This window comes from Rhipicephalus microplus, chromosome 3 (genome assembly GCF_043290135.1).
Source record: "Rhipicephalus microplus isolate Deutch F79 chromosome 3, USDA_Rmic, whole genome shotgun sequence".
NCBI lineage: Eukaryota > Metazoa > Arthropoda > Arachnida > Ixodida > Ixodidae > Rhipicephalus > Rhipicephalus microplus.
Genome location: NC_134702.1, coordinates 39,270,560 through 39,414,738, shown reverse-complemented (window position 1 = coordinate 39,414,738; position 144,179 = coordinate 39,270,560). Strand labels below are relative to the sequence as shown.

Below are 144,179 nucleotides of genomic sequence, written 5' to 3'. Positions count from 1 at the left end.
GAGTCGTTGGTGTGTACGAAACGGCTAAAAGTTTGATGTCAAAAGCGTGTGTGCGTGAGGCTGACAACTAGATTTGCTTGGCGTAGGAGTGCGACAAGATAGATACTTTTTGTCTGACACAGATTTTCAAAAAATTGCGTCATTATTTTGAGCTAACGACACGTGAAAAAAAAAAAAAACACTCACACCTGTGGAAAACGTCGCGTTAGAGGTCTTTGCCATGATCTTCGCTTCATCTTTTAACTTCAATAATAACGATAATAATACTTCGGGCATTTCGTTCTAAAACCGCGATAACATTATGCAGGAAGCCGTAGTGTAGGGCTAGTGAAGGCTCGATCATTTGGTGTTTTTTGACGTGCACTGACATGGCACAGCACACGTGGCTGTTGCATTTCGCCTCCATCGCAGGTGTGTGCGAATATTCGCAAACCCCGAATGATGAGTCAATTAGCGCTGTGTTCGATTCGGTACTCGAATCGAATCGGACATTTCGGAAATAACCGAATACTCTTCGAACAGTCAGCACTTAGTGGCAAAGCAGCAAATAAAAAGCACGATTTTGTTTTGTTACTGTTTCATTGTTTGAAGAAAGAACTTTCTTGTTTTATTTACTGGATTGCCAAGGCACATGCAGCCCAACCATTTTGTAGGACTGTTGATATCGTAATTATCAGATATGGAGGTATACTTTTACTTAAAGCTGTAGTGTCTTCAAGGAAAACTGTCTTCGATTTAGCTGCTATGCTTATCCTGAGATTGATCATGTTGATTCATCAAACATCGTTTACCTTTACTGCCTAATCTTGTTTAAAAAGTGGTGACGAAGTTACGCCTTTAACACTGAAGAAACTGCTATATTACGTCGTACGTAGGCTGTCACATTTAATACGAGCCTACCTCAGTTTCAAAATAAGGAGTCTTCTTTTGCCGGTTAAAGTTAATTGTATTGCTCTTTTTGTTATAGTTTGTGACTGTTTGTTCCAAATGAAATATTGTTGAATTACTTATCCATTTTGAACATTATTGCCTTCCTATTCGAGAACTATTCAAATAGTGTTCAATTCGTACTCATATCAGATTCGCATTTTCATTTCATTTCATTTCATTTATTTACTCTCAAGGCCGAAGCATTACAGAGAGGAGCGGGTATACATCGTACAGAAAATCAGGAAATACAGCAAATCAAAATTATATGCGCACAATGGCGGTCTGAAAACCATAAAAGAAAAGAAAGACTGCGTGATGTGAAGAAGAGGCAGGGTGGTTGTAACAACAATGTTCAACATGGTTGCGTCTTCGAATGACACGCGCACACAAAAAAACTAACAAGAGAAAACACAGCGTGACTTAAGTGGCGAATTTACGCGAAATGGTTAGAGAGGGCGTTTTTAAACAAAGTGAGGTCAGTGATAGCAGCGATAGGGGCGGGAAGGTGGTTCCACTCATTTGCAGTTTTCGGGATGAATGATTCAAAGTATAAATTCCTGCGGGCGCTAGGAACGCCCACTTTAAACTGATGGTCGTTGCGTGAGGAAACGTACGATGGGGGCTGGAAAAGAGTGTTTCTAAAAGACGGAATGCAATGAAAGATCTTATGGAACAGGCAAAGGCGAGATATTTTACGCCGCAGTGAGAGAGTGGGTAAGTGAAGATTGGCTTTCATCGAGGTAACACTGGACGTGCGATGGTAGTTTGACATGACAAAACGTGCCGAGCGATTTTGAACCGCCTCGATGCTGTGAGCGAGGTAATTGGTATGTGGATCCCAGACTGATGACGCGTACTCGAGTTTGGGTCGGACTAATGTTTGATAAAGCAGAAGTTTAAGTTTAGTCGGAGCCAAAGAAAAGTTTCTGCGCAGATAACCTAACGTGCGATTCGCATTGTTTGTAATATAATCGACATGCGTGTTCCAAGAGATATTGTTAGAAATATACACTCCAAGGTACTTGTAGGACGAAACCATATCGAGATTGCTGTGGTTAAGTGTGTAGTCGCACGGTACATTATGATAAATACAACGGGAAATTCGCATAGCCTTGCATTTAGTAACGTTTAGCTTCATTAACCATGCGTCGCACCATGATGAAATGTGATCCAGGTCTGTTTGAAGGGCAAGATTATCTGCGTTAGTCTGGATTTCACGGTAAATTACACAGTCATCGGCAAATAGTTTGATGGATGATGAAATGTCTTTAGGTAAGTCGTTGATGTAGATAAGAAATTGTAGGGGACCAAGAACTGAACCTTGCGGAACGCCGGACGTTACAGGGCTAGTCGGGGAACAATGGTCGTTAGCAGTTACAAACTGGGTGCGGTTAGATAAGAAACATTTAATCCACTTTAAGACGTTAGCATCAATATTTAGCGCGTTTAGTTTCAGAAGAAGTAACTTGTGGCAGACGGTATCAAAGGCTTCTGAAAAATCTATGAAGACACAATCAACAGTAGATGAACGATCAGCAGCAGAGAATAAATCGTTAGTGAAGGCCAGAAGCTGTGTCTCACATGAATAATATTTCCTAAACCCGTGTTGGTGAATGCTAAAGAAGGCGTTACTTTCAAGATAACTCACGACGTGGGTGTAAATTACATGTTCGAGAAGTTTGCATGGTACACTGGTTAGTGAAATGGGGCGATAATTCCCGGGACTATGAGCGTCTCCTGATTTAAACAAGGGAGCCACCTTCCCCACCTTCCAGTCCTCTGGGAGAACACCTTCTTCTAATGACTGATCAAAAAGTCTTGACAGAATAATTGAGGAATGAACGTCAGTGTTTTTCAAAAATTTAGAAGAAATGCCATCGACGCCTGGTGATGACAAAATTTTTAAATTTTGGATCAACTTGCGTTGATTCAGTTTGATTCAGTTCAATTTGATTCAGTTCTGAAATTTATCATTTGTACATCGCTATGCGACCACTTTGGTAGATATCGAAAGCACGGCCTGTGGCTTTACAGCCAAGCACCGTAAGCACGGTACCATGCAGAGAGGCGTACACCTCTTTCAACTGTAATTTAAAACTTCAATTTCCTTTTTAGCTAGTGCACCTCTAATGACGACATCAATGGCAGAGTTCTGAAAGAAACCTTTTGTAAGTCCAATTGATTAAACGTTTCACGATACTGCCCTTTATACAATGCAATACAACGTGATGCAGCAATGTCATACAATGTCAACCAGTGTACTGTTCTTTGACCAGAACGAGACCATGCCTGACGCTTGTGACATTCCTTTCTCTTTCGAGGGAAGCTTCGACGAGATGATTTCGTACGACCTGCCGGCTATGCTGGACTTCGTGCTGAACGCCACCGGACAGCAGAAACTGTTCTACGTCGGGCACTCTCAGGGTTGCCTCGTACTGTTCGGACTGCTGGCCGAAAGACCCGAGTACAACGACAAGGTACGAGCGCTAACAAGTCCCCAAAGCGTCGTCTTCACCATAATCATCACACTGATCATAATCAGTTCACCTACAACCACAGCTGGGCCTATCGCGTGTTTCGCCAATTAAACCTGTTCTGCGCATACTGCAGCCTCATTATACCCGCAAGCTTCTTAATCTCATCTGCTCACCCAACTTTTTTCCTCCCTTCGTGCCTCTTCCTGGAATGTCGTCTTTTATTGTGCTAATGACTACAGAAGAACTTTTTTGGGTGGGTTAGTGTGTGTTCATAACCAAAGTAATTGACAATTTAATAATTAATGGCACCGTATCTCGTGTCCTTCCTTGTGTTTGCATCGATTTTCGTGCATTACATTCAATTGTGTTAATGGCCAACAGTTATCTTACCTTTGCGCTGCGTGCCCCGTCCATACCATTTTTTTCTTGATTTTGACTAAGATATATTTTACTCCCGCTTATTGCCTGACCCACTGCCCTCTCTTCTTGACCTTTAAACGTTGCAACCATCACTTTTCTTTCCATCGCTTTGTGGGTCGTCCTCAACTTACGATCAAATGAAAACCTCCAGGTTTATGCTTTGTTGGTAAGTACCGGCATGATGCAGGTGTCATATATACCTCTTCCATGTTTATAAACAGCGGTAAGCGCCACCGCCATACTGAGGCGCTTGAAGCGACGTTGACGTGGGAGGCTCCTCGACGTGCTGTGCTCGGAGGCAACATTGCAGTTACTGCGCCGGTTGATTCATGATCTGAGAAAGGCTTACGAAAGCGCTTCACCGCATTCTTATTGTTCTGGTTGAAATGTCTTCAAGGCATTGGGGAAAAAGTCTGAGAACTTGCCTGTGAAGTAACACGACTCCTCTTTCTATCGCAGATTGAACTGTTCGCTGCCATGGCGCCGGTGACCACGGTGACGTACATGAGGTCCCCCATACGGCACCTGGCGCCATTTGTGGAGAGTGCAGGGGTGGGTGGCATGCACGCCTAGACGGGCGCTTTGTCTCGCTCATTTTCCTGCGCAGGTTTTTCTCCGAGTGAAAAGTACGCGAGACAAAGAACTGCAGCAGGCAATGTGGAAAATATGTGACCGGTGCTGCTGGGCCTGTATTGAGAAAAAAAAGACATCTAACTACAGAATGGTAGTAAGTTAAACCACTTGAGAGTAATAACGCATTTATGTGGGAATGATACGGCATATTGGTACATATTATTGGAATCGCTGCCGATAATCCATGTAAAGTTAAGCAATGGGGGCAAAGTCACTATGCGCTGTATAAATCAGGCAGCTCTAATTATAGACGTTTAGCATTACGACTTGAACATGTATGCTGCTTCACTATGCGTCTGTCAATAATATGACCAGGCATCGCCAAGCAGACGACAAAGGAATGAACCACGCATAAGCTACCGAATATGAAAAAAAAAAAATCACTGCATTTCAAGCTTCTTGAAGATAATTATGGGGCGAAACTTTCGGAGGTGATTATTGTGATTAATGTTGAGATAGTACTGAAACTGATTGTGGTTGTGATACTTATATATTTTTTTACTCGAAGAGATAGTGCTGAGACCGATTGTGGTATAGCGGTGATTCTTCTTTACAGCTGATATGAGGTTCCAAGTTCCGGGTTACGTTTTGACTTAATAATCACAGCTTCATTAGCTATCGTCTCTGGTGTAGAATTTTCTTGTCGGTATTGCCACCTTGCACCCGCTTCAAGTTGTCTCAACTGCGCGTCAGCTTGGCGTTTTTCCCGCTTAGCCTTTGCTTCCTTAGCCCTAGTCTGTAGAACTTTGTTGTCGCCGTCGCCGCTTTGCATCCGCTATCTTCTCTTTTGTCTCCGCGGTAGTTTCCCGTCGACGGCGACGCTGATACTCAGCACGTCGCGCTTTGCTGCGTTCGTCTTCGTCCATATGAGAAAAGAGAATGTGTAGTATTGAACGCGGTTATATATATATATATATATATATATATATATATATATATATATATATATATATATATATATATATATATATATATATATATATATATATATATATATATATATATATATATATAGCGTTAACAGCAGCGCCATCACATCTACAATTAACCACGGCGCCCTCTGTTGCTTATAAGTTGAAGGTTACATGAAAAATGGTTCAGAAATGTCAAACAGATGAAGACGTGTTACGGACAGATGGGAGACGGCGGACATCGTGAGGTCTTAAGGAGCTTCGCCCCTAAAAAACAATGTTTCCGTGATGAGAAGGTAGTCAACACCGATGGTAAGGCAACCTCCACCCCCCCCCCCCCCTCACTCCCACCATTTGCGAAACATAAAGGATGACATGTGGTGAAGAGCACGTTTATTTTCTGGACACTGAGCAATCTTTACTTAAAAGACTGTGCTGGTTGTGTCTTCACTTTCATGCGTGCCTTTATTGTTGCGCTGTTATATCTCAAGTTAACGTTGCATGTCTCGGTATAATTATGATTGTCGACTGGCGTGTTTCACGCCTCTCTACCAGACTCACAGAATCGTTGGGGAAGACGGTAATTCCTTTCAGGCACCGACACGTCCATACTGACATTGCTTGCTGTATTCCTTTTGTCGCTCATTTCTTTTTTTCTACCTGTGCTTCCCGCAGGCCCTGTTTGCCCTGTTCGGCGAGTACGACTTCCTGCCAAGCAGTCCGCTGATGAGGCTCGTCGCCGGAACTCTGTGCCAGTTCGAGGAGTCGCGCAGCCTGTGCGAGAACGCCATCTTCTTTATTTGCGGACCAGAGGGCCCACAACTCAACAAGGTACGCGTTGTATCAAGATGATTGATGGTCCTAACGAGCTGTGCGGAAACTTGTGAGCCGATGGGAGGCTGCGGTGTAACGAAAAGGAAACACCCTTTTGTTTTTCCCGCTAGTATGCGCCTCATGCGGTATCCAACAGGCGGCGCTCACGACGCATTTCCGGCTGCTACTTCCGACGAGCGCAGACTAGCCTTCGTGACCGATTTTTGTTACTGAGTGGAAGTGCATAACCGAGATGCCAATTAAGCTGCCTTATTCCCTTCCCCATGTGCAAGGTAGCAAACTGTACGTAGACTAGTTAACGTCCTTACCTTTCCTCTACCCCTTCTCTCTCTTGAGCATTCATTGCAAGATAGATTGCAATATCCAAGGATAACCTCGAAGATGCTAGCCTGATCTACTGGCTAGCTTGCTATTTCAAGTATTGGGTGACTACGGTACGTACATGAACGAGAGAAGGGGGAGCTTCTTTCGATGTACTCGTTTCTCTGTTACGCACAACCAAATCAGTCATGCGATAGGGGACTACCCTTGTGCGCTGACTAACACTCCTATAAATCACACGTGCCGCAGCAAACTGCATGACGAAGTGCCGTCTGTCGTAGATTAACCGGCAGGTTGTGTCATTCGAGTGTCATGGGTTCAAATCCCACCGATGGACAGGGCAATTTTCGTCCACGTTAATACATTTCAATTTTCGTCACAATACTCTACAGTCGAAAGTAACAATTTATGTCCCCTAAACTTTCCTTGGCATAACTTTAGTTGAATTCATCTACATGTTAGGGTACATATATGGTATTAGTGCTAAATCAAAAGAACTATTACAATTCTTAAAAAAGACTTGTTCATGACACCTGGAAAAGGGCACTTGAAAGATGATGCAGCCGTGTTCGGTATTGAAGTGAGCTATATTTTCTCCGAAGAAAATTTTATGCGAAGATGTACATAAACTTTCATACGAAGTCGCGCCGTGTTTAGGGAAGTATCGCCATATCATTTAACTCTCTCGGCATGCCTCCGGAAAGCTTTTTTTTTACTGATATGGGCCGGCGTGCCAAAACAAATTTTCAATGGAACCTTGACATAATTTTTCATTATGTATTTAATTTAGTCCCTATATTAACACTATACTGTGCGAGTGGTTCTACTGAAAGCAGAATGAAAATAGACAGAAGAGAAGGGTTTACGAAGTTTTTAAACGAAAGATCACATCGTAATCAAGTGCGTTGGTATTAGAAACGTCGTGCAGTTGTTGCTCTCAAAGATCTCAGAGGCATAGACTGATAAAAAAGAAGGAGCTCACTCAAACTCACCAAAACTGTTCTTCAACTGGACTCACTCAATAGAATTTTCCTCAACCAGACTCATTCGGGCTCAGAAGCACAAAAGTATTACTCACCCGGACTCACTCAGATTGACGGCTTGATCTGAGTATGACTGAGTCAACCCAGTCAGCTTGCCACCTGTGCCGAGAGCGTCACATTATTTAGTGAATGCACCGCATGGCAGTGGAAATACCACATACAATATTGTGTGTTACATCCTCGCAGACTCGACTTCCCGTTCTCGTGAGCCACACTCCGGCTGGAACATCGGTGAGAAATATGGCACACTACGCTCAGGTGAGGAAAATGGCAAACTACGCTCAAGTGAAGAATATGGCACACTACGCTCAGGGTAGGAATATGATACGCTCAGGTGATAATATGACACACTATGCTCAGGTGAGGAATATGGCACACTACGCTCAGGTGACAATATGGCACACTATGCTCAGGTGAGGAATATGTCACATACACTCAAGTGACGATATGGCACACTATGCTCAGGTGAGAAATATGGCACACTACACTCAAGTGACGATATGGCACACTATGCTCAGGTGAGAAATATGGCACACTACACTCAAGTGACGATATGGCACACTATGCTCAGGTGAGGAACATGGCACACTACACTCGAGTGACGATATGGCACACTATGCTCAGGTGAGGAATATGGCACACTACACTCAGGGGACGATATGGCACACTATGCTGAGGTGGGGAATATAGCACACTACACTCAAGTGACGATATGGCACACTACACTCAAGTGACGATATGGCACACTATGCTCAGGTGAGGAATATGGCACACTACACTCAAGTGACGATATGGCACACTATGCTCAGGTGAGGAATATGGCACACTATGCTCAGGTGGGGAATATGGCACACTACGCTCAGGGGACGATATGGCACACTATGCTCAGGTGAGGAATATGGCACACTACGCTCAGGGGACGATATGGCACACTATGCTCAGGTGAGGAATATGGCACACTACGCTCAGGGGACGATATGGCACACTATGCTCAGGTGAGGATTATGGCACACTACGCTCAGGGGACGATATGGCACACTATGCTCAGGTGAGGAATATGGCAGACTACACTGAAGTGACGATATGGAACACTATGCTCAGGTGAGGAATACGGCACACTACACTCAAGTGACGATATGGCACACTATGCTCAGGTGAGGAATATGGCACACTACACTCAAGTGACGATATGGCACACTATGCTCCGGTGAGAAATATGACACACTACACTCAAGTGACGATATGGCACACTATGCTCAGGTGAGAAATATGGCAGACTATGTTCAGGTGACGGTATGGCACACTATGCTCAGGTGAGGAATATGGCACACTATTCTCAGGTGAGGAATATGGCAGACTATGTTCAGGTGACGATATGGCACACTATACTCAGATGAGGAATATGGCACACTACGTTCAGGTGACGATATGGCACACTATGCTCAGGTGAGGAAGCCACAATTGGCTGAGAATAATCACATAAATCGTGCAGTACAGAGGACATCCTTGAGGGTAAGCCCTATACGCGATTGAAATGAATGAAACAGTGCGGGGAACAAGGACACAAGAACGCAATGAAACAGGACGAACGCTAAGCATGCGACTATGATTAAAATCGAACGTTACAGAGATGCGCCCGAGCAATTTTCTTAAAGCTCGTTTTATTTCCCTGCCCTGCCATTTTCACAACAGGATGGTGGCGTGTACAGTATAAATAAGTAAACGCGGAAATACATCCGACTGCGCTCGTTTGCTTTCAGCTGCTTTCGGCTGCTCACGTAAACAAACAACTTTTATCCCACAGAAGTAATCTCTAGCGTGTAAACAAATCTTCGTTCCACTAAAGCAATCGTTTCCGAAAGAATGGTTTGTCTTGATCCTCCTGTAATAACACATTTCGAAAGGACCGCTGGGTCGGTTTCGCGCAGCCGCACAGCAGTGCGGCGGCGCGAATATATATATATATATATATATATATATATATATATATATATATATATATATATATATATATATATATATATATATATATATATATATATATTTGGGTGGGTAAAGGGGAAGTGCAACTATACTTTATGTATGTACGTGCGTGCATTTGTGTTAAAAATGCTAAGAAGATGAAACGAATTCTATTCGTTTCTCGTCGTCCGGTCGAGGTATCAGCTGGCTGGTATTTTTAGATCAGTAATGTCAGATCGTATTTCTCATATCCTAAGGAGTCTCCGCAATTTCTTCGGTTCCGACAATAACACAATAACAGGAGAGATTTAAGACGTCTGCCAACTTTGTCGAGCTGATTCGTAATCACTTTCAATGCCTCCGCTAACTCGTAACATCTTTTGTTTCACGTCTTGTGTTTCAGTTAGTGTTGAGTGAAAAGTTCCAGAAATTCGACTTCGGCAGGACAAGGAATCGAGCCCTGTATGGACAGGTAAGACGCTGTCGTGTTTCTTTGCGTGCAAGTTGCGGTGTTGCTTACGAATATTTAATTCTTGAGCTGTTGAACAGTTATCAGCTTTTTTGCACGGCAACGCACAATTGTTTTTACACTCTATGGTAGAGCAAATTAAAACCAACGACTTGGCCACTTTAAATGTTTTTGCGAACGGATTTTGTTACGAACTTTGAAAGCCTCTTCTCGCTTCGCATTCCGAAGTCGGAAAAGGAAAACAGCTGTCTTCTATCGTTTCTTATATTATTGAGGCCCTACCGCAGTTTTGAAAGTAATATTTTAATAATCTACCTATTAGAGTTTAAGAGCCTAGGTAGATACGGGGATTAGTCACACACTTCGGGCACTTTTTTTTTTTTACTTTCGTCCCAGTCAGCGCGCGAAATCTACTCACGAGAGGTCGGAAGGCGGGGAGGGGGGCAGGACGAGAAGGCAAGAACGTGCGGTTGTATACGGCAACGCACCTCGATTACTTCCTTTTCCTTTAAGACAGAACAAACAGCGCCAAAGACGGGATTGTTCTTCTTTCTTTCTTTTTTGTTCAAGGCCCGGTTCATTTTCGGCGCGATAACTGAAATAGATGATTGTCACGCAGCTTGGACACACCACGGCGGCCACGGTAGCTATGCAATCAATCAACCAACCAATCAATCAATCAATCAATCAATCAATCAATCAATTAATCATTCAATCAATCAATAAGTTTATTTGACATTCGTTACAGCAAGATAACGAATACGATATGAGCATCGTGAGATGCTCAAATTAGCCAATGGCCGCGAGCCACGTTGATGTCGAAGCCGAATAGCGCTTATGACGTCATTTGTAGAGCGAAAGAGCGGGATATTTTTAGCTGGCTGTGACATTATTCTTGTTATTTTCATGGTGCGTGCTCTGTAATGTTTGGCTCACATGTTCCCAGGAGCTTCGACTACCGATCGACAACATTTTCTGGCAATGTTTAAAACGCGTTGAAACGTCCACTTAACATTTGTTGTTGTTGTTGTTGTTGTTGTTTTCGTTGTTTTTTTGTTTTTTTTTGTTGTTGTTGTTGTTGTTACATTCTCCAAGACGATAGTTATAGCGCGAGAACAGAAGGACGACACAGAGACAAGAAGGACAAGAAGGACACGAGCACTGCCCTTCTTGTCTCTTTGGCGTCGTTCTGTTCTCGCGCTATAACTGTCGTCATGCCATACCAACTAGCCCAACCTGCCACACTTCTAAGTCACACTCTCCAACGCTCATTTTTCGCCGCAGGCCGAGCCTCCCGAGTACAACCTGACGCGGGTGACGGCGCCCGTGGCGCTCTACTGGAGCGTCGGCGACTGGCTGGCCGACCCAAAGGACGTGTCGCAGCTGCGCGACAAGTTGCCCCGACTCGTGCTCGACTTCCGCGTGCGAGACCGCTCCTTCACGCACCTGGACTTCAGCGTGGGCGTCGGGGCACGCCACCTCGTGTACGAACCACTCATGAAGGCCATGGCCAGCGTGCGGGCCTTGGTCAACCACTTCTACCCGGACTCGTGAAGGGCATTGCTTTACGAATCGAGCCACACACGCGCGTGCTGCGGAAACATTCGCATACTGCAAAAGTCGTTCACTCATGGGACATGTACAAAGACCAAAGCATATAAATATATTCCTGAACGAAAAAAGAGAAATTCAGTAGCTCGTTTGTTGTTTTTTTTTTGACACGACCTTAGCGAGAACAAACAATCGCGCCAGTGAAAGTATATATATAGGTGATGTACAGTGTAGAAAAGAGTTTCATATATATATATATATATATATATATATATATATATATATATATGATTGATAGATATGTGGGGTTTAACGTCCCAAAACCACCATATGATTATGAGAGACGCCGAAGTGGAGGGCTCCGGGAATTTTGATCACCTGGGGTTCTTTAACGTGCGCCCAAATCTGAGCACACGGGCCTACAACGTTTCCGCCTCCATCGGAAACGCAGCCGCCGCAGCCGGGATTTGATCCCGCGACCTGATATATATATATATATATATATATATATATATATATATATATATATATATATATATATATAGTGGTAAAGCCTTTGAACAGTGGGTCGTCCTCTGCAGCGCCTTCTAGTTGGTCGCCCTTTCCATAAGAAGAAGAGAAGCTCGCGCAGAGAGTCGATCCCCGCTTTGACCGTCGCTGTCGTGAATCATCGCTGAGTGTCGGCCAATAAACCACTTAACAATTTGGTGGAGAGTGCTGAGAGTGCTGTGCCCTTCAAAGACCTTCGGTCCGCATTCGATGCCCTTGGAGCTTCGATCCCGTACCGTGCCTCCAACCATGCACCAAGACGCCGCCCAGCAAACGCTTCCTCCTACGCCGACGCCATGTCCCGGTGTCCCCCGCATCCGCGACCCTCCTGTCTTCACCGGAGCGGATGGCACCGACGTCGAGGACTGGCTGGCCATGTACGAACGCGTGAGCGTCCCCAACCATTGGGACGAAGCAGGTAAACTGGGCAACCTGTTTTTCTATCTCGCGGGTGTGGCCGGCATGTGGTACAACAACCACGCATCTGATTTCCCGACATGGTCCGCTTTTAAAACCGCTGTCGTCGACGTGTTCGGCCGCCCGGCCGTTCGTAAGCTGCAAGCTGAACAGCGTTTACGTGAACGAGCCCAGCAGACCGGAGAGTCCTTCACTAGTTATATCGAGGACATCCTTGACTTGTGCAAGAAAGTCGACCTGAACATGTCAGAGGCTGACAAAATCACGCATGTTCTAAAAGGCATCGCCGACGATGCCTTCACCATGCTCCTGGCAAAGAACCCCCGCACTGTGGCAGAAGTCATCATGTTATGCCAAAGTTACGACGAGCTGCGGCGGCAGCGCTTGATGACCCGTCGACCGCCACCACGTGATGCTGATCTCTCGGCCTTGTCAGCAGTTCCTGACCACGCAACCTTGCTCGCCGAAATCAAGTCGTTCGTGCGTGAGGAAGTTGCCCGCCAGGTCTCTCTACTGGCTTTTGCTTCCCCACAACATGCTCAACAGCCATCAAGTACACTTCTACCTCCGCTCCGCCGAGCCATTCAGCAGGAAATCGCGGAGGTCGTCCCTGAATACCACCAGCCGCCTCCTGCATCTGTGCCACTCAGCTACGCCCAAGTTGTTGCCAGGCCGCCCCCACCGATTTCTGCGACTGTTCCCCTAAATTACACCGAACCCGTCGCGAGGCCCCAGGCCTTTGGAGAAACTGTCTCGCCTACATACGCCGGCGTCACCCACGTGCCCCGAGTACCGCCTACCATGCACTCATATCAGCAGCCGGCTCGTCAGTCGCGTTCTGCGACATGGATGCGACCCGCAAACCAATGGCGCACTGCTGACAATCGCCCCATCTGCTTTGCTTGTGGTTGCGTCGGTCATGTAGCACGCTATTGCAATCGTGTGCAGCAACCGCAGGTCGCCTCCAACTTTCCCAGCCAGTCAAGCCGCTCTTATGACCAACCGCCGCCTATGTCACCGTCGTCCCGCCCCGTTCCGTCTACCCACCGTTCACCATCTCCACGACGTCGCTCACTGTCGCCAATGCGGCCACGTCCACTCGAGGGCGACCAGGAAAACTAGTCGTCGCAGTCCACGAGGCAAGGGCTGCGACGCTGTCGAACTGCGGAAGCCCTCAGGAAAGCCCGTCGAACGTTATAGACGTGCTTGTGGATGGCGTTCGTGCATCTGCCCTTGTAGATACTGGGGCCGCCGTATCCGTGATGGACGAAAAACTTAGCCGATTACTGCGCAAAGTGACCACGCCACTTTGTGGGCTCTCCCTCCGTACAGCCAGCGCCCAAAGTATTCACCCTACGGAGATGTGCACAGCCCGCCTTATGATTCAGGACGTGATGTATGCGGTCGAATTCATAATAATTTCTTCATGCTCTCACGACGTCATCCTAGGATGGGATTTTCTCTCCCGCCACGACGCCGTCATTCATTGCGCACCAGCAGAAATAGAACTCACGCCACTCTCTTCTTTGACGCCGGCCGACAGTCCATCCGCTGCAAGCAAGGTACTCGTCAGAGACGACACTCAAGTGCCTGCAAACTCGTCCGTTGCGGTGTCGCTCATCTGCGCAAGCCTTTCTGACGCCGCTGCACTCCTCTCGCCATCTCATCGTGTTTTCATAAGAAAAGCTTGCTGGTTCCTTTCGCGACCGTGCAACTCACTCACGGCAGCACCACTATTTTCGTCGTGAACTCATCTCCGTACAGCGTTACATTGGTGCGAGGGGAATGTCTCGGCAGCGTGGAACCCATCGAAGACGCGCAAGTTATGGATCAACCCGATGACATGCACTGCTCAAGTTCCTGTACGCTTGGTGCTGTTTCCACATCTGCTTCATCATCCGATGATATATTCGGTCCCTGCTTACCCGACGACCGTACGCAGGGCCAGCGTTCCCAGCTTTTGAGCCTGTTGGAAGAATTCCGCTCTTCTTTCGATGTCGCTCAACCTTCTCTCGGCCGCACATCCACCGTTACGCATCGCATCGACACAGGCGCACAGCCACCGCTGCGGCAACGTCCATATCGCGTATCTCCCACAGAACGCCGTGTAATCAATGAGAAAGTCGACGACATGCTTCGCCGCGATGTTATTCGCCCCTCTAGCAGCCCCTGGGCGTCTCCTGTCGTTCTCGTCACGAAGAAGGACGGTTCTGTGCGGTTCTGTGTGGACTACCGACGCCTCAACAAGATCACTCGTAAGGACGTGTATCCACTACCGCGGGTAGATGACGCGATTGACAGCCTGCAAGGAGCAGAATTCTTTTCATCCCTCGATTTGCGCTCAGGGTACTGGCAAGTACCTATGGCTTAGGACGCTCGACCGAAGACCGCTTTTGTCACCCCCGACGGCTTGTACGAGTTCAACGTTATGCCGTTTGGGCTGTGCAATGCGCCCGCCACCTTTGAGCGCATGATGGATACAGTTCTGCGTGACCTGAAATGGCACACGTGCCTGTGCTACCTCGATGACGTCGTTGTTTTCGCTCCTGACTTCTCGACGCATCTTCAACGCCTTCGGCATGTTTTAACGCGTCTGAGCAACGCCAGTCTGCAACTGAACTTAAAGAAGTGCCAATTTGCAGCTCGGCAGCTGACAATACTCGGCTACGTCGTGTCCAAGGACGGAATTCTCCCTGATCCAGCCAAGCTTCGAGCCGTGACCGAGTTCCCCAAGCCGACATCCGTCAAGGAACTGCACAGTCTCGTAGGATTGTGTTCCTACTTTCGGCGCTTCATTCGAAACTTTGCGACTATCATATCGCCGCTGACGAAGCTTCTCGGAAGTAACGGGCCTCTCCATTCGTGGTCATCACAGTGCGACGACGCTTTCAGAACACTTCGTCGTTTGTTGACGTCGCCTCCCATACTCCGCCACTACGACCCTACGGCCCCTGCAGAGGTACACACGGATGCCAGTGGTGTCGGCCTCGGCGCTGTCCTTGCGCAGCGCAAACCAGGGTTCCCGGAATATGTCGTGGCGTACGCGAGCCGTACGCTTACGAAAGCCGAGACTAATTACACAGTCACCGAGAAAGAATGTTTGGCAATCGTCTGGGCCCTTGCAAAGTTCCGACCTTATTTGTATGGTCGCCCATTTGATGTCGTCACCGACCACCACGCACTATGCTGGTTGTCGTCATTGAAAGATCCCTCAGGCCGTCTCGCCCGGTGGGCACTTCGCCTGCAAGACTATGACATCCGCGTGCTGTACCGCAATGGAAGGCAACATGCTGACGCCGACGCCCTGTCGCGCTCTCCCTTGCCTGACGACAATGCCAACAACTCAGTGTCTCACCTTGCTATTTCTTTGATTAGCATTCATATCATTGCTACTGAACAGCGCAAGGATCAATGGATTGCCTCACTGATAGACTTGCTGACTGATCCATTCACTCCATCCACTCGCGCGTTGCGTCGTCAAGCCCACCATTTCGCCGTTCGCGACGACCTCCTCCACCGACGCAATTACAACGGTGACGGCCACCAGTGGCTACTAGTCATACCTCGCAGTCTGCGCTCTGACATATGCGAATTCTTTCATTCTGATCCGCAATGTGCGCACTCCGGGGTATCGAAGACTTACCCCCGCATTCGCCAACGGTACTTTTGGCGCGGCATGTACCGCTACGTGCAGAAATTCGTTCGCTCCTGCATAGAATGTCAGCGCCGCAAAACTTCAACGCAACTGTCGCCGGTAGGTCTGCAACCTCTACTTTGCCCTGCCAGGCCGTTTGGGCGCGTTGGCATCGATTTGTATGGGCCACTTCCACTAACGTCAGCTGGTAACCGCTGGGCCATTGTTGCTGTGGACCACCTCACGCGATACGCCGAAACTGCCGCTCTCCCCGCGGCTACAGCGAGCGATGTGGCCTCCTTCCTGCTCCAACGATTCATGCTGCGACACGGTCCACCTCAGGAACTGCTCAGTGATCGAGGCCGCGTCTTCCTGTCTGAAGTCGTCGAAGCTATTCTCAAAGAGTGCAACGTTGTTCACCGCAAAACTGCTGCTTACCACCCGCAGACGAATGGCCTCACGGAACGTTTCAACCGTACGCTCGGCGACATGCTTTCCAAGTACGTCGCCGCCGATCACACAAATTGGGATGACATTCTACCCTTCGTCACCTACGCATATAACACCGCCCCTCAAAGCACTACTGGCTTTTCACCTTTCTTTTTATTATATGGAAGGCACCCGTCGCACACCATCGACACTATACTTCCGTACAAGCCAGATCCGTCCGAGTGGGCGCCTATTTCTGCTACAGCCAAGCTTGCTGAAGAGTGTCGAGAGCTTGCAAGGACATTTACAGCGCATGATCAAGAGCGGCAAAAAGCCATTCGCGCTGACGCCAGCACTACTGCGCCCACGTTCCTCCCTGGAGCGCTCGTCTGGCTCTCCATCCCTACTACTGCAACTGGCCTATCTTCAAAACTATTGCCCAAATACGAAGGCCCCTACCGTGTCGTCAAATGCACTTCCCCAGTCAACTACTTGATTGAACCCATCGAACCATCTTCGGACATGCGTCGTCGAGGACGCGACATTGTTAACGTGGAGTGCCTCAAGGCCTACCATGACCCGCTCATTGTAACCAGCTGCTAGGTCGCCAGGCGGCTCCCTTTTCGTACCCGGGGTAGTTGTGGTAAAGCCTTTGAACAGTGGGTCGTCCTCTGCAGCGCCTTCTAGTGGGTCGCCCTTTCCATAAGAAGAAGAGCAGCTCGCGCAGAGAGTCGATCCCCGCTTTGACCGTCGCTGTCGTGAATCATCGCTGAGTGTCGGCTAATAAACAATATATATATATATATATATATATATATATATATATATATATATATATATATATATATATATATATATATATATATATATATATATATATATATATATATATATATATATATATATGACGCTATGATGTATTGGCGACGTGGCCTGGCTCAAACGCCATGTTTATTCCAAAAGCACTTCTTCCTTCTCTACCTCTACTAACCATCACTTGATACGTCACACGATTCCCCCTCCCCCCGAAAGAAGGCATGAATTACGAACAAGAAAAAGTAAACAAGGCAAGGTTGAGAAGTCACAAATGTCAAAATGCACAATTGGTTTCATGTCCCAGTGGTGTTCCGTAAACTCGCAAAAATTAAGAAGAGAGTGCGGCAGTCCGGTGAATGGGGGAGTTCTGGTGGGCGAGGTAGGCTGTGGCGTTCTGGAGAAGGTAACCGCGACTTGCAAAACTGCACTGACCATGACATGACTTGAGAAACTGCGAGGAACGAACAAGGTTGGAAGTCCTTGGAGCTTTTGAAGTTCGAATGTCGTAGGCGCCGAATCCTCTGTCGTAAGCGCTGTATTTTGTGTCACGGCTGAGACAGGATTAGTGCTTGCAGCCTGCGTGTACAAGAACTGAAGTTCAAGGAATTATGTCTATGTTCGTGCGTTGTACAAATTATAACGTTCAGTCTCTTTCGTAGTTTTCTGTGGCGTTGGCTCCGTTGTCGTAAACTAATGGGATGGTGTCTGAATCTTTGCGTGGTAGAACTGGTGACTTCTTGTCTTGTTCGGTGTTTCCTGAGGTTTCGGAGCTGTAATCTTAGACGCAATCTTGATATTTTGTGCCAATTGTGTTTTGGGCGCCAATCCTTTATGCGAAGTTGCCTCGCTTCTTGAATTTGTTTTAAAAGGCTTGCTTTGCGTCGTCGTCCATGTTGGTGTGTCCTTTGGAGTGTTCGCGATTCACGGACTTGCTTTTGTTGGCGTTGCTGACGTTGCTGTGGACCGTATTGCGGTGGAAGCACTTCTTGAACATCGCACTGGTTTTCATGACAACCTGATGGTGCACGTCTCCAGTCGGCAGCTGGTTGTCTGTGAGCTGTTGTCATGTAGTTCAGGCAATGAAGATGATGCTTCAAAGTTGATAGAAAGTTCTTCAGAAGCTTTTTCTGCACTGTTCACTACAAGAGGCTCTTGCGCATGGCAGCGTGTGACGTTCGATTTGTCTGAGCCTTCTGTTTTGTTTGGACTCTCGAGGGTGTGTGCGCCGGACAGTGATGCATGAAACCGTACGGAAGAAGAATGGCTTGACAGGGTATTTTTCCGATGCGCCAGGTCATCTACCATGAACACGGCGGCCTTATAAGGCAAGTGGTCAGCGTTAGGAGCGCTTGAAGAACCGCGTCACGAAAACCCAGGTGGTGGACCATGTATGCGAGATGAAGAGTGAAGGGCATCAGGTCGGTGAGCAACGCCTCGCGTCATATCCTGGAGCGAGGACTTTCGAAATGCTCACTTTTGTGTAGAAGGGAGGCGCGCTTGATGGTTAGGTTTTTCCCAAAACCCGCATGGTCTTCTGAAAGTAAACGCATGTGCCACTTCGTCTTGTGGCAGCTGTCGATTCGCGTTGGGCTTTCGAATGCTTGAGGACTGCTTAGGGAATTGACGATAGTGTGCGGTTTTCTCCAGATGGTCGGCAATAAGTAAGTCTTGTTCATAGTCCTTAAAACGAGTGAACATCTCTTCTCTGATCTTTTGCTATGACTCGTCATTTTCAAAGATGTGGGTGAGGTAAAACTTAAATGCCTCACCGGAGATGTAGTCAGTGAAGTTGATGATCATCTCCCGTTCCGACCATGATGCAGCGGTTGCGTGGTGCTCGAACAGGTCGAACCAGTCCTGTACAGGTCCATCGTCCGCTGCTCCGGCGTACTTGGAATGGGAAGGTCGTCTGATGGTGCTGTCATGGTGCTGGTCGTTGTCCTTCTAGGCGATGATTCGGTAGTCAATGTGTGGTCAGGGTGCCTTCTGGGGAACTGCGTCGATGATGAGTGACTGATGAAGGAGCAGGCAGGTCTCCATCCTGTCGACTCGTGTGACGCTATGATGTATTGGCGACGTGGCCTGGCTCATACGCCATGTTTATTTCAAAAGCACTTCTTCCTTCTCTACCTTTACTAACCATCACTTGATACGTCACACACACACACACACACACACACACACACACACACACACACACACACACACACACACACACACACACACACACACACATATATATATATATATATATATATATATATATATATATATATATATATATATATATATATATATATATATATATATATATATATATTCTGGAACTAGTGTCCATGGCAACGAATGGTGCTTCAGGAGCATGGGAATTGGGGGTAGTACACGGATTTGCCTAGTCTTCGTACTTTACGGTTCTTTGGTTTCGCGTTGCTGGAAGCTGATTGGTCACGAAACAGCTATCGGCAAACGTTCAGCAGTTGTGCTTCCCCAGCCGAACTTTTTGGGGCTGAACATTTCAAATCGGGTTACGAAGTTCAAAAAAGGTCCGTTCTTTCCTTCGAAACGAAATCGAAACTCGCAAGTAAGCGAAGACGCAAGTGCGACTCAAGGCCGGCAAGTACGAAGACTGTTGGCAAATTCGTGTACTACCTATCGTTCCCGTGGTCGCTGAAGGATCGCAGCGCTAGTCCACTCTAGCTAATTTTAAGAAGCTCTATGATCTGTATTAATTATGCTATATATATGTAATGAACTCAAAAGGGGAAGAAAAAACAACTTGTATCCGTGAGGGACCGGACCTGCAACCTTCGAATAACGCGTCCGATGCTGTAGTCATTGAGCAACGGAGGCGGTTGTCCTCCCATCTACTTAATAAATATATGTGCGCATTTTTTACTTGGTAAAATGAAGCGCAAGAAGCTGGACAAAAGATGTGATACAGATGGGCCAATTCAATACTAACAGCTGTTGTTGGGGTTTGAAGCAGGGGCTGATCCAGTGACCCAATTTAGGGGGGGGGGGGTTGGTTGCCTGAATGACCAATTAAATAGAGGGCGTGGCCATTGCTTTTTTATTAGCACGAATACTCTGTAATGACATAAATACCGTGAATGTGTGCCCACAGTGGCCCCACTCATTTTTCCTAACTGATGATAGCAGGTGGATGGCAAGCACTGAAGAGAGGAAGAGGGGGTACTAACAAGCTTTGCGGGGGGAGGGCGATTGCCCCTACAGCCCCCCCCTCTGGATCCACCACTGCTTTGAAGGGACAATAAAGTCAAATAACAAGTTACGTCAGAGTGAAAGCCCAATGTATGACAACGTCTAAAACGACAATATTTTTCACACCAGTGCCCTAGTTACCGAGAAATTAAGGTAAGAACACTTGCGCTACGCGTAGAACATTCGAAAAATGATCCCGATGACGTAAGAGGCACCACCTTCAATTAATCACTACTAATCAAACTAGCTCTACTAAATAAAGAACCTTTCGTGAATCACGAGACGTAATGGAATGCCGCTTGACCATTTTGTTTGATTCATGGAAGAAAGAACCGCCGGACGTCATTGCCGGAAATGGCGCGAGTGGTCGCCGGACGTTTCGTTCACTGCTTACCCACGACGGTGGTCTAGTGGCTAAGGTACTCGGCTGCTGACCCTACTGCAGGTCACGGGATCGAATCCAGGCTGTGGCAGCTGCAGTTTTGATCTAGGCGAAAATGGCGTAGGCCCATGTGCTCAGATTTCTGTGCTCAGATTTCGGTGCATGTGAAAGGGCCCCAGGTGGTCGAAGTTTTTGGTGTCTTCCACTACGGCGTCTCTCATAATAATATCGTTGTTCAGGATATTGTTATTATTTACTAAATTTCCTTTCATAATCACCAGCCTTGTTCACAGTCTGTTTCTTGAAGATATTTTTTTTTTCTCGGAAACGCGGGCGCACTTGTTATCCCGTTCACTGTGGCAATGACCGAAAATTCCCCATTCGGCTGATTATCCATCTGCTCTCGACACCACTGTCTGTGAGACTACAACTGCCTTGCTCGCTCAACTCGCCCCACTGACATGCCCTTGTCTGAGGTGGTTCTAAGAGAGGGAAAAGAAGAGAAAAGTGAGCCCCGTAACTGTCTGCATCACGGTGCGACACCTCAACAGTAGCTCACAGGGGATGGGGGTGAGGAGGGATTAAAAGAATATGAATAAAAGTGTAGAGAAAGAGAGATGCGCTAAGCCAGCGAGCGAGGACATATCGAGGGAATAGGAGAGATAAGAAAGATGGAAACATGGCCACAGGAGTCCGAGGACGGGGCACCACTTGCGAGAGCTCTTGTCGGCGCCAGGAGATGGCGTAGAGCAAGTCCAGTAGGTCAGAGCTACGCTGTCGTCGGAGATCGGCGTCAGGAGATGACGTAGGGTGAGCCCACTCGGCCAGAGCTATGCTGACGTCAGAGATTGCGAAGGCACAACCGGTCGGCACGGAATCCAGCGAGATAGTCCGACATGCCCTTGTCTCAGGACGCCTATATTGCTTTGCACCAGGGTTCGAGATACTCCGATACGAGTCACCCGTTCGCCACTAACGGGAAGCTTCACGAAGTGTGAGAATCCTTCTCGCAAGCGGTACAAAAGCACATTCTCGAGAACCCTCCTCAGCTTGTCGCATTAGCCCATTTCGGAATGAGCAGTGGCTTGGCAGGCGTGAATTTAGTGTGTCCATATCAACCCTCCCCCTCCTCCACTCTCCCATTCGGTGACTTTTGCTCCTCCCTTTCCCTAATAAAATAATCTATCTATCTATCTATCTATCTATCTATCTATCTATCTATCTATCTATCTATCTATCTATCTATCTATCTATCTATCTATCTATCTATCTATCTATCTATCTATCTATCTATCTATCTATCTATCTATCTATCTATCTATCTATCTATCTATCTATCTATCTATCTATCTTCTCGCATGCTCGGAGGACGTCTGGCGTGGCGTCGTGGCCGCGTGTTCTGAAATGATGCCGGGCGTTCTGTGTGCCGAGTTATCGCGTCCGCTCGGTTTGAGCGGCACAGACTGCGTCTTTGACGTAGATATCAAGTGCGGTGGCGCTCTCCGCGGTCATTGACGGCGGTCTGTCATGATTGACTGTCGCGGCGCATGGTCAAAGCTGACTTGCGCGCGCTTTGCGCACGTGCTTTTGACACACCATAACATTCGTTGTTGCCAAGAAAAAAAAAAAGCGGCCAAGACGACAAGATACCAGCTTACAACTCCTGGGCCAAGCACTCAAAGTGAGTACGTATGTTTTATTGAGCCATGCGGCTCCACAACATTTACACGGTGGAAAAAAATTTGACACAGTAACGCTTATTGTGATGTATAAAGTTCCAATCGGTGTTGTGGCAAAGCAGGTTAATCGCATACTGACAGCAATTTTCGAAGCTGAGATTACTACACCATAGGAACCTGATGTATAAAGAGACATCTGTGAATTAGTGTGAAGCAAGGAATGCCGCTTTGATATTTTATATTTACGTGAGCTGATTGCTTGATATGTGGGGTTTAACGTCCCAAAACCAGGATATGAATATGAGAAACGCCGCAGTGGAGGGCTCCGGAAATTTCGACCACCCGGAGTTCTTTAACGTGCAGCCAAATCTGTGCACCGGGCCTACAACATTTCCGCCTCCATCAGAAATGGAGCCGCTGCAGCCGGGATTTGAACCCGCGACCTGCGGGTCAGCAGCCGAGTACTTAGCCACTAGACCACCGCGGCGGGGCTTTTACGTGAGCTGTCCAACGGTTTCGCGATGTGGCGATGAGGCTCGCTCTATCTGACCCGACGTGGCAGCGGCCCACTACGTGCTAGTTTACTCCCCAAAACAAAATACGAATGCTCTTCCACTTCAACGAATTCCACTTCATTGAAGTAAACTTTCTCACGGCACCTGCACTTACTGACATCGGCGCTAGCGTAACGTCAGGCCGCAGTATGCATTCTAGGACTTCACGCACAAGTATGGCAAGTTGTGATGACGTCAAATACTAAAAAAAAACATACAAAATCGCCGCTTGTATGTCACCAAAGGAGCTGTGGAGCGGATTGGCTATGGAAACATAATATCATGGGTGATCACGTGATGTGAAGCTGATACTGTATCTTGAAGTCAGGGCACAGTAAAAATCGGAACTAGCTTTCAGAAACTTGTTCATTTTTTACAGTAGGCATACACTTACTAGTACATTTTCTTGTCCTTGGGGTCTTGGTCTTTCACTTGTAAAAAAAAAAAGAATTATAAGAAACAACTGAAAATTTTCGAGGTAGTACCCTTTCACTGCGCTCTGCTCACTTACGCTTGGAGCAGTCACGAACCGCTTTTTAATCGGTTTCTAGTGCGTAAACACCCGACGTTGAATGGATATGCGCTAGATGTGAAACGGCACCTGCCAAATCTTTACCAGCAAGTTTGCGCCAAGCTTCTTTGCAGTGAAATCAGCAAAAAAAAAGGCGAATGAAAATCGTGGACCAGCACTGCACCTATCTATCACATAGACTTCAACCGCTGCATCAATAAAACCAATGGCGGGCTAAAGCACCTCTTAGACCAGTTCAGGTGGTGAAGGCGAACTAAACAAATCCTAAAGAGAACAACAATTGGTCAAAACGTGTGATTAGATCTTGGTGGTAACGAAGAGACCATGTAATACACTGCCAGATTCAAGCAACTTTATTTTTGTGAAATTTGACTCTGATAATAATTTTTATAGTCATGTTTAAAAGTTATAAGAATTCCGTGTGTAACGCAGCAAAGTGAAGGAGCGCCTTGAAACTGAATTATAGAGCCGTTTTCTTTACTGTCGCATTCTCAGCTGTTTTGCGTACCCTAATTAGAGCTCAATAATTGATTACACACAACATTTATATTCGTCCCCGCTCTAATATGTGATGCTTACGAAAGAAAAGGAGTAGACGCTGAGAAGCGTGGATGCTATACACCGCATCTATATATGATAAGGCCAACCACGGCGCATGCGCACAGAGGGCACGCGTGCAGAGCAAACCAGCAAACCACAGCGCACTAATAGGAACAGCTGTTGCGCTTCCCTCACACTGTTTGCAGCGTGTGTGCATGCGGCTCGACGGTCGCCTCCGATCGAAACATTCTGATCGTAAATCCTTCGCGGCGTTTTCCATTCCGTATTTATGCACTATTAGCACCAAACATTTCGTTGCATTGACTAAAACGTATCGTGAACATTTGTTGTCGGCCTTGATGTATAATTCGAGGTGCCGATTTATCTAGAGTTACTGTATATGCCACCTAGGGAGCATATACAGTAACTCTATAGGTACATCTCCTTTACGCGCCGTCAGTGGCAGATGCGCCCGCTTGCCTAGTAACAGGAAAGAACGGTCACTTCTTTCTCAATTACTTTCTCCCGGGAATTCCAAGGTGAAGCAACGAGTCGACGTTGGGTGTTTTTTTTTCTCTTTCTTTCCTCGCAGTTTACTTGATCTGCGTGCGAACATTAGAAGACAGCAACAATCAGTGAAATGCTGGACTATACTTTCTCGATGTGTAGTTTGCTTTATTTTTACCTCGCTTCATCGAGCTGCGTGGCAAAGACACCGATGCACTGGCTGCTGTTTCAGTCGAAACTTCACTCCGCACGGTCATCGCACGAGCTTTTGATGCAAGGTAAGCTGGTGCTACGCAGACGCGCGTCTGGCAGAATCGTTTTAAGCTGTTATAGATGAACTGTGATGATGGTGATCGTGCCAACCTTTCCATGTTTAATGAGAACTAACAGACAGTGTTACCAAGAGGAGTGTAGCTGATGTTATTAGATGTAATTGCAATGCCATTGCGAAGAAAGAAAAAAAAAAGTGGACGAAAAGACAACTGGCCACGGGCAGGATCCGAACCTGCGACCTTCGAACAACGTTCGATACTGTACCGCTGAGCTGCACGGGTGGTCATTCCTACGTCCACTTTACAGGGCATGTGTGAGCGTTTAAACGTGAAAGCGCCAGTCAGCGCCGCCTGTTGCCATTGCGACGTGTATGGAACACTCTTTACCGCCTGATGGCGTCACATGCTACGTGACGTCAGAAGGCGAACAAGTGTGTTTCACACTCGTCTTTTAAAGACTATCGTCGTTAAAAAATAAAGAAAATTGAACCCCGGAGCACTCAGTACGGTCCCAATGTTTATCGCAGGTGTAATCCCGACAGTTAATCCATTAACGCCTTTCCCAGTTATTTGTTACGTCTCTCCAGAAATTTTATCAGGGAGTTGCCTTCCCTGTGTTCTTCGTACGTTCAATGTACGTCGACACCAAAAAAGAACATGACGAAAATAAAGTCAGCATAAAGAGGTCAGATTACGCTTTGATCAGCTACATGTTTTCCAAACAGGTGTCCATTGTGTATTCAAAAAGATCCGTGACAACTCTCCCGATTAGAGAGGTCAGCCGCCGGAGCCCAGAATCATTATTTTCCATTCAGGACAGGAAGTGCGATTGAATGGAGACGAGAGGCTGCTGAGTAGTGAAGTGCTCAACAGCGGCTTTACTGGCTTCACTCGCAGGCTATAGGAACAAGACAGGATGAAGGCCACCGTAGCATTCGGAGGCAAAGCGTTCCACAAGCTGGGGGTTCTCGTGGCGATCCTGGCTTCGATACTCTGGCTGCGTCCACCATCAGCGGGCAACGTGGATCCGGACGCCGAAAGGAATGTCGTAAGTACGCGATTCGCATCGTTACCCGACCGCGGTGGGGCTTCAGTTACGGTGCAACTGTCCCGAATGCCACGGAGTTTGAATCGCGGCGCTTGCGCTCGAATTTCCGACGGAGGCAAGAATGCTGGAGGCCCGTATACTTAAACTTGCGTGCACGTAAAAGAAGCTCAGGTGGCCAAAATTTACGGAGCTCACTAGTGCGGCGTCTGTCGTGATTGCACCGTAGTTTTGGGAACGTAAAACCCGAACTGTTATACGTGTTATCATTTGCCACTTTGTACCACTCGGTTTTGAATGCGTTCTTTTCTTCCTTGAATGAGTTGTCTGCAATACTACTCCACGCACAGTGTGCACTGTGCAATTACGCGTTAGCGCACACGTTCGTCACCAGGGACGGCTTTGTGCGCTCCCATAGTTTAGTACGAAGTACTCAAAATCGTTAACCATTTTTTCTAAACACTACTCTAAATCGTTACACCTACTTTTTCTAAATACATACTATGTCATGTACGCCAACAGGACGGCTTTCTCCTCTCCCATAGTAGAGTATCTAGTACTTTAAAAAATCGTTACCCACTTTTCTTTAAACATAGGCACTTAGCCGGGACGGCTTTATACTCTCCCATAGTAGAGTACCAGGTACTCTAAATCGTAAACAACTTCTTCTGAACAAACATATGTCGTTCAACGGCCAGCTACACGGGACGGCTTTACGCTATTCATAGTAGAGTACCAGGCACTCTAAATCGTTAACCCTTTTTTTTCTAAATATAGGTTTCCAATTTTTATTTAGGGACGGCTTACTGATCTCCCATAGTTGAGTACCAAGTAGTCAAAATCGTTAAACACTTTTTCTAAACACATATAACTTCGTGAGTGCCCACGGGACGGCCTTATTCTTTCCCATAGTAGAGTACCGAGTACTCTAAATCGTAAACTACTTTTCTCTAAACACATGCGTTCTTGTCGCGACCTGACGCTTTGTTTGGGACGGCTTCCTGCCCTCCCGTAGTAGAGGACAAAGTACTATAAATTGTTAACCCCTCTTTCTAAGCACAACGGGGGCTTTGCTTTGTGATGTGCCAGCCCCATCCATATCGATTTGTCTCCCCTAGTTATGAATCGCCTGGTCATAACAGCGATGTCATAATTGTTGGCGTTTCACATCCGAATACCGCGATATGATAGTTAGGGATGCTGCAGTGGAGGGCTCCGCAAAGTTTTACCATGAAGCTGGAGTTCTTGAACGTGCACCTAAATATAAGCGTACCGGCCTCTGGTATTTCCGCATCCATCGAAAATGCGGCTGCTCCACGGCCGGGATTTGAGCTCGCTGCCTGCGGGTCAGCAATCGAGCACCTTAGCCTATCGTGGCCACTAGACCGCTATAGCGGGTTCACAATGATGCCATGACTCTGCGAAGAAGACGTTAGATCTGAAAAAAGACGGCACGGATTCCTAAAGTACCGCACCTTTGTAAAGCATAGCTGAGTGTGATAAATGACGTAGACATTAGTCGCAAACAATATCAATTATTACTTTATTCTGACGCAAAGGGTCAATAATTTGCTACGTAGCCTGCAACTAAAAGTTGTAGTTAGGAGCACCAGTTATTTTTTTTATTTTTTTAAAAGTTGAGGCTGTATGTCACCTCAATTTCTTCGCGTTGGGGTCCGTACGCCAAAAACTCTGGTGCCCTCTGGATAGTGACGGGAAAACTAAGGCATTACATTTATTAGCCCACCCCTATGAAAGATACCCCAGCGCCGGTTGTGTCGGATGGCGGGGGAGAGAGGCGGCAAATTGTTGAATGCTAAGAGCTTGTTGACACAGCCTTTCGTGTGCATCGTTTGGCAGTTATAATGAATCAATGATCACTTCATTGCAATTCCAAAGTCTACCGAGTTTCTTTAGTCTATAGTTTCTTAGAAGAGGCGATGACAGCATCGGCTGACTCTTTAAAACTCCGAAGCAGGGTATCACCAAGCCTCCAGGAAAAGATGCACGAAAGAAATGTTTATATTTGTTTACAACCTAAAAATAAATGCAAGCTGAGCGCCTGTCAATCCCTTAGGCAAAAAAAGTTGTGCAAGCTAGTTTCCTTTCGAAGCTTGACTAGACTTTACATGTTAATGTAGATGTACCGCGCATGCTGAAAACTATAGGTTCGTCGTTCTTACCTAAAATATTATCTTGGGCAAAGCGGTAATATCAGAATTCCTTATGAAACTTCCAAGGACATTGTACTTTTCGACTGTATACCGACACACGTTGGCGTGCGTACGGGTGCATCAACTATCTAAAACACGCAATAACTGCCTGACATCACGGAATAGAGAGAAATGTGATTGGATAGGATAGCTATGGCTGTAGGTGAGCATTACATTTATTATCAGGTCGCAGGCGACTGTAGGTAGGTTTCCTAGAGCGACAAAAGACTTAGCAGGGGCTTAGCTCGGCTATGATAGGATATGTAGGTAGCGTGAGCTACGGACGAACGGATGGACAAACAGACGGACGGACGTACGAACAAGCGAGTCAAGCTGGTCAAGCGCCGGCTCACTATATGTGTCACGTCACTCTGGGAGCTTCCAGTCATTCTCCAGTGCGCCAGCTGACCACCGTGTGACGTCACTGCTTCAAGGGAATTCGCAGGACGACTGTCGACAAGTCATGCAAAACGGCTCAAGCTCGGTCAGTTCAGCTTACGCTACAAAGGGAATAAAACGTTTCGTTGGAAAGAATCTGACGGGGTGGAACGTTTGAGGCAACGAAAAAAAATTCTTCCAAAACAAGTGATATGATGCCCTTAGGAACTGGGGAAAAAAATGTGAATGTGGCACGCACATAGAGATACCCTCACAGCACGCACGCACACTTTTAATCTAGCTTTATTTGTGCGACCAGTTAGCACTTTTTAGCTTATCTTATGAGCCACCTAAGCGTACAAAATGTCATTATGCCGATACGACAGAATGTGTTATCTACTTGAGTGCAAGCTAAGTTCTATTTGAATATTGGCTCTTAACCTGGACATCCGGGATAAGTGTGGGAGGCATGTATCTATCGTGAATAATGGTTATGACTTCGAACTATACGGCGCGAGTTTTGTGCGTGTACGGTTTTGTGACGTTGGTTGAAGATATGGATGGCATGGCAGAAAAAAGGGAAGAATATAACAAAATAGACGAAAAATGACTAACTTAGTGATTACAGTATCAGGTTAAACGGCAAGTTGTACATCGCACTGTACACGGTTGATATTTCAATAAAGCATTTGGATAGTGTCCGGAGCGATCTTCGAAAAATTAACCCATATCAGGGTCAAGCCACTTGGGGCGCTGCGATCGATAGTTTGCAATGTATCGTCGTTTGGAAAGTTTAGCGTGGCTCTGCCACTATATATATATATATATATATATATATATATATATATATATATATATATATATATATAAAGAAACGGGACTGGAACTTAGTGCTTACGAAATCACGTTAAGCTAAGGTTGTGTATCTTAATGTGGGTCATTTATATTCAAATGAATAAATACATGGAAACATCGCAAAGCTCGAGGTTACCGCGGTGAGGATATAGTTGAAGGCTACATTGATGCACATTGACTTTCACCCCATGCATTTTTACGTATTTATGTGTCCTTTGCGTGAGCAAAAAACGCGACATTGGGAGAAAGGAGTTCAAGGCGATAAGAAGCTCCATTTTCAGTTTGGCTTCTCCTCTACTTGTGCAGGCAGGAGCTCGGGCAGGACATAGGAATGCATAGGTCGCAGTACGACAAACACGTCACAACTCAATGCGTCAAAGCTTTATCAGCTTTTTGATTCGAACGTTGCGTGATATGAAACTGTTTCCATGCGATGTTGTGCCAGCCGATAGCTTCTTGAATTTGTCTTATTGATTTTTTCTTTGCTGGTGAATAACGAGAAGAAATCGTGACTTCCAAATACAGCACGAAAATCGTGGTTGCCTGTGTGGTTTGTCAAGTTTTACAAGTAAGGTTCTTTTACAAATAGCTTTCAAACAATGACGGCGATATCGTTGTTTTTTTCCATAGTAAGGTTTCATTGCCTCCGATACTCAATAAAAATACAACTGCTACGCAAGTGCAACATGTGCAACGCTATAGATATATCTAATACTGCAATGACGCGCATGCAGATAACAGCTCGACCTGGGCGAGCTGGCTCGTACTCCATGTTCTGGGGCGAAAATGTTTGGGGAGCTAACGAGCTCTAACAAAAGGCATATGCACCATCCAAGTTATTTTATGCTACACTAAGAATAGGGGTGTAGCAAGGATTTTTTTTTTGAGGGAGGGGGGAGTTTGATTATACCTTATGTATGTTCGTGTGTGCGTTTGTATGTGTGTTTTTATGTATACGCAAGCTAAGTGAAAAATTTTCATGGGTTTCAACACCCAACCCCTCCCCTTTGGCTACGTCCTGACCAAAAATACTACTTCGTTCATTCATTCATTCATACAAACATGAACTACACCCCATGCCGTCGTAGCCGTCATGCAGAATGACAAGCTTGGCGTTGACGCCATTATTTCAATTAATTAGTTAATTAGTTTATAATTGTACTGGACTTAAAGTACACATCATGCCGTCATACCCACCATGCAGAATGACGGGCTGACTTGATGCCATTCATTCATTCGTTAAAACCAGAACTATACGCCATGCCATCGTTGTCGCCATGCACTAGACTGATTGCTTCCTACCTAATTAACTGGTGAAGTAATTCCTACTCTGCTCTGTGATCGTGAACGCAGGCTGAGATAATCGCTGACAAGGGCTACCCGGTGCAAGAGTTTGCGGTCACCACTCGCGACGGATACGTGCTGCCCCTGCAGAGGATCCCTTACGGTCGAGAAGACCTCTGGTCTACGCATCCTCGCCCCTTCCGCCCGGGGCCGCCTGTGATACTTATGCACGCGCTCCTCTTCTCGTCCAACGTGTGGGTAGTCAATGGGCCCGACCAGAGCTTACGTGAGTATACGCTCGGCTGAAGGTCTGTACTGCCGTCGCAGATGCTATAATACACTACTAGTGCCGCTCACACAAAGCATATACGCCTTGAGTCGGAGTGAGTGCGGCGTGCGATGCTTGCGGCATTGGCGAAAATGTCGAACACCTGTTGCGGCAGTGTTGCCAATATGCCTCGGAGAGACGTACTTGCCAACGTTTTTAGGCGACTGGATGATGGGCCACTTTCTGTGCAGGTGCTATTATAATCCCGTCTACGTCTGTCGACATTCCACAAGGCAGTGAAAACCCTCTTGTGCTTTTTGAGGACGACGGGCTAGCGCGAATGCCTCTGACTCATGGTGGAGTTCTACACGTTGCAGTGAATTCACGGCCTCACTCTCCCCTTTTCCTTCTCTTACATCCTCTCTCTTTCTCCAATTTCTATTCCCTTTCCGTAATCCCCCAGTGTATAGGCTGGCTGACAGAAGTTTTTCTGGTTAACCTACATGCCTTTTCTTTTCATGTTCCTTCCTTCCTACACAAAGAGCGCACTGATGGTGTCGTTACGCTGATAAAGTTGTAAAGAAGGACGTCATTGATGTTAATACTAATATCATGCATAGGAAGATATGGGCATCACCTGCAACACTCGGGAAAACTCAACACACATTCTGTCTGGATTTCGTGCCGACCGGTTGTGCCCCCGCGATCTCCGACGACAGCGCAGCTCTGGCCGACTGGCTGGCCCTATATATACGCCATCTCCTGACGCCGGCAAGAGCTCTCCTTGAGTGGTGCCCTGTCCTCGGACTCCTGTGACCGTGTCCATCTTTCCTGTCTTCTCCTTATTTCCGTATGCGGGTCTTTTTGTCCTTGTCTCTATCTCTATCCCTACACTTTTTAATTCTCCCTATCCTTTTAGTCACTCCTTACTCCCATCCCTCGAGAGCTATATACTGTTGAGGTGTCGCACTATGATGCAGAGTTACGGGGCACACTTTTAACTTCTTTTGTCTCTTTTAAGAATCACATAAGAAGCTGTTTCTGTTATAATGCTGAGCTACGGGTTCTGAAGCCAGCAGTACATTTGCAGCGCCGCTTGAGCTTGAGCTGCAGAACACCCTTGGCCCGTTGCACAGCAGCCCCTGTGCAAAGAGCAGTACAAAATCTCTGTTGGTGTTTTTGAGGACTACACACCTTAATGCAACCTCATGAGCAACGTCTTTTGTGTTTATAAGTGCGCGACTGAACGTGTTACCTGTGTGTATATGTGAAATACACCAGAGCATCCCCCGAAAACCACAATGGCACGCAGGGCGATGAGCCAATGTTCCCCGCGGTGTATACCAGCGGCATGGCGCTCGGCTTCTGACCCGAACGAAGGTCGTGGGTTTGATACCGGCTGCGCCGGTTGCATGTCGATGAAGGCGAAATGCTTGAGACCTGTGTACTTTGCGATGTGAGTACACGTTAAAGAATGGATGGCCGAAATTTCCGGAGCCCTCTGCTACGGCGTCTTTCATTGTCTTATCGGGATCTTGGGAAACCCCAGATATTTTATAAGCCAGGTTAACACCTACGTTGTGCAATGCGTTTAAAACTTGTTTCAACTTGTGCGTTGACAGCCCCATCTGTTATATTTATTTATTTGTATTTATTCATTATTTGTAAATACTGCCAATCCCAAAGGGATCATAGCAGGAGGGCATATACAATAGTTGAATACAACATAACACAAATTGTGATACAGTGGAAACATCAACTAATTATAAAAAAAGTGCAACTCAAGAGCGATTAGTGGCACAATAATATAAAGAAAACAGGCTCGCATAATAAAACCGTAGGCAAGGGAAGAAAAAAAAGGAGAAAAAGAGAAAAAAGAAAAAGCATTGTGAGACTATGGTGTAAGCATTTTTACACAGTGGTGCTTTAGAGCGAGGTGACAAATGCATATGAACAAAGAATTTGAGCGCATCAATAACACGTTGTATGAGTGCGTGTTAAAACGTATCTTGGTTTGTTGTGTGCAGCCTATGTTTTGGCCGACGCCGGTTTTGACGTGTGGTTGGGTAACGTGAGGGGCAACAGCCAGTCCCGACACGTCAACTACACCTTTTACCAGAAGGAGTTATGGGACTTCAGGTAAGAGATATGCACCCTAACTCGGTTGCTGCGGCACTATTCTGGATTTCAAATGCATAATTGAAAAGGCTGCCTCCTATCCAACTATATGCAAGCACTCATGCTTGCTACGTTAAACACTTTTTCAGAGTAAAACAGCACAAGCGAAGTTGCAAATATAAGGGGTTGATATTAAAGTTGCACATTAAGAAGTACGGCTGAAGAAAGATACAAACTACGAAGTAGCAAAAGTGAATGCGGGCACCAAGCAACACTGCGTCTTATATAAAGTAGGCACTATAAGCGTTTTGCGTTTTACAGCGAGAACTCGTCTGCGTGCGCTGTCTCCCAAGGCCACCTTTAACATCGCAATGACATTGAGCATCCAGAGCGCAAGTGTGGCAGTCATGACGTCAAGCGACGTGATCCGCTGCAGAGATGCGTTGCTGCTTTGCTCGCTCGGAGACTCACCGCTGCGGTACCACGTGACCGGGTTAGCCTTTGAAAAACCATGCCAAACATACGTTTCTTCTTTTGTGATTAGATGAAAGAGATCGCAGCCAATTTATGTTACAAAAAGTCTTGCTGTCAGCAGAAAAAGTGATATTTTGACTGAACGCTCTCAACATGTGTTTGCTATATAGCTGGCTTAAAATGTGGCAGTAATAACGAACTCTATACTGGAAAGTGTTGAATGAGACTACACTGGGCACCTTCGCGCGTCGCCAAGTTTTTTTTTCTTGTAGGGGGGGGGGGGGGTTGTTGAAGGCTTTAGAAAATCTGTATTTTCATTACTTGTTCTTAGTAAAACACCCCCTCTATCCGAATGTCAGGGGAGGGGGGGGCTAGGGTGAATTCCCCTTACTCTCTGGCTACGGGCCTGCTTTGGAAAACTTCTAGAAATATAGGGGAAATAGCAGGGAAAGCAGGATTAAAGTGAGAGCCCAGAAATACGGCATTGTCTATAAAAATTTCATTGCGTGTCATCGTTTCGTTATTGCGCTGTTAAGGATATGAAAGCAGAATATGCCATGCCTGCTTGCTTATTTATTATTATTTTTGTTTTTCTGACACTGATTGTAATCGAAGTTATGGATGTGCATACTAACTCCAATAGCACTGTAGTAGCACTAACGCCAATAACAACCGAATAACAGCGCTAACAATGCTCTAAATACGTACGTGTATTTACGTTCGCAGTTTCGAGGAGATGGGCGAATTCGACCTGCCGGACACGATCGACTTCGTGTTAAACGCCACAGGCCACAACGAGACTTTCGTCATCGGTCATTCCATGGGGGCTGCAATGACGTTCGCGTTACTCTCAGAGAAGCCGGAGTACAACGACAAGGTATATATAAAAAAAGAAAAACTTGAAACGCGTACGCGATGTAAGCAAATGCACATTAGCGATGCTACAGCGCGTTCCAATCGGTGTGTTGCATTGAGGGGGTGTTAAGTTCCCAGATATCTGGTGGGTGGTGGGTGCGAATTGACGCTGTAGATTTCTCTATGCCACTGCCCAGCATATCAGTCTGAACGACGTATTATAGAAGCCAAGCTTCGTCAGCTGCATTCACGCCCGCTCACAGAAAAGAAGATCCTGGGACATTGGCCGACGGTTTCTCATACGCGCAAAGCCACGAAAGCCTTCTTGTGCTTATTAAGGACGACCAGACTTCACTAGCACTTGTTAAAGAACAGCGTGAAACCGTGCTGTGTAGTCTCGAGCTGACTATTCACCCATATCTTTCTTATACTCCTCTTCTTTTCTATCTCTTTCCTTTCTATTATTCCCCCTTTACCCCACGCCAAGTGTAGGGTAGCCAACCGAGCCAAGCTTGGTTAACTTTCCTGCCTTTCCTCTATATTTATCTCTCTCTCTCGCTCTCTCTGTCTAGCACACTGAATAAGGCACACACACACACACAAAACAGGTAAGGCTTCAGTCCTGACCTTTTCCTTGCATATATTGGGTGAACCTGTGCCCGGGAAACGAGATGTCAAGACTACAATGCACGCTGAACACTGACAGTGGCGAGCAGAGCGTCAGCCGTCGATAATCTGAGCTACGGTGAGGTGCACAGGCATTTAACAAGCGGCACCAAATATGCGAGCCGTATTGCTTGTGCTCGCGTAAGCTCTCGAACATACTTTACTTCTCACGTTTTAAGATTGCGCTCAAATAACTGCGAAGCTTCCAGAACATTGCGGCGAATTCAGTGCCGAGCGTGGCTAACAGCCTTTGCGGGCGAAACACGACCTCAACAAAGGGAACCACAAAAAATACGCGGGTATAAACACAAAAATAGTATTTTGCATTTGTGCATTTGTGGTGCTGTGGTACGTATAATTTTTACCTATGTACGTCGAGAAGTTGCGTTAACACTAAGTTTTACACCCTTTTTTCTTCCCAGGTCGTAGACGAACATTCGATTAATTCGACAAGCTGAATGCTAGAATACTAAGACAAAAGATGCAGCATGAAGCAAGATAAAGGAGAAACACGCGATGTGAACTCGTCTTTGGATTCTATGTCATTTTCCTCTTGCGAATGCATCACACTTAAGGACACTCAATATAAGTTGTGGCAACCAAGTTCCCAACCAGATTGATATTGATTGATTGATTGATTGATTGGCATGTGGGATTTTACGTCTCAAAACCACCATATGATTATGAGAGACGCCGTAGTAGAGGGCTCCGGAAATTTCGACCACCTGGGGTTCTTTAAGCGTGCACCCAAATCTGAGCACACTGGCCTACAACATTTTCGCCTCCATTGAAAATGCAGCCGCATCCGCCGGGATTAGATCCCGCGATCAGCAGCCGAGTACCTTAGCCACTAGACCACCGCGGCGGGGGTGGTCTACGACTAGACCAAACTAGAAAAGCAAGACACACGCACAGCGTTCTGGTTTCACTAGGTCAGTCCCGTTGTGCACATGGATACGCCATTACATTTGAAATTATGATGAATCACCAACGAGCCCCATGTGCAACATTTTGTTCTTTTTTGCGCTCCTCCACCTCGAAAAATTCGGAAAACTAACTAGCCCGAACCACCATACTCTTCTCAGTTACATGAACAAAACAGGACTCGGTACTCTGAGTTTGGGTTACTGCAAGTTATCGATTAAGGAATAAATATCAGTTGACAAAATTCTAGTCGAGGCAAGTGGCAGAACATTTTATGCACGGGCAAGCATACCATGAAATTCAAGCTTAGTGATAACTACGTCTTGTCAAGTTTGATATGCCAGGTCTCCCTTAATGCAGCAAAATCTGCATAATGATGTGAACGTGCATCTCACAAGTCGACAGCCATAAAAGCTTGACTGTGCAAAAGAAAACGCGTATGTGGACAATGTCGCGGAAACGAAATTGCGCACCAAGTTAAATACATAAGCGTATAAGAACGCGAAAGATTAGCAAACTTGCCGTAGGTGATCTCAATACTCGCTATACACGTTCATATAGGCTTGTTCCTTTGTTTAATTTACCACTTTTCGAAATGCTCTCTGCAAGTGCCTTATTTTGATTGGCTTCATAACAATGTATGAGCACATTTTATTATATCTTTCGTTTTTCTTTTTGCCGCCCTATAGATACTGCTCTTTTCTGCCATGGCACCGGCGGTACGCATCGACAGCATGACGTCACAAATACGTCACATCCTGTCCTTAATGGACGACTTGGCGGTGAGTCGAATGCTCCTATTCTGACCATTCGTATAATCGCGGGAAGAAAGTGAGCGGTGCATGATGCGTGCACAGATATATGTATACGACAGTGTACCACAATTATACGACGTCTACGCTACGTATAGGTATTTAGCATGTCGGCACACCTTCGGAAGAAAAGAAGCCTTGCTTTTGAAACCATGCAAGGTGGTAAACGTCGTCTTCCGTTGCAAGACCTATTTCGAAATGGAACGGTCGACAGGCACGCGCTAATTGTAGCTGCGAGAACACGGTTGGGGCTCCGTCTCCTCCGTGAGCATCGCCGTTTCAGCTCGTCCAGAGATGGGACTTCAGATGCGTTAGGAAGGCTTGATAATCGCCCTTTGTCGGTAGTGGCGTCACACCATGTCCGATGTCATCTTTAAGTATATGTCATAAACGCGTGGAGCAAAAAATAAACTACGAAGGATCGTCACGTTATAATCTTTAAGTTTCCCAGTAACCATGAAAAGTCAAATAGAAGCTCGCTGGAAATCGTGACCGGAGCGTGGAGCATTATGGACGAGTGGCGTTGGAGGATGTTGTCTTGCGAACGCTATCACGTGCTCACCAATATTTTCTTTAATGGGTTGAGCAAAAAAAAAAACAATAAAACAGGAATCAGGCGAGATTGGCTTGTGAACGCCATATATAAAAAAAGCCACCTGTTTCATCAACTCTCGATTCTCGCGCAGCCTGTGGCTGCGCTGTTTGGCAGGTACGACTTTCTCTACCACGACCGGATGATCGACTTCACCGCGAAGACTCTATGCCGCTATCCGGTGTGCCGGGCCTTCTGTCCCTGGTTTATTAGCTTCGCCTCCGGACAGCCGACTCAACCAATAAATTCGGTAAGCACATGCCTACAACGAGTGTCCATACAACGAGCATGACGTCACTGGCACGGAGCTTTTTAGCTCTGCGCTGGATCAGATACCTCCTACTGAAATAAATGATGGAGAACGCTAAACGGTATCAACTTGCGCTTGTTCACACGGCTTCATCACAGAAAACAGAGCGGACAAAAGCATGTCCCTATATTTATTCCCTCTTAATTCCCTTTGCAAGGAAGCTTATATATTTATTTCGCAAAGAAAAAAAAACTTGCACTTATTCCGTGTGCAAATAAAATGGACGGGCTACGCTCTTTGGGACGACTATAATCCCGCTGCTGGCGTTCATGAAGGAGGCAGGGTGGGGAGCGGGTGGAGAAAGCATTTTTTGCACTCGGTAGCGTGAAGGACATAGCGAGCAAGTGCGTGGTACGCAGCGTAGCGCTTGGTTAGCCCAAGCAACGCGTTCGCCGTATTGAGGAGAGAGGGCAGAAACAAAGAAAAAAAAAGGAGATAGAGACAAGTGGGACAGATGTGCGAGTGGTGGTGCAGTGGGGAGCTTCGACGGCGATGGTGGGTTGTGGGCCGAAGGAGCCTCGCTCCTAATAACCGCTAATGTTGTTAGGCATCGCAAAAGTCTTGTTTGTCTTCCCTGTCACGTTTGTCCGTGGTGTTTTCTGTGAAGAACGGTAGAGAAGTGACCATATGAAACAACCATCGGATAAATTTGTTGGTACTAGTCACATCTTAAAAGAGGATTAAGGTAAATTCATTCTAGGACGGTATTCAGTGGGGAAAGTTGGTCTATTTACCACTGGCTATAGCAGCGGAGCAGAAAACTAGGCACAAGTAGAGGACAGAATCAAGGACGTCAGTGTCTTCGTCTTTGCTACCTCTTTCTCTCGTTTTCAACTCCTCTACCTGGTACAGTGATTCCAGAAGGTTTTTATTTTGGTGCATTGAATATCTTTACAGAATTTCTGGCAGTTAAGGAAGTTTAAACAAGGAAATGAATCGCAGAGATTGCAAATTTGTTCACCCTAATAATGAAATGCAATAATACAACACTCTTATGGTTCCTTTCAGACTCGCCTGCCCGTTTTTTTAAAGGACATTCCTTCAGGGACGTCATACAAGAATATGATTCACATGGCACAGGTGAGCATGGAATCATAGGTCTCAGTATGTATCCCGTACTCTCAACATAAATATTATTCAACTTTGTGAACGCTTCATGAAGATTGCAGGGTGCTTACGTATCCGTCAGGAACAACTTATGCATCTTGTCACCATCTTCAAGCATCTGCTGTGTGTTTAGAAAAAGTGGTTAACGATTTTGAGTACTTGGTACTCTACTATGGGAGAGCATAGAGCCGTCCTGGGGGCCTCACAACAGCCATCTAAAGAGAAAAAGGGCGGCTTCTGCTTAACTGAAATAAAATGGCAGCAGGTCCATCGAGACCTTCTGTACGCTTTTCTTGTGTTATACGAATAAAACAAACTCCCCATCCACTTTTAGTTTATAGTTATATTAAAATTACGAAGTGGTCCTACGTTTCAGAACCCATCTGGTGTTTTCTTGGTGTTGTCCCCCTCTTCACCAGACAAACATATCTTTGTCAAATTTGTTTACCTTTTCCTGAGTACCACGGCTGTTTGTGAAGTAGTGTAGGCTGGGGCGAAAAAGTATTTGATGCACCATGGTGCCACCCGTTGCTGTATTACGCTTTCTATCACTAATTCTAATACTGTAAAATATCGTCACCTATGTGAAAAACATAATGAAGTTGTGTATTTAAGAAGCTGGTGTTGGCGTGCAAGAAGCCCGCGCTCGGCTGTGGCTATTTGGTAATGATAGGTTGCGTTTTAAGTGCCAGAACGGTGATATAATCGTAAGGCATGTCAAAATGGAGAGCTACGGAGATTTCGATCATGGGGTGTCCGTTAACGCGCACTGACATCACACGTTGAAAATGGTAGGTGTAACCTTAAGGCACAAGAAGAGAGCAGAGTGGGTCAGGGAGCAAATGGTTGTTAAGACTATTGCTATGTGGGGTTTAACGTTCCAAAACCACCATATGATTATGAGAGACGCCGTAGTGGAGGGCTCCGGAAATTTCGACCACCTGGGGTTCTTTAACGTGCACCCAAATCTGAGCACACGGGCCTACAACATTTCCGCCTCCATCGGAAATGCAGCCGGCGCAGCCGGGATTCGAGCCCGCAACCTGTGGGTCAGCAGCCGAGTACCTTAGCCACTAGACCACCGTGGCGGGGTGGTTGTTAAGGCAATCTCAGTCGAATTGAAGAATAGGCACGCACACGGCATCTAGCGCAAAAGACTAGATTCCGAGAGAAGGCAAAGGCGTGAGGGGGAGACAGAAAGTTATGTGGGTAGATGAGAAGTTGATTGGTGGAGGACTTTGCCCTGAAGCGGTGGCAGCCAGACGGGTGGAGGAGAAGAACAAGAAGAAGAAGAACAAGAACAACAAGAACAAGAACAACAAGATCAAGAAGAACAAGATCAAGAATAAAAACAAGAACAATACGAACAAGAACAAGAACAACATGAACAAGAAGAAGAAGAAGAACAAGATGATGATGATGATGATGATGATGAAAAGTAGGAGGAGGAGGAGATGACACAGTACACGGGCCTCTCTCATTTCGCCTCCATCGAAATGCGACCACCGCGGCTGGTATCGAACCTCGGACCTTCGGGCCAGCAGCGATCACCTAACCACTGTAGCCCAGAAGCGGACTAAGGGCAGGACAACTCTTCTAACAGCATTCGGTCAGGATACTGACCCTTGTAAACATTTTTCGACCGTGCGGTTTTAGACTAATACTGTTAGGATGACTGTGAAGTGCGACTTTGTGCGTGCGTGCTCACCTCTCTCTCCATCTCTCCATCTTTCAAACTCCCTCATCCCTGTCCTCAGTCTAGGATATAGCATACCTGTCCTTCTAGACTGGTTAACATCCATGCCTTTGGTTTCGCTCCTGTTCCTTCCTTCCTTCCTTCGATCATGCGAGAGATAATGTTCCAGACAACGTTTAGAGATACCTTTTCTATAAACGTTGGTTCGAGATGTCTATGACCTTAAAGGGACCCTGAAACACTTCTACAGGTAACCAGGAAATGAATTTACTGGAAGAGCTTATTTTCTCTCAAGTTCAACGACGCAAATGTTTTAAGAATCCGTCCAGTGCGAGTGAAGTTACAAAGGTTTGTCGCATGCTGCAATTGCATTCTCTCTTCTCTCGTCGCAACGAAAGTGCTGCAAGCTAAGCAGGGAGGGATGACAGGGCCACAGAGAAACGTCACGTGAGCCTCGTGACCCCGAGTACTTTTTTTCCTGAATGCGCGGCTTTCTCAGTGGGATTGCGTGTGCACGCGTGGACAACTAGTGGCCTCCCGCGGCGATCTCTGTCAATAGCTGTTAGATGGGCCAACTACGAGTGACTTTCGGCCTTATTCCGTGATTTGCTGAAAGAAGAGAAAGCAATTCTTAGGTGACTTTGATAATTTATTGTGAATTTTAGGCCGCGGGCTGCGTTATAATATTTGGCTCGCGTGTTGTCGGGAGCCTCTACTACCTCTACTACACGCTCAAAAAGGGTTGCAGAGACCCTTTAAGAGCTTTTTCTCAATTTATATTTCTTTCTCTCTCTCTCTCTCTCTATCTTTATTTTTTTGCTGCAATTGACCTTTCTATCAATTGGAATTCACTAAGCATCTGTCGTAGACGTTTACAACAGGCTACTTTCCGATTTCAGCTCTACGAGACGGGGCGGTTTGCGAAGTTCGACTATGGAGCGAAGCGCAATTTAGAAGTGTATGGAAAGGTAAGATTTTGTTTTAAGAGAATTAGGATTTATTCTTACAGTGCATATATTGTGTACACCACCGCTGTTCTGTGCTGCAATAGTCATGTGAGAATCCACACTAAGGTAACGTGAGCGTCTATATAATCATATTGAGGGATGCGATTCCGAAAACAGTGCCTACAGCGTAATAGCGAAAAGGAATAAAGTGTCATATCTTTATCTGCTGGAAGCGAGCCCTATGGCAAGGCGAGCCACTGTGCTGAAGTAATAGCTAGTTAATTTTCAATGGTGTGATTATTGAGCAGTTGATGAGCTTTAGAAATTGAAAAGAAACATCTTTATATATATACAAACACTCAACCTCACGCGTTGTCTCAGTTGCAACGTAAGCATTGGGCCAGGTGCGGTGCTGCTTGACAGCAGTACATTCTTGAAGCTGTTTTATTTTTCAAGAACGATGTTAATCCAAATCACCATCTTTCCTTTTTTGCACTATATAGGTGGTCCATTTATAGCGATTCTAGCCATATAATTAGGTTGTCTGGTTGTTTTAGTAATGCAAAAAGGCGGAAATGCGAATATCACTCGTACTGCGTCATCAAAAGGGACACGGCAGTGGCATTCGAAGCGCTGGCCACAAAAAAAAAAAGAAAAAAAAGAAAAGACACTGAGTCGTACTTTATGTCGTCGACGTGCTGTTACACGCTGGTGGAGGTAGCAACAGATTGCGATCTCAAAAAAACAAAACGCGGAAAAATGCTCGAAATACGCCTGAGAAGCAACACTGGCAATAATTGAGCTACAAGTACCGAGGTTATTATTATCGTTATTGTTGTAGTAGTTGTTGCTGTTACCCAATTTCTATGCTATTTTTTCATGTTATTCTGCAACAATGCGGTACGTAAAGGTAGCCCTTCGGAGCGTGAAAGGTGTTGATAGATATCGTCCCCGAAGAACAGGCAGATAGGCAGACAATAAATAAACAAATAAATAAATAAACAACAAGATAAATAAACAAGCTCAATCAAAACAGCCTCCATTTGGTCAAGTTGTTGCATGACGTGTTCTGGTGCTTATTAGAGTTCAAGTAAACCACACAATAACTAGTTATTTCTTGTTTTATTTCGCTATGCAGTAGTTGCATATTCTATAAATAGGTTGACAAAGCTCGCCGCAATACAAGTTAAGCGGCAGAGATGTTTGAATACAACCGAACGCGTGCGTTTCTTATTTCTTATCTGCAACTTGTGCCGCAATATAGACGACACCGCCGGAGTACGACTTGCGACGGGTGTCGGCGCCCGTGGCCCTGTTCTGGACCCAAGGGGACGCCCTAGTACCAGCCGCGAACCTGGGTTTCCTGCGCGACACGCTGCCCAACCTGGTGCTCGACTTCCGGGTGGAAGATGACCGCTTCAGTCACCAGGAGTTCGCCATCGGTGTCACCGCCAAGGAAGCCGTCTACGATGGCCTGGTGGACGTCATGCGGCGATTCTCCGGACAGGCCTCCTAGAGCTGACACGTCGAGGGGAAAGATCCTGAGAAGCGAATTCTCTGGCGGAATTCGCTGGCCTGTTCGCTCAAAACGACGAGAACATGATGTGATATGCAAAAGTAGTATATAATATTGTGATCTATAGCATCAAAGGGGCCTCGGCAAAGACGGCAAAACAAGATGGATACATTGGATGAATCTCGCATATGCAGGCACATATGAACACAAGAACGGGCATAGAAAATGTGTCATTGGCGATGCCACACTTCTTATGTCCTGTGCATTCAAAGCGCCAATCAAGGTTTGAAAAAGTAAAGAAAAATAATACGTGGCGCGTAACCTCGGCAAACGGACGAAAACGTTTCGTGCATGTATTCCCACAAGTGCTGGCTGAGTTGGCCGATCACGTTATTATGGTAAGCACTCTTTATCAAACGATTTCGAATGCCTCTGTGACACACAACATCAGAGCCAGAATATCGCGAACTGTTCGTTCGTTTCCTTCTCAGGAGCGACACTCGAATGTAGTTCTCGTTATCGGACAGGGACAGAAATGAGTTTGACTGGCGTACAGTTCGTGCTGGGCTGTACGCATTCTCTTTATTTGTGCGATTACACATGTGTATTGTTCGCGCACAATAAATAATCAGTTAGTAGTGCTGAGTCATCTCCCTGCGGTTTTTCCCACCTCGTTAGTGCAATCAGTTGGTTTCGTTGTTATTGACTGAATGCTTTCGTGCTACTAACGAACACGCACAAGAACACCAGAGAAGTACTGGACAATCACAAGTTGTCCTGTTTCTTTTTATTTAGCCTCCGTGTCAGTGTTCGCGAGTAATAGGAAGGATTCTTGGATACCATATTCACACCCCTGTACACACTACGGTTGTTGTCACGCCTTGGATGACTGACACGGGCCGTATGATGGCTTTAGATCTCGATTACGCAGGGACTCTGTAGCAAGATTACTAGTTACGGAGCCCGTGACTAACAAGTGCCACGTATTAATACATGTACGATTTGCTGAAAAAACTAATAGATCTCACACGGTCCACACTCCGTGCTCGGTAACGTGTGCAGTGAGGAGTAACCATCTGGATTTCTCTATTTAAAATTCCTTGAGACCCGCGCCATCATTTCCAATATGTATATTTTTAAAGGTGGCAGTTAGTAACTTAGGCGCGCCGCGGTAAAGTTAAATACGCCGTTGAGTGGCCAATGTATGCCAATATTTGTGGGTGCGGAAAGTAAAAACCAGACTTTTTGAGTGTGACCTGCAAAATATATGAAGCGCGCGAATAAGAAGGTCTACGAACTTACAGGCTGCATTGCAATCCTCAAAATAAATGTGTACTGTGATTTGAAAATGTGCACCTGAAGTACTTAGGGTTGCCCATCTTGGAGTGCAACGCTGATCTTCTAAAAGTAACGCAGAAATGTTCAATGTCATAAAGTACCTTTCGTGGCTCTTCAAGTTGTGCATGAGTGTTGTGACACACTGTATGATTTAGTGAACGCTGATGAATTTTTGTAGTAAGTCCTATGTGTCCTGTGTTACCGTGATTAATATGCTGTATCGTTATTATATAAGCATAAAGAGAATCAAGTTTGGCATTCTACATGATCTGTAAGTGCAAATATATGAGTATCCGTCCATAATTTTAGGCGCGTTCTTGAGGTAAGTATGAGGCAAGGACCTGTTTTGTGTTCATAGAGCAATATTTATCTTGTAATACACAACTTTGAAAAGGCAAAATCAGTTCATTGGAAAAGTTTTATGTCATTCAGCCCAATGTACAACAAATCTTTCATTTTCTCAGTGAAACAGTCAAAGAATACGATCACCTGATTAAATCCAACCTAACCTCACCCAACCCTACCTACAACAACACAAACAAAACACAAACATATCTGTTCATGTTTAGTAATGTTGTGGAAGTAAACACCAAATTAAGCTCGGCCTGCAGACGCGGAGCTTAGGATTCAACTACAAGGGTGCACCAATTTCGTTGTGTTTTCATAGATCCGAGTGGTAATGGGGGCGGCAAACTAAGTTCTGTTGACCAGTACCGTTTTCCTTCGAAAGAACTACAGCCAAATTTTCGTCAAACATGAACGGCTAGATGTCTCCACGGGTTCAAGCCATTTAAATACAGACTGGCTATGAAAGGCAGCACAATTTTAATCTCGGAACTACATTGCTCAAAGAAAGGAGCGCGTTTGTACGTGACGTGATACTCACGCAACAAGCCGATATGCATGACTGACTGAATAGCCAAATGTTCGTTGCCTATGTTTTGACTATATACTGCACGTGTGCCAACGTGGTCTATAAATCCCTGCCTTCCGCGCAATGTCCTGCTTCAGATGGCTATGCTACGAAGTAATGCGTACGATAGGTGCGGCATAGTTTTGTACGCTATAATTTGCAACAAGCATCCAACGTTGTACGTGGTCACCATTACGCGCTGCTACAGGATGTCCGGCTACAAATTATTCGGCCGTCGAATAAGACGCTACTGTTGCCGTGTAGGATACGTTAGCCGGCACAATCTGAGGCTTCCGAGATACGCGTCCAAACAAAGTCTTTCGCACAAAGCCGAGACCGTATATACAGAGGGCGACAATCAAATGCGGAGAACGGAACCGCTGTAAGCTAGCGTCATATACTTACTATCATTACCGGATGCTCATATCTTTCACTCTCTGCCACACATAAGTTAGTATTATTTGGTTATTTTTATCTGTTGTCTAGTTTAAATGCAGGTGACTGATTCTTGGGTAGATATTGAGCCCACTCCACCACATATATCTTTGTGTTCTACCTCAAAAACATGCTACTGCATCCAATCTTGGTGTGACGTAAACAGAACAATGCTTCTTAACTTGCAAAAAAAAAAAAATATTGATTCAGACTGGAAATGCTGCCTTCACGATCAACTTCCCGGAAAGCTATGGGCTTAACAAATAATAAGCACACAGCACGACTGGGTGAATGACCAGTGTAATGGCGTGATTTCTGTGGGATATCCCTTGTGCGCAGCGCGTATGCAGTGTACGAAATAATGTTCTTTATTACCCCCAGAAACGCATGAAGGACGTAGCATACTATAAAAGAGACCAGAATACGAAGCCGCTTTTTATTTTCTTGCGATGGTGGCGCCGTGGCGTGAGCGGTGGCTGTGCACGGCGGGCATACTGCGAATCCCTGCACTATGGAAGCACACATCATAGGCAACGCGTGGCGGTTTGGGCTAGTTGGTATGACATAAAGGTTGTTATAGCGCGAGAACAGAACGACGACAGAGAGAGAGAGAGAAAACTTTATTTGCGCATAACGCGGAGCGTTCCAAATGGTCGGGCCCCTATTCCAGGGTTCCGCTGGCCCTAGCCGTCATCTCTACCCGTTGGACCAGCCAGCGCTGATCAACAATGGCCGAGCTGGACAGCAGCGCCTCCCATTGTTCCTCTGTGTTGTTCATGTTGTGGTGTTCTTCATTGTGATGCGTACACTCCTACGTGATGTGAAGCAGAGTTGGTGTGGCCCCACACCACGGACATATATCTTTGTATGCTGTGGGGTGTAATACATGCAGCCTGTGTAAGTTCGTGTATGTGTTTGTTTGGATTCTGCGTAATGCCACCGATTCCATTGCTGTGAGTCTCTTATGCGGTGCTGGATACACTTTTCTATTGTCCCTGTAATACTGAAGAATTGTACCAAAGTTGGCGTCTAGGGGCGTTGGATCCTCTATTGCAGTGTGCAAGGAAGCTCGGTAATCTGTGAAGCCTCGAGCCGCCTCATCCGCAAACTGGTTCCCGGTGACGCCCTCGTGCCCTGGCGCCCAGATAATGGTTTGGGTGTATTCAATTGGAAAGTCCTTGTGAGCTTTGGTTAGAATTTGGAAGGCCTTCATACATATTCTACCTTTTTCGTGATTTCTACATGCAGCCTTCGAGTCTGTGATTATTGTCACTGGGGCTTTTCGCTCCCTGCCCTCCTTGATTGCCAGCGCGATCGCTATCTCCTCCGCTTCTGTGATAGAGGCTTGGGCTATGGAGGCACAACTTATGACGTTTCCTTTTCGGTCTGTGACCACGGCCACCATGTTCTTTGCATTTGCCTGATATGGTGCAGCGTCATTAAATGTCGCCGTATTCAAATATTTGGTCCTTTTATCTATGTAAGCGGCTCTTGCTTTACGTTTTCCAGCATGTAAAACTGGGTCCATGTTCTTCAGTAGAGGGCATATTTTGTACTATGCTCTGACTGAGCACGACAATTTCTTAGCTCTTTCATGTGCCTGTACTTGTTCACCGAGGCCGATCCTCTGAAGAAGTTTTCTGCCGGTTGGCGCCTGTAGCAGGCGGTTAATCTGGGTGGTTACTTGTGCCTCAGCCAACTCATCAAATGTATTGTGAAGTCCGAGCGCTAATAGCTTCGCAGTTGAAGTGCTTTGTGGTAGTCGCAGAGCGGCTTTATACGCCATCCTTATTATTTTGTCTGCTTTTTCTTTCTCCTCTTTATTCATGTTGTTGTAGGGTAGCGAGTATGTTAGTCTGCTGATGACTAAGCTCTTTACCAAACGAAGCACGTCCTGTTCTTTCAGTCCAGCACGATTGTTCGTTATTCGAACTATCATACGAACAATTTGTTGAGCTGTTCATTTAAGCATATTCAGTGTGTGGAGACATCGCTGATTGGACTGTAACCACATCCCTAAGATTCGAACGGTTGTTTTCTCTGGAATAATATTACCGTCTAGCTTGACCTCAAGGCGCAGGCTCGGGTCTGTCCTTTGTTTTTTACTCTTGGAGAACCGAATGAGTTCCGATTTGTCTGCTGAGCACTGAAGTCCCCTTTCTTTAGTGTAATCTTCGATGGACCCGAAGGCGAAATTAATTTTTTTGTTCTTCTCATCCAGTCCTCTCTGTCGTCTGCCCCCGCCTCCACGAAAGCTTTCTCCACCTACCGTAGTCTTACGCTGCCTCCAAGATCTGAGGCGTTGCAATCTTTCTGCACCTTACCTCGCTGTGCACGGCCTACGTGATCAGCCCACTTTAGACCGAGCGGCGACGTCACGTGATGGTGTCATCACGCAACGTCACTATGACGTCGCATGATCACGTAAGGTTTTGGCGATTGGTCACGTCTTTATGGCGCCATAGAGTGATTTTCTATTAATCATCCGTGTTGATGCGGCCGACAGTCAGGTCTCTCGTTTCGCGAGGCATCTAAGACATTCGCCTGAATAAACCAACGTCCATTTGCCGACTGTACTGCAAGTAGGTCCTTATAATGTGCGCTTCTATAGACCTCGGTTTGCTTCTTTCTTTTTTTCTTGTTAATTATCACACGTTATTTGTTCATATACAGGCTCTCGCGCTTGCGGCCTGTCGTCGTCCTTGACGACTCTTACGGCATGGTTCGCGTAACGGCGCGTCCCTTTCCTCCTCTCCATCTCCCAGGCACGCGAGAACGCTTGCGCTGGCACAATCCGGAACGCGCCCGCGGCGAGCCAGAGGCTGCGTCAGACGTGTGTTTATAACCGCCCAGCGAAAGGACACGCGACTAGTGTTTCGAAGGTCGAGCCGTACGTCTCTGCGAGGATAACGCGGAAAGGGAAGAGGAAAGATGGCGGCATCGCGGGATAACTACAGCTATACGTATGCCTTTCTCTTTCTCTCCTTCCGTGCAAGAGAACACGAGGGCCGCCCGACTTCAGCGAACGAGGGAGACATCGGCTGATATGGAGTTGGTGGTTTGACACCCTTCTGTTTAGGCGACGACCGATTCCGGGATATATCGGCCGCGTCTCTGGGCGGGTGTTTTGTTTTTTCCCCTCAAAGGAGCGATTGCTGTCACCGAATCGCCCAATTCGGAGCGGTCGCCAAATCGAGTGGTTTGCCGCCGCCGTTGTCGTCAGGCGCCAGGTGAGAGCACTGGATTTTCCTCTGAGTTACCTGACAAACTTTGCGTCGATAAACTCTGCATAACAACAACAGCTAGGTTCAAGGAAGTAGACACGTTAACGCCATGGCAACATTTCTGAACCTTGAATGCCTTGATACCAATGTTGTTTTTCGCCAGCGGGTTGTCTTAAGTTATTCACATTTTCTCTGCTGCAATCATGATACATGTGCATCCAGACACGTGCGACTCTCATATTCGAATTCTGGTTATGTAATATTCGCGCGGTTCTCTCAGTGCACATCCCTAACTAATGCAATTGATATGGAACATGTTATAGGAGTGAGTTTACTGTACGTGCATCACGCGTATGAGGTTTCGTTCGTGTTGAAGTGATTCTCTAGTGTAAAAAATGATACGCATTAGTTGAGTCGCTTATTGACATGATTAGCGTTAAAGGGCTCGTTTCGAAGAAATTGATTTTTCGGTGTCGTTGCTCGTGAGCTAAAAATCAGCATTTTCAATGACCGAAACACCGAAAAAGAAATGTGAATAAAGTTAATAATAAACATCATGGCTTCCAGTGGGAATCAATCGCAGACCTTCGGAGTCGCAATCATGTTTTCTTCCACATATATACCCACGCGATTGTTTGAAAACGCTAAAAAAAACCGCTATATGAATGTCATATAACGAAAGAAGTTCACTTAAAGCACGTAATATTGCATGGCCGACGCGCAGAATAACGCCAGGCGTCAAAATACGTCGATAGCGCAACGACAGGATGTTTGAAAGGCCCACCCCTCACGAAGCGCGCAAATATATTTAATCATCATAATCAACAGCAAAAGCATAGGCAAAGTAGGTTTGCGTTATTTTGTGCGTTGCCTTAAAGGCGCGTATTGATACGAAGAATTACGGCAACCGTACTCGCTGTAGGCTTTCTAGGATATATTGATTTGAAGCGACCAATGTTACGCGCACAGTCATTGGTTTCCTTGCTGCACGATTGTGGCATGCACCGAGAGCCGAACCCATGGTGGCGATTGAGACGGCAGTGTGAACGGGGATAATTACGCTATTGCGTTCTATATACTCTCGAAGGCGATGCTCGGGAGTCCTCCAATTTTTCGCAGCCTTTAAACGCGCGCGTTATCGTGGTGAATTAACTGCAACTCTTACGTGCGCATACGTTCCCTATTACGTACTCATTGAGACCGTTACTCCGAAAGGCGAATAGATTGTGTCGTACAAAAACAATAGGAAGGAATTCATGCTCATACTGGAGCGCCTACTTTGTCAAGAATTGCCCCGCCGTGGTGGTCTAGTGGCTAAGGTACTCGGCTGCTGACCCGCAGGTCACGGGATCGAATCGCGGCTGTGGCGGCTGCATATCCGATGGAGGCGGAAATGTTGTAGGCCCGTGTACTCATATTTGGGTGCACGTTAAAGAAACCCAGGTGGTCTAAATTTCTGGAGCCCTCCACTACGGCGTCTCTCATAATCATATGGTGGTTTTGGGACGTTAAACCCCACAAATCAATCAATTTGTCAAGAATTTCGCTGTTTTATTTCTACGACGAGAGCCGCAAAAGCGATGTGTCATGATTTGTCTAACTGGCGGTCACGAGCCCGCAAATACAAAGTGAAACGCAACACGCGCGAGCCTATGCTTACGCCATTGCGTCATCCTCTGCCGCGGCACTCGGCTTGCATCTCACTGGGCCGATAGTGTTCATTATCGCCCGACGCACGCCTGCTTGCCATTTCCTTTTTCTGAAATATAACTGGCGCAGTGGCGCAAGGTCTGAACACGAGTCTTAGCAACAGCTCATTCCGCTGATTGTGTGCAAAGGGCTCATTCAGTGGAGAGACGTTTCGTGCAACCGCTGAAGTCGCGCGTACATTTAAATTCCTTTCAAAGCAATTGATCGATTGATTTGTGGGGTTTAACGTCCCGAAACCACTATTTGATTATGAAAGACGCCGTAGTGGAGGGCTCCGGAAATTTTGACCACCTGGGGTTCTTTAACGTGCACCCAAATCTGAGTACACGGGCCTCTAACATTTCCGCCTCCATCGGAAATGCAGCCGCCACAGCCTTTCAAAGCAAGGCAGATGTTCAAGGAAGCATCGTGTATGAATACGCTTTTGCTTCAAGGCTTGAATTACAGACATGGTGCTAAGGAAAGCAACGGCTTCCTTGATAAGGACAAGTCTGTAGCTAGAAGCGTTGACTCCAGTGACAGTTCCTGTTAAAATATTTTTTTAAAATTTATTTCAAATTTCTATTGTATACAACGTGATTTATATGTTCTGTTCACATTAGGCACTGGGAGGTACGTGAATGCCACTTCTGCAAGCATGTTGCGCCTTCCGCGCAACACAAAGTGATATGTTATCGCAGCCAGCAGCCAAATTAAGAAAGCCCGACGAATGAGCATTTTAGTGTCTACACGACGCGGACATGTTGCTAGTGAAGACCTGCAGCCATTAGTTTTTTGACTTGGAATAATTCTTCTAGCACGTCTGCGCTTTCGCATATCAGGCCGCTAAGTTTATATAACTGTATCATGTACGCACGATTACACATGCAAGATATCAAGGATGACGTAAAGCTTGTTCTTCATCTCAGTGATAACCTCAAAGGCGTGCGTTCAATTACCGGCCAAGGCTGCCTGATTTTGATGGGGACGAAGAGTAAGCACAACTCGTTTTTTTTTTTTTTGCATTTGAATGAACTTCAGGAGAACCGCAGATGGTCAAAATAAACCAAACTAGACCAATAGAATGTGCCTCATGAGTCATTTTGTGCCCTGCATTCCATGTCGAAAAAAAAAATTTTGGGAGATTGGGTAAGGGTGGGGGGCTCATGATCCCAGTGTGCCAGCCCCTGGCTACGGCCTTGCGTCAACGGCATAGGGAAAGATGGTAACGATTACCATCTTTAATTACCATCATAGTAACGATTATCATCATAGTAACGATTAGAACTTCGTGCCTATCCCAACTGGCATGCATAAGTAATCATGAAAACCACAATTAAATTTTGTAGCCAGATAGCTTGAAGAATTCTGTGTAGTGCAACTTTGTACAAGCATGACGATCTCATTAAGTACAAACCCACTCCCTTACTACAGGCCATCAACACTTGGTTATTCAATTTCAGTTAACTGGACGACTAAGAGCGATAATCATTTAGCTTCGTGTCCCTCTGGACGCATAACTTGTTTGCGCAGGTAGTATTCACATACCTGCCAGCGCTAAAATAGATGGAAACAATAAACCCTACTTTTGATCACCCGTAAAAACAATGAACAAATGAAGCGCGAGCGTTTCAGGAACTTGGGCTTCTTAGAGGCAGCTGCAGCAAGCCGACAGATAATGAAGCGAACAAAAGCACACGGGAAGTTAATTGAAGTTTTTTAATGAAGTTTTTTATTGTAATAATAAAGAAAAACGAAAAAAAACGAATAAAAAACGGTATTTTCACTTGTTGGATAAAAAGCCCCAACGTTCGCGTTGCTGCATGTAGAAACTGCAATTTGGGAGGACGACTTTTTAAAAGGACATTATTAACTCTGCCATGCGCCACTTCTGAGAATACAGCTCTGAGAACAAGCGATTAAAAAAAGTTGCAAAACTGATTGCATACGTATACAGCTATGAATCAATTTGCTCAAGCAAGTATCTTGAGTTCGCAACGCATCCAACTAAAGTGCTGCGTAGCACAACACGTGCAGAGTGTCAACGATAACATGCTAACGCATCTTGTACAGCACCTATTGTTCGGCTGGGTCACATTCTTTTTATTTCCGTTCTCTTCCAGATAAGTGGCAAGGCTCGGGTAGCGGCGGCGCAGCCAGGGCAGCCAGTGTCGTGTCACACGCCGAGAGTGACCATGGCGTTGATCGTGATCAGGGGCACATGCATGGTGATGCTCACCGCTTGCCTCGCTACCCTTCTGCTGCTTCTACCGTCGTCTGTCCGTGGGCAAGTCTGTCGAGTGCCGGGTTTCGAAAACAAAGGTCCCATCGATCCAGATGCGTGCAGGAATGTTGTGAGTGTCCGACTCGAAGTTTTCTAGCTGTATGTGTTTATTCCGTGTTTGTAAACAGTGGCAGGCGCCGTCGACATACTGCAAAACTGCCTCCCATCTTCCGGGAGACTATCGAATGTCCACACGGTAGGCGTCAAAACAGAAAAGTAAAAAAAAGTGGTTGCGCGGATTAACACAGATTCATGAAATTTACTTGCTGCTTCCCTTAGATTCCACTCGAGCAATCAAGTTCTTCGCTTGCGCTACGAACTTTTTTTTTACATTCGATATTTTATTTCTTAACCGTACTAGCCCCAATATGACAGCATCCATGTATGTATCGCCGCATAGCTGTTTTCGTCGACAAACCTAGGACATCCTTCTTGCTGCAAGTGATTACGCTTATATTGTAAAACAACAGTATATAAAATTAGCAATTATAACTTTAGTAATTAAGGTTTCAACAAGACCTGACGTAGATCGGGCAGGCAGGCTCCCATCTGCTCATTATCTTAGTGTTTGATTATGATACGGATCAGAGAGCTTAACGCAGAGATACTGTAGACGTTACGAGTCTAGTGGTTCTCTAAGAATCAATAAACTCCTTATCTTCGGATGACCGCTGCGGAGTGGCTCAAGGCTAGCTGATAAGGAGAGCACTCTGACTTCTACTTTTGAGTGATGGCCAGGAAATCTGAGCTACTTTACGGCATGCGATCGTTCTTGCCTCTGCCACGTTAAACTGTGTGATCCATTCGCAAGCCCTTCGCCGCAACGCAATGTTACCGTCACTAGGCCATTCGGGAGAAGCGCTGTCGTCGGCGCTCGCCACAAATTTAATTTCGCAGAGGGCTAGCCGATCATGTCTGCGCCAAGTGAACTGTGACACCATCGTGGAGAAACTGGCGGAAGAATTAATGGATAAAAAAAATTACCTGTTTTCGCGACGTTTAGGACCGTGAAGCTGCTGCATATTTCTTGCTTAAGGCTAGCTTTTCAACTCAGAAAGAAGTATGCAAGCGCACCGCACCCATCATCCCGGTAGCATATTCAGGGTATTGAAAGTTGCTAGTCACAGCCATACGTATAGAGGCAGAATAGGAAGGCGCTGAACACACAGGTCAATTTCATGTTTGATGAAAATTTAGGCATAATCGCAGTAATTAAAACGAAAATAACCGTAGAGGTCATCTTCATCTCCAAAACTAGTTAGGCCTATACAAGACTTTGTGTTTCTTTTGAGAGACGACCTAGTTTGTATATATTACACTCTGTGTCCTTCGATTTATTGTTTGTACAACATTAAAATGGTATTAGTACATGGCGTTTGTGATAATCTGGTTTTAAATTCGAAGCAATTCTTTGCGTATACTGTGAACGCTTTTGGCATCTATCTGCGTATCTATCTGTCTGTCCGCTTAAGTCTGGGTGCTGTTGCGATCACCGCCTCAACTTGGCGTCAACCAAAATTAGTATGGCAGGGTAAGATGATTTTACGAATATGACACGCTGATTGAGAGATAAATAATGTCACAATCCCGTCGCGTACGTCCTCAAACACTTCCCGTCAGACAGTAGCACATACTCACCTGTGCGTATGTGCCACTGGTATGCGTCACAGGTGATTGACGTTTAGTATCTGCCCAGGAACGACCAGAACACACATGCATGGGCATTAACACGGGAGCGTTCAGAAAAAACTGACATCGGCAGCGTTGACCCTATTAATGCAAAGGTTAAATGTCAGTGCCCCAGCAGGAATCGAACCCAAGAATTCTGCGTGGCAATCAAGTATTCTACCACAAAGCCAAGCCAGGTCTCGGAACTGCTTTTTCGATAGGCCATAATGTTCGTGAAACTTCAATTGTAGTTGCGGTGTTGGCTATCCAATTTTATAAATATTACATACGTACTCCTACGATACAGTCGTCATGTCAGATTAACGTCAATCGTAGTTAGGTGCCATGCGCTGAAGTTTAATGATATAACAATGTCCACGCCCATCATCCTCGCAAACACCAGCACTTCATATCAGCTTATCACTTCTGTAGTTGCTAAAACTCATGTTCCTGTTGGCATCGTTAAGCAAGTGCAAACAGCTGGTTATCTAGATATCTACAGCGCTTCAACATATGTCTCTCCGTGCACCATTTATACATATATTTAGCTTCATTTGATGACGTGCTGCTCAATAAGAAAATTACCACGCGGTTCCCTTTGGCAGGTGCCACGTACCTTTGGAGTCGACGTTATGCGAACCATAACGTCTATGATGATGTTCCAACACGATGCTCTAGTGTAGACTATTTTTTTGAATGTTTTCATAGAAACAACTCGTGCGTACATATGAGCCTGCAAACCTGAAGCCACGCACTCGCTCCACTCTCTATTCCCTTCGCTTCTTCCTCAGACGGAAATCATCAGAGACAAGGGCTACCCCGTGAAAGAGCACAAGGTGACGACCAGTGATGGCTTCGTCCTCAACATCCAGAGAATACCGGACGGCCGCAAGTCGCGCCACACCAAAGGCCTGAAGCCGGTGGTCTTCCTACAGCACGGTCTGCTCAGTTCTTCCGCCGACTGGGTCATCAACTTTCCCCCGGAGAGTCTCGGTAACTTGCCAACCAACTGTTATTTTAAACTATTATCACACTCCGTTGCAGTTAACGCCGTGGAGGCTACTAGGGAAGTTGGATCAGCGAAAATGTACAACTCCGCACGTCCCCTATATAGCCGCGTGTGAGTGATCGTGCGAACAGCGCGATGGCGTGCGCGCGCACTCGGACGCATGCATCAGGATCTGCTCGCAAGGGCACTTCCAACGACACGCGTAATAAACGGCGCGATGCTTCACGTGAAAACGAAAAAAAAAATGAAGACGACGGAGCAAAGCAGTTAAAACAGAATTTAAACGCTGCGAGTCGTAGAACGACGTGTTGACAGCTGTATGACGCAGTTATTTATGCCTGTGCAGCAATTAATTTATCGCTCCGCGTACTGAAAGAAATTACATGATGGTCGTGAAACAAGAATATACTATTTCCTGGTGCGAATATACCTAATGTCTACTGCAAGAAGTCTCGTTAGCCTCCACACTGATTGATTGATTGATATGTGGGGTTTAACGTCCCAAAACCACCATGATTATGAGAGGCGCTGTATTGGAGGGCTCCATATACTTCGACCACCTGGGGTTTTTTAACGTGCACCCAAATCTGAGCACACGGGCCTACAACACTTCCGCCTCCATCGGAAATGCAGCCGCCGCAGCCGGGATTCGATCCTGCGACCTGCGGGTCAGTAGTCGAGTACCTTAGCCACTAGACCACCGCGGCGGGGCTAGCCTCCACACTCAACATTGTTGACTGGTACAGAGGTCATGCATATTTATACCGACTGCACTACAGTTAACGCTCCGATAGGGGGGCACTTGTCAAGAGTTGATGCCATGATGAAGACACTATATCTACGTTCCAAACATTAAGTCGAGGATAAAGTTTCGTTTGTTCCGTCGTCGTTCGTAACTCTTGAGTATACGTGGTCTGAAGACCATATCATGCTCCTTCTAAGTTGCAGTGGTGAAATGTCAAAGAAGACACGGATAATTACTATTAATACTGCTTCGTAAGTGTCATAGCTACATGTCGCTTGCAGAATACAGAACATGTTCGTCGGGTAAGGCACCGTTTCTCTAGTTCAAGCGGTAGTCTCAAACTATAGCAGCGCAAATCAACCCTGGTCCATGAGTTAGCCGACACCGTATGTAGTTATAAAGGTAACCTATTTCCTTACCTTGTCTAACTAATAAATATTTCCGTACTTCCGTAGACCTCCTGCTCCTGTCGACGTGGTATAATAAATGAGCAAGGGAGAGCAAAAAATTTAGACGCAACGTGGCTAATATATTTAGCTTAGTGACAGCGTACTTGCGGTAAAGGAAAAAAATATCACCAGTTGGCTACGAAAGAAACAAACGAATAGTAAAATGCCCCCTTGAGCGCAATGAACCACACAGAGACCGCGCCTAACTGTCGTAAGAATGATATGATCAGTTTTTTAGGTGTTTCTCACATGAATACGGGCGAAAATGGTCTAGAGATTTATAATGATTCATCAATATTAAAAAAAATACATCAAAACACTGTAATGTAAGATTTTCTTTCTGTATGTGTAATCGACCCATTTTGGGGGTTGATTTGCTTAGTTTTATATTTATTTGCTTATTCTGTAAATCAAACTAACATTCACGTACAGAAGGTTTCGGTAGTATCTTCTGAACTTGGGGACCATCTTCTGAATATCATTCAAGTTGCAATCTTGCTTTGTAAAATGAATCAATGTTCATTTGATCGATTCAGTACCACAACAGATGCACACCGGACAGTTAACTCATTTTAACCTAAAAAGAAACTACAAGAACCATTAATATGACGAAACATCCCCAAAATAAAACACGACATACATTTAGCGCGTATACAATACTGACGGATCAAAAGGTGACGTCATTATTAAATATAACTATGTGGGTAATTGCTGATGGTAATCACATCATGGCTCTGCAAACTCGGCCAATAATGGCTATGTTCGCTGTAATTGAGGTGTTCACGATTCATAACTATACCGATACAAACAGAAGCTCGTGCACTGCTTAGCCTTATGAATTCTCAACTTTCGGTCCATGAGTATAATGTGGGTATTATTATTATTATTATTATTATTATTATTATTATTATTATTATTATTATTATTATTATTATTATTATTATTATTATTATTATTTAAGAATGCAGTGATAGGTGAGATCAGAAGTGTTTCAGTACGTACGCTACACATTTCAAATATCATTTTCTTGATCAGTGATCTGCCTTTTGATATCGTTTCTTAGCGGGAAATGTTTCCAGAAAATATCCACCCACCTGAACGAGCAGTGACCTCGACGTGTCGGTGTGTATCAGCGAAACAAACGGGTTCCTCTGGGTGGAGATGAATGTTGATAAGTGCGGTCATGATATAACTGATAACGCCGCCACTACTTCGGTGATTCGAGCGCCAGCCTTGTCCTTTGGCTGCTATCGCTGCGTACGAAAGGCGGGCGAGTAGTGGTAATTTTACCTTACTGAAGGTCTCACTGGTTATGTTTTGTTTGCTGAAAAGATGTGCTACGGATCTGCAAGGACGCGTCGAGAGGTGAAAGGGAAACAGCAGCAGCAGCAGCAGGTGGAGGAGGAGAACGAAGGAGAGGCAGGGAAGTCAACCAAACGCGTGTGTTTACGTTTTGCAACCAAGCGTGCGTCTCACCCTGGCGGCAAGGGATGAAGGCACTAAAAAAAAAAAATGAAGTGGACCGAAGAAAGTACTGTCAAGATACACGTGCATCTGTCCATTACACGCATAGAGCACAGTATAAAGCGTACACTGTATACTGTAGTATAGTGTGCAGTGTAGTATCTGCTTCAAATGAAACCCGAACAACGGCAATCCTTCGCGATGGTATAGTGCGTGGGCCATCAACTTATCACCATTGGCGGGAACGCACATATGGAGAGAGCTGCCGAAAAGGATAGCCCCACCGCGGTGGTCTAGTGGCTAAGGTACTCGGCTGCTGACCCGCAGGTCGCGGGATCGAATGCCGGCTGCGGCGGCTGCATTTCCGATGGAGGCGAAAATGTTGTAGGCTAGTGTGCTCAGATCTGGGTGCACATTAAAAAACCCAGGTAGTCAAAATTTCTGGAGCGCTCCACTACGGCGTCTCTCATAATCATATGGTGGTTTTGGGACGTTAAACCCCACATATCTATCAATCAAAATTTTCAATTATGAACGTAATCCAACTGGCCCAACTTGCCATCTTACTGTCAAGATACACGTGCATTTGTCCATTACACGCACAGTATAGAGTGTATACTGTATACTGTAGTATAGTGTGAAGTGTAGTATCTGCGTCAAATGAAACGCGAAAAGAGGTGAGCATTCACGATGGTATAGTGCGCGACGTCAACTTATTACCATGGGCGGGCACGCACATGTAGACAAAGCTGCCGAACAGGATGCGCGCGCCTGCCAATCGTGAATGCTCACCGCTGTTCGCGTTTCATTTGACGATGTTGGCACACTGTCGTCCTTTGTGAAAGGGAAGAGGCGAGCGCGCGGCCTGCGCTTTTCGGCAGCTGCGTAAAGCCCTATCAACCGAGACGTCAAAAAAGCGTGGCACTTTTGGTCACCTTCTACACGACCAAAGCGAGAGCTTTATCTAGCAGTGCTCGTTGACTGACCATGACTCGTTATTTTGTTTGCCAAAAGGGCGTGTGATTTTTTTTTTAGCTGTCGGCTGATGGCGCTTTAGGCAGCAGCCGCATCTGGGCGTATGGATAAGCAATGAGTCCGAGTATCTGAGGGAACACGAAATATACGTGACGACTAAAGGTAACAGAAATGCAGCAGTCATGAAAAACATGGCACTGTGGAATTACAATAGATATGATGTTGTGAGAGGAATATAAAAAGGGGTCATGGTTCCTGGGCTGACGTTCGGCAATGCGGTCTTGTGCATGAGATCAGAAGTTCAAGCAAGATTAGAAATTAAGCAACGTGCAATAGGCAGGCTTGCTTTAGGAGCTCACGAGAATATACCAAATCAGGGAGTACAAGGTGATATGGGATAGACATCATTTGAGGGCAGGGAAGCTAGCAGCAAGATAAAATTTGAGAAGCGATTGAGAGAAATGGGGGAAGAGCGTTGGGCTAGGAAGGTTTTCAGCTACTTGTACATGAAGAATGTCGATACAAAATGGAGGAAGCGAACCAGGAAGTTGACTGGTAAATACTTAGAAAGCAGCAGGTGGCCAAACCAAAAAGAGCTATCGGTTAAGAACAAAGTGAAGGAAACGGAGACTGACATGTGGAGAATGGGCATGATTAAGAAGTCCGCACTAGAGATCTATCGAACTTTTAAGCAGGAAATTGCCAAGGAAAGGATTTATGATAATACTCGGGGTAGTTCTCTACTGTTTGAGGCCAGGACGGCAGTACTGCGAACCAAGACATATCGGGCCAAATACGAAGGGGTAGACACAGTACGCAGTGCGTGTGGAGAGGAAGAAGAAACTGCCGAACACTGGATAATGTTCTGTAAAGGGCTTCACCCTATAGTTCAGGATGATGGCGCAGAGTTTTTCAAAGCACTGGGGTTTAGGGACCGGGAGGGCAAAATCTGATTGGTGGCTAAAGTCAAGGCACGAGTGAAAATTAAACTCTTCACTGCAAAGTACGAATCCTCAAACTCACTTTTTAAGGAAAAAAAGATAAATATAGTTTTTGGCTCATTAGGTATTACGGCTTTGTGGCGCTAGCCACGGCCCGATCTAAAGGGTACAGCCATATCCATCCATATCCATCCATCCATCCATCCATCCAGCGTCCCGCCGCGGTGGTCTAGTGGCTAAGGTACTCGGCTGCTGACCCGCAGGTCGCGGGATCAAATCCCGGCTGCGGCGGCTGCATTTCCGATGGAGGTGGAAATGTTGTAGGCCCGTGTGCTCAGATTTGGGTGCACGTTAAAGAGCCCCATGTGGTCGAAATTTCCGGAGCCCTCCACTACGGCGTCTCTCATAATCATATGGTGGTTTTGGGACGTTAAACCCCACAAATCAATCAATCATCCATCCAGCAGGGCACAGAACCCACGCTCGCGTGTTCGCTTTCATAAAGAACGACAGCGTACAATAGCAATGCCTGGGGTCTTCTCTTCAGAAAATGATTTGTCGTCTTGCTTGTTCCAGCGCATAGTGAGCTTTGAGGCGAAAGCCTTAAATGCCGAATCAAACACGAAAGTTGAACGTCGGCGTCCTACGTCTATGGCGTCAACACGCGTGAGGCGAAAAATCAAGTGATGGTGTCACAGATCACATAAATTTGTGACAGCGTGCCGTCAGGTCACGCAAAAATGTCATCGCATGACATCATCGTTCGGTCAAATGTGAGCTGATCACGGAGGCCAAGCAAAAACAGGTAAATGTGGAGAAAACTTACGGAGCGCGGGCGTAGGAGGATCGATACATCTAGAGCCATTTACAGCAACTCTAGATACATCGAGTAAGAAATAGAGATAGTTTTCACCTTTTCTAGTCGTCTTACGGAAATGCGTAAGGAACCTTGAGTTTTTTTTTTTTTTTTTCGTGTTCGCTTTGTGACCGAAAAACGGCCTACGCGTCGAGCATAAACTAACAGAAAGGTAGGGATGCTGGTGGCTACGGTCAGTTTTTAGCCTGGCATATTTGGCCTGTAAATGCTCCTCCCGAGAGTCTCTCGTTTCTTTCGCAACCAATTTTTCAGGTTACATCTTGGCTGACGCCGGATACGATGTCTGGCTGGGAAACGTTCGCGGCAACACGTACTCCGGCCACGTCAAATACACGCGGAAGGACAAAGAATTTTGGAATTTTAGGTACGTATAGAACGGCGTGAGTGACGTCTGTAAGTTCATGTCTCGAGCACGTTGCGTCCGAGTTCCCATGATTGTGTCCGTGGCTCATTTGGAACCTTCAAGGTCTGGCTCCTACCATCAAACTTTACCCTGCTATTATTTCGTGCCCTGGCTGTACCCATTTATGTGTCACTCTTAGCCACTCTTGACACCCAGGGTAGGCCACCAGTATATAACAAAAAAGATAAATAAATACGGCATGACTCATGATCGTACTGCGCTTTGACGCGTGAACAACCGGATTTCAGTTTTCTTCAACGCGGCGGTGCGCTGCTAAAACCGTCCAATCTTCGCTATAGCATGATCTAGAATGAGTGGTTAGAAACATGGGTCACTGGAATCGCAGCTTACAAAATTGTCGTCGTGACAGTGATACGTTGCCCATCTGCAACGGTTCCGCAGTTTCGACGAGATGATCAAGTACGACTTGCCTGCGATGCTCGACTACGTCCTCAACACGACGCAGCAGACTAAGCTCATCTACGTGGGCCATTCGCAAGGAACGCTGGTACTCTTCGGGCTGCTCTCGGAGAGGCCGGAGTACAATAAAAAGGCGAGTATAGACCTGCCACCGGCCTTAATAGTTGCTGTTGACGTTTGAAGCGAAAACCTTGTGTTGCGTTTAAATATGAGGGGAACCGCATCCACAAATCAATCGCTTGTCTGTGGCAGTTCGTGTAAAAATGACCACCGCGTTGCCGTTACAGCGAATATGTTAAGATGGTGTTCCAATAAATACAGTTGGGGTTTTTACGTACCAGAGTCATGGCATGATTCCGAGAGACGTCGTAGTGGAGGGCACCAGAATTTTTTTCCCAGTGGACCTCAAGTACACGGGCCTCAAACACTTCGATTCTATTGAAATGTGACCGCCGTGGCCGGGATTAAATACTATCCCCTTCGGGCAGGAACTCCAGGTATTCCAGCAAAATGTACACTTCTGGCGATGGTAATCGGCTAAGCTACTCCTTGGACCCCCACGGCTGGGGCGACGGTGATCCGAAGAGTAGCTTAGCCAATTATTATAGTCATAAGCACGCAGTTTGTAAGTATACCTTGATGTTTGTTATCAGGTAACGCCCTGGCACAATGCGCCTACAAGTAGCCATGTATATTGTTTACAGGTGTACTCCCTGCTTATATATTGTGTCCGAGCAAGCTAATAAGCAAATGTGATGAAGAAAAACTACGAGACACGAAGGCGAGAAGGGACAGTCTTTTTTTTTTTTGTCGCCTTTCTCGCTTTCTTTTCGACTCAGGCGCCGCCATCTTGGACTGATAAGCGTTTGTTTTGTAGATTTTCGAAGTCACAGTATGAAATGATCGTGGTCATTAAACGTTGAATGTACCGGAAAGCCGATTTCATGCGTGTGAGTCCACCATAGCACTGTTTGTTTATTTGATACGAATGCTACTGTAACGTTATCAGTCCAAAACGGCGGCTCTTGAGCGTGTTTAGAAAATGGTGTTGTAGACGTTAAACATATTCACTGATAACGGCTTTAATAATATTTGATAACTATCACTTTTGAATGGAAACACGTTGCTCTCGGATTCGATCCCCAGACCAGGATGAGTTTCTCGTCAGCCAAGTAGTTTTCTTCCTGATCAAGTCGTGTGTATTTTATCTTGGCTTTTGGCTGCAAACGGGTAGTTTTAAACTTTTCCTTTCACAACAGATAGTTCTGTCTGGAGTACCTATGCCTGCGCGGCCTCTTCAAGAAAGTTTTCCTGGCTTCTGCTTCCGTCGGGTTCCTTCACTTTGCTGTTGAAACAAAGCAAAAAATGCAAGCAGAAAGTTGGGGAGACCCATAAAATATGATGGATGTACGTCTCGCCCATTATAGGGCCGTTTAAGCCTTCTTTGATAGTTATTGATCATCTTGGTTGCTAAGCGACCACTGTAACCCACTGCGTGTGACTTCCGTCACGATCGATGTGGCGGCCCCCTTTCGCCGCCGGACGTCTCACAATTGCCGGTTTGCCGAAAAATGACGTCTCTAAGCTATAATCTCTCTTTTCTTTATTTTTGTTTACTTTTGGCGCATTAAGTAATACAAACGGTTTAAATTCACCTTACAAAATCTCTTTAGCTTTCAGTGACCGTCTTATAGGATTTGCGAAAGATCGCAATGAAAAGAAAACATTTCCCGGCTGTGCTTTCACGAATGAATCATTTATTAGTGAACGCATGGGTTACGAGCGCAAGGAATCGGGAACACTTTCAGTTTTAAGGCCAAAGTCTCATACTGGAGGAAAAATTTTCTTGCCAATGAAGTGAAGGATACAGCGTCAAACAGCGTGTATCCTACCGCTAATGAATAGTCCCACAATAGAGTCCATTTGTTTTTCTGCGTCAGGTATCTGAATCAGGCCTTCATTTCCTACATGTAGCTCTTTTAGACAACTTACGCCGCACACTCCGGCGAGATATTTGCATTTCTAAGGGCTCTGATGGCATTTGCTTTTTCTTAACGGCCGCGATGCTTTCATTTCAGATCCAGCTATTCAATGCGATGGGACCAGTGACAAACGTGACGTTCATGACGTCACCGGTGCGTCTGCTGGCACCATTCGCCAAAGACGCCGGAGTGAGTTTTGCCACGCTGTTCATTCATTTCCATGTTATTCGCTCTTTCTATGTGATGCCGTCTAGTGTTCCTACCAAAAGGACTTTAGTAGCTGCCACTACTTTTCAGGGTTGTTCTTATTTTGTACAAATTTACTTTCGTAGAAACTAATGGAAAAAAAATGCAAGGTTAATACCTCCGTCCTAAAAATCTATATAACGCGTAAGTGAACCGCGTTTGCACAGGAGTATATAGCTGATTATTGTACATTTCATCCTGAAGGCTTTCACCATATTTGGTAGTTATAGCACTGTTTTTCGTGCAAGTTGAAGCCTATAGGCGTATCACCACCTCGACGACGAACGTAGATGATCTTGACTTAACCGCAACTGCTGTATACCTGAAGTTATTCACGTACAACTATGCACAATGAAGGTTGAATTACGAGCAAGCATGAGATAAACAAGCAAGTAATCAGCACTAGTGCTCGATATAGAGTGATTTAATAGCGTCATCGTCTCTCGAGACAAAATATATACAAAATGTGTGTGCTGCCCATTAATAGGGCATATAGCTTACGCCTTACAGCCGAGTGTGATCCTGGGTAAGCCACCATGCAGTTTCAATGTCAGCGGTATGGTTGAATCTCATCTCGGTAAACCTCACATAGCTGCTGATCAGGGCTGGGAGAAGAACCTGCTTGGATCTGCTTCCAGGTCGTTAAATGTTACGTTTGTATGTGGGGGTGCGTACGTTTTTCCGACTCTCTTCATAATAAGCGGTTTTTCGTTTTATGAGCGGTTATACATTCCTGTGGGAGGTCCAAGGTTTAGGGTAACTTTCCTCGCTGAAACCTACTACTATACTATACTATACTGTACTATACTGTACTATACTATACTGTACTGTACTATACTGTACTATACTATACTGTACTATACTGTACTATACTGTACTATACTGTACTATACTATACTGTACTATACTATACTATACTATACTATACTACTATTGTAAAAATGCGCGCATTAAAGGCTCGTTTGATGCTCGTACACGTTTGGCGCGGCGTTACGTGAGCGGAACTGATGCGCAAAATCTCTCAAGCTTGGTCGTTGGGGTTTTGTCGACACTTGCGACAACTATATGAGCAGCGTATTCTATATAACGCGTTACGTAACTCATGCAGATGCTCTTCAAACTTTTCGGCGACTACGACTTCTTGCCCAACAACTGGTTCATGAGGTTCCTGGCCAAAACCATGTGCAAGTACCACGTGCTCAGGGAGGTGTGCGAGGACGCCATATTCCTCATTGTCGGCACGGACATGCACGAATTCAACGTGGTGAGACCATATGACTACCATTGATTCCGTTGTCACCTACCATACCATGCTGAATGCGCAGGTTATTGTCAGATCACGAAAGCTAAGCAGCATCGTTCTCGGTGAATTACGTGTGGAGGAGACGATGTAAGCCTATTTCTTCGGGTCGTAAACGGTGCAAAAATGGCATTTTGAATGAGGTATCCAACTCGTGGTTTAACTGCAGTGAAATATTTCTTAAAATTTGAGTTCTTTTAGTGTTACATTCAACTTTACTTGATTTGTTCATTGTACTTCAAATCAATCATAGCTGAAATACCGCACAAGTGGCACGTGTCGGCGTTGTAATACACGCAATGACCAGTAAAGCAGAGGCGTACAGTGAAAGCTCTTGAAGATTTTTAGCGCCCACGAGCTTAATTTGTACCTGACGTAACTCTTTATCTTTGGAATAGAAAGGTAGAGTTACGTGAGGTACAAGAAAGAAAACCAACCCGAACTTGTCCTATACGCACTGCCAGCAACGCTGCTGGCGTCATAACCCTTGTTCCCTTCCCCGCACAGCTATCGTGTCCCACTGTTTGCTGAACTGTTTGACAAACCAACGAGTGCTGCACTCTGGACTTCATGCGCAACGCGACAGTTAACACGCATGATAACCGATCGCGTTTACTTTGTTTACGTGGTTCTGTTGTCTTGCAGACTCGCCTGCCTGTTTTCATCAGCCACACGCCAGCAGGGACCTCCGTCAAGAACATGATTCACTTCGCTCAGGTAATGCCACCGGGCAATATCACTCGACGCCCGCGAATTTCTCTCTTCACACGCCTTTCCGCCACGCGTTCGGGTGCGCAGTTCGGGCATAAGTCTACATGTAGAGGCTCCCTAAGCTTAGAAAGACATGCATCACTATGGCCAGCACAAACAAGACACATGACCGGAAAAAAAGATGATGCAGGCGACACATTCTTCTCGTCTTGTGTTTAGACTTGCTCCAGTCATTGAACTTGCCCAAAGTGCTACCTTTTAAACCGAAAGCCTTAGACACTTCATTAAAAGCGAAAATGGACCTTTTACACGATAGATGTGGTGCCTCTAAAGGCGCGAGCAAAAAAAAAAAAATGACGGCTTTCCGGTCAACGCGACAGCGCGAGAACTTGTGCCTTCCTTCGAATGTATGTCCTCCGAGATGGCGCGCTGGAAGGTTTCAGACGATTGATTGATATGTGGGGTTTAATGTCCCAAAACCACCATTTGATTATGAGAGACGCCGTAGTGGAGGGCGCCGGAAATTTCGACCACCTGGGTTTCTTTAACGTGCACCCAAATCAGAGCACACAGGCTTACAGCATTTTCGCCTTCATCGGAAATGCAGCCACCGCAGCAGAGATTCGATCCCGTGACCTGCGGGTCAGCAGCCGAGTACCTTAGCCACTAGACCACCGTGGTGGGGAGGGAGGTTTCCGAGGCCACGAACAATCAAAAATGTTTCGCGGTGGAGCTGGTGGAGTGTTCCCTGTGCGCATGCGAAGAGGTATCGTGCCGCATGCGCACAGAAGAAAGCATCGTCCCGATGCTTTATAATCAAAGCGGTTTGTACTCGTTAGAAACGCATGAGTTCATTCGGAGAAATAAGGCTTCATGCGTATCACGTGCACAACTTCTGGAGCATACCTTCGACGCCTTGAAGAGTGCGCAGTATCAGGAACAACCTCATAATTAATGTCACTGAGACGTCGCAGAACTTTATAGGGACCGAAGTACCGTCTTAACAGTTTTTCTGAGAGGCCACGGCGCCGAATAGGTGTCCATATCTAAACTTTCTCTCCTGGCTCGTAGGAGACTGGTCGGTGACGAAGGTTGTACCGTCTTGAATCGTAGTCCTGCTGGCGACTAACACGTAGGCGTGCAAGTTGTCGGGCTTCTTCGGCCAGCTGAGTGATATAATCAGCATCCGTTTCAGCGTCTTCGCGCTCGTGCGGCAGCATAGCATCCAGCATAGTGGTGACTTCACGACCATGAAAAAGGCGGAATGGCGTTGTTCTTGTTGTTTCTTGATAAGCCGTGTTATAGGCGAACGTGACATACGGCAAGATTTCATCCCAGTTTTTATGCTCCACATCGACGTACATGCAGAGCATGTCCACTAGTGTCTTGTTGAGACGCTCCGTAAGACCATTCGCTTGCGGATGATACGCCGTTGTTCGCCGGTGGGATGTGCCACTAAGTCTTAAAACTGTCTGTAATAGTTCGGCTGCGAATGCAGTTTCCCTGTCAGTTATTACCACTGATGGAGCACCATGCCTCAGCACCACATTCTCTACGAAAAATCGGGCTGCTTCACTTGCCGTGCCCCTCTCCAAAGCCTTGGTTTCAGCGTAAAGAGTGAGGTAGTCGGTGGCTACTATAATCTATCTGTGACCTGCTGATAAGGTTGGAAATGGGCCCAAAAGATCCATTCCGACTTGAGCGAATGGAGTTACAGGCTGTTATGCCAGCGAGTCCTCGTCAAACGACCGTGCCTCTGAAAAAGGCAATCTGGGTCAAGGCCAGCCCGCAGTCGCCTGGCGCGATCAACTCGACGGAGTGAACACGCGCGGCGCCTCCCTGGCCCACGTGCGTTGAGTCAGCTGCGCGCGTGACAGCGAGCCGGCGTCCGCGTGTCTGGTGGTCTGACGCATGGCGCGGCGACCCCCATTGGCGGAATCTGCCCTGACGACCAGCGGCGCTTCTGATTGGACATTTTGGTTGGACCCGGTGTAAATAAAAGAAGCCCTGCGGCGCGTCGCGATCCGAGGTCCTACGAGAGAGGAGTCCCCATGTCGGAGGGCCGACATGTGTGTGAGTCAGCGGTCTTAGGCGAAAGGCTGATCTATGTGTTAGAGAGGAGAGCTCGGCTCTTCGAGTCTCTGTCGGCCCCAGTGCCGAAATTGTAACGCCTCTGTAAATATGCTGTACATAAACCTTGTTTAACTCACCGTCGTCTCGTCCGCTCGTCTTATCAGCTCTGCGCAGAAGCAGTCGCGAGCTGATAAACATACGCTACCAAACGGCTGGTGACCTTCCCGGCGGAGTTGGAAGCAGTGGCGCCTCCGGGACCGTGTTGGCGTCGCCGTCTTTCGCAACAGTGGTGGCTTCGGCGGGATCGGTCCGTCTTCACAACAGTGGTTGGCAGCTGCGGGATCGGCCGGCGTCAGCGACATCGATGCGGTGAGTGCCTGATGTTTTCCCCTCAGTTCACCAGACTACTCTAGCTCAGGTTGTAGTAGTTTAGAGAAGGGCTGTGTGAAGCATTAGAGTGAGCTTTGATCGTTTCAAGCAAAGTCGAAGTGCTTTGAAACCAAAGTTAATGCGGAGGGGGTAAACACGGGAGAAGAGTGAAAAAATTGCTTGTGCGTCTTGCTAGTTGACTTATAGTGGGTACGGCAAGTAAATTGTTAACAGGGGCAAACAGCAAGAGGCTAGTGTGAACGATGGAGAACCTTAAAGTGAAGGAACTCATCGAAATTTGTGAGGAACTCGGCATTACTTTGGGCCGCGCGAAACGAAAGCAAGCGATCCTTGAGATCATGAAGGATGAGGGAGTGTCGGCTGAGGAAGTCGATGAGGCCTGGGTGGATATTAAAGCACGCCGTGAGGAGGCTGAAAGGCGAGAAGTAGAAGCTCGCGAAGAAGCTGAAAGGCGCGAAGCTCGCGAAGAAGCTGAAAGGCGCGAAGCTCGCGAACGTGAAGAAGCCGAAAGGCGCGAAGCTCGCGAACGTGAAGAAGCTGAAAGGCGCGAACGTCGCGAGGAGGCCGAGAGACAGGAGCGCCTTGAGATGAAACGACTATAATTGGCAATCCTACAGTGTTCGCAGGCGCCTAGCGTAGCTTCTCCGACGATTCAGGTCAGCGGTTTTAGAATTCGTGACCAACTGCCACCGTTCGTAGTAGGCGAGGACATGGCGAAGTATCTCGTCAAGTTTGAACACGTCTGTGAGCGAAACGCTTTGGAGCGGCCTCTTTGGGCGCGGAACCTGCTAGCTCTTCTTCCCGGCGAAGTGTCCGACGCGATAACTTGCTTGTCGAGGGAAGCGTTTGAGAGCTATGACGAGGTTAAGGAAGTGCTCTTGAGACGTTATAAGTTGTCACCCGAGGCTTTCAGGCAAAGGTTCCGGTATGCTGAAAAGGGGAATGAGTCACACGTTGACTTCGCGTTTCGTCTTAAAGCCGATTTAATTGAATGGCTCAAGGGCGAAGGTGCTTATGACGACCGCGATAAAGTGGTGGAATGCGTTGCATTGGAGCAATTCTACCGCTGCATCGAGGATAATGTCAGGCTTTGGCTGCAGGACAGACTTGGGGACGTACAGTTAAACAAGGCAGCTGAGTTACCTGAGGAGTATTATACTCGCCGAAAGTTGCATAGCAGGGCAGTGCGCGTTGAAAAGGGTGAAAGAAAAGAGGGCTTTTCAAAGAAACCTGATCAACGGAAACCCGTTCCACACCGTAATTTCAAAAAGGACCCGTCTCTTACGAAGGATAGTGTGGGGGAAGGGCAAACAGAAGCAGAGAAATCGAGTGAGGTTTCTACCACACAGGCATTTGAATCGGAAAACAAACGGAAGCCGCTAATCTGCTACAACTGCAAAAAGGAAGGGCACATCGCGAGAAACTGTCAGGAAAAGTTTGCCTTCGCAACGATCCGAGAATCAGAAAAAAACATTCGGTTGTTGGAGCCGTATCTCCAAGAAATTAGGGTCAATGAGAAAACGTGCCGAGCACTTAGAGACTCAGCGGCAACCATGGACGTTGTCCATCCTTCATTGGTGTCTCCGGATGACTTCACAGGAGAATGCGCGTGGATTAGGCAAGTCGCCGAGGTGCAGAGTGTTCGCTTACCAATCGCCACGGTTGTCATTGAAGGCCCGTTCGGTAAGCTTCGCACCGAAGCAGCTGTGTCTGCCACGCTAAATGATCGTTTACCTTATCTTTTCTCCAACAACTCGGAGCAGCTTCTCAAAGAGCAGGGCAAATCGTTCTTCCCCAACTTAGCGTGCATGGCTCTCACGCGATCGCAAGCGCGAAAGCTTTCGCGGAAGCTTGACCTGGTTCCATGCGGTGAACTCTCAAGTGACCTTGTCGGCGGGCCGACGGAACCCCAGAAAGGAAAGTTTCCGCATGAGTCATGTGAGCAGTCACGCGAGCGGCCCGTCGCCGAACCTAGCTGCGCGGTTTCCGGAGAAAGGGGAGACGACATGGCGCCATTGAGTCAGAGCGAGAGGGTTGCAACGCTCTCGCCTGTAGCGGAAAGTTGGAGCGAGCTGCCGAGAGTTGATCGAGAGACGCTCATTCGAGAGCAACGTGAGGATTTCTCAATTGAAGCGCTAGTGGAAAGCCAAATTGAAGTGCGAGTGGAAAGCCAGAAAAACGCGGCAAAAGTGCTGTCGAAGGAGCACTACGAGGAATCGGTGAAGAAGCGTGCTTTTGAAGTAGGGAGTCAGGTAATGCTGCTGCAGCCGTTCAAAAGGAACAAGCTTGAGGTTGATTGGGAAGGGCCCGCCAAAGTATTATCGAAGCCTTGCGATACAACTTATGAGGTGCAAGTAGGAAGGCGGCAGAACAAAATTTACAACTTGATGAAACCCAATGTTCAACATCAAGCGGTCGTAAATCAGCTGTTGAAGGCTTCAGAGGAAGAGGAAGCAGAAAATTTGAGTTCTAGTGAGGTGATCGAAGGGGGATCGAAAGTAATCCGGGAGCAGATAAACCTAGAGCCTAGCTTAAGTGAAGGAGGACCTGAGAAAGAGGACCTGAGAAAGATTGTTTCCGAGTTTGGGTATGTGTTGTCGGACCGTCCCGGAGACACGACGGTGATCGAACACGATATCGAGCTAAGCGGTGAGGAGTCAATCAGTAGCAAGCCGTATCGTTGTTCCCCTGTGCAACGTCGAAAGTGTGAGCCGCTCTTGGTGCCGCATAGGTATCGTCGCCTAAAAGTGGCCGGTTACTGAAGTGGAGCATGTTGCTCCACAGCGCAACTTTGACGTTCGCTATCAAAAAAAATAAAGGAAAGGTAAACGCTAATGCAGGTGCATTGAGCAGTGCGTTCCAGCTAGTAACTTCTCAACCTTTCGGTTTCTGGCTGGCGATTCGGGGCAAAATTTTGACCTCATCACGACCTGGGCTGAGCGCTCTCGTTCAGAGTGATCTCAAGGGGCCAACTTTGTGGTATTCTAATTCGTTACGTTGTTGTACGTGGAAAAAAAAATTGGAGTTGTCATTTTAAGAGTCTTGTGTCCCACATGTGCCTCTTGATGTAGAGGGAACAAAATTCCGATAGACACGTAGATAGGTATATGTTGTACTATACTTTGTCTGGTGTTCTGTTGGGTGACCGAGGGCACTTGCTTGTGTCGTGTGTTGTCTGTTGTCGAACCGTTCTTGGCAAGTTGCAGAACCATCGACAAGTGCTGAAACCGAAGATGGTCAGAAGAGGCGAGTGAAGCTGGTCGACAAGTTGTGGCGACAAGCCAGTGGAGCTGGGATCCGTCGTCAAAAATGGGATGTGTTCCCGGAACAGTCTGGAGCTGTATTCTCCCCATGGCCCTGGAGGCGAACCTGGAGGGACCTGGCGAACGAGCGCACCTGACATCCGAGCCCCGTGGAAGCAGCTCGTCTTTCCGGTGCATTGTCTGGCGGCGGGGGTGCTGTTATGCCAGCGAGTCCTCGTCAAACGACCGTGCCTCTGAAAAAGGCAATCTGGGTCAAGGCCAGCCCGCAGTCGCCTGGCGCGATCAACTCGACGGAGTGAACACGCGCGGCGCCTCCCTGGCCCACGTGCGTTGAGTCAGCTGCGCGCGTGACAGCGAGCCGGCGTCCGCGTGTCTGGTGGTCTGACGCATGGCGCGGCGACCCCCATTGGCGGAATCTGCCCTGACGACCAGCGGCGCTTCTGATTGGACATTTTGGTTGGACCCGGTGTAAATAAAAGAAGCCCTGCGGCGCGTCGCGATCCGAGGTCCTACGAGAGAGGAGTCCCCATGTCGGAGGGCCGACATGTGTGTGAGTCAGCGGTCTTAGGCGAAAGGCTGATCTATGTGCTAGAGAGAAGAGCTCGGCTCTTCGAGTCTCTGTCGGCCCCAGTGCCGAAATTGTAACGCCTCTGTAAATATGCTGTACATAAACCTTGTTTAACTCACCGTCGTCTCGTCCGCTCGTCTTATCAGCTCTGCGCAGAAGCAGTCGCGAGCTGATAAACATACGCTACCAAACGGCTGGTGACCTTCCCGGCGGAGTTGGAAGCAGTGGCGCCTCCGGGACCGTGTTGGCGTCGCCGTCTTTCGCAACAGTGGTGGCTTCGGCGGGATCGGTCCGTCTTCACAACAAGGCACGTCACTAGGATGGAGGAGGCCTGCTGGTTTGACAGGTGGAACTTTTCTGCGCTGGCAATCAAGGCACGTCCGAACATAGTGTTGAACGGTCACCGTCAGTCTTGGCCAGTAGTATTTCTGCCTCACTCTGCACAACGTACGCGTGTAACCCAGGTGGCCGGATGTTGGTTCATCGTGGCATGCCTGTAATACTTCGCTCCTTAGAGATGTTGGGGCGACGAGTAAGTAGTCGCTTCCGTGTGGCGTGAAGTTCATCTTATACAGGACGTCGTTGCGCAAGCGAAATGACGAAAGCCCTCTCGCAAACAGTCTAGGTGCAGCTGAAGTACGACCCTCTAAAAACGTATTATGGGTTCTAGTTCGGGGTCGTCTCGTTGCAGCTGTGCGACAGTTGCCGTGTTTACAACTTAGGTTCGTATGGTGCACGAGAAAGGCAATCAGCGTCTGAATGTCGCTTCCCCGATCTGTAAACCACCGTCATGTCAAATTCTTGAAGCTTCAGGCTCCAGCGCGCCAACCGTCCTAAAGGGTCTCTTAAATTCGTCAGCCAGCAGAGGGAGTGATGGTCGCTAACAACATTAAAAGGACGACCATACAGGTATGAGCGAAATTTTATAACCGCCCACACCACCGCAAGGCACTCTTTTTCCGTAGTGGAATAATTTTCTTCCGCACGTGAAAGAGTTTTGCTCGCGTAAGCAATTACTCGTTCGGCGCCATCCTGCTACTGCACAATTACAGCTCCTAAGCCGACATTGCTAGCGTCGGTGTGCACTGTTGTCGGTGCGTCATCATCAAAGTGTGCGAGGACTGGTGGCTTCTGAAGGCGTTGCCGCAGCTCGTCGAATGATTTTTGCTGCTCTTCATTCCATACGAATGCGACGTCTTCTCTGGTAAGGCGGGTCAACGGCGAGGCAATGCGCGAGAAGTTCTCAATGAAGCGTCGGTAGTAAGCACGCAGTCCTAAAAACCGTCTGACCGCCTTCTTGTCAGTTGGCGCTGGAAAATTCGTAACAGCAGCTATTTTTTCAGGGTCAGGCCGCACACCTTCACTACTGACAAGATGTCCCAGGAAAAAGCTCTTCGAAGCCGAAATGGCATTTTTCCGGCTTAAGTGTTAGTCCGGCGGAACGGATAGCTTGTAATACTGAGTGCAGTCGCCTGACGTGTTCGTCGAATGTGGCAGAAAATACGATGACGTCATCTAAATACACTAAGCACGTCTGCCATTTGAGGCCTGATAGTACGGTGTCCATTGGCCGCTGAAACGTTGCCGGTGCTGAGCACAAGCCAAATGGAAGTACCTTAAATTCAAAAAGGCCATCAGGTGTCACGAAAGCTGTTTTCTCCCGGTCTCTTTCATCGACTTCTATTTGCCAATACCCACTCCTTAGATCCATCGACGAGAAATAACGCGCGTGCCGTAGTCGATCGAGTGAATCGTCGATACGTGGAAGTGGGTAGACGTCTTTTTTTGTCACCTGATTCAGCTTGCGGTAATCCACGCAGAAACGTAAGGTTCCGTCTTTTTTCTTCACTAAAACAACCGGCGAAGCCCAAGGGCTTTTCGACGGCTGGATAACGTCGTCTTCAAGCATCTGTCGCACCTGCTTTTCGATGGCTTCACGTTCTCGCGGAGCTACCCGGTACGAGTTTTGCCTGATGGGTCTGGTCATGTCATCCGTTATAATTCGATGTTTCGTCAGCGGCGTTTGACGGACCCTGGAAATCGAAGAGAAACAATCTTCAAACTTGTTAATAAGCTGCATGATACTTTGCTTCTGCGCCGGCAGCAAACTTGGGCCAATATAAACAGATAGAGGTGCAAGGGTCAGATCAGTTGAATTATCTTTTTCAAGAGTTAGGCAGTCTGTCATCTCGGCGAGCTCTTCCACGTACGCGACTGCCATTCCCCTCGTTAGATGTCGGCGTTCAGAGCTGAAGTTCGTAACAAGGACGTGCGTGTGTCCGCATTTTATGCTTACGACGCCTCTTGCGATAGATAAACCATGGCTGAGTAGCAGTGTTGGAATTTGCTCGGCGATGTTTTCAGCATCGCTCGACGTGTCACATGTCACAGCCACGAGTGCACTCGACCGCGGTAGGATGGTCACGTCGTCTTCGAAGACACGCAAAGGCTAACATCGCTGGTATGTACAGGGCACATGCGAAGCTTGATCTGGGGCCGTCCAAAACGTAACCGATCTCTCGGGAATGTTGATAATGGCACCGTATTCACGCAAGAAGTCCATGCCCAAGATCAGGTCTTTGCAGCACTCCGGTAAAATTACGAAAGTAGCAACTAAATCTGAACTGCCGATATTAAATCGAGCTGTACATTTGCCTGTCGGAGTCACCAATTGACCCCTGCAGTTCTAATGTTTGGGCCCGTCCATATTGTTCTTACTTTCTTTAGGCAGTCGGCGAGTTTACGGCTGATAATAGAGAAGTCCGCACCAGTATCTACCAGTGCTGTTATTGGGCGTCCGTCTATACAAATGTCTAGATTGGCGCTTACGATTTTCGTTGATGTCAGTGACGTCGTATCGTCCTTGGTATCGTGCGTCGTACGATCCGTGGTATCATTCGTCGTATCACGTCGTAGAGAAGATGTTGGGGGTGTGATAGCATCTCGACTTCCCCCCAAAGGTCGCAGCTGTTAGTTTCCCCGACGAGGGCTAGGAGATCTGCCCCGGACCACCTCGGAGTAACTGCGCTGCGTCGGCGAGTTCGGTGCAGGTGAAGGAGAGCGGGGTCGACGATACGGCACTTCGGGTTGCTGTGCTTGCGGGCTTGCACTGCTGTCACGGCGGTTATCGAAATAGGCACGAGGGGAGGTTTGTAGAACGTTATGATGTCTACGGTCACGGTACGGGCAATTGCGGAAAATATGGCCAGCTTCTCCGCAATGAAAGCAAAGTGGTCGACGGTCGACGGTGCGCCACAAGTCCGCCTTACGAATGAATGGTCGACTGGTGGGCATACCTTGCGACCAAGATGCAGATGTCGGCGGAGTGTACATTGGCGCCGTTTGCATAGGCACGTTGGACTGTGGATACGGCTGCGGCGGATTGGGAGCTTGGGCCCACGGCTCGTTGTAAGGCCCTTGGCCCACGTCACGATAAGCCAGTGGTGACGAGTTGTAGGACACTGGAGTGTGTCGACGGACAGCTGATGCGTAGCTCACAGACCGCTGGTCTGAGGGCGATTCGGGCAACGAAAATGCCTGGCGGAGTTCTTGCCGCACAACTTTTCCAATGCAAGTCATGGTATTTTCTTGCGGAGTCACAAGGAGGTTTCGGATCTCCTCCCAAACGACCTCACGAATCAGTTCGCGCAGAGAACACTCACTACCGGCACTCAAAGCAGAGAGACTGGGAGATGTTTTGATTGGTTGGTCATGGTATCGGCGCCGTTGCTGCAGTGGTCGCTCGATTGTTGTAGCCTCTTTGACAAATTCGGCTACGCTTGTTGGTGGGTTGCGTAGGAGACCGGCAAACAGCTCTTCCTTGACGCCTCTCATCAAATGTCGGAGTTTTTTACCTTCAAGCATCTCGGGGTTGGCCCGCTGAAATAGGCGGGTCATGTCTTCTGCAAACATGGCGACGCTCTCGTTTGGTTTCTGTATGCGTGCCTCGAAGAGCTGCAAAGCAGAATCACGGTGGTCGGTGTTTGCGAATGTCCCGAGAATTCGCTGCCGAAATTCCTCCCACGAAGACAGCGTTGACTCGCGGTTCTCGTACCACGTACGAGCGCTGTCTTCCAAAGCAAAGTAGACGAGCGATAGCCTTTGTCCAGTGGACCAGTGGTTGGCTTTGGCGACTCACTCATACTGGGCTAACCAGTCGTCGACGTCTTCATAAACCTCACCGTGGAAGGTCTCAGGAATTAGAGGCTGATCAACAGTAAGCTGTGAAGGCCCTCCGGCAGCCATTTCTCCCGGTACGTTGTGTTGCTGGAGAAGTTCGAGCAGGATCGCCTCGGGACTAAGGCCTCGCTGTCGGCGACTGTATCGGTGGACAGGAGTATCCACTGCAGAAACGGATTGTGGTGGTGGACTCGATGTGCTAGGGTGCGGAGGTGTCCCAAGCATCAGTTGGAGAAGTCCAGCACCTCCACCAATGTCGCTAGGTGAAAATAACAGAATACAGGACGACGGTGCGACCAGAAAAAACGAGGTCTGTATTAACAGAACAAAAGAGCAGCTGCTTCGACTTCTTCTTCCTCGGAGGAACCGTGGGTGCTGTCCACGCTCATCACTTCATCGTCCTCTGTCTTCTTGCCCGGCCTTTAGCCGTGACAATATTTATTTACTTTATTATCACTAAAATAAACGTAACAATGCTTCGCGCGGTGGCATAGGCAAACATTTTCGTTACGTTAAAAAACCCCAGGTGGTCGAAATTTCCGGAGCCCTCCACTACGGCGTCTCTCGTAATCATATGGTGGTTTTGGGACGTTAAACCCCATATATCAATCAATCATCAAACATTTTGGTTGTCTTTTCTTTTTCACTGTCTTTAACTTATTAACCATCTTATAGCTGTCGCCACCATCCCAGCTGGAACACGTAAACTACGCAAACGCTATCCCGCTAAACTATAAGACACTCTCTATAACGAACGTTTGCTGCACGGTAACGCCATTCCCTTAACCTACGCTATCACGCTAACGCTTAACTATAACTTTCTAGTATCAATCCGTGCAGCGAAGGGGAACGAGCGCATCAAGGCACGTTAGACACGAGCGCTATCTGGCAGTTACTTTCGAAAACGAAGGAAGGCGTGCGCGCCCACGCAGAACGATGCGCGTTTGTCTCGGAGGCGATAAGGTGTGGAACGCAAAGCGACGGGCAACTGCCACCACCGTAGCGTCTTATCAAAACGTTGGATACACTTGCCTTTTTGAGTCATCATCATCATCATCATCATCATCATCATCATCAGCCTGACTACGTCCACTGCAGGACAAAGGCCTCTCCCATGTTCCGCCAGTGAACCCGGTCCTGTGCTTGCTGCTGCCAATTTATACCCGCAAACTTCTTAATCTCATCTGCCCACCTAACCTTCTGTCTCCCCCTAACCCGCTTCCCTTCTCTGGGAATCCAGTCAGTTACCCTTAATGACCAGCGGTTATCCTGTCTACGCGCTACATGCCCTGCCCATGTCCATTTCTTCATCTTGATTTCAGCTATGATATCCTTAACCCCCGTTTGTTCCCTAATCCACTCTGCTCTCTTCTTGTCTCTTAAGGTTACACCTACCATTTTTCTTTCCATTGCTCGCTGCGTCGTCCTCAATTTAAGCTGAACCCTCTTTGTAAGTCTCCAGGTTTCTGCTCCGTAGCTAAGTACCGGCAAGATACAGCTGTTATATACCTTTCTCTTGAGGGATAGTGGCAATCTACCTGTCATAATTTGAGAGTGCTTGCCGAATGTGCTCCACCCCATTCTTATTCTTCTAGTTACTTCAATCTCGTGGTTCGGCTCTGCGGTTATTACCTTCCCTAAGTAGACATAGTCTTTTACAACTTCAAGTGCACTATCACCTACCTCGAAGCGCTGCTCCTTGCCGAGGTTGTTGTACATTACTTTCGTTTTCTGCAGATTAATTTTAAGGCCCACCTTTCTGCTCTCCTTGTCTAACTCCGTAATCATGAGTTGCAATTCGTCCCCCGAGTTACTCAGTTTTGAGTATCGCGTTGCATTGTCAGTGCAGCGTGATAAACGCTACGGAGTCCTTAGAATTGCTTTTGTGTGCCTTCTTTTGTATAAAGACACACATACAAAATATTGTCGCGTTGTTATGGTGCTTCAGATATGCGCAATAGTTGCTGTTTAATTGACAACCGCACAAGTATGAACGCTGAAACTTGATCACTATTAGTGGGTGCTGCGGATGGGGTTAGTCATTAGCAATATCGCTTGGTGCCGTATTGTGTATCGTTACAGTGGACAAACAGGTAAATGTACAGACAGACAGAACGACAGACGGATAGACAGATCAAGATTTTTGCGTCAAGGTACCCCAAGAAAGATTATCGTGTTTAAAAGATGTTATGTGCAGAAAGCTCTCGATGGGTGGCGGGGCAGGATGCAACACGTTGAGTGAGAAGGGGATGGCTTTCGAGTTCAAGTTACTTTATATGAATGTATAAGGGACTCCGTGAATTTTATGAACGTGCAGGCTGAAGTCTCGTAAGTTGCTCATATGTATGCGTCATGTGTATAGAATGTTCATGGCATATCGATAATCTGAAATCATTGCGGAGATGGCAATATCGTCACTAAGGCGTTCGTTTATTGTCACTCGTGCTCGATTGATTTGTGGATCAATTGATCGACTAGTTGATTGATTGATGTACATTGACACGCGTTGTTAGAACATCAATAATTTACGCTGAAAAAGGGATTGTCTAATTAACTCTAAAAATATGTCAAATTATGTCGTTTGCTTTTGGTCACCAAATAGCACTATTTTTAGGAACATCAACCACAAAAATAACAACAAAAGTAATTTAGGTAGATTCATAGAACACTTGCTATTGGTTATTTTTGTAGATATCATAATTTGCGAGACGCTCGTAATATTTATTTTTCCTCGCTTAGTTTCGTACCTGAAAATATACGATGAGGTGACATTTTCGCTACACGAGACTTCACTAAGGTTTATAGGTTTTTTTGAAAGTATGTACACGAAAACTTAGTATCGGGAATGCTTGCAAGAAATTATCAACGATAACGAAAGACAGTTGGTCAGAATTTTTTTCCTTCTACGAGAAACAACTTGAAACTTTCTGTGTGTGTCCTTTTTTCAAGACGTTAAGCGGTCAGTGCTCCAAAGCGTTGTACTCGCTTATTTTCAGCATTGATGTACTTTAGATGACTGAGTATATATGCATATGTATCATTCTTTTAATGTCGTCACACAGCTCGTTCGAGAGAAGCGGTTCCAGAAGTTCGACTACGGCAGCTCCAAAAACATGGCCATTTACGGGCAGGTGAGTCTAAAGGATATACCGTCGTAAATGGCGTATTATACACTTCCTACGAGCAAGCCTCTGTTGTTGTGCCAAGCTACGACAACGCGGCATACAAAAAAGCGCCCTCTTTGTCACTGGTCAGTCGGTGCTACAGTGATGAGTTAGCCTCGAGCCGATGAGATTGTATCTGGAGGGTGGGGAGGGGGGGGGGAATGGGCAATGGTGGTGGCTTGCGTCTGTATGTATACAAAAACAAAACATAGCTAGACCCTCTGTCATGGGAATTTACATAACGCGAGGCTGGAACGTGTCTTTACAAGAACAGTTGATCGATAATTTATTCTCTATTGATACATACGAGAACATTGTACATTTGTCTTAGGCAGCGATAGCAACGTTTGACGTAGATGTGCCCACGCTCATTCCCAGTGCCACATCTTCGTTCCAGAAACTAACGACCATGATCGTAATTTAACCCTTATGGTAGCTGGAGTTGTTAGCGTATGAACACAGCGTATGGTGAATCCCACGCAAAGACAGTATTCAAAAGCCTCTAAACAAACACTAGTACTCGATAAGCACTTCTTCGAAGAGTCGTCAATTGATGAGGGAAACGGCGATGTGAGAGATCATCAGTAATGAGGGTAACCTGCGCCTGTGCTGATGCACATACGCTACCACACTGCGCTTCATTAACGCGAGAGGCATATATCATAGTTTGAGTCGTCAACGCGGTAAGGTATTGCGCTTCCCGCTCGCACATCTATCGCTGAACCAAAGCAATCGCTGCATGTCATTCGTACGTCAACGTCATTACCTTTCCGAAGCGCTTATTTGCAACAGTGCGGTTGCCGTCACGCCAGTCGAAGCAGCAGGCGACCGCCTTTCTAGTCGCCTAAATCAGAGAGAGAGGGGTAGGGGCTTTATGAGGGGGAATTCTTCACATGTACGCCCATTGGCGGCGGGGAAACACCGTTGGTGCATCTAGAAACTGCTCTGGCTATGACGGGTCACGCGCTAAGACGACGCGAAAGGCAAAATAAAACACCCACTGCGTTTAGAGCACACCATCAATGACACCGTGGCCTTGAGAAACTCTTCGATGCCAGCACGGCCACGTTCCTTCGCTGGCATCGAGGCACCCTTAGATCGAATCAGACCTTCAAGGTAAATTAAGGAGTGGCTAACGAAGAGTTGTGCTTTCTAAAGCGCTCTTATAGAATTGCTTATATACGGAGACTCTTTCTGGAAAAAAAAAATGGTGGCATCAATGAACGAAGACTCAACCACCTTCATAAAAAAATGGTGCATCATCCAAATAACCATCTTTCATTGACAAATGAGTTCTAGCGCAAGCGCAGAATATTTTTGCGAACTGCTGTTCTTTGCTCGTACGTCATATCGTTAGTCGCAGTAATGTTGTCGAATCGGTACGTCGTAGTAATGAACGGGTTGAACGCAGCAAACCATGACACGCACAAACACTGGAGTGCCAGTGTGTGTGTGTCTACAATTCCTATTTAACTGCCCTTTTTTGTCGCAATTAAGGGGCTGCATTAAAATTGTCATTAATTGTATATGAAGGAGCACAGAACAAATGACTGGACGTGTACGTACCGGCATTATTGCAACTTCCACCGTCGTGCGTTGTTTTGCGTGTATCGCCGATCCGTCTTCATGATGTCTTATTGGCCTCTCCTGGTTTGCGCAGAGAACCCCTCCCGTGTACAACGTATCGGGGGTCAAGCTACCCGTGGGCCTCTTCTGGAGCCTGAACGACTGGTTCGCCGATCCCACGGACGTCAGCATTCTCACCGAGAAACTGCCAAACATCGTACTCAACTACCAGGTACAGTCAAGAACAAAAGTTTGCGGAGCAACGAGGGTGCGTGCCAAACTGCCTGCGGTCGACGGCAGATTGCGTACCTCTCGCTGCGCCATCTGCCGTCGACCACAGTGCTTGGCCAGAAATGGCTCTTGTTGTTCACTCGACTTTCAGTTTTCTATACCGCCGGGTAGCGCATCGTTAGTTTGCAGTTTTAACGCGGAGCCTATCTCCAGTACGACCGTAGCATTTCTATTTTGATAGCATGCAGGGTCAACGCTATCACGGCGTGCCTCAAACGGCGTTCTGTTCGATAGGTATCATTTTGTGATAAAGATTGCGACTGATAACAGATGGGCTCATAAATTGCTCTCGAGGCAGAAGCAGGTAGATGCAGATACCAAAAGGGCCGTCGCGTTTAAAAAGTGAAGGGTGAAAATTATTTGTAACCCGTCAGAAAACTGACAGGCCATAGACTAGTGAAGGGATGCTTCTTGCGTCCTGCGGTGCTGTCGATCGCCGCATGACGTAGCGGAAGTGTCGCGAAGAGGCCTTTGGCCACACGCTCGCGTGGTCCGTGAACTTTTGTGGTCGGCTGTACATCCCTCACTTTTTCTTCCGACGCTTTAGCTCTGTGTGGGCGGAGACGTCCTCCGCACGGTATTTCTGCACCCTTCGAACAACAAAGTGCCCGTTACGGATTGCATTACGCATGCGCATCGTTTTGCGTTCCTGTAGATACCCTGGCTTCTAGACAGCGTGCTGATTAAATAGGCGTGGATGATGAAGCTCTCTCTCTCTCTCTCTCTCTCTCTCTCTCTATATATATATATATATATATATATATATATATATATATATATATATATATATATATATATATATATATTCTGATTAGTTACCTGGGACACCCTGTATATGAACACAATGAATATATCATGAATACCGGTACGACAATACACCTTTGAAAAACACTTTCGTCTTCAATATTAAGGGGGTGGTTTCGCTGTGGTGTATCCATACAGTCTGACGTAGGTAAAGTCACGTGGTAACAACAGCTCGTGACGCTCTTATCACACCATCTATCGCATGCTGCCATTTGCTCCGTGCAGGTTAACAACGATGAGCGGATTGCCGTCCAGCTACTCAGACAGCGATGTAGATCGCAGACCGAATGCAGAGTTTGCTAGCCTGCCATGACAACGTCTATTCTAGTAGGGCTGGATTGCGGACGCAGGGCGATGCAAATTTTTAGAATCGCACTACAACGTTTTGTACATGTTCTCCGGCTCCGGTGTGTGGAGCGTGTTAACACTGCCAAGCAAACGAAAAAAAAGATGCTTTTTTTTACTCAAAATTGTGTTTCTTTTAAGCCTACTCCTGACATGGAAGATGTACGAACTTTAGTTGAACCATGATCCCAAAGGACCATGGTTTAACTGTAGGCCTGTGTGCTCAGATTTGGGTGCACGTTAAAGAACACCAGGTGGTCGAAATTTCCGGAACCCTCCACTACGGCGTCTCTCATAATCATATGGTGGTTTTGGCACGTTAAACCGCACATATCAATGAACTTTAGTTAAACAACGAGTACAAATTTAATTGATTGATATGTGGGGTTTAACGTCCCAAAACCACCATATGATTATGAGAGACGCCGTAGTGGAGGGCACCGGAAATTTCGACCACCTGGGGTTCTTTAACGTGCACCCAAGTCTGAGCACACGGGCCTACAACATTTCCGCCTCCATCGGAAATGCAGCCGCCGCAGCCGGGATACGAACCCGCGACCTGCGGGTCAGCAGCCGAGTACCTTAGCCACTAGACCACCGCGGCGGCGCACGAGTACAAATTTAGTTATGCCACTTAATCTCTCTCTCTCTGTCATGCAGGTGCCAGACCCGCAGTTCACGCACCTCGATTTCATCGTGGGAATGCACGCAAAGGACATTGTCTACAGCGCCATGATGAAGCTCATGGAGCGGCACAAAAAGAAAGCCTACTTGCTCTAGTCTGATCGCAGCTTCGTGTTCCTATCTCGTGTAAAAAGAAATCACGTCATTTTTCTCTCGTAATCTACTCGACGGAATAAAGTCCCATTGTACGAAGCGCGACAACAAAGACGGACTGGTGAACGTGGCAGATCTGATTTGGAAGGACTCCCCCACTGAAGGAACCTTCATTGAGGACTCGTTATCATCAGTCTAATGACCAGAATCCCACAGCGGCTAAGTGTTTTCAGGGTCAGTATTTTAAGGTATTCATTTCCTCAAGCGCATCGTTGACTGTGGCTTGGACAATTGCACGATTGAGTATAGACGGACTGCAGTGCAGCGCCCAGCCAACCCGTATCGTCGGTTGACGTCCAAGATAGGCTCCGTCCACAACCGTAGCAATCCCGTGCAGAAAGAATTTGAAGATGTGCTACAATCAATCACGTCCGTTCATTTGCGTGACGTCAAGCACTGCGGAAGTTAGCGGAAGTTTGTTACGTAAGGACGCATTTGTGCTGCTGGTTTTTGGACAGATGAATTCAACGAAAATTTTTATCAGAGACTCTGACTTACGTATTCTGCTGCAATGATATTTTAGCTGCAAACTTAAGCTTCTATATTCTGATATACCTACAGTAGCACTAGGTATTTGCACTCAAATCGAAAACCAGCTGGTGACTCACGGATTTGAAGGGCAAACGCAATATGGCATTGTGGGAGAAATATATATTTATTCCTCAATTTTAAACGACTCTGTAGGTGTAGATACTGGTATTTTTTTTAACTTGAAATAAATATGTTATACACCACCATCTTGACTCCTATATTCTCATAAGGGACAATGACAACTTAGCACGACTGTTTTCTGGCTAATGTTACGCGCGAGGCAACTTACCAACTCGAATATTCCACTTCCCCAACGTTATTATGTTCCGCTTTCATGACACACAACAAATTTAGCAATCGCATGCAGACCTCGCGTTTCACTGCACCTCAAGCATTTAGTCCCGCACTTCGATGACTCGACGGAGGTCGGTGTGGAATAACTCGTAGCCAGTTCTCGGCCGCATTTCATGCTGGCAAGACCGAACCAAGCGGAGTGCTTTTGCCAGCGTTACCAGGAGTTACGTCTCTAGGCGTCGCCACATAAACGTCGACCGAGAGACCGTCTGATGGAATGTCCTTTTAGGCCGCTGTTGATTGGCTACCGGCGAGCAGCACCCCCCCCCCCCCCCGCGCTCTTGCCGGTTCCTGTTCCGTAATGTCATTTTAACGTGACGGAGCTTTCACAACTGCACACACAAATGAGAAGGATGGAATGTCCTGCAACGCAGTCGAACACAGCTTCCAAGAATCTACGTTCCACCACACGTATCTCGGAGGTCGTGCGTGAACTCTGATATTGTGATTGCGATAGCCGTTCAACTGGTTTCACGCAGCTGCCCACGCAGGTGCGTGGGCAGAATTTTTTTTTTCGATGAGAGGGAGGGGGACCACTTTGAAATGATGGGGGACCGAGAAGGCAGATGTGATTGAGTGTCATTCTGTGCTCTTTATGCCGTAGCACAAGAACTTTAACGGGGAAGAGGGTATAGTGGCACGGGTCTGGTGTGCCACGCCATGGCTACGCCAATGCACCCACTTGGTACGGATCCCCTGCACTTTTCTCACGAATCTGGGACACGCTTATATACAAGGACATATCAGTGTGAAGCATAATATCCCGTTACAGTACATTTAGTACACTATATACTTTCTTATTCTGGTAGTATGCTGTGCGGGTTCGGCACGTCAACGTGATCAAGAGTGCGATGGTGTCAAGGCTCACCACTTTTCTAGAGTTATAGAATGCGCTCCGTCTAAATGAACATGTCCACTAGACACACAGAGAATAGCTCCCCATATCAGCGCCAGATCGGCATCGCACATTGTTGACCTGGGACACTGTCACAGAACGAGCGCTAAAAATGGGCGCGCCGCCAAATTGTCGCGACGAAACGCCGGAGTGGCGCCGCGAGGTCAAAAGAAAAAGAAAACAAACATCTAAAGGCTCCCCGGGGCGCGCGCTCTCCCCTCGGAAGCGTGGCTTCGCCGACGAACCTCCTCACCCCACATCGGCGGCCGAGATAGCCCGCGAAAGTTCTAGAACGAAAGGGGCGTGGTCATACCGAGTTGAGTCATCGGCCGCGGAGGGCATTCCAACCGTCTCGCCCTCTTCCCAGCCTTCGCTGCGTATCGCGCCGACGAAATGACGAGAATCGTCTGGAATGTCGCGCGCAAGGTATTTAACCGAGCAGCCGAGATGAGAGACCAGGAGAAGACGGAGTTTAGCGCCTGAGTGCGTAGGAATCCCGCCGTGTAGTCGGCGAAGGTTTCCTCCGTAGGGACGAAGCAGGAGATGAAGAGGATTTCCACCTGAGGGGTGAAGGCTCGAGCTACAGGCAAGAGCGTGTGTCTACCGCTATCGAGCGAAGACGCGAGGCAACAGCTGCGTGTGTGAAGCCGACGTGTTTCCGGCGAAGAAGTTGAAGCTTGAAGAGTGGCCAATTGAAGACGCGAGGTTTCCTGGAAGAAAAACTTCAGGGGGCAGCGGAACGACAACAACGCTGGACTTTGAGTGAGTGATTCTCGGAAGAGTATCATTCAGACTTTTGTTCCAAGAACTTTGGACTGGATAGGTTTTCTATCTCTTTAGTCTTTAAGTGTCTTGGTGGTTCAATGCATGCGACTGCATTGTAGTGCGTATCGTTGTCTGTGTCCGTTGTTTTGAGTGTGGCTGATTGTACTGTGTAGTACGTTGTTTGATTGGTGACGTATTGTATGTAACTACTGTGGAGTGTGCATTCTTGTGTATTGTTTTTGATCTGCCATTTTTGAGAATATAATATTTGTTTTGTTTATCAACTCTCGGCTCTGACTTGTTCTTTGGGCCACAGCCGGCGACCGCTGGCGCGCCAAAAAGGACCACTTCTAAATTGTCCACGCTTTCGTGGTGCGGTTCGGGGGGCCAATACTTCGGCCCTTGGAATTAGCCCGGCGATCGCATCCCCAATTTACGGGACCGGTGTGACAGACACTGTGTAATGTCCGTCATTCAACAACAAATACTCCTGCTAATAGCTTTTACGCCTTATCAGTCAGTGTTCGAATGGAAAATATTCAAGGTATTGCGAAGTAAACATACTCACCCAGAGGTGTATTTTCATTAATCTCTTCTGCTCGTGGAGAGTAAAACCACCCTGCGAACATAGCATTTCAGATTGTTTTGACCTCTACTGTCGCACTGTGTTTGAGGATATACGTATTTGGCCAATGCAACAACTTGTGCTAATATTGCCGATGAGCTTGCGTATGTTGTCTGAAATAGTTCATCAAGGTCTCGAGCGCTTTGCTGTCGAAGCTTCTGGGGCCAAAGCTAAGGCAAATAACATCATCAGTCACTTTTAGGCCACCGAGTAGTGGTACCTCCATCAGCAGCAGCGACGACGGCATAATGAATGCGGAAGTCACTGAAAGCCTGCGCGCTAATTGGTTCGCTTGACAAGCACCGGAAAGACTATCTGAAACGAAGACGCTTTAATACAGTGCCAACTGCCAGTGATTGGTTCACTATATGTATACTTATAGATTATCGTTCAGTTTTGGCAGGATGAGCATGGGTGTTCCATAGATTCCCGTGCCTATAAAGACTGAGCGACTACTTATTGTTGGACGCCATGGCATCAAGTTTATAATATGGCTTAGTCTATACAGTAAGTATTATTTTGAAACACTATAAAACCACAACATCCTGCGCCTTTGGACAGAACTACCGTCAAGTTTTCCGTATACACAGCCGAACAACCCGGCGTCCGTACGAGCTGTCCATTTTTAGCATTAGTCTAGTGGAAAAAACAATCGTCACTTGGTGGACACTTCGACCACCCTGCCACCCATCTTCTTGGGCTTTAGTTCGGGCGACGGAACGCGGTCTATAGACAGCTCCTCGTCGGTGCTAAGTCCGGAGTCGCAGTGAACCGCGGTCAACTGGTGGTGGACGAGTGACCGCGCCGGAAACGCCAGGGCCCTGGTCGGGTCCACCAAGGGTGGTAGCCGCAGCTGGGCCCGCCTGCGGTCCGTCTCGACGGTCCCTCGCGCTCCCGCCTGGTCCGATTTCATTTTGCTGCTGCTTGTCGAGAATGATGACGAAGCGACGGTGACCGGTAGGCATTTGGCCGACGCTGCCCGCGCGCCGGTGTGATGTCTGCGCGGTGTGACGCTCCTGGAAGTCGTCTCGCTCGACAGCGACGACTGCGCGACAACGTCGTCGTCGTCATCGTCATTAGCGGGCCGGTCACGTACGATTACGGGCAGCCTGCGAGGGTTCAAATGCTTCGTGAATGAAAGCCTTATAGCCCTAAAGACGTTGAGTATTGCACTCGTTGACTGAAACTGGAACACATGAGCATTATAAAGCGTCAACTATTTCAAACGCTTTCGGGTAGATGCCGACGTCGAATAGAACCAATTTTATTTGAACTTGAGTGCACCTTAAAATGTGGTTTGAAGAATTAAATCAACCCATAAGCAGGCCAGTAGATTGTGCTGTGCGTCATATCGGTGTGACAACCTGAGCCAAACGGTTTTTAACGAGTTCACGTCAACATAGATAATTTGTTACATACAAGATAGTAATAGGAAATATTAAACTAGGCAAAGAAAACATTAGAGAGCTAGTTACTGCGCTATATTCAAGCAAAAACCCCGAGTATCTCATGTGTCGAAAAATTCTGCATCCATGCAGTGAAGCTTCCAACATGATCTTTACCAAAATTGACGTTACCTGATTACTACGTCATCACGAAATAAAGTCTTCAATTGCGTGATGTAGTGTTGTCATCAAATCGTCGCATAGCCAAAGGTGAGCCGATCAAGGTGGAGTGTAAAACTGGATGAACTACAGAAAGCGTCACAACAATGAGTTTTAGCGTCGAAAAGCTAATAAACCGTTCAACTCGCACATTAAGGATGACATAGCACCTTTGACAAACACAAATGCGCACATAAAAACGCCAGGCAGCATATCTGAGACACTTTACTCTTGTTAGTAATACTCCTTTAATGACAGATAGCTTAAAAGACACCAACACCAACAGTTTGTCGAGCACCCACTTCACAATCAGCAGTGGGCCCTCTCTGGAAAACAATATTCTGCTTTATGCTGACGGTCTGCCACAGAGAATCGGTGGTTACCGGGTGCTCCGTTGCCGACCTGAAGGTCATGGGTTCGATCCCAAGAGCAGTGGAAGCATTTAGACAGAAATAAAATGGCGAGAGAGAGAAACAAAATGACTTTCTCTGATTATCTGGCAGACGACTGTGGCATGGTCATCGCGATGCGGCCACACTTTACCTCGGCGTGACGTCGGGCCGTGTACTATGCAATGTCAGTGCACGTCATAGAACACTAGATGTCCCAAATTTCCGAAGCCCTCCACTATACAGCGTCCTTCGTGAACATATAACCGTTTTGGGACGCAAAGCCTCAGATATTTTCCTTTCCTGCCAGCAAGCGAGCTTGTGTAGGCGCTGTTCGACCATGGGGCACGAAAACATCTGGTATTCCCACACCAGAAAGTATGGACCTGGCTCCTGGTACTGCCGGGTCTGTGCCAACCACCACGGGCTCATTCGCAAGTACGGCCTGAACACCTGTCGCCGTTGCTTCAGACAGTACGCAGCTGACATTGGGTTTAAAAAGCTGGACTAAACTCTGGAGGTGGCAATCGTGGGGTGCTAAAAAATATATATAATTATAACTTCACGCTGTTGCCGCTAGCGCATGTGCGTCAACTCGTGTCCTCACCTGTGACTGCTCTTGCGTGCCGAAGTGGACGCAGCCTTCCCAGATGCTCCGGCAGGGAGGCTTCTTTGGGACGGAGCTCGCGTCAGCTCACAGGGTTCGACCAGCGACGACGATGACGTCATCGAAGCAGCCAGAGGTCCTGCAGGACCGGACATCCGCCTCGTTCCGCCCCGCCCTCGCGTGAACATCTCCAACTCGGCCAGCGTTCGACATTTCCACTCGAGCTCCCTCTGCAGATTGGCGATGATGGAGTTCTTCTCGGACAGCTCCGCCTGGTGCTGCCACTCCTGTAAAGGTGGCACAGACGGCGGACATTGCCCTTTTTCAAAGTAAAAGGTTACAAGTGACAAATTGTGGTACGAATGTATTAAGCTTGTATGTGCCTATACCGTTTAAAAGGGTCCCGCAACACTTTTTGAGCGAGGTAAGAAAATGCTGCCGAGAGGCAGTCGAAGCTCCCGAGGACACGCAGGCCAAATAATATAGCGTGGCACGCGGTACAGAATTTATGGGGACGCTCGGTGGATTTCGCGGCTGACGGCTGTCCCGTACGCGATGTCCTCTTTTCGATGACCGCTGGCCGATCGGGGCCCCGTCCACGAAATTCTATAACCGTCTCCCAATCTGTTACTGTTCTCTCAAACTTTTCTTCTCTCTCTATGTCTTCTAATCCCTCCTTATCATTTCCCTTGTGAGTTACTGCTAACGTGTCGCACTCGGATGCAGACACTTGCGCGACTTCCTTTTTTTTTCACTTTTCCTATTTAAAAATGACTACCTTGCCCACCCCCCTCCCCCACAGATTTTGCGATTAATTCTTAAAGTCAGCTAGAAAGCGCTGCGTCTTCTCCAATAACGAATCGTTTAAGAAGAAACTCGCTCGCTGTTCTTGTTGCTATTTAATAAAATTAAATTCCTAGGTTTGCCATACGGCAATGAAAAATCTCGTAAAGGAGAACTATGGAATATTTCTCAACGATTTGGCTTCATTAAGGCACACCTGAATCTATCAAATGTCCTGTGGCCTTCACTGTCTTGTGCATCCGTCTTCAAACATGAACCTTAACCGACTCGGTCAGTCTCGAAATCTCTCACACCCAAATTTAGGTGCACGACTGAGTGGAAACCAATATTAAAAAAAAAACTTGCGTCCACTTTTCTTTCGCTCCCCACAGTGAATCTTTTCAGACTGTACTGTGTCACATTGCGCCACAATATCTACATGAACTATAAGTAAATCATGTACAATCGCCAATTGCAGTACACACCTGCACCTGAAGCCGCTGGTTGAGTGACACGAGCGCATTGTTGGCCTGTTCCAGCTGAGAACTGAGGAATCGACAGTGGCAGCACCACTTGTCCAAGTCTTCTTCGAGCTGGGCAATCTTCTCCTGGTATGAGGCTGCACGTTGGCAATCTGCGGTTACGCTCAGCCAAATAATATCATAACGCAAAACCTCTAGGAAAGCCATGTTATATTTTTCTAAATGCATAAGTTGAGTGTATTAAGTTTAGTTGAGTGTATATAAAATTTTAGAACCAAACTATCCTATGGCTAAGGGTGTACTCGTTGTCTGCCAACTATGTAAAGGGGATGAAGTTATATTCAGTTGAATTCAATTCATTGCCAGCTTATCAGAGTTCAGGACCATGAACATATCAACAGTAAGACTTCGTGAGCCACTGGTACCAGTTCTTCATTAGCGACATTCATAAACTACCACCACTTGTACTAGTACTTCTACTTTTAGTAGAAGTAGTAGTATATAGCTATTTTTTGCTTTTCCCGCGAAGTCCCATGAGGTGGGACCTTCTGTCCAGGTCCCTGTTTGCTACTGCTATACGGCTGCCCATGACAATCAGTCTCGCTGTAGTTTTATCTGTAATAAACTCCACGGATGTAAAACAAACAAAGAACGACGCATAGCCGCAAAGTATTTTAAAGACGATAGTTTTCTTGGGGACCTTCGACGGAAAAAATTTGGTCTGTCTGCCTGCCTGTCTGTCAAGGTGGACGATTGGGCGAGTTGGTGATTCATGATCGACGTATGTAACTGCGCGGTAGTAAACACGGACGACAAGAAGATACAAGGACAAGCGCATGCCTGTCTGTACATTTGTCTGTTTGTCCGCCCTTAACGATACCTCAAATGGCCGACCCCATACGCAGCACCCACCAACATTGCTCAAGGTTAAGCGTTCATGCTTGTGCGATCGTCTATTAAAAAAGCAATTATTGCGCATATTTGAGGCACCACAACAACACGTAAATATTTTGTATGTGTGTCTTTACTAAAAAAGGCATACATAAGAATTCTACGGACTGTAGCGTTTATCACGCTGCGCTGAAAATGCAATGCTTGCACGTAAAGGCAAGTGTTTCCAACGCTTTGCTAAGACGAGATGGTGGTAGCACATACCCGTCGCCTTGCGTTCTACACCTTATCGCATACGAGACGGGCACAAGCGCTGCGCGCTATGATTTCCAAGATAACTGCCAGATAGTGTTGATGTCTCACGTGTGACGTAACATGATGCGCTCATTCGCCTCTGCTGCACGCTTGAGGCACTCTAACGCAGCGCCTCCGGGTTACCATTCACCGATTTTCTCACGCAAAATATCAACTAAATGTTTTGTTCACTCTCTTCAGACGAAGACTTTCGTCTTTCGATGATATTTGCAGTGTAACATGCAGATTTGGGGCCACTTTTTCTCTCTAATCTGTTAAGTTTGACCTAAATAATGCCAAAGCTTACCTTCGTCCACTAGGGTCATCCCGTTGTTAAACAGGGCAAACTGCATTTCTAAGGAAAAGGAGGAAATAGATTTGAAGGGAAGAAGAAGAAAAGACCAGAGAAAAAGACAGTCAGTGACAAATTTCCAGAAGCAAACTATCCTAGGCATTTGTACGGATGATTCAGGCTCTGCTTGCTTTGTTTTGTTGCATTTTGCGGTATTCCAAAAGAAAAAGAGAAGCGTTCACTGGTACATTCACCTACGACGAGCTGATGGCGAAAGCAATCTTCCGCTTCTCAGTCGATTCTATTAATACAATCCACTTTCCCGAAAGCTTTCTGCATCTTACGTTGTTTTGTACCACTGCCTCCGAGATCGAAGACAACGCAGCTTCCAGTATCTCATGTTCTTTTGCACCACTGCCTGATTTGGGTGCACGTTAAAGAACCCCAGGTGGTCAAAATTTCCGGAGTCCTCCACTACGGCGTCTCTCATAATCACATGGTGGTTTTGGGACGTTAAACCCCACAAATCAATCATTTTGCACCACTGCCTCAGAGATTGGAGGCATAACAGCTGTTACTCTTGACTAGAGATTGGCGCTTGCGTTCTCATCTTTACAGCCCTTTCATTTTTCACGGAGTACAAGTTTTATCAAACGCGCACAGAAGATCAAGTTAACATAGACACATTAAGCATATGTGCACGTTTAAGGTGTATACGTTCCGCGGTATTTTCATCTGACGCCCTTTTCTGCAGTTTCTTACGATTCATTCGCTTCTTTCTTTTCGGCCAGAAAATGTCGTGCGTGACCTACTACGAACTCACCCAACCAGATGCTTCATTCGCGTGAAAGCCTTAGACGCATTGTCAAAGGCTAAAGGTGGCTGTCAGGAGCGTCCACGTAAACACGACTGATGAAAAAAAAATCCAAACTTGTGACGTCTATAAATGACGTCATCACGCGATCAGAAGTGGCCCGATCTCAGAGCCACTGCAAAACCACGTGGTGTGCATAAAGCGTTTGGTTGCGTACCAATGCATCGACTGAGAAGAAAATAATAACATAAATTTCGTTTTCGAGTCGCTGAACATAAGGAACCGAGTTACCTGGTTGTTGAACTACTGCTGTCCACATTACGTGTTACCACAGACTTTCCTCTTTTGCGGCACCGAAAGTATACATGCCAGAAAACGGCGCACCTTTGACAGTCTTCTGCAACTTGGCGACCTCGGCGTGCAGGCCTCGGAGAGTGAGCTTATGCTGCGTCTGCAGGAACGCCAAGTCGCTGCGGGCCGAGCGCAGCTGCGCCTGCAGCCTCGCTGGGTCGTTCTCCACCACCGCTGGCAACCTGGAGGAGGCAGCGGCATCTTCCTCGTCGCCACCACCGTCACTGCTGCTCCAACAGCCCACGGACTTGAAAGTTGCATTGCTCCGGCCATCTTGGCTCGTGTCGCCGCCACACCCTCTGCTGCTCCGACGGACCACGGACTCGAAACTTGCGTTGCTCTGGCCATCTTGGCTCGTCACTACGCTCGGCGCGGCGCACATCCGTCAGCGTGCGCCCCCAGCTGCCACTCTCTCCCGTGCCGCGCCGCCGCTCCTGCTTCTTCAGTGACTCACACTCGTCAGCAGCGCTGTCTTCTTGTGCGGCCTTTATCGCCCATAGTCACCGTGTCTGCAAAATGGTCAGCGTAAAGAGAAGAGCGTAAACGAGAGAGAGAGGGAGAGACAGAAGGACAACATGTGATTTTGACATACTAAAACTGTAGTTGGGGCCAATCCAACCTCAGTGCCGCTCTCAAGTACCAAATACATCTAGATCTATATACACACTGCAGACAAAATCCAGACATGGAGACTCTATAGCTGCCCATATCTTATGCGAATGTATACACAATAACAAAGATGCAGCCTCAAACAGAGACAGGCCTCAAGTACTGAGAGTGTGCGCGTTGCTAAGCTTGAACCTGAAGCAACGACTCCGTGTGGTCCAGCGAGCCGAGGAAGCCGCCAGCCACGCCTGAGCGAAACCTTAAAGGGGTCCAGGCAAGTCTCACGGATTCGCAATACAAAGGTATTCGACCTCATCAAAACCAATACACGAACACAAAAATAATGAATGGATAATTGGTTTGTTGTTCTGCAATGACGCTCGATGAAATCTAAAATACCAGTTATAAATTCAGTTGTGACAGAGTTCAAAAGGCAGAAAAATTAATAATTGAGAAGAGTCTAAGAACTCTTACTTAGTAAAAGTTAAAAAAAGGGCTCATGGAGGTATAACGCGGTGAATCTGACTAATAAAGTAAATACGTGAGCTCATACAGGATAACGACAAAACTTAGAATGCAGTTTTTATGGTCTTCGTAGTAAATTTAAGTAGATTAAATCACAACTCAATTCGTAAACGGCCCCGCAACATTTTTGGAACATGGTCAGAAAATGCCGACGATCAGTTGTCGAAGCTCCTGCAAACATGAGAGCCGAACATTACAGCGCAGCACGCGGCATGAAACTTGCAATCCAGTTTCAAGTGCGGTGGTTTGGGCTAGCTGGTATGACATGGTGATAGTCATAGCGCAAGAACAGAACGACGACAAAGGGACAAGAAGGAGACGAGCGCTCGTCTCCTTGTTCCTTTTTCGTCATTCGGTTCTCGCACCATAATTATCGCCAGTTTCAAGATCAGCTTTAATTGACTTGATTTCAGGGGTTTAACGTCCCAAAACCACTATATGATTATTAGAGACGCCGTAGTGGAGGGCTCCGGAAATTTCGACCACCTGGGGTTCTTTAACGTGCACCCAAATCTGAGTACACGGGCCTACAACATTTCCGCCTCCATCGGAAATGCAGCCGCCACAGCCGGGATTTGATCCCGCGACCAGCGGGTCAGCAGCCGAGTACCTTAGCCACTAGACCACCGTGGCGGGGCAAGATCAGCTTTAAATTGCCTACTTTTCTCTCGACAAGTGATGCCATAAGCGCAATTAGGCTTGCGACCATTGGCTGACTTGAGCATCGTGAGCAGTATAGTTACCGCGGCCGCCCCGAGATGCCACAACGTGTTCGCGCTCTCACTCGCAATCACAGTGAAAAAAAAAATGCTCATGTATCGTCTGAACGTATCTTCTCGACCCCCTTGTCATCTAACGTCCTTCTCCCACCCCCTGCCTGCATATCGTTTAGCGCGCGCACTGGTAATACAGGAGAGAGAAATCCCTTAAAGCGTACGAAAAATCCCTGGAACTGCACTTGTGCATGACAGATTCTACGAAAGTCATGTGGTAGTCGATAAGTGAGGCAATAAAATCCGATGTGTAAATCATTCGGTAATTACTTGAAAAATTGCTGCAGGAGCACACTAATGCCATGAACAGCGAAGCCAGAAGTTGGGGCGTACAAAACTCCAGCCTCCACAAATTTGTAAATTATATAAGTACGCCCGCTTATATGCGTACAAACATACGTAGTGCATAACACGGTGGTCATGTGGTCATTGTGCTCGAGTGCTGACACGAATGTCCCGAGATCGAATCCCGGCCAGGGCAGCCGCATTTAGATGGAGGTGAAATGCTGCCCCCGTTCTTATTTAGGTGGACGTTAAAGAAATACACTGTATAAAAAGGTCGACAACTGGGCTAGCGTGCATGGTTTCGTTATGGTTGAACAACCTTAGGTGGTCGAAAATCGCGGGGACCTCGGCTACAGCGTCCGTCACAATCATATCAAGGCTTTGGAAGAGGCAAGCCTCGATAATTGTTACTAGACGTACGTGCACGAAGATATGTGAAAAAGGGGAAGTGAACTCCTTCTCATATCAATAATTTCTGGCTATGCCACTGCTCAGGTGTAGGTAGAATAGGGGGAGAAAATGGGGCAGTCTGATGCGTTCTACCGTAGCACTCGGCTATATTGCCACATTGAATATGCAGCGCGAAGAGGACAACGAAGAACACGCGCAGCGAGTGAAGAAGACGAGGTTCTCTCCCGAAAATGAACGTGCGCTCGAACACGCAAGTAGCTGGTCGTGCTTGCTCTGGGGTTTTGGCCTAAGTTTGTGTAGTGGCTGTGGTTTCTTTGTCTTTATTAGGTGTTCCTATAGTGCTTTTACAGCTAAGTAAGCGCTTTTAGCGCTAGAACGTTCACTTAGATGCAGTTTTCTTCACCTGGACCAGGGGCTTGCCCCTGGTCTGCTTCACTTCCGCCACAGGATATACCAGTGGATCAGTTTCTACGCAACGGCATTCCCGCAGTTCCTGTGGCCCTCGTCCCTAGCAACGACGGCTTCATTCGGATGAAGAATCCGAAAGTGATCCAGGCGGAGCTTAGAGCTGTGACGTCTCACTTTCACAGCATCACAGAGGTCCGCCAGTTCGGCAGAGGTGGTGTTCTATGTTTTTCATCTGATCAGCTCTGTATCCAAGACCTATTGAAGTGCTCGAGTTTCGCGACCAATCCGGTGAGCGCCTTTATTCCCCCGCATCTGGCATGTGTGAAAGGTATTGTTCGCGGTGTCGATGTTAACTTGACCCCGTCTGAGGTATTAGAGATGTTTGCCATGACTGGTGCTATTTCCGTTTATAGGTGTGCACGACTAGTAGAGAAGCAGAAGACGCCGACTGAGTCGGTAATTGTAACTTTTGCTGGAGTGAATTTCCCAAGCGAAATCAAGGCATGGCCACTAATATACAGAGTGGAACCGCTATCACCGCGACCACTCCAGTGTACGAAGTGCTGGCGATACGGTCACACTATTAAAGGATGCAGGTCAGAACTCAGATGCCGAGTGTGTGGTGACAACCACGAAACAAATTACTGCAAAGCTAAAGAAGAGAAATGTTGTCTCTGCAACGAACAACACTGTGCAGATAATCCTGATTGTTCTGCAAAGGCTCGAGAAATGCAAATTCTTGAAATTATAGGGCGTAGGCGCTGTTCTCGACGAGAAGCCCTAGCGGAAATACAGACTAGAACTCAGGGGTATGCCAGTGTTGCAGCACGACATCTCTCGGAAATAAATGGGCCGATTTCCCTGAATATAGCGGAGGCCATAGAAAAGGCTCTAGAAAAAGCCATGGAACGACTGACTTCTAACCTTTGCGATTCTCTATCTCAAGTTTTGGCTAACCAGATGACTCGCATATTTGGTACAGCGGGAGAGTCAGGCCTAGTATCCCAACATGTTGAGAGTTCACGACCAATAGCTGACGGTGAATCTGAAACTGCGCCATCGTCTTATCAGCCCGCAGGAGCCTCTGCAATAGGCGTTCACAGCCAAAATGAGGAATTTGAAACCGCACCATCGTATTCTCCGTCTACAGCACCCTCTGCAGTAAATATACAGAGTGTAAGTGAAGACAAAGCTGCATATACAATAGATTCCGATGACATGGATTTGGACCCTAGGTCCCTGAAGAGATCTAGATCCCCTGTGTCAAGGAAAACTAACTCACCGAAACAAACAAAGAACAAAAAGTATCTGAAAGAAAAGGAGAGCCTTTCAAAGAGGGATTTCTTGAAAGAAAGCATTCTAGAGAAAGCTATAGCGGAAGCAGCTCTTTCGAAACCATAGGGTCGCTTAAGATTCTCCATTGGAATTGCCGATCAATCCTTTCTGCATCTACGGATTTGATATACTTGACTTCTAAATTCGCTCCTGATATTATAGCATTACAAGAGACATGGCTATCTGTACATAATTTGTTCCATTTAAATAACTTCCAATCTTTTCGATTAGACCGTCCATCGAGAGGTGGGGGTCTAGCTCTCTTTATTAGTAATAGAATTAGTATGAAAGTCAAATGCTCATACAAACATATGTCGCCAGAATGCGAAATTTTGGCAGTAGACATTACACTGCCCAACTGCTCTCCTTTCACTTTAGTTAATATGTATTTTCCGGATGGAGTTCAAGACACACGAAGTTTGGATCTAGCTACAAAATCGTGGTGCAAAGACAAAGTTTTAGTTGGAGACTTTAATTCCCAACACACGAGTTGGGGTTTTAGAACTGATCTTAGTGGGAAACGCTTGTGGGAGTGGACAATGGACAATGACCTGACGTGCCTCAACGTCAGAACCCCCACATTCATTCGTAATCACTCCAGGTCGGCCTTAGATTTAAGTTTTGTCAGTTCAGCCATTAGTACTTCTTCTTGGAAAGCGCTGGACTGTGGCACCAACAGTGACCACTTACCGATAAGTTTTGAAATTTCTTGTCCGATAATTCCATCTTGTTCAAATGTAAGAGTATTTGTAAATTACACTAAATTTAGGAATGACCTGAAGTCAGCACTGGCTTTTCACTCGGAAGAGAGCGATGATAAAAAAGCACTGAAAATAAACGCAGTCATTAAACGATCCTACAAAAGAGCCGAATTTACTGTTGAATCCACAAAAAGAGTATATAGCCGTTGGTGGAATGATGAATGTACAAGAGAGCACCGAAGACGTCAGGCAGCTTGGAAGCAGCTCTTACATAATCAATCCCCACAAAACTGGGCCGATTATAAATTCATTGCTGCGGGCTTTAAAAGAACGGTAGCTCAGGCTAAACAAGATTATGACAGAAGACATTATGAATACATGTCGAAGCCTAAACATATGAAAGCACTGTTCCGATATATGAGAGCTCGGAAAATCTTGCCATCACCAGTTAATGTAGCTTTTGATAATCTGTCGGCACAAGAAATGACCACTACCTTAGAGGCTATCGGTAAAGGTCTGGAAAGCAGATTCACTTCAGTAGTGCCAAACAACTGGCACAAGTCTACGACAAAGTCTGACTTTGAAGAAGTGACACAGACTGAGGTATCCTACGTGATTAAACATTTACCCTGTGCATCTCCTGGCCCAGATGGCATCACAGTACCCATGATTAAAATTCTGTTCAATTTATCGCCTCGAGACGTCGCCAATGTTATTAACTACTCCTTAAAAAACTCATGGGTGCCGCAGGATTGGAGGATAGCAAAGGTGATTCCTATACTAAAAAAGCCGGGTGGAGGATTAACAGTCGATAATATCAGGCCAATCTCTTTAACATCTAACATGGTCAAACTAGTAGAGAGGGTCCTACATAGCCGAGTAAGTATCTGGATGGCAGACAATTTAGTAATAAAACCGAACCAAATCGGCTTTCGTAGTGATTTCTCAATTTGGTGTGCCCATGCTGATTTAGAGAGCCGAATACAGCTCGCGCGTAAAAGAAGGCAATACGCTGCTTTAGTAACGCTTGACATAGCCAAGGCGTATGACAGTGTGGAGCACTTCATATTGTTAAATACGCTAGAGAGATTGAACTTCCCACAATATTTTATTGAGTGGGTGGCAGAATTCTTAAAATCAAGAGAATTCTACTGCGTCAAGGATGGATGTTCCTCATCTAGATTTAAACAAACGCGCGGAGTTCCCCAAGGAGCAGTCTTATCTCCAGTATTATTTAATGCTTTAATGAGCACAATTCCAACAGATCAAGAAGTTACTGTCTACATTTATGCTGATGACATCGCACTCTTTGCTGCTGACTGTGGTATTTACTCATTACAACTTAAATTACAAAGATATATTAACATGTTGGAAATTTGGTTGCAGTCGATTTCGTTATCGTTAAATGTCAACAAAAGCGCGCTCATGGCGTTTCCGCTTGCAGAACCAATTTCAATTTCAATTCTATATAAACAGGAACCCATCCAGCAAGTAGACTCTATAAAATATTTGGGAATCATTTATAATGACAAACTTAACTGGAGTCCACACATAGAGTATATAACTACCAAAGCACAGCGGGCTTCAGGCTTACTACACAAGCTAAGTAACCGGAAATATGGGTTACGGAGGCACACCTTGATAACGTTGTACAAGATGTACATGCGCCCCATCATGGAATTCGGCTGCATATTATTCTCGGGTGGCCCTGCTTATAAAACGAAACCTCTAGTTGTCTTGGAGCGAGAAGCACTGCGAATGTGTCTGGGACTCCCTAGATTTGTGGCTATCAACGTACTGTACCAGGAAGCGCGCCTGCCTACACTGCTTTGTCGATTTCGAATTTTGACCGTACAAGCATTTTTAAAATTTTATAGCTTACCGGCAAGAAGATCTCAATATGCTTTTATCGCAAACCCAGACGCCTTCTTCCTTGCTCATTGGCCACGGTTTCACACACCTCAGATAATGTTTGTACAAAAAAATCTACAAAGTATAAATGTGAACATTAGAAATGTAATTGAGACTAATGACTCGAATTGTCATGTTATTATTGAGTATGATGATATATTCCCGCAAAACGCCAAATTACAATCCCTCAAATTTTTAAATAGCATATTATTAGATTACTTAGAGCATGCAAAAACTAAAAATATAATAGCCACAGATGCTTCCGTAAATAATCAAAAGGCAGGTGTAGGCATTGCCTCTGATTTGCTTGACTGGTCCTTTTCAGTGAGACTGCCTGATTTTACTCCAGTTTTTGAAGCGGAGCTCTTGGCGATTATTTTAGCTCTTCGAAAACTTCCATCAAATCAAAACAATGCAGTAATAATGACGGATTCTCTTTCAGTTTGTGCAGCTCTGACAGCTTCAGAGAACTCTCGAATTCTAAGCACATTCAAAACATTAGTACCGCCGCAGTTGAGACTCCTGAGATTACTATGGGTTCCGGGTCACTGTGGATTAAGATTAAATGAATTGGCCGATTCCTTAGCTCGAGCCGCACTTGATGGGCCAGTTTTGTCCATACTGCCAGATGTAGAATATATCACGGCTATAAGATATCGAAAATCGGCAATCTCCACTGATACGATAGAAAAAGTAATTACATGGACAGACTATAACCACCTCATGTTTCCATGGCAACCACACTGGAGTCAGTCCAGAAAGATCGAAGTCTTAATCACTAAATTTCGATGTCGTGTCCCCCCCCTAAACCTATATCTACACAGAGCTGGTCAGACAACATCACCCCTCTGCGCATTCTGCGGAGAAATGGAATCACTAGATCATTATTTTTTGTATTGTCGCCGCTACGAAATACTTAGAAAAAGGTTACTAGTTATGCCATTTCGGAAAATAGGTCTTACATTGACGGCGGAAACGGCGCTAAGCTTTGGCGCCTCAGCTTTGGGACATTGCCACAGGGATGCTTTCAATGCCGTTTGCGATTATATTCAGGCAACCAAGCGTATACCTTTGTGATCTTCAATCAAAAACAAAAAAAAAATTATTAATTACTCCCAAGGGCAGAGTGAAGTAAACGCAGCTAAGTGGTAAACATAACACCTCAAATCTCAAAATTGCTCAACTTGATTTTTTTTTTTCGTTTGCTCTTTTTATGTTGTTTTTATTTTTACATTAGTCTTATTATAATACCAATTCAATACACATAGTTAAAATGATTATAGATAAACTGCACTACACTTTCTTGGCCAATCCCCCTAAGTGGGTATGAGCCAACCTCCCAGGGAAACAAAACAAAACAAATCAGTTTGCCAGTATTCTAATACAATTAAAGTGAGTTTCCTGGATTCGACTGCTGCTGTTTCTGCATTGTGACACTGGTGGAGGCGCTGGGTACATGTTCGGGACGCCTGACAACAGCCCCGCATCTGGTCAAGAAAGACTTCCGCGCATCGACACCCCCGTTCACCGCAGCAGCCGGCGCCTGTTAGGCCTCAGCCCGGAGTTTGGTCCATTGCCGGAAAGCGTGACTGTGCCAGAAAGCATGACGGCGCCTGGAAGCACTGGCCCCAACATGTCCAGCCCCAGCACGACACAGGTGACTGTTTTGAACCCTCGACTTCCGGTTGATTTCCACGGAAACGCATATGAGGATGCACATGACTGGCTCGAGGAATTCGAGCACACAGCGAATGTTAACGGTTGGAACACCACACAGAAATTGGGCTACGTTTATTTTCCGCTTCAAGACGGAGCCCGAACGTGGTTCACGAATCGCGTGTGGTCGTCTTGGGACGAGTTCCGGCAGGAGTTTCTCGACACGTTCGCGAGCACTGAAAGACGAGAAATCGCACAGCGTCTCCTCGAATCACGGATTCAGAAACCAAATGAATCCGTTACGATGTTTGTTGAGGACATGGCGCGGCTATTTCGTCGAGCAGATCCTAATATGCCCGAAACCAAAAAGGTTAGCCACCTCATGCGGGGCATTAAGGAGCAGCTGTTCGCTGGTCTCGTACGAAACCCGCCTACAAGTGTGGATGAATTCTCCAAGGAGGCGACATCTATCGAACGCGCACTGCATCTACGTTATCGCCAGTATGACCGCCCAACCCACAGTGCACCGATCAGCGTGGCAGCCTCTACCACAGCAACAACACCCGACGAAGGTTCTTTGCGCCAACTAATACGAGAAATCGTACAAGAAGAGGTCAAGAAACTCGTCGTCAAACCGAATGACTGCGCGATCGCCTCAGTGACGGAAGTTGTACGCCAGGAGATCAGGCAAGCGCTCTCGCTTCCTGAGCCGAACACGAGCAGTCCCAGGGCAAGCTATGCAGACGTAGTCCGCCGACAGCCAGCGAACGTGCCGACACCACATCAGTACCACCAGCAACATCCGCCGACAGCGCCTTGGTACTACAGAGAAACTTCGATGCCGAGGCGGCCACCACTTCGCAAAACTGACATCTGGCGTACCCCTGATCATAGGCCCCTGTGCTTTCACTGTGGGGAAGCAGGCCACATCGTTCGGTATTGCCCGTATCGCGCCGCAGGGTACCAAGGATTTCCTTCTACGGTTCCTCGGCGCCATTTCAATGGAACATCTGACGTCGACACGAGTGTCATGACCCCGCGGGATGTTCCTCCTGGGTTTCGGTCACGCTCACCCTCTCCTGGGCGTTTTTCTCCATCCTCTAGACGGAGCACCACTGACATGCAAAGAGGGAGATCTCCTAGTCCACGCCGGGGAAACTAAAAGCAGCGACCTTAGGGGGGAAGGTTGCGAATCGTCGAAGTGCTGAAAATCCCCCATTACTGCCGAGCGAAGAGAGACACATTTTCAATGAATCGACGAAAGATGGGGTTGTTACTGCCGAAGTTGCAATTACGATTGACGGACATGACGTCATGGCATTGGTCGACACTGGCGCGGACTTCTCGATAATGAGTGAGAGTCTGGCAGACACGCTCAGGAAGGTTAGAATGGAATGGACAGGACCGCAGATTAGAGGAGCTGGAGGGCAGCTACTCACACCTACCGGAAAGTGCACCGCAAGAATGAAGATAGGGGATGCATCCTTCGTCGCAACTTTTGTTATCCTTTCTGAGTGTTGCAAGCAGGCAATCTTGGGGATGGATTTCTTGCGCGAATATGGTGCCATCATCAATATTCCGGACGGTGTACTGACCTTTTCAGCGGATCAAAGCGCGGCGCTACACCGAAAATCCCTACGAGTCATTGACGATGTGACCATACCTCCGTTATCGTGCCGCCTTGTTCCAGTCACGTGCAGCGAGCAGAATACTGGAGAAGGAATCGCTGAACAAGTATTGACGCTCCTACTCTCTCGCGGTGTTGCAATTGCCAGAAGCATCGTCAACGTTGTGTGCGGTGAAGCAGAGGTTCTGTTGACGAATTTTACCAACGAGCGACGACACATTACACAAGGCACTACAGTCGCCTACTTCGACGAGATCACCGAAATCCGCGAGTGCTGTGTAGTACAACAGGACGAGCCGCAAGCCACGTCAGCCTCACCACCTATTGACGTAAGCTCGGATTTGTCACCAGCGCAGAGACAGCGTCTAGTAGATCTTCTTCACCAGTTCAGAGACTGTTTTTCATCGACCTCGAGGGTCAGTCAAACGCCACTGACGAAGCATCGGATAATAACGGAGGAGACGGCAAGGCCAATACGACAGAACCCATACCGCGTAGCACCGAAAGAGCGTGAAGCAATCCAGGAACAAGTGAAGAAAATGCTCGATGATGACGTCATCCAGCCGTCAAGAAGTCCTTGGGCATCGCCGGTAGTGCTGGTTAAAAAGAAAGACGGAAGCTTGCGATTTTGTGTCGACTACCGCAAGCTGAACCGTGTGACAAAGAAAGACGTGTACCCATTACCGCGGATCGATGATTCACTCGACAGGCTGAGGTATGCACGCTACTTTTCGTCAATGGACCTCAAAAGTGGGTATTGGCAAATAGAGGTCGACGAGCGAGATAGAGAAAAAACGGCTTTTGTAACGCCTGACGGGCTTTATGAATTTAAAGTCTTGCCATTCGGATTGTGCTCAGCCCCCGCAACATTTCAGAGACTGATGGATACCGTTCTGTCAGGCCTTAAGTGGCAGACATGTCTGGTCTATCTGGACGACGTCATTGTTTTTTCAAAAACATTTGAGGAACACCTGAGCAGGCTGCTATCGGTATTTAGGGCAATAAGGTCTGCCGGCCTGACACTGAAACCCGAGAAGTGTCATTTTGGTTTCAAGGAGCTTAAATTTTTAGGCCATGTGGTGAGCCATGAAGGTGTTCGACCTGATCCCGATAAGATTGCGGCCGTCAGAAAATTTCCGGTACCAAAAGACAAGAAAGCAGTCAGGCGTTTCCTTGGCCTATGCGCATACTACCGAAGGTTTATTGCCAATTTTTCCAACATAGCCTCGCCGTTAACACGACTCACAAGAGAAGACGTTTCGTTCACATGGGGCGACGATCAACAGGTGGCATTTGACGATCTCCGACAACGCCTGCAGACTCCGCCTGTGCTTGCTCACTTTGATGAGGATGCTCCTACCATGGTCCATACAGATGCCAGCAACGTGGGTTTAGGCGCTGTACTCGTCCAGTGGCAAGACTCAGCCGAGCGTGTGATCGCATATGCTAGTAGGACGCTTTCCCGCGCCGAGTCCAACTACTCCACAACGGAAAAAGAGTGTCTTGCTGTCGTATGGGCGGTTATGAAGTTTCGTCCGTACCTCTATGGCCGTTCCTTCCACGTAGTCAGCGACCATCATTCCCTCTGCTGGCTGACCAACTTGAAAGACCCGTCTGGTCGGCTCGCACGGTGGAGCTTACGCCTCCAAGAGTTTGATATGACGGTCGTGTATAAGTCCGGACGGCAGCACGCCGACGCCGATTGCTTATCAAGGTCACCGATAAAGCGCGAAGAGGACACAGAAGATGACAGTATGGCGTTTGTAGGAGTCGTTGACACCACTACGATTTTGTGCAAGCAGAAAGAAGACAGTGAGTTGCTTCCTCTTATTGAATTTTTGAATGGCCGGACAACAACCGTCCCTAGAAGATTTGCAAGGAGCCTGCCGTCATTCTGCTTACGTAGTGGTGTTCTCTATAAGAAGAACTTTTCTCCCAGAGGAAGTACCCACCTACTTGTCGTTCCGACGTCACTTCGTGAGGAGATACTTTGTGCTTGCCACGATGAGCCAACGTCTGGTCATCTCGGATACACACGCACATTGGCCCGAATCCAACAGAAATACTACTGGCCAAGACTTCCAGCTATTGTGAAGCATTACGTGCGCACGTGCCTCGATTGCCAACGACGAAAATCGCCACCGTTAAAACCAGCTGGGCTATTACAACCAATTCAAGTGCCCACGGCACCTTTTGCCCAAATTGGAATGGATCTCCTTGGACCATATCCGACTTCCCATGCTGGCAACAAGTGGGTAATAGTCGCCACTGATTATCTTACGCGCTATGCCGAAACAAAGGCTTTGTCAAGTGGCACCGCCGTTGAAACCGCACGATTCTTCGTAGAAAATATCGTCCTGAGGCATGGTGCTCCAACAATCATAATAACGGATCGAGGTGCCGCTTTCACGGCCACGCTCCTGAAGACAGTGCTTGAGCTCAGTGGAACCGCCCATCGGAAAACCACTTCCTATCATCCACAAACCAACGGCTTAACAGAACGCCTCAACAAGACTATTGCCGACATGTTGAGTATGTACGTTGACGTGGATCACAAGAACTGGGACGACATTCTACCGTACATCACGTTCGCCTATAATACAGCGCAGCAAGAAACTACACGAAGAACGCCGTTCAGTCTCCTTCATGGCCGTGAAGTGACGACGATGCTTGACGCCATGTTACTGCACGACTGCAATGACATCGATTTGGACGCTGCATCTTTTACCCAACGAGCAGAAGAAGCGAGGCAGCTTGCGCGTGTCCGAATCACCCAGCAGCAAAATTATGACGCCCAACGTTATAATCTGCGACACCGACATGTCGTCTATCGGGCCGGCGACAAAGTTTGGGTATGGAGTCCTATCCGCCGCCGGGGACTGTCTGAAAAATTGCTGAAGAAGTATTTTGGCCCCTACACAGTTTTACAACGCCTGAGTGACGTTAATTACGTGGTCGTTCCTGACAACCCCTCGACAACTCGCCAGCAAAAACCAGAAATCGTGCATGTTGTGCGAATGAAGCCCTACTTTTCGGACTGACTTACACCATACATCTGCTACACCGTCTTTTGTAGAAGAGCATCGGGACGCTGCTCTCTGGAGGGGGGCAAATGCCACATTGAATATGCAGCGCGAAGAGGACAACGAAGAACACGCGCAGCGAGTGAAGAAGACGAGGTTCTCTCCCGATCAGTTTGCCAGTATTCTAATACAATTAAAGTGAGTTTCCTGGATTCGACTGCTGCTGTTTCTGCATTGTGACAATATATGGAGGGGGCCACATTGGATATCGTGTTTCAAACTGCGTCGTTCGCGCATGATGAACCACGGATACAAACATGAAGCGACATGGGTCGAAGCCCCTACGTGAAGACCGAGGCGTAGCGTGACCCTGTTTGTAGCGCATCCACGAAAAGAAAGAAAGAAAGAAAGAAAGAAAGAAAGAAAGAAAGAAAGAAAGAAAGAAAGAAAGAAAGAAAGAAAGAAAGAAAGAAAGAAAGAAAGAAAGAAAGAAACGGTATACGGTGCGACACGGGACAACACTGATCACGCCCGTGAGTTTCGGGCACGTTCGTGACCTGTCCCAAATGCAGATCATTTGAACGAATGCGTCGCGGCCATGGTTGAGGACAGCGATGAGCTCAGACCCCGCGGATCCGCTCCGGTTCCCTGACTGCCGACCTATAAGCGTATAGTATACGTAGCTGGCCCACACAGTCGCCCGGCTCACGATCGTACGCCTTTTGTCTGGCAGGCTCGCGTTTCGTAATAAAACTGCGCGTTTGCGAAAGTATCTCTGTATGTATACATGGATATACACCGCAGGGCTCTCGTCCCTGTTCATTGAGATTCAGGAAGTGTAGCTTCATTATAGCAAAAGTGGCGGAGTCGTTTGTACCAGCGTTTACACCCTCCCTCAGCGTTGTGACAAGAAAATTGGAGTGTTCCAGCGCAGCCTAACCATCTGTTTGTCGGTGTTTTGATGCTGCACGTGTACGAATATGCAAGCGCGTGAACAAAGTAACTGATTTTATACACAAATGAAATGAAGCGCGATATTATTGAAAACAATGTAATGGACTTTACCACACACGCAAGCATATGCATAATCTCAGAATTTAAACGCGTCTTACCTTCGAGATGTAAAGGTTTCTTGCTCAGGCAGCCAAGGAATGTATTTCAACGCAATATACACTGCGTACAATAGGGAGCTTAGAATACCGTTTGCAAGCGCTGCGGGCGTAGCGGGTGCCATATGACTTTTAGAATAGCGTTTGCCCTGTTGCAAACCGCAACGTACGATCGCAGCGACACCGTAGCCTTGAATCCAGTGTTTGCGGGCCACATGCGGGCCACGATCGCCGCACGATGTATATCGGATTTTCTGCGTGCGGGCCGCGAACGCGAACGCCGGCTCCCGTTACGGCGCATGCGCAGTGGCAGCTACCGCACCGCAAGGGCTCGCGGTGCACTGTTCTAAAACTCCCTAATAAGTGTGACGTAGACATAGTGTCTGGCAGTGTTTTGCCGGTAAATGATTCACCAAGCCACTGACCCCACAGCAGGTGAGACATGGGTGTCGTCACATCATAATGTGACGATACCCATGTCGCCCGGTGTGGCTGCATCATCGAACAACGCACACCCACAAGACATTTTTCTGCAGCACCTTCAATCGTACACGTGCACCGGATTCTAGAATCTCTAGAATCGGGCGCTCTCAGGAATCTCAAGAATGATGCTAGAATCTCTAGCTCATTTCGCTGAAAAAAAATTATGGATATCCGTCTTCCCTCCCTGGCCACACCTCGTCACCCTACAGGTCTTGCGCCGAACACACACACACACACACACACACACACACACACACACACACACACACACACACACACACACACACACACACACACACACACACACACACACCACACACACACACACACACACACACTGCACGCGCGCACGCGCGCGCGTGCAATGCAGAATACATTGGATTAGATACTAGACTGTAGGGTGCTCTGCTAAGTGGCTACTGTACATACGCATACGCACCACCTCTTCTTGTCCCCATCATCATCCTTCATCTCTCTTTCCTTCCTCCTTCCTTTATCCCCTGTGTAGAGTAGCAGGCTAGAGCGAACTAGCTCAGGCCGACCTCTCTGCCTTCCGATAAAATCTCACTTTTTCTCTCTGACACACACTAGAGCTTCACTTGCCTTCCTGCGTCCTATATAATAAAAATGTTACTTTTGTTGTGGCTGTTGTTGTTGGGCAAATACGACTCACCACCATCTGCGAGGAACTGGCCGTGAATCGGGCGGTTGTATATTATGTTATGAATGTTAACAATGGGATCATTTGCTGATGAAAAATTTCACATTGGAGTGTTTGTTTTCAGGCGAGGCATGAACTAGAGAAACCATTTACCCAATAGCTCTAATTGAAAAGCGCGTATGAGTATGCGTAAGTATGAAAAGATAACAGCAACCTGTTCATCTCGGTAGCCGATTGGTTTCACTATTGTAATTCCACATAAACTTGCGCCGATCGACTCGAAGTTCTATACATTTTAATTTTTCTTTCGTACACGTGCCGAATGAGTACTGTGCAAATTCTGTTAACAAATCTTCACCGACAAACTGCACGACGAAAGCAAAGAAAAGAACAAATGGAACGAACTTAACGATGTGTCAAAGCGTAATGGACAGTGTTTCCAGTTCATGTTTCGCTGTCCCTGCCCTTTCGTGTTCCTGTTGGCATTTTCCGGCGAGCGCAGTTCGTGACCCTCTATTCCTAAGGGCGGGGTCACTTACGTGGTTGCCTAGCTACGCGGCTATACTTACTTCCTGGGGGCGTGATCCCGTGTTCAGTGTGGGACAGGTGTAAAGCAAAACTGGTAGGAGAATGTGGAGAGAGTTATACACTGCCGAACAACGTGTCGGCACGAAAGCCTCTACCTTCGGCTTTTAATGACAGCATGCAGGAAGAGAAACCCAAGGTTTGTCGGCAGCACGTCCGGCCAAATGACATATTAAACAATCGCGCGCATGCCGACTAAAAGAAGTGAAGGTGGAATGGCGTTTCAGTTTCCCGTACATTTCCGTACATAGTCTTGTCCAGGATAAGAGAAGAAGAAAAAAATATCGGGAAAGGTAGGGAGGTTAACTAGACTAAGTCCAGTTTGCTACCCTACACGGGGAACAGGAGAATGAGAGAAAAATAGAGTGAGTAGGAGGTACACGTTGCACATAATACACACACAACACACACACAGTTCAGGTTTCACAGGTGGTCGCACAGTGACGTTGCCTTCAAAAAAAAAAAAAAAGCCTTTTAACAGCAGAGCAACTTAAGGGACTGCCCTGTTATCGTCTCGTGCCTCGCTTTGGTCTCACGCAGTGACATGTCTCGCATTGGCGACACACAGGTCTCCAATTTTGACACACATAAGTCGAGCAGGCAGCACGTTTTCGGGAAAAAAAAGGAGAAAGAAAACAGAGGAGACCATAGAACAACAACAACAAAAAAAAAAGAATATCTACAAGACAAATAAGAAAATCCAAATAAAAGAACAGAAAGAAATAAGACATCTTAACACGCAAAGAACACTAAATAGCAAGAGAGAGCAGGTTAACACAAGATAAACGCAATAGAAGTGCGAACGCATCAATGTTTTGCATTGATTCACCAGCAGGACTTTGACTTACATGCTATTTGCGGCGGAAAGCTTGGAACATAAAGACGGGTAAAGAAGAAAGACAGATGAGCGCTACCTTTCTTCCTTTGCTCTTCTTTACCTTTTAAGCTTTGCGCCACAAATGTGCATCGTTCAGCAAAGTTACGCACCAACTCACCCAAGAAAAAGTTCTGGCTTTGACTTATTTATTGTGCACAACGTTCGCCCACAAGAAGCCTAAACGCCTTTGAACTTTCACTTGTTTTACCGGAGTGCAGTCTAGCGATTCTTCGTCACGACGAAATGAGCTGGTAATTCAATGCTTCATTTTTATGACACAAACGCGAAGCTAAGGATTCGTTTTAGAGGACGCAGCGGTAAGCGGAAAGTGCGAGATGTTGAGGCTCGTTCGTAACCGCGACAAGCACGGGTCACGGGACCGAGTTATGCCCAAAGCGACTGGCCGCAAATGGTCGATTCGATCAAAAAGCGACTGCTCTGGCTCAAGTCGCTCGATTGTCCAGACACGCGACTGCAATCGCAAACCTTTGCTTAAGATGCCATGTTCTTCAGAATATGCTTGAGAAGCATATCACTAAGATTCGATATCGAACGTGGACCCACATATCGAAGAGGTTAACCCGACGATAAACGCCGCTACTTCAGCATTCCAAAACAAAAGTCACAGCTTTGCCGCAAAGGCGGAGAAATGAACGCAATAGCAACAAATTGGAAGGTCACGCGAAGAATGGCAAGCTTATCGAAATGTGCCCCGTGTTTCTCACGCACAAATGACGCACGAAACATACCCACAGGTACAGATTGAACGCGAATAAGCATCCTAATTGTTACTGTGCTCTGTCTGAAAAACGCGCCCTTTTTGCAAACGGAGATTGTGCAACGAGTGCAGCGACCTTTGTGCGCCCGGTAACTACAGCAGAATCGCTCCTGAAAGCCCAAGGCACACGATTGTTCTTATCGCTATATAAGAGAGCGCACGCGAGATCGTCCACCCTGTCCCCTCTCCGCGGGGCAAAGTACTCGTGGGAGATGAGAGCGCGCGCGCCCCCGCTGCGTGACGATCTGGCGACACGCGCTCATTTCACCATGTCGTTGGTAATGCTGAAAAGACGATACTTTCCCACTGAGATGCCCATCGCCAGCGGTAAGTAATAGATATAAATAGCTTGCCGTTCAAACAATGAAGGAGGTGTTCCTTCGTGGCTCAGAGGTAACGCCTCACACTCGATATTCAAAGGTTCGTCGGAAGCTCGATTCCGCGCGCCGGAGTCTTTTTCTGGATTATTTTTTCCTATACTTTTTATTTATATATAGATACATATAGGGTGAATAACGCCGACACCGGTGTCGAAATCCAGCCAAGAGTGACCATATAATTGCTATCACAATAAAAAGAAAGAGCTTGTTTTGGACGTCTTCTTGATCCAGAACGATAACGTCATCGCACGCAGTTTTTCACGTTATCTTGTTGAAACCGAAGAGGTTTTTTTCAAACCTCCTTGGGAGAAGCCGGTACTTCCAAGTAGTTGCTAATGGCGTTCGAGCTATCAGTGTAACCTAGCGTTCTCGATAAGAAAGAGGTGACCACCAAGCTTTCGAGAAAGAAAAGGCAAAAATGAACCGAAAAACTCCCGAATGAATAATTTCTGCTGTTTTATAGTAAAAGCGGGCCACGTTGGGCATGGAAACAGTGACGTCTAAGAGTCCGCTTTCACGCGGGTGATTTGAAGTGCGCTAACGCGATGCGGAGAATTAAAACAATTTTACTTCGAAATAAGCACCAACGTAGCACTACGAGGTTGCATGGAACCTCGTAGTGCTACAAAAACTCTTTGCATGCAACCTGGTTGGATGAATAGAAACCATTAATTAAATTGGCATTTGCCGCCCACGTATGTGGAGAACAGATAAACATTTTCTCTCACTTCATAAGGTGAGTGAGTGAGCAAACTTTATTTAACCAGCGGATTGAGGCGTGGGCCTAAGCCGCACCAGGGGCGGTGGAGAGACCCTCTCAGCCGCCTCCCGTGCCCGCTGGATGGCCCATATTTGATCTGTGCGATCTGAGCTGATCAGCGCGGCTCTCCACCGCGCCCCAAGCTGTTCTGGGGAGACTGCATTGGCGTCCTTTATCTGTGTGCATTCCCATAACATGTGCTCAAGGGAGGCGCGTCTCATGCTGCATAGTTTACACGAGTCATCTGGGTATAGTTCGGGGTAGATGCGATTTAGGAGCTTTGGATTGGGAAATGTTCTAGTTTGAAGTCGCCTCCAGTCAACCTCCTGAGATCTGTCTAATGTGGTGCTAGGTGGTGGAAATCTGCGCCTCGACTTTTGGTAGAATTGGATAATGTCGCAGAACTTGAACATTCTGTCCCTCTCCCACCACTCATCTCCTCCCAGTACCTCATGTGAAGCTCCATTGCGAGTGCGGTAAGTGAGACCTCGCGCTACGCGATGAGCCTCCTCGTGGAGGTTGGGAATGAGCGACGCACACGGGGTGTGGGCTGGGAACCATATAATATACTTTTCTTCGAATTCCTCGGATGATATGAGATTTGCCTTGCGGAGGAGTATGTTGGCTGCCTCGGGAGATATTCTTCCTCGTGCGTAGTTACGGATTGCTGACTGCGAGTCGCTGATGACATACCTACACTTTGGGGAAATTATGGCCTGTGCAATAGCCACCTCTTCATAAGGTGTCGTGGATAATTTAAGAGGGAAGGCGCATTAAACTTTGTTGGGTTTACCGTCCCAAAACCACCATATGATTACGAGAGACGCCGCAATGAAGGGCTCCGTAAATTTCGACCACCTGGGGTTCTTTAACGTGCACCCAAATATGAACACACGTGCCTACAGCATTTCCGCCTCCATCAAAAATGTAGCCACCACGGCCAGGATTTGATCCCACGACCTAGCTGCGGGTCAGCAGCCGAATGCCATGGCCACGAGACCACCATGGCGGGTGAGAGGAAAGGCGTGGATCAGAATGTTATAAAAAGTTAGAATAAGTTACAAAATGTTTACGATGTAGCGTATAAAACCTCGGTTGAATGAGAGAATATTACAAAAAAATATGCTTGTTGTGCATGGCACTGACGATTCACAACTACTTGTTCCCGCTTCCTTTTTTTTTTTTTTTGAACGCGGCCGCGTCCAGCAGCACTCGTCTCGGTCAGCTAAGTCCGAAATGGTTTGCGAAGAAAGCTCTCTGTCCATTACCAAGCTGAATCTTGCTCCATGCGATCCAGCCCTTGTAACACATCCATCTCCTCTACCTTTTGTCCCTTTTAACGACAGTACCCAAAACGAACAAGGGGCGTTGGGGGCCTCAGCAGCGACGCAACAACACCAACAAAAGAAGCATCCTTTGAAGCGGCTTGGTTGTCGGCATGTGCAGCAGGAGCGAAACGGCGTTGTGCAAACGGGGCTTCGGTTTTCCGGCTTCGTTGTTTAACGTCCGCAGAAATCGATCGCTCTGTCGCGCGGTTGCTGTGTGGCACGTGTAGTCGCAGCGTTTTCCCCTGCACGTGCGTGCGGCGTTACAGCTCTGCCGCGTGTCATGCAAATCCATCGAACGAGCTGGCGAGAAGGTACTGGCGCGCCGACTTGACGCGCCGAGCTTGGTTACGTGGCTAGAGCTAACGACGGGGACACTCCGGCTGAATTAAGCGCGCATGAGTGGACGACACGAGGATGACGCCCCCCAGCAACCGTCGGCAGCAGCAGCGGGATTACTCATCGAGAGTGTTTCTAGTGATTCATGAAGCCTGGCTGGACAGAAGGAAATCTCCTGACCCATGCTGCACGGCATAGCGTGACGTAAAAGGCATCAAGTTGCTTTAATTGAAGTCAGGCTTTTTTTTTCTATTTTTTAGCGGGAAGAAGAGGCTGAAAGGAGCGCATGGTGGTCCAGCTTTCTTTGTATATTAATTGATCTCAACTACTTAGTAAAATTTCTTTGAAGCATCGCTGTAGCCATCGCCTATGACATGCAATAAATTACTGATAAGTCTAACCGAGTGTCTTATGGCCTAACCTGTTATATTTAAAACGGATGTTGTGTTGCGAACTCGGCCAGAAAAGCCCCATGTGGGTGGCCGGCTATATGTTAATTCCTCAGACTGTTAACGAACTAAACTATTATTAAGCAAGGACAGTGCATACGATAAAACGGGGCTCTTAAAGGTGTGCTGAATCTACAACGCGTTGCGCACACATTTTCATTCTTCAAAGAGGCCACATGAAGCGGCGTATTAGGCGTTTAGAGCCACTTGAAACTCCTTAGTACGCCATAAAGAACACATTCCAGCACTTTGTAGTTTGCGTTAACCTGCTAGATCTTACAATACCTGTGCTCAGCACTAAGGGAAAGCAAACAAAAACAAAAGAAACAAAAAACAGGTGTATACATTGCAACGCGGATTACATGACAAAGGAGCAATCACATGCAGTGCCAGAAATCACTGATACATAAAACCTGTTAAATGGGCTGGGATGGTAGAACGTTTTGTAGGTAACGTGTGTGACGGAGCTAACGATGAATCCGTAATGGGAAAAGCGATGACAAAAAAATGATAACAGCCTAACCACGGAGTGAGTGATGATGAGTGGCACGAAGCATCTGTCCATCCGTCCGTCCGTCTATCCGTCCGTCCGTCTGCCTGCCAGCCTGCCAGCCTGCCAGCCTGCGAGCCTGCCTGCCAGCCTGCCAGTCTGCCTGCCTGCCTGCCTGCCTGTGGATATGCTGTGCTGGGTATACGCCGAGGTATGGATTGCCCTAGAGCATAAGGAGTTTCGCCTCTAAAAAACGAAAGCCAAACCAAAAACTGAGCAATAACACCATAATCAGTGAACGAAAATGAGGTAGAGATACAACATGTATGCTTGCACATATGTGTCTCCTGGCTGATCAACTCTCAACTGGAAACCCACATCTGTCTATGTTCCCTGTTTCTATGTGCTGTTGCTTTGTTTCCTTTTAATTGTCAATTGCGAACAGTGATTCATTGAATTCCAACTCTCTGTATTGTTGGAGCAGCTGCAGAACGACGAACATTCCTGCGCGTTTCGCTACGCTTGACACGCTTGTATGACACAATTGACACACTATACGTGCTACGATGGTGCGACAGTATATACTGATTGGGCCAGAACAATGCTATTTGCTCTCATTGTTCGGGTGGCCTCCCGTTATCTGAGATGCGGTTTCCTGTAACAGATAACTCAAACAACAAGGCATATTGACTTTGTTTTTTAAAGACAATAGTCTTTCTTGGGGACCTTCGACGCAAAAATTTTTGCCTGTCTGTCTGTCCATTTGTCTGTTTGTTCACTCTTTACGATACCGGGCTCTCTAAACGGCTCCAACGGATGTTTCAAACGGCCAACCTCATCCGCAGCGCCCACCAATGTTGCTCAAGATTCAGCGTTCCTACTTGGGCAGATGTTAATTAAAAAGAAATTATCGCGCATATCTGAGGCACTATAACAACACATATATATTCTCTATGTGCGTCTTTTACTAGAAAAGGCATACATAAATTATTCTAGGGACCGTAGCGTTTATCACGCGGCGTTGACCCCGCAACGCTTGCACGTAAAGGGAAGCGTTTCCAACGCTTTGCTAAGACGTAACGGTGGTGGCACCTACCCGTCGCCTTGCGTTCTACACCTTATCACCTCTGAGACGGGCGCGCATGCCCGCACGCCCGTCTCAGAGCCTCGCGTTTTGTTTTCTAACATAACTAACAGATAGCACTCATGTCTCGCGTGTGACGACTTGGAGGCAGGCAATCGACGCGATCGGACGCGTCTGCACCGAGCTCCGGAGTTTTCCGATGTTTCAGTAGGAAGACGTGCCATAGCTCAAGATTTCTTGTACGAATGGTTTCTGCAAATCATACCGGTCCCGAGGATACAACTTTCCGACAGATATTGGTCACAATTTTCAAGTAAGCTTTTCATCTTTTCACGCCACGCCGGCAAGATCCGCCACTGGACGCCTAAGCCTAGCGACGCTACACCGAACGCCGCTGTCGCGGCCGCTGGGACACTAGCCGACATGGAAATCGAGGTCGACGGCGTCGAAATCTCTCTCGAAGAATGGTCAGACGATTCCTGGACACCACCTCAAGGTTTCCGAGCCCAGGCGAAACGTCACCAGGCACTTAAGCAACAAGCCCAAATGAACGGCGCGCAAGTAAACAAAGCCCCCAAAACTCCACCAACCCCCCGGCCGCCGCCGGAACTGAAACGCCATCCCTTGCCAAGACTGCCGTCGCACACGTACCACATCGTGGGACGCCCCAAGACACCCATTGACCTCACGCGCACATCACCCGGAGACTTGCAGAGAGCACTGCTTAAAGCGGCATCTCTGTGTGACCTGGACCCAGCCAAGCGTGATCAACTACGCATACACCCAAGGAATAACACTTTCACCGTTAGTGTGGCAACCACCGACCGAGCAATCGCGTACCAACGCATCACATCAATCCTCCTCGGAGAAGACCGGCAGATTGAGCTACACATGTACGCCCCGCCACCAGACGACGCGATACGAGGCATTTCTTTCTACGCCCACACGTTCCCCACCGATGATGAGACGCTGAAGGACCTTCAAGACAGCAACCCTGACTACCAAATAGTAGGTGGCCGACGCATGGGAAAAACGAAGAATTTACTTATAACGCTGCTCGGGGACCACCTACCTAGATGGCTTCTACACCGTGGAGGTCTCATTCGAGTATACCCTTTCCATCCCAAAGTAGACGCATGCTTCAACTGCCGGAAGACCGGGCACCGCTCCGATGTGTGCCCTCAACCTAGGCGCCGACGCTGCCCGCGTTGCGGAGAAGACCACGAGCCACCGCCGCAAGGAACGCCACCAACATGCCAAGCACGCTGTATCGTCTGTCAAGGAGGACACATGACGAACAGCTCAAGATGCGAGTACCGCTTCGCCAAAAAGTCTGAACCACTTAACGCAGCACAAGCAGGAAAGACGCTACAAACCGAGTCACCAGCGACGCAGCAAACCTCAAATGACGATAGCCCGCCTGCCTTGGACGAGCGTAACTACCCCAGTTTCGGGACATCACAAACGCCGACGAAACGCGACAGCCGATCGAAGTCACGATCTCGCCAGGGTCAAGCAGCCTCCCACTCTAGGTCCAAATCAAGAACCCGATCATCAAGTCGCATCCCACATGCTGATATATCCAAAGCACCACCAAGCAACCCTAGTGTAGCATGGGCGCCAAGCGCAGCGTCTCCGCTGCCATCATCTCCCCCGCAGCCATCGAAACCGTGCGCCTCAACGCATGACCCGCTCGTCAAGGAACTTACGCAAACAATCAATGCGTTAAAATCCCAAATGGCGACGCAACAAGCTCAGATCGAAGTGCTCCTTGCGCAGAACCGCTCCCTAGAAAGTAAACTGGCAAAGGCCAGCCAGTCCGTGCATCATTCAACTCAACAGCCCCAACCACCCGCAGCAGCCAAACGCAAAGCAACGACTTCCACGGAAACGCTGCAATCCGAAGAGGACATGACGGCGCGAATTATTGAAATGGTCAACGCATCCGTTGCTGAAGCCCTCCGCACGACAGTCCAAACCACGGTCGTCAACGCCGTTCGTGCCGCCGTAACAGAAGCCTTCGCAACCGTAGACTCACGCCTAACGAACATAGAGACACGGTTCTCAAACATGGAAGCCACCGTAAACAACACCGTAGCCGGATTAGAAGCACTCAGAACTGCCACAGACACCAGTTTTGCAGTAATCAAGCAAAGCATGGCCAGAGCACCAGCTATCACACGCAACCGAGTGACCTCTCACTCTTCCACCCAGCACAGCGAACCCACGACGGCCTCAAGTAATGCTCCAGCTGCTGCATCATGGCCAGCACCCACTTGACTATATGGCAGTGGAACTGCAGGGGCTTTCGTAAAAAGAAAGCCCACCTGCAGCTACTCGTACAAGAAACACAACTGCCCAATTGCCAAACGCCTCCAGACGTCATCGCACTACAAGAAACAATGGCTTCTGTCTCACTCCCTGGTTACATCGCTTTCCAACAATTCACCGACTCGCACAACCAAGAAGCCCCAAGTACAGGCACGCTCGTCCACAAGAGCCTCACGGCGAAACAACACGACTTAGAATTCTCGGACATTCCACACACGGTCGTTGAAATTCTTCCGCGAAAACGCTCGCACCAATCAGTCTTCATCCTCAACGTATATTGCGCACCCCGGGCACGCGCCGACGACTTCAACCTGCTCTTCCAGAAAACCACATCGCTTTCTCGAGGCGCACAACTGCTTATACTGGGCGATTTCAACGCCAGGCACCCTGACTGGGGCTACCTGCAGGCGAACAAACGAGGCAAGAAGCTATGGCAACTCGGTCAGGACCTCCGGCTCACTCTACTAAATGACCTGCAGCAGTCACCAACCCGCATAGGAAACAGCGTGTGTAGGGACACGTCACCCGATCTCACATACTGCAAGAATATTGCGCAGGCCAGATGGGAGAACACCTGTCAACTCGCTGGTAGTGACCACTACATCATTGCCATCCAGGTACAGACGTCCGCTGGCAAGAGAGTACACAACGCCCTCGCTCAAATCACGGAGTGGCCAAAATTTAGAGACATCCGTGAAAGTGAAGCCCCAGAACGCATAACAAACCTCAAGGAATGGACAGCCTCCCTAAACGACCACGTGCGACGCACAACGCGCGAAAGTAAAGCAGCAGAGGAAACGCCTGCCACAGACTCTCGTCTTCTCCACATGTGGGACGCACACGCCAGCCTGCTGCGCAGATGGCAGAAGCAGCGCTACAATAAGAAATTGCGTCGCCGCATACAGGCCCTCTCTGAAGAAATTGAGCGACACAGTACCTACCTCGCCCGCCAACAATGGGGCCAGCTGTGCAGCGGACTCAACGGACAGCTAGGCAACAAGAAGACGTGGCACCTGTTACGCCACTTACTGGATCCCGACGACTCGAAAACAGCCGCACGGCACAGACTTAAGCGACTTGTCCACCAACACCCCGGATCAGACGAAGATCTACTAATTGAACTGGCGGACAAATACATCAACCAAGCCCATCAACCAGCGACACCGCTACCACCCTATGAAGGTAAACCAAATCCAACTCTTGATGCCGACATCACAGAAGCCGAAGTATATGCAGCCATTCTAAAGCTTCGCACAACTTCGGCACCAGGTCCAGACGGCGTCTCGAACAAAACAATCCGCAACCTAGACGCAAGGTCAGTAACTGCCCTTACTGAATATTTCAATGACTGCTGGCATGCCGGAAATATACCAGAAGAATGGAAGCACGCGAAAATAGTGTTTATACCAAAGCCCGGAAAAAAGGCAGACTTATCAAATCTTCGCCCCATCTCGTTAACTTCATGCCTTGGCAAACTATTTGAGCACGTGGTCTTGGCTCGGCTAGAAACACTTGCAGAAGAGCAAGACCTTTTCCCTCCAACCATGCTCGGTTTTCGCGCCCACTTATCTACTCAAGACGCCCTCGTACAAATCTACCACGATTTGTTGAAAGACCCCGTACGTGCGGGCACGCGAGCAATGCTAGGCATAGACCTACGCAAGGCGTTCGATAACGTAACACATGAAGCGATAGCCCAGCACTTGGCTTCAACAAACCCTGGGGAACGTATTTACAACTACGTGTGCTCTTTCCTCCAAGGCCGTACTGTGGAACTTTCCCTGATTGACAGCAACGCCACGAAGAGACTTGCCCTATCCAACAAAGGCACGCCACAGGGAGCTGTTCTTTCACCTTTCCTCTTCAACCTTGTAATGAGCCAACTCCCACAGTTACTAGACTGCATACCCAATATCCGACACACCCTATACGCGGACGACGTGACGGTATGGACCACTACTGGCTCCGACGGACAGATCGAGGAGGCACTGCAACGTGCTGTGGACACAGTGGCCGGATACGTCGCGTGTGCAGGTCTCGAATGCTCAGTGGAGAAATCTGAACTCCTCCTTCTTCGTCCTCCTGACTACCGTAAGGTTAAACACCCGCCACTACCAACCATCACTCTCAGATTGGCCGGATCCGAAATACCGATAGTGCAGCACATGCGGGTACTCGGCCTTCACGTACAAGCCGGCAGGGGCAATACCGTCGCACTAGAGAGGCTTGCGGTCACCGTCACTCAGACTGCCCGTCTGTTAGGAAGAATCTCCGCGCGGAAACACGGCATGAAAGAAAAGGAACTTCTCCAGCTGTTAAACGCCTTCGTAACCACAAGAATAACTTATGCCTTACCGTACCTACGACTCCTCCAGGCTGAAAAAGAAAAAGTAGACAGACTTATTCGCACAGTCCACAAGATCGCTTTGGGCCTCTCCCGCACCACATCGACCATGCACCTCCTCAGCCTTGGAATTCACAATACAATAGATGAACTTATCGAGGCTCACCGAACTGCACAAATTGAACGATTGCGTGGTAGTAAAACCGGAAGATGGATACTTCAACGTATCGGAATTCCCTCGTCACCAAGCGGACAAGACTTGATCTCGCTACCGCCTCTCCTCAGACAGCGCTTCATTGTGCAGCCGCTGCCGAAAAACATGCTGGCCGGCATTCATGACGGTAGACGATCAGCCCGCGCCAGAAACCTTCACAATACCTATGGTACGAACACAAAAGTGGCTCACGTCGACGCGGCAAGCTACCCAACCCCCAAACAAGCCTTTGCAATCAACGTCTCGTCGAAACGTACCCCAGTCGATATAGAGCCTACCACGAGGTGCGCCGGCTCCATACGCACACAAGACCCAACCGAGGCCGAAGAAGCTGCCATAGCACTCGCCGCAATGGCCGGTTTTGAAACAATTATCAGTGACTCCAAATCTGCTATCATCCGATTTGCCCGGGGCACTGTTTCCCCAACCACGGCGCGCATCCTCCGTCCTCTGCCCCGAGCGGCACGCAACGCCTCAGGCGACACTACTGCCAGCAGCACCGACGATGACGATCCTCGTTTAATCCAACTCATCTGGGTCCCAGCGCACGCAGGAAACCCGGGCAACGAAGCCGCCCACAGACAAGCTCGAGGACTCGTATGCCGAGCGGTGGGCCAGACTTCGGACCACGATATCGAAGCAACTGAAGCACTCATCACCTTTCACGACATCACACAGTACTACAAGCTATCAAGGCAAACCAGACCACCCCCGCACCCGGAACTAAACAAAGCTCAACAAATCACTTGGCGGCGGCTTCAAACGAACTCATTCCCTTCCCCGTACATATACAGGCACATATACCCTGCCTTATTCACATCTACGTGCACCCTTTGCAAGACCCAGACCGCAACCTTGGATCACATCATCTGGGGATGCAGCAAGGACCCTCCCCCACCAAACCTCCTAGGACAGTCACCTTCAAGTGAGGCCTGGGAGAGAATCCTCACGACCACAAGCCTGGACACCCAGCTCCGGGCCATCAAACGCGCTGACGAGGTGGCGACCAGGCATGGCCTGACAGCCCTCGCCACTTAGGAAACCGTCAGCTGCCTTAATAAAGTTGTTTACTACTACTACTCGCGTGTGACGTGACTTGGTGCGCTCGTTCACCTCCGCTGCACACTCGAGGCACTCTATCGCAGCGCCTCCAAAATACCATTCACCGGTTTCTTCCCCAGAACATCAAATAAACGTTTTGTTCATTCTCCCCAGACGCAATACTATCGTCTTTTTTTTTTTCAGCAGGTGAAGTCGCTTACAAACACGCGTTTAATGTGCAAAGAATGAAAGTACCAAGCGGGAGAGTATCAGTGAAAAAAAAAATGATGCAGCGCGATCTCGGACACTGGGTGTTTCTGTGTACTAAACACACATGAATCACAAAAAGTGAGGGTTAATGAGCTTTAACTATGTTATTCGTTATATACCAATACGAATAAAGAAAGAAGTGTCCAGGAAAAAAAACTACAAGTCGCAGCGCCATCTTACAGGATCGATTATTCATCTACGGATCAGCTCCAAAGGGTTGGATTCCAATATAGAGGTGAATGCAGTAATCTAAAAAACATATTAATGCACCTGCAATTAGTGAACTGTCATCACCAACTCAATGCATTCTTTCATCGAAAAAGCCGCGCCGCGGTGGTCTAGTGGCTAAGCTACTCGGCTGCTGACCCGCAGGCCGCGGGATCGAATTCTGACTGCGGCGGCTGCAGTTTCGATGGAGGTAAAAATACTGTAGGTCCATGTGCTCAGATTAGGGTGCACGTTAAGAACCCCTGGTGGTGGAAATTTCTGGAGCACCCCCCTACGGCGTCTCTCATAATCATATTTTGGTTTTGGAACGTTAAACCCCTCATAATCTATCTATCTATCTATCTATCTATCTATCTATCTATCTATCTATCTATCTATCTATCTATCTATCTATCTATCTATCTATCTATCTATCTATCTATTCCTTGAAAAAAAAAACTTAAGCCGTAGAAGTCATCGACTAAGTTGATGCACTCCATTGATCGAGGACGCAGTTTTGATTCCCGGTTTCTAAGGAAGGCAGTATCTGTAAAAACAGAATTCAAATAAAAACAAAACAACTTCTTGTTAAGAGTTAGGTGCACGGGAAAGAGCTCAACGCGGTAAAAATTAATTCATTAACTATTTGCCGCGCACATCGATATCATATCACAGTTTTTTGCATGTGTAACCAGAGAAAGTAGGATTATTAAAAGCAAAGAAACTTCGAAGAATAAAATAAATGCTGCGTCACGTACATCACATCAATTGCTAAGGTGGACTAGGTCTTCTTGCACGTCGGTGGACAAAACCGGAAGTCTTCAAGGGGCCGGCACACAGCTCTCTCATAGTACAGCACCTAGTGCTCTAAATCGTTAACTACTGTTTCTAAACAGGTCTTCTTGCGGATCAGGATTGCTCAGTGCTCTCCCATAGTTAGTACGAATTACTGGAAATCGTTAAATATTAATTCTAAACACTTTTGCTTCCATAGTAGTGTACCTAGTACCCAAAATCGTTAGCCACTTTTTCTTAGCACACTCTTGTGCTAAGAAAAAGCACAAGAGTGTGCAGGGACGGATTCATGCTGTCTCATAGTAGAGTAGCAAGTACACTAAATTGTTAACCACTTCATGAACACACTGCTGGGACAGCTTATTGGTCTACGATGGTAGAGTACAGCGTAATAGTCGAACATTTGTTTCTAAACACATTCATGCGGTGTTGCTTTTTTGACGGAGAATCACTGGGGGCGGCTTGAGGCCCTCCCATCGTAGAGTACGCAAAAACCTAAATCGTTTATTATTTGTTCTAATCTGAAGTTTGCATCGATAACGTAAGCTTTTATTTCGCGACATCTTATTGCTGTCCCACAGCAGAGTACATGGTAAGTCGTCGAACATTTGTTCTGAACACATAGCACTCAAAAGCACTCACAAGTATATTTAAACACGCTCCAAGTTCTAGACAACGAATTAGTCGATTTTAAGCTCGCGCAGGATGTTTCAGAGGTTGTCGCTATAATTGTATACATTAAGTTGGCAATGTTGAACCAACCTCGATGTGTAGATGATACCTCCCATATTGCTCGTCAGCGAGGCACTATAAGCACTGAAACGTGCAAAGATCTACAAAGCTGTGGTCGACTACACCACGTTTTCGATCCGAGACCTTTTGACACTGCACTCAATTTCAACCCCGAAGTGAACTGCGAACCAGCTGCGTCCAGTCGGGCCCGCGTTGAATGGAGACAGAGAACACGTCGACGTTGTGCAGTTGCGTACACCAAAAGCACACTATAGGAAGCAGAATAGCGCGCCGATGACTAGCAGCGTTCCTTGTTGGGGGTGGTCGATAGCGTACCAAAAATAGTCAATGACCGGACTTTGACGGACCCATGGCCTGCCTCCGGCGTCAACACTACACCATTCGATAGACCACGTACGCACGGGGAGCGAAATGAGCAGGCTCACCTTTTGTGCCCCTGTGGCCCGAAGAGTAGTGGCCGAGACCTGTGCCTCTGAAGGTCGGGTAATGGTCGCGTACGATGGCGTACCGATGTCGTGAATGCATCAGACGTGATGCCTCGTTAGAAAACGCGTCATTTCCAGCGCTGTGAAAATCTAAGGGGGCTAACGGTGAATAGTGCGGCGCGGGCGAAGCCGACGGGAGAAGCGTCGGGAGAAGAAGGCAAAGGAGGTGTTACAGCTCGCGCGGGCGAGAGAAGTGGCAGCGCCCGTTGTCTAGGAAACGATTGCCTTGTTTCACTCCATCGTCGCTAGGCGTACAAGTGGCGCCTCAATCGCGAGCGATGCGAAATTTCGCGTCAACCGGGGAAGGCTATGGAGCATAGAATACTTGACAAGGCACGTCGCCGTTGACCAGGTGTTAACACTGTCGTGTAATTATGACCTTATTCTCAAAACTGAGCAAGCAGAAATACTTGTACTGATTAATACGAGAGCAAATGAGCCGCACAATACATTCCCGTGGTTTTCGTTGCTAAACCGTATAGGCACTTGCATTCCAAGCGCAAACGAAGTCTTGAGAATGCACAAACTGTTGTGATAGCGTTAATATGCAAATTAGCGGGTACAATATCAGCGCTCACTGCATATTCATTAGAGGCAAGCTATATTAATTACGGCTCTGAGCACATTGGTTCACCACTACTATTTCTTTTTCCCCGTCGAATAGAAGGTATGCACTGACGTCACTGTGGCCTCGATGTTATCATACAACCAGTAAAGTGAAAATCGTGCTGTGTTACTTTGATCTACTTATTTCTAAAAGATCGAGGCTGCGAAGTGAACGACAAAATAGCTCACTTTTGAGTCACGGGAATAATCGTTGTATATTCGAGCATTGAGTAGTGCAAGCTGCGAGGAAGGGCACACAAACACCATACTGATGCACCGAGCTCGGATGCAGGATAGCAACACGCACCCTGTAATACAGTTACACAGACAATCAACGTGTCCAAAGATGCTCGTTGTAGGAATGCGTCAAAGTCCCGCCTCATCAATAAACTGTCACGTATTATCGCAGTAATAACAAAAAAAAAGAAACGGGTAAAATGCAATTAATGCGCCAGTCTGAGCCTCGTGAAAGAGCCAGCACCAACGAAAGTTCGACAATACTTCGTTCTATTGGCTTCGAATATTCCGCAGCCCGCACCTACGTTGTCGTAGATGTAGGGTAGAAATAGGGTTGCGAGTCTTTAAGCATATATAAAATATCCACGGCACACATCACCGCAGCTTCGATCCAGTCCCGCGCCCATCAATTTCACTATGAAAAGACTGACGTGATAACGACTTCGGAGGTGCACACAAATAAGTAAAAACAACGCGGATATACAGTTCCGAGTTCACGTTGGTGCAATGTGCACGGTTAGAAGCGACACGTTGCAAGTTGTATGTATAAAGTAGAGTAAAAATTGTTGCACGTCTCGGTCATCCACTGCTCTATTTCTGTACGAGAGCTGCCGTTGACCACAAGAGTGACCTCTCCTTCGCCGAACGGTTCCCACTTGGCAGCGGTCTTCCTCCGTCCACGAGTGACGCCCAAACTCCATAAGCGCGAAAATGCACGCGACCGCGACGAGCGACGCTATGAGCGACGAAACAGGGCGTTCGCGCGACGTGTCGCGCGCTCGTTTTCGCGCGATCGCTCGGTTCTCCAGATTTGGAAACCGTCGCTCATCGCCCGGAAGTGCTGGGCTCAAGCAGCCAATAGCGAAAAACCGGAAAAGACGAAGACTACATAGGTGCACGTGACCCTGCCCGAGTCAAGTATGCGCAACAAGAAATAACGCAATGTTTATTACGCATGCGCATATAAAAATTGCTGCAAGGCAATAATAAACACTTTCCGTTCCATTACACAACAATATATCTTATTTTTAAATTGGAAACCGCTCGCTACGCGGTTTTCTTGGTGCGAGTAGACGGCCTCATGCCAGCAACAGTGGAATTCGCTCGCCGAAGCCGTCGCGTGAATGAGGTTTGCCTGCGCTAGCGTCTGATCGCGCGACGCCGATCTACGTCGCGTCGCTCGTCGCTGTCGCGTGCATTTTCGCGCTTATGGAGTTTGGGCTTGATAACGGTCAAGAAAAATATAATGAAGCAACCGAACTTCGCGTGTATCTCGTAAGCTCAACAAATGGCTATAGTGTACACTGCCCATTCGAGTGACAACAATTTCGTTTTTTAAGCAAGGAATGAGTAAATGGGGAGACCATGCAAAAGGCCCAATCTGTCTTTTAACAGCGAGGCTGCCGTAATTTGTGCGGCCTATCCTACGCAGCCTATTTCGTGTGGCAGTGCATGGCGTAGCCAGGGGAGGGGGGTTGGGCCTCAGACGCCCTCCTCCCTCTCGAAATTTTTCAATTTTTCTTGTGTATATGCACGCGTACACATAAATGTACGCGTGACGCGCGAACACTCCCCGAAAAAAATTTCAGGCCACGTCCCGGCTGTGCGGCCTACGAAGCATGTGCCACAGAGTTATTTTGGTAAATCCCATTACCCTCACTCGGTAGCCTAAACTACGCTGCCGTGCCTTCAACTGCCTGAACTGCGTGTACACTGTGATTTGGAAATCTTGGGCCCATTTTTGTAAGTGTGTTGAGCGACGCTGCCCCACATTTAACTTTTCGTTGTGTGACGTACTATAGGCACCATGCAGTGGACCAGAGGGCGCGACGAAGCTCTTTGGGCTAAGGTTCCTAGATGAAACAAGGTAGCGTCACTCATTGTTCTCGAGCCGTCCTCCTCACTCTCTCGATTACTCCTCTTTTTCTCTGCCATCCGCGTCTGTAATTGGTGCATTACTTGCACGTGATCTTGCAAATGGCTGGTGGTATTATTTATTATTATGCAAAAGGTTCAAAACGAATACGCATGCGCATATGGCTCCAGCCGGATTCTCGCCGTGACCAAAGACAAAATCGTAGCCAGAACATGAACTGAAGAGGAGGAGCGTTTCGGTGTGCGCTAAGTCGACCAAGAATGTTTCGCCATGCTCGTTCAATGCAACATCTGCGTTTTTCAGCAATGCTGCGTTGCCGTAAACAACAGAAAATGGTTTCGCTCTCTTCAACTTACCTCGTGCTTTCCGAGATGAAGCGCACCATAAAGTGCAACTATGAACCATTTCGCGCGAATGCTTTCGTGCAACTCCATCAACGTATGTCGACGCAGATCTGCGAAGCGACTTCACTTGTCGGTTTTTATTGAAACGCCAGGCGCGCGTCTAATGCGTGTCTAGTGCGTGCCAGTTGGTACAAATACATGTGGGTATGCACATATACAGAGCAGCTGTAGGTTGTAATCAACGCACCTTCAGAAACATTTCTTGACCAGTTCCCGCTTGAGCCGAAACGCGCTGCTTCGAGACACCTCACCAGTAGAACTCTCACTTTTCAGAAAGTTCCCAGCACCGCATCAGAATCACTTCGCATCACGATTGTCCAAATGGGCACATTAAAAAAAACGTCATCGCAGTGCTGCTGGACGAGTGTTCGTACCAGTCTGGTCGTAGTTTTTTTTTTCTTGCGTGTGCACAAGCCGGTTGTAATCAATCGTCACAACGTCACGCCCTGTGGCCACTTACAGGACCCAGCAAGAAGCACGTTCACTGTGTCACAGCGCGAACAAAACACAATCAGAGAAGTGGACTAGTTAGAACTGGACGAAATACCGCGGCCGTGGAACTAAAATGTACTACGCGAGACGCCATGGCTAGTGGTGTGAAGTATAGAACTGCACAACGTTGCCGGTTGAGTAACGCACATCCCGCTTGCTCTTGTGTTGCGCCGTTTATGTTCATAAAGGTAACTGTTTATTCTACGTCTTATTTCGTTCCATTTTGTTTCATTTACATCGATTCACCGTAGCAACAGAACCCAAACATTCGCTTTTGGATGAAAGTTTTAAACCTTCTAGGGGGCGCTTCAGACAAATAAGCGAGGAGGAAAAGGGAGGGTGTCGCTACCTTGGAGACTTGTTTCATCTAGGGACCTTACTTTGGGCCGCCTCAGCCTTCTTGGTACCGACCGCGAAGGATACTAAGAAAATGGAACGCTCGCTGAACACAGTCACACGCTGTAGTGTCAGTGCCCTTTTTGGCGCGTTTTAAAGAACGCTTCCTGGGCACTAAAATAATCAGCCGTGACCCCCTTGCTCACAAACTAAAAAAGAAAATGATATGCACGCACAAGTTCAGTTCAGTGGCTGCGTCTACTCGTTAGGATACGCATTGGAAGACTCGGTTTTGCTGCGCCAACTCGCTAGGCTGTGTGTTCTCGCGCTAGCATCAGATCTCGCAAACTGCATTGCTGGGTGCTTATAGGGCTGAGAGATGATGGTGATGCCTACGGATGTTTTGTATTCGGTCGACTGTCATAATTAAGATATACTTGCCTGAGTCATGATCGCTGGGATATAAAAAAAAATGTCCACCAAAACAATATTCCAAGACGATATTTTCAGTCTTCCTTTTCTATTTGTTCAGCATGCAATCATTCCAAACATTTTCGCGTGACAATTCATATACCGGTTAGGCAGTCCAAAACCCCGCGTGTATTCAACAAGCGAAGAAGAAGAAGAAGAAGATAGCCCAAGGCGTAGGTTGTCATGTATTGGCCGCCCCAACCGAAGACCCTCAAAAAGCGCGAAGAGAACAGCGAGGACATCGCAAAGCGGGAACCTCGTTTCTACGTACAAAGAACCTTAACTACGTCAAGTACGAGGTCACAGCCCAGGGGGGCAGCCCGCATTCCGCTACCACGGCAATGCATTCCCGTTGTCAACAAGGCCCTTGCGAAAAGCCACGCCCGGAAGTCAAGCGGTCGAGGTGCGTCTCTACCGAACGCAGCAGCGGAGACGACGCCCGTCCAGGATGGCAAGAGCGACACGAACGACAACTTTTTCTTGCAGCTGGACTGTAGGCCCAACACCTGCGTTCACGAGAAAGACAAGCCGTGCCCCAACGAGGTGTGCCTGCTGGAGCCCACCCAGGAGAAAAAGTCGAGCAGCCTGACTCAAAATTTCACTCTTACCAGACCGTCATCGTTGATCAGCAAGCTCGAAGACGCTGTCAAGGCATCCGCGTCCGGCGCCGATTCCAAGAACAAAAGCACCTCCAAGGGCAAAAGCAAGTCGCAGTCTGACGATAAAGCAGCTCCTCCGTCCAGCAAACAGTCAGCGGACAAAAGTTCGAAGAGGCCGTCCGACAGTGCAGCCGCAAAGGTACCCGGAAAGATGTCAGCTTCTTCCTCAACGAGAGCTTCCGATAACGCGTCCGGTGCAGGATCGCCCAGCAAGACACCCCCGAAACCCTTGGACCCCGCAAGGTCTAAGAAGCCGACCGGCACCGGAGCCAGGAGATTCTCGGGGAACACCGCACCCAAAGTGGCGGCCGTGCCACCTCCTAAGAAAGGAGCCGCTCCGGTAGTTCACAAGGCCGCCAAAAAAACCGCTATAGGCGTTTGCAAGATACCAGCTAGCCGTGCAACGAACGTACCGGCGCCAAAAAAGAAGTCTACATCGGCGCCCCCGGTCAGAGTCCGCGCTAAACTCGCCCAACAACGACCCGTTCCTCGAATCGACGGTGGAAAGCGACGGCCCTCCGATCCCAAGGACAGCGGCAAAGTCACCGACAAGGGCGGAGCTAAGCAAACCCAGACCGTCTCCGAGAAGGCCGCTGCTAACGTTCCCGACCGCGGGCAGCGAGACGACAAAACACCCACGGATAAGACGAGTGACAGGGGATCCGAAAAAAGCAGCTCAGGCGGTAAAATCCCAAACGTGGGCGACGGTTGCGTTCCGAACCCGCCGACTAAGTCTGGGTCCATGGCCTCCGGAACCAGCACGAGCTCGTCCCGGGGAATAATCACCAAAATCATCTACTGGCCCAACATCACGACATACGCGCGCAACATATTGGTGACCTCGCTGGCACTCGCGGTGTTCGTAATCCTCTTCTCGTTGCTATTTCCTGACGCGTTCAATAGGATAGTGACCCTTTTACTGAGAACGGACGCAAGCACCATCTCACGGCGTATCCAGAGTCACTTGCTGCACGCGCCGTTCCTAGAAGTCGCATTGAAGACCGGCGAGCGCACTGTCACACAGGAACCACGGAACAGAATTCCCGGAGGTGGCCACGACAAGGCAACAACAGTACGGCAGTGAATTGCTGCTTCGCTTGCTATGTGCCTTGATTTGCACATCGCGTGATGCAACTGCACACGTAGTGTTTCTGTGCACATGTTCGATGTTGCGAAGCTGCGGTGTTACGCATTTATGGTGAAGCTTAATCTCACGCAGTGTCGCGCTGACTATACGCGTGAGTTGTAAGGTTTCGTCGAATGCTGACGTATTATTACGTTATCCAGATAGCTCCTAGAAAACGCGGGGGGGGGGGGGGGGGTACTCGTTATTTGATTTTTGTTTGATGAATTCACAAATAAACCGAACTAAACTGACTGTCGTGTACACTTCGTGCGTGCCGTCCATGACCCTATAACACTGAGTGCAGCCTAACACTTGAATGTTACAATGCGGGAAAGATTGAGATGCGGCCCCACCACGGTGGTCTAGTGGCTAAGGTGCTCCGCTGCTGACCCGCAGGTCGCGGGATCAAATCCCGGCTGCGGCGGCTGCGTTTCCGATGAAGGCGGAAACGTTGTAGGCCCGTGTGCTCAGATTGGGACGCACGTTAAAGAACCCCAGGTGGTCAAAATTTCCGGAGCCCTCCACTACAGCGTCTCTCATAATGATATCGTGGTTTTGGGACGTTAAACCCCACATATAAATCAATCAATCATTCAATCAATCAATCAATCAATCAATCAATGTTTGAGATGCTTCACCCGTGATAATTTTGGCAGCTTTGGTTATCACATGATACTTAAGTAGTAGTGCGAGGGAGCTGATAAGGACATGGTTCAAAGGCTCCTGAGCTACATTTCCTTATCTATTGAACTCTGTGACGACGTATACTTCCTCAACAGTCGATCACAGCAATTTCTCGAATCCTTAAAGCGGCAACTGGGTTAAGGGTCTCGACGATTGTTCTGAAAGCTACACAAAGCAAAAGGTTGGGGTGGGTGGGGGAGGGGGGGAGCAGCGGTGGATCTGGAAATGTAAGCTAAAAACACAGCGTTATTTAAAAGGGCGTTTAGGCTTTTATCGGAATTTGGGATCCGTTCAAGTAAATCATGTGTTGTTATATATAGAAACCCCTGCAGTGATTACGGCTGCGAGTATAGCAGTAACCATGCCTTCTTCATGATTTCAGGTGCACCGTATACAGCGTAGAACGACCAATAATAAAACGCACACAATGAAAGTTTTCTGAAGATGCACACGCCTTAACAAAGACGAATCATATTTGTTTACTTCTAGCTACACTGTAGAAAAAGAGTGAGTTAGCCTCTTGGCGAATTAATGCGCTACGCAACGTAACAGGTATTGCATGATCAGCATCGCCCACTGTGCAAGCTGCTCCAGTGAGCAGCTTGCAGCTGCTCACTGGAGCTGCTCACTGCGTGTGCAGCTGCGTGTGCAAAACTGCGTGTGCAACATATCATTGCTTGTAGTCGTTATATAAGAACGTCTTTTAAATATGCATGTTGCTGCTTCTTTATCGAATATCATTGAAATTCCTATGTATACGGTTTCAAAATAACATGTTAGACAGCTGACCATTAGCCAGACACGCTTTTTTTTTTTCGAAGTTCTGTAATGTAGATAAGCTGGCAATTTACGTTGCCGCCAGAAAAGATGCCTCACGAAGCTAAGGTGCGATGTTATTTTACGGGGGGGGGGGGGGGGGGGGGTCTGAGGTGCACCCGCGACCATTTCGCGGGCATTCCGCCGTACACCGGCGTCTCGTATAGGTACTAGTGCAGTGCGTGCAATAAAAAGCTCCACGTGACAGACAGGCCGAGTGGTATACTCACGCGCTTGGCTATAGAATAAATTTTCCGTATATGTTACCGTTAGGTATGCCACCGTTAGGTAGCATAAAATAGATGTATATGACAGCATAAATGCAGTTACTCCACTCTAGAGTCATGTGCGCCATCACGAAACCACGCCACCACTTTGCGTGGCCTGTGAGGTATTCGCACCCGTGCATACGATTAGTGTACTGTGTCTGAACTTCTCTCACACGCTCGGCACCGCCTAGCAATGCGACCACCAAGTCGGCGTAGTGATGCATGCTTTCTGTTTCTGGGTGGTGCCACTGTGTGGCAATGGCAATTTTCTGTGCCTTCACGCGCTCAGAGATCATTCAAACGAATCATCGCTATAGTGAATATCGCAGGAGTGGAAAAACATTCATTTATGTGTCTTTAAACAACGTTCCATCATTGATATCAAGCCTTAGCCTAACCAATCTTGAAACTTGTGGTCGTAAAATATGTCGTATACGCAGTTTTTCATAACGAAGACGTAGCCACAATTGGGGGTCGGGTGTAGGTTGGATCTCTCTTTAAGTACGTTCGTTCGAGCCTTCCACTACGGCGTCTATCATAATCATATAGTGGTTTTGGGACGTTAAACCCCACATATCAATCATTAAGTACGTTCGTTCGTGTGTTTGTACGTATGCACAATTGAACGCCCCACACCATCCCCAAGGCTACGCCAGCGTTTCTTAAAGTGCATCATCACCAAGATCGGCGCATGCAGCTGATCTTGTTCGCGCATCACTGGAGGGGCTTGCAGATATTCATAAGGCTGACGTTCTGCATTGCAGGACAACTACTCTATCGCGTCTTCACACCTCATATAGTTCAAGTAAGTACCGGCATATCGTTTGTAGACAGATTGTGAGAAGAGCCTGCACCACTACTGTATCGCAGGTAATCGTTTGTAGACAATCAATTTGCAGTAAAATTCAGTGTTATTCTGACTGCTCTACACAATTTCGATGTATCACACAGACGACAACTAATCTAGTGCCACTGAACACTGAAAGCAATTTCTATTAATTTCTCATCTGTTTCTGTTTGAAATAACAACCACTATGCTCTATTTACATACGCCGCGTTACATCCTTTTATATATTGTTTTCTATAGCGTTCAGTACCGCTTTATTTAATTTCTTTCACCTATTTCCGTTTACATCCATAATGCCACCACATCGTGGTTATGAAATACTTTCCCTAAATGACAAAACTAAATAACACATCTAATACAAGCGTTTGAAGCCAGCATGCATGCCAACCACACTCTTAAGCATCCATTATCATAGCATCATCATGATCGTAGTGATCATGACCGCCATAATCATGAGCATCATCATGATCATCATCACCACTACCACCACCACTACAATCATCATCATCTTGCTCGCGTCTCGCCTCGTGCAGGCGTGCCACTCTCGGGCCATCGCGCGACCAGAAGAAGATTGGCCTCCCAGCTGTGCGGCAGTCGTTCTCCTGGCTGCTGCTCCTCGCCCTCGTTCAGCTCCAACGCTGCCCCGTCATGCCATCGCGGCACCATCACCCCCGATCTAGGAAGGGTGCCTCCCACAAGGTCCCCAGGGAGGTGTCCAAGGTTTGCAATAAGCCGTCGGAAGGCCGGCTCGTCACGGCCGTCCCCAGGCAAGAGACATCGCCCGTGTCCGACGTCACTCCAGGTGCCGACGACCACGAACCGGGCCGGGCGCCACAATCTCTCGCCAGCGTCTCTCCCCTCAGTGTACCGAGCCGCGCTGAAAGCCTCTCGATTTCTTCCCGGTAAGCACGCGTTAAAATAGTCGCCTAACAAGAGAAAAAAAAAAAAAGCTTGAAAGACAGTAAATTTCAAAGTGCGTTCGGTGAAAGCCTGTGACCATTTGACTGACTGTGCCCTGTCTATACCCCCTCTTTTTTATCTGACTCTCTCAGCACTCACGTGAATGATGAAAGAGTGTAGAGGAGAGGCCACAGCTGTGTCGGTGTAACTGTTGCTACGCGCCGCTGTGTCATCACGTGATTCCTGCGAGAGTGGGAGGGAGGGAGGCCACGGCTGGCACCGTTCCAGGGCATGGACGGACGGACGCGAGTACGAGACAACAAACGCTTTCGCCTTAAAATTGGCAACTGCAGCCTTGGTTACGACCTAAGCATAATTGTAAGCTTTACCCACATTGGTCGCTTGCCAATCATAAGAGAATATTCGTAGATTGTGCGTTCAGAGAAACTTATCCTCACGGACAGCGGACATCGGTAACATCTCGACAAAACACCTGTGTATTTAGATAGAGTAACGATTTAGAGTATACGAGCTCTACTATGGGAGGGCGTCTATGGAATTGCTTCTTTGCTCGACGTCCTGCAACTTTTGCGCCATTCAGAATTTTCCCATACGTACACATGGCCGCGTCGCCAGTTAATGGTCTAACACATGAACATCCTTGCCGATTTCAGCAAAATATTTCGACATAACTGCTCAGCCAAACATATTTTATGTAGGGACGAAGAACTCTTATTTCAAAGTATGCGAAATATTTAAATTAGCAGCGAAAATGTAGTTAGGGAGAGAACAAATACCACCTAGCACGACTTTCATGAACACATAACTGGCAGGCACACCGCAGTTCTTAGGCGGAACTTACATCTATTCTTTCGTTGTGCACAGTGGCTTGATACAATGACCTAATAGAGGGGGGGTTGTGGCGACAGACCCTCACCCTCTCCACCTGGCAGAGAACCCTGCACACGCATATGGCCATAATTTGGTGTTCAGAAAAGAGGGCGGCTGAGCGGATCGCTTGGATCTCGCCTGTAAGGTCTTCGAACATAATTGTAGACACTGCCTGTTACGCACTTAATTCAAGCTATAGCTTCGGCTTTTTGAATGATCAGACACGAAATCAACTCAGTTTTGTGTTTCACTAGGCTTAATCTTGTGGACAGGATGTGACGTCAAGTCGCAGTGATGTCGTGCGAACGCGTTCGAAGTACTCGGGCGGTTCAATGCTTTCATCTGAGCAGTCCAGGTCAGCTTGATGTCGTCCATTAAGTCATGCCTCATGGTTATATTATAGGGAATTGTAATGCATTCTACCGTTTCGCGTGTTGACAAAGAAAGTGTTTAAAGCGATATCTCCAGTAAAATGATTGTGGAAAAAAACGATGGAGTGCTTATTGAACTTCAGGGCTCATTCACTTTTTAATATTGTTTTGGCTATATTAAAGGCGTGTCTATTTCACAGTGTCCTCTTTATGATGGCAGCACGTTTTATGTATGCAATGCGTCAAGTGTTACAGAGCGCGTTCTTGTAAGCAATATTACCTCATTGCGCGCGCACATTACTCTTTTGAACTAATTGCTGGCACGTGCAATTGTTTCTACGGTGATATGCTTGTAGGAAATCCACAAACAACGCAAAGAAGGGTAGCGCGGAAGCTGTCAAGGTGGGCTTTGCTCAGTCTGGCACCGCCAAGCACAATGCCGTGTTTCTCGTCGCAGACTTTGACCACGATGCCGATCGAACCAAAGGATCCAAGGTAAGCCCTTGAAGTAACCGGCTGAGACCAAGGAGGATTAAAAAAGTTCTTTAATTCTCCTTGGCTGAGACCTCTATATTCGTTGCTTCAGGTGATGCGTAATTTCAACTGCCAGTATAGCGGATGAACTATAGGCTATGAAGGCTTGTCAGGACAAAATTTAATTGGGGCCCGGCTCATAAAAGGAGAAGCAAGATAAAGCGACATTTATTTTATGTAATGGTAGCGTGGATGTATCCGACCTGCACCGAGAAAAGGCCCTTAGTATACAGTGTTCCTGCGGTCTTGGCTTTGAACCTTTGTAGCAACTGTCGGTTCAGATAAAATTTTGTCGCAGGATTGGAGCTTGTGACACGCGTGGCTGCAGCTTAGCGCAATAAGTGGAATGAAGGCTTCTACAAGCTGGTGTATACTAACGAATTTCTACTGCAACGCCTTCGGCACGCAGCCATGCACCTTGCCCTTCTAAGGTCCTTGACATGCGACGTGGGTAAAGAAGGCTAAACGAATGATGCGTCATCAATGCATAAATAGACCAGTTCAACTCGTTCAGTACATGCCCACCCAAACAGTATGGCTGTGCTTTCCTCGTGCAGTGCCACTTCAGCGTTCCCTCGGGCAACGACGGGAACAAGACACCATTGCACCAGGCCAGGCACCGTGCCCCGACGCCCGGCGGCACGCCAGTGCTCCTCAGACAACTCGACATGGTGCAACAGGAGCAAGCAACCTCGTTTCGCAGCAAGGCGGGGCAAGTGCCTAACCAGTTCTATACCTAAATAACAAACTGACTATGGCGACCTTGTTTTGCCGTAAGAAGGGGCAACTGTTTAAGTAGTTTTAAAGATAATTTAGTTACCTATAGTTAGTTGGCTGGTAGGGAGAGTGTAGACTATGTGACATAAACTTCTTCCCACTCGCAACTTCATTAATTGTTCCATGTGCTGGCTGGTTAACAGTGGCCCATAAAACAAAGATAGCCGCGCTTAAAGGGGTCAACGCGTCGCTTCGCTTGGCGCTGTGCTGAAGTTTCTTGCTTGTGGAGTCGGATCATGATGCTTCGTCAAATACGAAAAGCTGCTGATCACGGACCGCCTCATTTTCACCGGCATAGATAATTTCACGTGTGAAAGAACAGAAATAGACACGCTGTGCGCGCAAACATCGAGCCTCTTCGGTGAAGCGCGTCAGATTTACTTCAAGTTGAAGAACCTGTCTAGCGAGCCTGAAGTTGGAGAAGGCAACCGCTTATGTGTAGCGGGTCTCTTCGAAAGGTGCTAGCACTTCAGCGCTGCGTTGCCACACTGACAGACAAAGCTTTCTCAGTTTTCAAGGTAACAATGCAGCGACTCGTGCTGCGGACTTCATGTATCCCATTGAGTTCCGTTGTGCCTTCAAAAGCTGAACACACATGCCGTTCACTTGATTACCGTGCGGAGCTATGCCTGGGCCAGTGCATTTTGAAAGAAAGCAAATAGTACTCTTTTTATTGTAATAGGAGGGCTCGTTTCTTTCGGTTCGCTAATTTTTTGTGTTATTTGGTTTCTAATGAACAAGGTTATGTGCTTGCTTGTTATATATATATATATATATATATATATATATATATATATATATATATATATATATATATCTAGTCAAGTAGATCCTCCATGAGCGATCACAACGTGGTTTATTTCGACGTTTCGGCCTAGAGTCTGGCCTTCATCAGGATCCGGATGAAGGCCAGACTCTAGGCCGAAACGTCAAAACAAACCACGTTGTGACCACTCACGGAGGATCTACTTGACTATATGCAACGCTACAGCCACTTAACCACCATGCCTGCCTATATATACATACATATATATATATATATATATATATATATATATATATATATATATATATATATATATATATATATATATATATATATATATATATATATATATATATATACAGGCGCTTAATTTGAGAATAGGTAGCACTACGACTTGCACAGAAAACAAGCATATGCGAAAAATACAGTAACACAAGTAATGCAATGGATTTCCGAACAAACAAAATTATACTCCACGCTTAGAGAAGCCCGAATATTGATAAGAATGCACACAAGCTAAATAATGGTGTACTCAGCAAGGAGAATTAAGTCGTCGCTAGCGAACTGATTGGAACAAACTACCGTAGTGTCCGTTACCTTCTTAGCAATGCGTAAGTTTCTGATTTGTGCCACTCTCTGTCGCCTGTCGTCTGCATCCTCCATGAAGTTTTGATTGAATGATACGTGAGGTTCAACGTCCCAAAATCACCATATCATTATGAGAGACGCCGCAGTGGAGGGCTCCGGAAATTTTGACCACCTGGTGTTCTTTAACGTGCACCAAAATATGAGTACACGGGCCTACAGCATTTTTGCCTCCATCGAAAATGCAACCACCGCAGCCGGGATTCGATCTCGCGACCTGCGGGTCAGCAGCCGAGTACATCAGCCACTAGACCACCGCGGTGGGGCATACGTCATAAAGTGATAGACCGATACATTGCCATCTTTCCACCACAATGCCACACATGGCGACACGCTGCAATAGTTTTTGACTATCGCACTCTTCTTTATAAGGCCCGCCCATGTGTCATGGCGAAAGGAAAGGAAGTATATACGCGATCGCTTCGCAACGCACGCAACGTGGCAACATGTCTCCTTTCAAGGTTGACACTGTTAAGGCCGTTTTCAGGCGCAGGCCTAGGTGCACAGCGCTCAGTTTGAGTCACGAATACCTATGTTGACTTCTTAAGCAACTCACACAAGAGAAAATTGCTAAGTGTAATTGAAAATCATTGATAACTCGCGCGTTCGTCGCCCAGAGTGTTCTTTACCCAAAATCCAAGAGCGAGCACCAAAAGCCAACTTAGCGGCTTGTGTGCATGCATAACACAACAGCCTTTCGCATAACGCGCGGCACGAAAATGCATAGGCCTCACTGTCTAACGTTTTGATCCATTTATGTTTGCTTTGCATACGTGCTAGCCTGAACGAAAGTTACGTTAGTCGTATTTGGGAATCCTTACAATATATACGAAGCATTGAAAGTCAGAATTCGCATTGACCGGTGGCTTTGTCCACATTTTTGCAAATAAGTTCTTCGTTTTTGTAGACCGATTTTCCCTTTTTGAGGAACAAAATCTGTGTCGCACTGTCTTCCCCTTATTGAATGCGCAACGCAACATTTTTCTGGCGGCACCTTTTTCTTGCCTACATCCTTGTTCGGTAGTGAAGAGATAAAAAGTCACGAGCTTCTTTCCACTCGCACCTCTGAACTTAATCAGGAGCAACAGCTAAGTCACATGAATAATATATGTGGTTAACGTCCAAAAACCACCATATGATAAACAACGCCGTAGAGGAGGGCTGCGGAAATTTCAACTGTCGAGTGTTATTGCACATTGCACAGTACACGAATCTCTACTGTTTCACGTCCATCAAAATGCGACCACCGTGGCCGAGTTGAAACCATGACCTACGGTTCAGCAGCCGAGCACTCTAAAAGCTCGTTTTCACAGCCGTCAAACGACCCGCCTTGTCACCGTGACGTCACCGGTTTTTGCCAGGGAAGACGATTTCCGACTCGTTTTCTCGTCAAAAACGGGGTGACGGTGAAGTAGAGCGATAACAGCTAACCACCGCGGCGGACAACAGCTAAGTCTCGGATGTCGCTCACGTTTCCTTCGCAGAGCTCAGCTGGTCGCCGTCTGCACTTTCGTGATGCTGCTTCTGTTCATCTTTCTGCTGACCGTGTACTTCATGTGGCCGCGTGGGTCCCGCAACCAGAGGAGGAAGTCGAGTGGTGCAGTCACCTCGACCAGCGTCACCGAGCACGACCCGTCCCTGTGCAACGACGCCGCACAGCTGAGCGTGTGGATCAAGAGTGGCGAGATCCAGGGACTGCGGAGTAGTCGCAACGCAGCCGTAGCTGGTTCGGGCAAGAAGCAAGTGCGGCAGTTCTTCGGCATTCCTTACGGCAGGCTCAAGGGTGGTGACAACCGCTTCAATTACTCCGGTGAATTCGATATGCCGGTAATGTTTCTTTTCCTATTACTCATTTTACAGCGAGGCTGTCTTAGTCTACCCTTCACCGTCGTCGGCCTCGTCGTAGTCGTACTAGCAGCAGTAGTACTAGTTATATAGTAGTGATAGTAGTAGTAGTAGTAGTAGTAGCAGTAGTAGTAGTAGTAAGTTGTAGTAGTAGCTGTTGTTGTTGTTGTTATTGAAGCAGCACAAGTAGTAGCAGCAGGAGCAATAGCAATAGTAGCAGTACTAGTAGTAGTCAAGCAGGTAGAGGGGGCTGGAGGTGAATAAAGACGTAAAACGAAATGATAATGACGATGACGATTATAGTTGAGATGATGACGAAAATGATCCTCTAGTACTGAAACTCGTCGTCATCACGGTCATCGTTAAACCTTCGCTGCCCGAAATCTTTCACTGCATGGAACTGGCTATTTGCAAGCGTAGCTTGTCACGACTCGAAGATGCCGGTCGCAGTGCCCAATGCAAAACCCCGCGTCGTCGAGTGTACAGGAATGAGGCTCTCGAAGTTGCGCTGGCCGCGCGCGTACGCGCCGTTTTCCAATAACTCATGCCCTCTCCCTCCTTTAGAGGAGGGAGAGCCTAGTCTTCGTGCTTGCGGACTTCAAACGCAGTTGTGGCTTTGTTTATCTTTGTGTTAACGTCGTGGCCCGATTTGAATTGTTGAGCCTAAAAGGTTAACGCGATGAAGTGCAACTGCTCAACGTTAGCTGATTGGCGTTTCGTGGCAAAGCGGCTCCAAGCCACGCGTAACCAGAAGGAGCCGAAAGTACGAAGAATCGCCAAATTTGTGTACTACCCATCATTTCCATGCCCGCTAAAATCACTGCACGTTGCAGCTCTCATAGACACCATAGCGCCAGACTACCATGTAGTGTATTTATAGGAAACTCTCTGGTCGTGGGCTTGTCAGTGATCAGCCGTTTTCTGATATGCAATTAGATTTTTTTATTGAGCTAATTGACGTTGCGACATTTCGTTATTGGCCGAATATGAACGCATAACCGCCGTTGTTACTTGTAACAACAAAGGGTTGCAGTGATTAATACGTTAACGAAGGTGTAATTCCTGATTTTGAGAAAGAAGCATGGAGGGAGCACTGCACAGCGCGATAGAAAGGTCAGCACGTCAGGTTATGCACCATGGTCTCGATGCACACGCCTATCTTCTTGTTTTCCCGATAGGTGAATGGCAATGAACGGCAATTTTTCTGCAATGAAATAATTTCCATGTGCCTAATATATCGCGGCTATGACCAGTAGAGTATAAGCAGTTGATCGTCTAATAATGTTTTCCCTCCAACTTCGTTGTGTGCAACCAAAGGGGAAGTTCGAAGCCTTCCAGCACGGGCCGCGCTGCTTCCAGCTTCCAATCATGAAGTCTCCGTTCGAAATGTCCGAGGAGTGCCTGACGCTCTCCATCTGGACGCCTTTCATTTGCACACGCGATGAGTCGCTCAAGACGGTCGTCGTGATCGTCTCGCCGGAGTGGTTCCAGACCGGACACACGTCTGACCATGAAGACGCTTGTGGTGAGATGGCCTCCGCGGACCTCGTCGTGGTGGCCATCAACTTCAGGCTCGGAGCGTTCGGCTTCCTGCGAACGCCTTTTGAAGACATGCCGAGCAACGCCGGATTCAGCGACCTCGTCAAGGCCCTGTCTTGGATTCGCACCAACGTCGCCGCTTTTCACGGAGACCCCGATGCGATGGTTGCCTTGGGTTTAGGCTCCGGTGGCATGCTACTTTCGCTGGACCTGTTGACGCCCGCGTTTCAGATGGCGGGATACTTCAAGCGACTCATTCTTCACGGCCTGGTGGCCGGCTCGTTGCTGCCTCGGAACACAGGCACGGATAACGCCAGGGCGCTTGCGGCGAACCTGGAAGAGTGCGTCATCCTTTCCGGGTTCGACAACGCGACCGCATTATTCAAGTGCTTGAGGTCTGTGAGTGCAGAAGCGTTGGAGACCGCGAGTGCGAAAGTTTGGCCGCCGCTTCGCTTCGTTCCGAACCTGGAGTACGGGTCTACCGCTGCCGTCTCACCGTGGAGCTCGTTGCCGCTGAGACCACTCAAGGACGTGAGCGTCCTATGCGGTTACAGCTGGGAAGACGGTCGAGCGCTGTTCGAGGGTGTGATTGCGAAGTCCTCAATGATAAATAAGATGACGCCACCTCGGACTGTGATCGCACACGTCGCGCAGTTCTTCACGGGGCAGAACGTGGCGAATATTTTGGACGGGCTTCCAAAAGACGCCGTGGAAGCTCTCAGTCGGCCCGGAAACGCAGGTGTCGTAGACTTCCTGGTCGACGCCGTCTACTACTGCCCCCTATTTGAGATGGCGTCGGCCATCTACAAGGTGGAAGGCCAAGCCTATGTCTACGCAAACGTTAAGAGCGAAGCTTTCAGACCGATGACGAACTTGAGCGACACCATAGCTTTCGCTCAAAGCGGGTGAGTTTCTTTTCTGTATGAACGAAAGACGGTGGTTTTTAACTGAGGGTAGCCCTTTTCGCAGCTTGGATTGTGAAACGATTATGCTAATGATGATGCATGGCAAGTGTTAAGCGGTTGTAATGAACGATGCTGCTGCCCTTCAGTGATGTTGCGCAGCGATCTAGATAATAACTCCTGGGGTTTTACGCGACAAAACTATAATATGATAATGGGGCCCATCGTAGTGGACAACTCCAAAAATTTAGAGCTTCTGGGATCCTTCAACTGTGGGTCTCTTATTTATATTGCAGGAAAGTGCCTTGGTCAGCTTTCGGCGCTGCCAAGGCTGTCTACGTAGACAGCCCGCACCGGGGCGTTGTGTTCAACTGGCGTTCCGAGCAGTGCAACTGGGTGCAAAAGTTGTCGAGGCGTTTGCAAGAGGCCCGGCGCTGAAGCATCCAGTGCAATGGAGCTTGTGCGAAGCATTGGGAAGGGCTGACATATAGAGGCGCTGACGTCATAATCGCTTTTATTCCACCTGTAAAACGTATGTGTGCTTCCAAGGCTTACATCTGTTTGTTTCAGCAATTGATATAGCGAAATATTTTATTCCTATTTTTGTTTTAGTCACAGAAGGCCCCATACTTAAGAGCAGGGCGCAAATTGACTGTACAACGCTTGGACAGTGCTTTAGAAAATGATAAAGTGGTGTGAGCGCCGTTATGTATCGTGCCACAAAATGCACCTATAGACCTGTGTGTGCCACTTTACGTGGTTTCTCTGTCATGCTTTATATTTGTCACCGTACGCTGGAACCTTCTGGCAAACTGTGACGATGTGCCGAATGGAGCCTATGGTGATCGTGTTCGTGGATTTCCAGTGCCAATGGTCATGAAGGCGATGTTTCTATGTTCAACGTTGCGGTTTTGATTCATCTACAGAAATAATCCTCACAAAATAGTTTGCAGTTAATTTAGCAAAGAAAGGGCATTCAATAGTAATGAAGCAAATCTTTGCATTGTAAATCAGTTGCAGCTCAAATGTAATCTACCCATAGGCAGCAACGAGAAGAGGATCAGACACTTGATGCATTTAAGTTCGTCATGTGCATGTTCCGTGACATCCATTCCGGCACGATGGTCTGGTGCGTATGGTGCTCGAGTGTGGACTCGAAAGTCATGGGATCAAATCCCGGCCGTGCCAACCGCACTTCAATAGAGGCGTAATAGTTAATGCTGGCGTGCTTCAACTTACGTCCACTTTAACCACGGGAGGCCGAAATTGTCGGAGCCTTTCACTGTGGCGTGCCTTGTAATTATATCGTGTTTTTGGGACCTATAACCTCAACAAGTGCACTTAATAAAGTTCATTTGCAAATACTCGTTATGAGAGCACCGCAGGTGATCTGGAGTAGTCTGGACTTTCCATCAGGACCTCGAGCATGGCAACATCAGACGGAGACGTAGGTATAGACAAACGTTCTAAGACAACAGTCACGTTAAAAGATAATTCCTCCTTGATGAGTTTGCACTGAAACTGAACCGACCCCGAGCTTAGTAAAGCAACATTTTTTAAACTTATTCTTGGCATAAATACTTCGTATCGGAATGCGCATGCCGTGACTAGCGTATACAGAAACTAAGAGAGACATGCTCACAGCACTTACTTACGACTAAACAAAGGTTCAGTAAAGATTTCGCCCAGCCTGGTGGCTAGGATGTAATCTGTTTCTTTTAGCGGGACGGCTCGGTGCTCTCCCATTATTAAACGTTTTTTTTCTAAACACAGCAAATCTTCGGTGTGCAT

At 47.3% G+C, this 144,179-nt stretch overlaps 3 protein-coding genes across 5 annotated transcripts in view; 2 read left to right on the top strand and 1 right to left on the bottom strand.

Annotated features, from left to right (window-relative positions):
• Window positions 1–43,221, top strand: part of LOC119176431 (uncharacterized) — a 54,602-nt gene extending 11,381 nt beyond the window's left edge. Inside the window, exons 4-18 of the mRNA XM_075887823.1 lie at window positions 3,257–3,407; window positions 4,287–4,379; window positions 6,047–6,202; window positions 7,756–7,827; window positions 9,935–10,003; window positions 11,285–11,551; window positions 25,989–26,132; window positions 30,929–31,145; window positions 33,155–33,266; window positions 34,446–34,596; window positions 36,854–36,946; window positions 37,663–37,818; window positions 38,887–38,958; window positions 41,581–41,649; window positions 42,893–43,221. Coding sequence (XP_075743938.1) covers window positions 3,257–3,407; window positions 4,287–4,379; window positions 6,047–6,202; window positions 7,756–7,827; window positions 9,935–10,003; window positions 11,285–11,551; window positions 25,989–26,132; window positions 30,929–31,145; window positions 33,155–33,266; window positions 34,446–34,596; window positions 36,854–36,946; window positions 37,663–37,818; window positions 38,887–38,958; window positions 41,581–41,649; window positions 42,893–43,144 — 2,074 coding nt within the window. The 3' untranslated portion in view covers window positions 43,145–43,221. The remainder of the gene's footprint in view (window positions 1–3,256; window positions 3,408–4,286; window positions 4,380–6,046; window positions 6,203–7,755; window positions 7,828–9,934; window positions 10,004–11,284; window positions 11,552–25,988; window positions 26,133–30,928; window positions 31,146–33,154; window positions 33,267–34,445; window positions 34,597–36,853; window positions 36,947–37,662; window positions 37,819–38,886; window positions 38,959–41,580; window positions 41,650–42,892) is intronic.
• A 5,704-nt stretch (window positions 43,222–48,925) lies between these two features.
• On the top strand, window positions 48,926–84,434 carry LOC119176422 (lysosomal acid lipase/cholesteryl ester hydrolase-like). The gene is made up of 11 exons (XM_037427685.2): window positions 48,926–49,060; window positions 52,867–53,097; window positions 55,487–55,688; window positions 61,408–61,519; window positions 61,961–62,111; window positions 64,057–64,149; window positions 65,315–65,470; window positions 66,152–66,223; window positions 79,753–79,821; window positions 81,515–81,652; window positions 83,521–84,434. Exons 2-11 carry the CDS (start codon window positions 52,939–52,941, stop codon window positions 83,638–83,640), a joined length of 1,272 nt encoding a protein of 423 aa, XP_037283582.2. The 5' UTR covers window positions 48,926–49,060; window positions 52,867–52,938; the 3' UTR covers window positions 83,641–84,434.
• A 2,889-nt stretch (window positions 84,435–87,323) lies between these two features.
• Window positions 87,324–124,475, bottom strand: LOC119176438 (uncharacterized). 3 transcript variants are annotated; one of them, XM_037427709.2, is made up of 6 exons: window positions 124,336–124,475; window positions 93,408–93,883; window positions 92,225–92,272; window positions 90,736–90,869; window positions 89,468–89,754; window positions 87,324–87,976 (listed from the first exon to the last, which is right to left on the bottom strand). In XM_037427709.2, the coding sequence occupies exons 2-6, from the start codon at window positions 93,754–93,756 to the stop codon at window positions 87,523–87,525; spliced, it is 1,272 nt and encodes a 423-aa protein (XP_037283606.2). In that variant the 5' UTR covers window positions 93,757–93,883; window positions 124,336–124,475; the 3' UTR covers window positions 87,324–87,522. The 3 variants fall into 3 exon arrangements, with proteins under 3 accessions (XP_037283606.2, XP_037283615.2, XP_037283625.2); XM_037427718.2 differs by having other exon boundaries at window positions 92,225–92,264; XM_037427728.2 differs by lacking the exon at window positions 92,225–92,272.
• Between the last annotated feature and the right edge of the window lie 19,704 nt (window positions 124,476–144,179).

Bases quoted from the DNA above. Each gene is read 5' to 3' on its own strand.
- LOC119176422 (XM_037427685.2), top strand. From the start codon at position 52,939: ATGGCGTTGATCGTGATCAGGGGCACATGCATGGTGATGCTCACCGCT. The intron at 53,098-55,486 runs GTGAGTGTCCGA...CTTCTTCCTCAG, and splicing joins CAGATGCGTGCAGGAATGTT to ACGGAAATCATCAGAGACAA. The intron at 65,471-66,151 runs GTGAGACCATAT...GTTGTCTTGCAG, and splicing joins ACATGCACGAATTCAACGTG to ACTCGCCTGCCTGTTTTCAT.
- LOC119176438 (XM_037427709.2), bottom strand. From the start codon at position 93,756: ATGTGCGCCGCGCCGAGCGTAGTGACGAGCCAAGATGGCCAGAGCAAC. The intron at 92,273-93,407 runs GTGCGCCGTTTT...CCTTTTCCTTAG, and splicing joins GTTGCAGAAGACTGTCAAAG to AAATGCAGTTTGCCCTGTTT. The intron at 90,870-92,224 runs GTAAGCTTTGGC...GCCAACGTGCAG, and splicing joins GATGACCCTAGTGGACGAAG to CCTCATACCAGGAGAAGATT.